The following is a 144,179-nucleotide window of genomic DNA, read 5'->3' on the forward strand; positions in this document are numbered from 1 at the left end:
TCTGAGAAATTGGTCTATTTTTAAAAATTTATTTCTGACATGCCTCCCCCTTTTTCTTGATCACATGTCAAAAATCCTAAATCTTTAAATTTTCACAAAAGGTGATATATTTGGCTTTAAATTTGTAAATACAGTGTTTTCACATTGAAACATGACCAGTAAAGGGCACCTAAAGCAAAAAAAGTGCTCAATAATGGATTTTCCATGTTGCCATAGGGGAATGCTTATATGGCCTTAACCGCAGTAATGAAAGTGAGTTTTTCCTCATTTCTAACCTAATTTTTGCTCAAATCTACACAAAACTTGATTTCAAGTGCTTATTACTACCATATTTAGGTAAATATAGCCCTCAAAGTTTAATATTTGATATTTTTACTAAATTTTCTACACTTTTTACAAGATAGGACATAAAAATCAGCCAAAAAGACCAATTTTCCATAATTTGGACCTATAACTTAAAAAAATGCATATTTTGAAGGCTTTTTGTAGTGTATTCCTCTCATGGCAAAGTTAACAAGATCTTCAAGTAGTTTAAAGCTATTTCAAGAAACTTTTCATTTTGTCATGGCTTCATCTTCAGGCTAAAAACCACTAATTCCACTTCCCATAGGCTTCTATGCTAATTTCACAATATTCAATGGCTTCTCTGGACTTTACCTTAACTTTAACCTGCAGATGACTATATATCAGCCTGATTCTACATATGTCAGCTCACAATCCCCAGAATGGCATGTGGGGTTAGCAGACTTGCAGTGCAGTACTGGTCACCGGAAGTGAAGGGTCTATAAATAGCATGGGAAATCCCAGTGTTTTCACAAGATAGGGGTATATTTAAAAATCATTATGGAGATTAGGCTTCACATCACAAGAAGCAAAATGCACCTATAAAATGTACAGAAATGTTTTTCCTTTCAGAAACTGTTTAAATTTTTAAAATAAGATGAGAACTTTTTTCACAGCACTATGAGGAACAGGGGTAATTTCTGCGTAGGACTATTTTTGCGTACGTTCCATATGCTCATTGGTTGAATTGGTGGTCTGTAACCTAAAGGGTCACTTTTTGTCTTAGAAAAAATAAATAACTATACAGGTATCTTCCTACACACATACTGAATGCATTTGCAAAGTTTCAGTGAAATGTGACAAGCACTTTTTTAAATATTTGATTTTTAAATATAGGGTAACCAAGTTGTGCGAGCAAAAAAGTGAAAATATTCTACCATACTGAAATGCATTAAATATTTGCAAAGAACTTTTTCTGACTTTTCAAATAAAAAATATCAATCACAACTTGTTTTTTAACAATATTAATGAAGAAATAGTTTTAAAAGTAATCATTTTCTGAGAAATTGGTCTATTTTTAAAAATTTATTTCTGACATGCCTCCCCCTTTTTCTTGATCACATGTCAAAAATCCTAAATCTTTAAATTTTCACAAAAGGTGATATATTTGGCTTTAAATTTGTAAATACAGTGTTTTCACATTGAAACATGACCAGTAAAGGGCACCTAAAGCAAAAAAAGTGCTCAATAATGGATTTTCCATGTTGCCATAGGGGAATGCTTATATGGCCTTAACCGCAGTAATGAAAGTGAGTTTTTCCTCATTTCTAACCTAATTTTTGCTCAAATCTACACAAAACTTGATTTCAAGTGCTTATTACTACCATATTTAGGTAAATATAGCCCTCAAAGTTTAATATTTGATATTTTTACTAAATTTTCTACACTTTTTACAAGATAGGACATAAAAATCAGCCAAAAAGACCAATTTTCCATAATTTGGACCTATAACTTAAAAAAATGCATATTTTGAAGGCTTTTTGTAGTGTATTCCTCTCATGGCAAAGTTAACAAGATCTTCAAGTAGTTTAAAGCTATTTCAAGAAACTTTTCATTTTGTCATGGCTTCATCTTCAGGGTCACTTTTTGTCTTAGAAAAAATAAATAACTATACAGGTATCTTCCTACACACATACTGAATGCATTTGCAAAGTTTCAGTGAAATGTGACAAGCACTTTTTTAAATATTTGATTTTTAAATATAGGGTAACCAAGTTGTGCGAGCAAAAAAGTGAAAATATTCTACCATACTGAAATGCATTAAATATTTGCAAAGAACTTTTTCTGACTTTTCAAATAAAAAATATCAATCACAACTTGTTTTTTAACAATATTAATGAAGAAATAGTTTTAAAAGTAATCATTTTCTGAGAAATTGGTCTATTTTTAAAAATTTATTTCTGACATGCCTCCCCCTTTTTCTTGATCACATGTCAAAAATCCTAAATCTTTAAATTTTCACAAAAGGTGATATATTTGGCTTTAAATTTGTAAATACAGTGTTTTCACATTGAAACATGACCAGTAAAGGGCACCTAAAGCAAAAAAAGTGCTCAATAATGGATTTTCCATGTTGCCATAGGGGAATGCTTATATGGCCTTAACCGCAGTAATGAAAGTGAGTTTTTCCTCATTTCTAACCTAATTTTTGCTCAAATCTACACAAAACTTGATTTCAAGTGCTTATTACTACCATATTTAGGTAAATATAGCCCTCAAAGTTTAATATTTGATATTTTTACTAAATTTTCTACACTTTTTACAAGATAGGACATAAAAATCAGCCAAAAAGACCAATTTTCCATAATTTGGACCTATAACTTAAAAAAATGCATATTTTGAAGGCTTTTTGTAGTGTATTCCTCTCATGGCAAAGTTAACAAGATCTTCAAGTAGTTTAAAGCTATTTCAAGAAACTTTTCATTTTGTCATGGCTTCATCTTCAGGCTAAAAACCACTAATTCCACTTCCCATAGGCTTCTATGCTAATTTCACAATATTCAATGGCTTCTCTGGACTTCACCTTAACTTTAACCTGCAGATGACTATATATCAGCCTGATTCTACATATGTCAGCTCACAATCCCCAGAATGGCATGTGGGGTTAGCAGACTTGCAGTGCAGTACTGGTCACCGGAAGTGAAGGGTCTATAAATAGCATGGGAAATCCCAGTGTTTTCACAAGATAGGGGTATATTTAAAAATCATTATGGAGATTAGGCTTCACATCACAAGAAGCAAAATGCACCTATAAAATGTACAGAAATGTTTTTCCTTTCAGAAACTGTTTAAATTTTTAAAATAAGATGAGAACTTTTTTCACAGCACTATGAGGAACAGGGGTAATTTCTGCGTAGGACTATTTTTGCGTACGTTCCAAATGCTCATTGGTTGAATTGGTGGTCTGTAACCTAAAGGGTCACTTTTTGTCTTAGAAAAAATAAATAACTATACAGGTATCTTCCTACACACATACTGAATGCATTTGCAAAGTTTCAGTGAAATGTGACAAGCACTTTTTTAAATATTTGATTTTTAAATATAGGGTAACCAAGTTGTGCGAGCAAAAAAGTGAAAATATTCTACCATACTGAAATGCATTAAATATTTGCAAAGAACTTTTTCTGACTTTTCAAATAAAAAATATCAATCACAACTTGTTTTTTAACAATATTAATGAAGAAATAGTTTTAAAAGTAATCATTTTCTGAGAAATTGGTCTATTTTTAAAAATTTATTTCTGACATGCCTCCCCCTTTTTCTTGATCACATGTCAAAAATCCTAAATCTTTAAATTTTCACAAAAGGTGATATATTTGGCTTTAAATTTGTAAATACAGTGTTTTCACATTGAAACATGACCAGTAAAGGGCACCTAAAGCAAAAAAAGTGCTCAATAATGGATTTTCCATGTTGCCATAGGGGAATGCTTATATGGCCTTAACCGCAGTAATGAAAGTGAGTTTTTCCTCATTTCTAACCTAATTTTTGCTCAAATCTACACAAAACTTGATTTCAAGTGCTTATTACTACCATATTTAGGTAAATATAGCCCTCAAAGTTTAATATTTGATATTTTTACTAAATTTTCTACACTTTTTACAAGATAGGACATAAAAATCAGCCAAAAAGACCAATTTTCCATAATTTGGACCTATAACTTAAAAAAATGCATATTTTGAAGGCTTTTTGTAGTGTATTCCTCTCATGGCAAAGTTAACAAGATCTTCAAGTAGTTTAAAGCTATTTCAAGAAACTTTTCATTTTGTCATGGCTTCATCTTCAGGCTAAAAACCACTAATTCCACTTCCCATAGGCTTCTATGCTAATTTCACAATATTCAATGGCTTCTCTGGACTTTACCTTAACTTTAACCTGCAGATGACTATATATCAGCCTGATTCTACATATGTCAGCTCACAATCCCCAGAATGGCATGTGGGGTTAGCAGACTTGCAGTGCAGTACTGGTCACCGGAAGTGAAGGGTCTATAAATAGCATGGGAAATCCCAGTGTTTTCACAAGATAGGGGTATATTTAAAAATCATTATGGAGATTAGGCTTCACATCACAAGAAGCAAAATGCACCTATAAAATGTACAGAAATGTTTTTCCTTTCAGAAACTGTTTAAATTTTTAAAATAAGATGAGAACTTTTTTCACAGCACTATGAGGAACAGGGGTAATTTCTGCGTAGGACTATTTTTGCGTACGTTCCATATGCTCATTGGTTGAATTGGTGGTCTGTAACCTAAAGGGTCACTTTTTGTCTTAGAAAAAATAAATAACTATACAGGTATCTTCCTACACACATACTGAATGCATTTGCAAAGTTTCAGTGAAATGTGACAAGCACTTTTTTAAATATTTGATTTTTAAATATAGGGTAACCAAGTTGTGCGAGCAAAAAAGTGAAAATATTCTACCATACTGAAATGCATTAAATATTTGCAAAGAACTTTTTCTGACTTTTCAAATAAAAAATATCAATCACAACTTGTTTTTTAACAATATTAATGAAGAAATAGTTTTAAAAGTAATCATTTTCTGAGAAATTGGTCTATTTTTAAAAATTTATTTCTGACATGCCTCCCCCTTTTTCTTGATCACATGTCAAAAATCCTAAATCTTTAAATTTTCACAAAAGGTGATATATTTGGCTTTAAATTTGTAAATACAGTGTTTTCACATTGAAACATGACCAGTAAAGGGCACCTAAAGCAAAAAAAGTGCTCAATAATGGATTTTCCATGTTGCCATAGGGGAATGCTTATATGGCCTTAACCGCAGTAATGAAAGTGAGTTTTTCCTCATTTCTAACCTAATTTTTGCTCAAATCTACACAAAACTTGATTTCAAGTGCTTATTACTACCATATTTAGGTAAATATAGCCCTCAAAGTTTAATATTTGATATTTTTACTAAATTTTCTACACTTTTTACAAGATAGGACATAAAAATCAGCCAAAAAGACCAATTTTCCATAATTTGGACCTATAACTTAAAAAAATGCATATTTTGAAGGCTTTTTGTAGTGTATTCCTCTCATGGCAAAGTTAACAAGATCTTCAAGTAGTTTAAAGCTATTTCAAGAAACTTTTCATTTTGTCATGGCTTCATCTTCAGGCTAAAAACCACTAATTCCACTTCCCATAGGCTTCTATGCTAATTTCACAATATTCAATGGCTTCTCTGGACTTTACCTTAACTTTAACCTGCAGATGACTATATATCAGCCTGATTCTACATATGTCAGCTCACAATCCCCAGAATGGCATGTGGGGTTAGCAGACTTGCAGTGCAGTACTGGTCACCGGAAGTGAAGGGTCTATAAATAGCATGGGAAATCCTAGTGTTTTCACAAGATAGGGGTATATTTAAAAATCATTATGGAGATTAGGCTTCACATCACAAGAAGCAAAATGCACCTATAAAATGTACAGAAATGTTTTTCCTTTCAGAAACTGTTTAAATTTTTAAAATAAGATGAGAACTTTTTTCACAGCACTATGAGGAACAGGGGTAATTTCTGCGTAGGACTATTTTTGCGTACGTTCCAAATGCTCATTGGTTGAATTGGTGGTCTGTAACCTAAAGGGTCACTTTTTGTCTTAGAAAAAATAAATAACTATACAGGTATCTTCCTACACACATACTGAATGCATTTGCAAAGTTTCAGTGAAATGTGACAAGCACTTTTTTAAATATTTGATTTTTAAATATAGGGTAACCAAGTTGTGCGAGCAAAAAAGTGAAAATATTCTACCATACTGAAATGCATTAAATATTTGCAAAGAACTTTTTCTGACTTTTCAAATAAAAAATATCAATCACAACTTGTTTTTTAACAATATTAATGAAGAAATAGTTTTAAAAGTAATCATTTTCTGAGAAATTGGTCTATTTTTAAAAATTTATTTCTGACATGCCTCCCCCTTTTTCTTGATCACATGTCAAAAATCCTAAATCTTTAAATTTTCACAAAAGGTGATATATTTGGCTTTAAATTTGTAAATACAGTGTTTTCACATTGAAACATGACCAGTAAAGGGCACCTAAAGCAAAAAAAGTGCTCAATAATGGATTTTCCATGTTGCCATAGGGGAATGCTTATATGGCCTTAACCGCAGTAATGAAAGTGAGTTTTTCCTCATTTCTAACCTAATTTTTGCTCAAATCTACACAAAACTTGATTTCAAGTGCTTATTACTACCATATTTAGGTAAATATAGCCCTCAAAGTTTAATATTTGATATTTTTACTAAATTTTCTACACTTTTTACAAGATAGGACATAAAAATCAGCCAAAAAGACCAATTTTCCATAATTTGGACCTATAACTTAAAAAAATGCATATTTTGAAGGCTTTTTGTAGTGTATTCCTCTCATGGCAAAGTTAACAAGATCTTCAAGTAGTTTAAAGCTATTTCAAGAAACTTTTCATTTTGTCATGGCTTCATCTTCAGGCTAAAAACCACTAATTCCACTTCCCATAGGCTTCTATGCTAATTTCACAATATTCAATGGCTTCTCTGGACTTTACCTTAACTTTAACCTGCAGATGACTATATATCAGCCTGATTCTACATATGTCAGCTCACAATCCCCAGAATGGCATGTGGGGTTAGCAGACTTGCAGTGCAGTACTGGTCACCGGAAGTGAAGGGTCTATAAATAGCATGGGAAATCCCAGTGTTTTCACAAGATAGGGGTATATTTAAAAATCATTATGGAGATTAGGCTTCACATCACAAGAAGCAAAATGCACCTATAAAATGTACAGAAATGTTTTTCCTTTCAGAAACTGTTTAAATTTTTAAAATAAGATGAAAACTTTTTTCACAGCACTATGAGGAACAGGGGTAATTTCTGCGTAGGACTATTTTTGCGTACGTTCCAAATGCTCATTGGTTGAATTGGTGGTCTGTAACCTAAAGGGTCACTTTTTGTCTTAGAAAAAATAAATAACTATACAGGTATCTTCCTACACACATACTGAATGCATTTGCAAAGTTTCAGTGAAATGTGACAAGCACTTTTTTAAATATTTGATTTTTAAATATAGGGTAACCAAGTTGTGCGAGCAAAAAAGTGAAAATATTCTACCATACTGAAATGCATTAAATATTTGCAAAGAACTTTTTCTGACTTTTCAAATAAAAAATATCAATCACAACTTGTTTTTTAACAATATTAATGAAGAAATAGTTTTAAAAGTAATCATTTTCTGAGAAATTGGTCTATTTTTAAAAATTTATTTCTGACATGCCTCCCCCTTTTTCTTGATCACATGTCAAAAATCCTAAATCTTTAAATTTTCACAAAAGGTGATATATTTGGCTTTAAATTTGTAAATACAGTGTTTTCACATTGAAACATGACCAGTAAAGGGCACCTAAAGCAAAAAAAGTGCTCAATAATGGATTTTCCATGTTGCCATAGGGGAATGCTTATATGGCCTTAACCGCAGTAATGAAAGTGAGTTTTTCCTCATTTCTAACCTAATTTTTGCTCAAATCTACACAAAACTTGATTTCAAGTGCTTATTACTACCATATTTAGGTAAATATAGCCCTCAAAGTTTAATATTTGATATTTTTACTAAATTTTCTACACTTTTTACAAGATAGGACATAAAAATCAGCCAAAAAGACCAATTTTCCATAATTTGGACCTATAACTTAAAAAAATGCATATTTTGAAGGCTTTTTGTAGTGTATTCCTCTCATGGCAAAGTTAACAAGATCTTCAAGTAGTTTAAAGCTATTTCAAGAAACTTTTCATTTTGTCATGGCTTCATCTTCAGGCTAAAAACCACTAATTCCACTTCCCATAGGCTTCTATGCTAATTTCACAATATTCAATGGCTTCTCTGGACTTTACCTTAACTTTAACCTGCAGATGACTATATATCAGCCTGATTCTACATATGTCAGCTCACAATCCCCAGAATGGCATGTGGGGTTAGCAGACTTGCAGTGCAGTACTGGTCACCGGAAGTGAAGGGTCTATAAATAGCATGGGAAATCCTAGTGTTTTCACAAGATAGGGGTATATTTAAAAATCATTATGGAGATTAGGCTTCACATCACAAGAAGCAAAATGCACCTATAAAATGTACAGAAATGTTTTTCCTTTCAGAAACTGTTTAAATTTTTAAAATAAGATGAGAACTTTTTTCACAGCACTATGAGGAACAGGGGTAATTTCTGCGTAGGACTATTTTTGCGTACGTTCCAAATGCTCATTGGTTGAATTGGTGGTCTGTAACCTAAAGGGTCACTTTTTGTCTTAGAAAAAATAAATAACTATACAGGTATCTTCCTACACACATACTGAATGCATTTGCAAAGTTTCAGTGAAATGTGACAAGCACTTTTTTAAATATTTGATTTTTAAATATAGGGTAACCAAGTTGTGCGAGCAAAAAAGTGAAAATATTCTACCATACTGAAATGCATTAAATATTTGCAAAGAACTTTTTCTGACTTTTCAAATAAAAAATATCAATCACAACTTGTTTTTTAACAATATTAATGAAGAAATAGTTTTAAAAGTAATCATTTTCTGAGAAATTGGTCTATTTTTAAAAATTTATTTCTGACATGCCTCCCCCTTTTTCTTGATCACATGTCAAAAATCCTAAATCTTTAAATTTTCACAAAAGGTGATATATTTGGCTTTAAATTTGTAAATACAGTGTTTTCACATTGAAACATGACCAGTAAAGGGCACCTAAAGCAAAAAAAGTGCTCAATAATGGATTTTCCATGTTGCCATAGGGGAATGCTTATATGGCCTTAACCGCAGTAATGAAAGTGAGTTTTTCCTCATTTCTAACCTAATTTTTGCTCAAATCTACACAAAACTTGATTTCAAGTGCTTATTACTACCATATTTAGGTAAATATAGCCCTCAAAGTTTAATATTTGATATTTTTACTAAATTTTCTACACTTTTTACAAGATAGGACATAAAAATCAGCCAAAAAGACCAATTTTCCATAATTTGGACCTATAACTTAAAAAAATGCATATTTTGAAGGCTTTTTGTAGTGTATTCCTCTCATGGCAAAGTTAACAAGATCTTCAAGTAGTTTAAAGCTATTTCAAGAAACTTTTCATTTTGTCATGGCTTCATCTTCAGGCTAAAAACCACTAATTCCACTTCCCATAGGCTTCTATGCTAATTTCACAATATTCAATGGCTTCTCTGGACTTTACCTTAACTTTAACCTGCAGATGACTATATATCAGCCTGATTCTACATATGTCAGCTCACAATCCCCAGAATGGCATGTGGGGTTAGCAGACTTGCAGTGCAGTACTGGTCACCGGAAGTGAAGGGTCTATAAATAGCATGGGAAATCCCAGTGTTTTCACAAGATAGGGGTATATTTAAAAATCATTATGGAGATTAGGCTTCACATCACAAGAAGCAAAATGCACCTATAAAATGTACAGAAATGTTTTTCCTTTCAGAAACTGTTTAAATTTTTAAAATAAGATGAAAACTTTTTTCACAGCACTATGAGGAACAGGGGTAATTTCTGCGTAGGACTATTTTTGCGTACGTTCCAAATGCTCATTGGTTGAATTGGTGGTCTGTAACCTAAAGGGTCACTTTTTGTCTTAGAAAAAATAAATAACTATACAGGTATCTTCCTACACACATACTGAATGCATTTGCAAAGTTTCAGTGAAATGTGACAAGCACTTTTTTAAATATTTGATTTTTAAATATAGGGTAACCAAGTTGTGCGAGCAAAAAAGTGAAAATATTCTACCATACTGAAATGCATTAAATATTTGCAAAGAACTTTTTCTGACTTTTCAAATAAAAAATATCAATCACAACTTGTTTTTTAACAATATTAATGAAGAAATAGTTTTAAAAGTAATCATTTTCTGAGAAATTGGTCTATTTTTAAAAATTTATTTCTGACATGCCTCCCCCTTTTTTTTGATCACATGTCAAAAATCCTAAATCTTTAAATTTTCACAAAAGGTGATATATTTGGCTTTAAATTTGTAAATACAGTGTTTTCACATTGAAACATGACCAGTAAAGGGCACCTAAAGCAAAAAAAGTGCTCAATAATGGATTTTCCATGTTGCCATAGGGGAATGCTTATATGGCCTTAACCGCAGTAATGAAAGTGAGTTTTTCCTCATTTCTAACCTAATTTTTGCTCAAATCTACACAAAACTTGATTTCAAGTGCTTATTACTACCATATTTAGGTAAATATAGCCCTCAAAGTTTAATATTTGATATTTTTACTAAATTTTCTACACTTTTTACAAGATAGGACATAAAAATCAGCCAAAAAGACCAATTTTCCATAATTTGGACCTATAACTTAAAAAAATGCATATTTTGAAGGCTTTTTGTAGTGTATTCCTCTCATGGCAAAGTTAACAAGATCTTCAAGTAGTTTAAAGCTATTTCAAGAAACTTTTCATTTTGTCATGGCTTCATCTTCAGGCTAAAAACCACTAATTCCACTTCCCATAGGCTTCTATGCTAATTTCACAATATTCAATGGCTTCTCTGGACTTTACCTTAACTTTAACCTGCAGATGACTATATATCAGCCTGATTCTACATATGTCAGCTCACAATCCCCAGAATGGCATGTGGGGTTAGCAGACTTGCAGTGCAGTACTGGTCACCGGAAGTGAAGGGTCTATAAATAGCATGGGAAATCCCAGTGTTTTCACAAGATAGGGGTATATTTAAAAATCATTATGGAGATTAGGCTTCACATCACAAGAAGCAAAATGCACCTATAAAATGTACAGAAATGTTTTTCCTTTCAGAAACTGTTTAAATTTTTAAAATAAGATGAAAACTTTTTTCACAGCACTATGAGGAACAGGGGTAATTTCTGCGTAGGACTATTTTTGCGTACGTTCCAAATGCTCATTGGTTGAATTGGTGGTCTGTAACCTAAAGGGTCACTTTTTGTCTTAGAAAAAATAAATAACTATACAGGTATCTTCCTACACACATACTGAATGCATTTGCAAAGTTTCAGTGAAATGTGACAAGCACTTTTTTAAATATTTGATTTTTAAATATAGGGTAACCAAGTTGTGCGAGCAAAAAAGTGAAAATATTCTACCATACTGAAATGCATTAAATATTTGCAAAGAACTTTTTCTGACTTTTCAAATAAAAAATATCAATCACAACTTGTTTTTTAACAATATTAATGAAGAAATAGTTTTAAAAGTAATCATTTTCTGAGAAATTGGTCTATTTTTAAAAATTTATTTCTGACATGCCTCCCCCTTTTTCTTGATCACATGTCAAAAATCCTAAATCTTTAAATTTTCACAAAAGGTGATATATTTGGCTTTAAATTTGTAAATACAGTGTTTTCACATTGAAACATGACCAGTAAAGGGCACCTAAAGCAAAAAAAGTGCTCAATAATGGATTTTCCATGTTGCCATAGGGGAATGCTTATATGGCCTTAACCGCAGTAATGAAAGTGAGTTTTTCCTCATTTCTAACCTAATTTTTGCTCAAATCTACACAAAACTTGATTTCAAGTGCTTATTACTACCATATTTAGGTAAATATAGCCCTCAAAGTTTAATATTTGATATTTTTACTAAATTTTCTACACTTTTTACAAGATAGGACATAAAAATCAGCCAAAAAGACCAATTTTCCATAATTTGGACCTATAACTTAAAAAAATGCATATTTTGAAGGCTTTTTGTAGTGTATTCCTCTCATGGCAAAGTTAACAAGATCTTCAAGTAGTTTAAAGCTATTTCAAGAAACTTTTCATTTTGTCATGGCTTCATCTTCAAAGGGTCACTTTTTGTCTTAGAAAAAATAAATAACTATACAGGTATCTTCCTACACACATACTGAATGCATTTGCAAAGTTTCAGTGAAATGTGACAAGCACTTTTTTAAATATTTGATTTTTAAATATAGGGTAACCAAGTTGTGCGAGCAAAAAAGTGAAAATATTCTACCATACTGAAATGCATTAAATATTTGCAAAGAACTTTTTCTGACTTTTCAAATAAAAAATATCAATCACAACTTGTTTTTTAACAATATTAATGAAGAAATAGTTTTAAAAGTAATCATTTTCTGAGAAATTGGTCTATTTTTAAAAATTTATTTCTGACATGCCTCCCCCTTTTTCTTGATCACATGTCAAAAATCCTAAATCTTTAAATTTTCACAAAAGGTGATATATTTGGCTTTAAATTTGTAAATACAGTGTTTTCACATTGAAACATGACCAGTAAAGGGCACCTAAAGCAAAAAAAGTGCTCAATAATGGATTTTCCATGTTGCCATAGGGGAATGCTTATATGGCCTTAACCGCAGTAATGAAAGTGAGTTTTTCCTCATTTCTAACCTAATTTTTGCTCAAATCTACACAAAACTTGATTTCAAGTGCTTATTACTACCATATTTAGGTAAATATAGCCCTCAAAGTTTAATATTTGATATTTTTACTAAATTTTCTACACTTTTTACAAGATAGGACATAAAAATCAGCCAAAAAGACCAATTTTCCATAATTTGGACCTATAACTTAAAAAAATGCATATTTTGAAGGCTTTTTGTAGTGTATTCCTCTCATGGCAAAGTTAACAAGATCTTCAAGTAGTTTAAAGCTATTTCAAGAAACTTTTCATTTTGTCATGGCTTCATCTTCAGGCTAAAAACCACTAATTCCACTTCCCATAGGCTTCTATGCTAATTTCACAATATTCAATGGCTTCTCTGGACTTTACCTTAACTTTAACCTGCAGATGACTATATATCAGCCTGATTCTACATATGTCAGCTCACAATCCCCAGAATGGCATGTGGGGTTAGCAGACTTGCAGTGCAGTACTGGTCACCGGAAGTGAAGGGTCTATAAATAGCATGGGAAATCCCAGTGTTTTCACAAGATAGGGGTATATTTAAAAATCATTATGGAGATTAGGCTTCACATCACAAGAAGCAAAATGCACCTATAAAATGTACAGAAATGTTTTTCCTTTCAGAAACTGTTTAAATTTTTAAAATAAGATGAAAACTTTTTTCACAGCACTATGAGGAACAGGGGTAATTTCTGCGTAGGACTATTTTTGCGTACGTTCCAAATGCTCATTGGTTGAATTGGTGGTCTGTAACCTATAGTGGCCATAGTGTCCCTTCGTCTCAAATGTCAAACCGCTGAGGTAAATGAATTTTAGGAAACATTGATACATTCTTCACAGTGGCGGATCCAAGATTTGAGTTTAGGGGGGGGGGGCGTACGCCAGTCCTTGGACCCATGCCTGCCATTGTAACCTCTTTTTTTTATTACCATCAGAAAGTCCCATGATGCACTGAGTGGACTTTATTTGTTGACCAGAGGGACAGTTTTCTCTGCAAACTCTTCCACTTTATATTAGACAGACGCTTTTTACAAGATCTGCATGGTGAATTTTCTTTAAACTTTGACAAATGATGTGCCGCAGTTAATATAATATCGTGTTAAAATTTAAAGAAAATTGAATTATATGGGAAAATGTTGAGGGTACCCCGGGTCTACTACCTTAAACGCGCGATAGGAGCGTTCGTTTAAACGCACGAGAGAAGCGTTCGTTTATCGTGCGGGAAACCTAAACGTCTCAAGAAGTGTAGTTACGTATGTTTGTGTATATACTTAAGTACTTAAATTGGATTTAATTCAGATTATAACACCGATTGCAAGTGCAGATCTAGAATTTTCGGTTAGCTGGCGCACCATTCTAGCAAGGGGTCGGGCCGCTTAAGAAGGCCATCAGTGGGTGCAGGGAGGACCCCTGGCAAGCTCGGGATACAGAGGGCGAAGCCCCCAGCAAAAATTCCTGGAACATAGGGTTTCGTGGGTATATTTTGACGACCATCCAAAGATTCAACTGTATATGCATACTATATATGGATGTAAACTTGCTACTATTTGTGTGTTTTTTTTTGTTTTTTTTTGTTTTTGATAGGTTTTCAAAATAAAAAATGTCCATAAAATATCTCTACGCTCTTCGACTCTCATCATGATATGTATGTTCTCTTCTATTATGCCTTCTGTTGGTTACCATCACCACGTATACAACAGCTGGATACATGGATTCCTGGTATGTGGTCTAGAAGTCTAGGACTCGTGCAGGTCGGAAAGTTCCCCTGTGATAGCACGAGAAAGTCCGAGACTCGTGCAGGCCGGAAAGTTTCCCCCTGTGATAGCACGAGAAAGTCTGGAACTTGTGCAGGGAAGCAGCGCACGTCACAATAAATTATGCATAGCCAATCTAGAGTCTATAGCCCTTTTGCACCCCAAAATATATCAATTAGGCAAGAAGCAATCTATGAGTAAATTTATGATTGTATATTACATCTAATTAAAATTCTTGCATACTTATATAGAAAATAAGGGTGACAGGAGACAACCTTGGCGTATTTCTTGTATGTTTATTGAAGGATGGTGAGTGTTGAATTGTGGAAAATATCAAGAATGTAGCGCTCCATTTCTATTGCAGCCTGGGCAGCTTTTCCGCTTTCGTATAATGTCTCCACGCTTCAGCTTGCAATCATTTAGGCAGGGAGAAAAGTTTCATCGGCGGATGAAAAATTATAGTTAAGTGAATTCGAATGTATTTTGTTATACATATACACATATCACAAATATATTTCAGGAATGCTGCATGGGCTTCAGATCATATAATGAAAATATTGATTAGTTTCGTAATAAAATGTATTATGTAAAAGATGCATATATAAAGAACGGTATATACATGTGATGATTTTATCTTCAACAGATAAAAAAGTGCTATGGGGTAGTATTTATAGTTTAATTGTTCATGAAAGACGTGCATTATTTAGGTTTGACCAGGGTCTGCTTTAGTGGTGGTTCTAATAGTTGAAGGCATTCAGGGTCATTAATTATACAAGACCAGTGTTTTCGTAACAGATACGATATTGTGTGTAATGTTGGATATATTTTGTTACAAATGTTAATAACTTTTTATTATTTTTTTTTATTGACTTTAAGTCTGAGAGCACACGCTCTGCTAGCGGGCAGCACAAGCTGTATATTTTGCAGTCGAGTAATTTATTAATGAATTAAAACGTTTGAAATTGTGCATTAGGCACATTGGACTACTATTAAGTCTCAAGTGTCGTAAGGTTTCACCCTATTCTATTTGGATTTACTTGCATTTTCTCTAAGGAATTTACTGAGGACTTAGATAACGTATAAGTAAATTTGAGTAGTTCAGGTTCTTATTAGCAATGTTAAATAACATTTGAAGTTGATCAAAAGACCCATTAAAGACAATAAAGCCATCATCTCGGAGCTAATTATGTTGTGCTTGTTTGTGAACTTTTCAACCATCAAGTTATTAAGTTCTTACGCTTGTATGTCGCATATCTTACGCTTGTATGTCGCATATGTCAAGGCTAGGGACTGCCCTCATTACACAACACATTAAGAATTAATTCTAATATTGCTTAAACGCATATTCTTTTTTTTTCATTTTAAAGTGAACGTTTTCAGCCGCCTTAATCAGTTCATTACTGAACATGCTTGTATATAAGCTTGTCATGTCATAAGTACACATGAAGTTTGTTGACATTTAGAAACTGTAAAAGTTCCGAGCTGTCTCGTACGTAAGTTCCTTGGTCTTTAACTACAGGTAGCAAAAAAATAGTCAAGAAGTCTAAGTGATTTCCACAATGGGAAATAAATAATCGGACGGCATGGTATTCTTATCTTTTCTCTATTGTGGAGATAAAATCTAAATTGGTTATAATGTTTAGTGGTAGTTCGTGTATTTTTTTGCATCTTTCCAATAGTTTGTTTAACATACTGGAGCAATATGATACAAAAGTCTCTGGATATTGATATCCATTTAGTTGCTCATTATAACATTATGAATTTTTCGACTATAAACAGTAAAATGTTAATTGTTACAAACTTCTTCATATATAATTTAATTGATTACCGCTATAACCTTGGTTCCCTTGATTACTCTTTAACATGTTGAATGACAGTTTATGGTGCATTCACTATATGTGCTAGAGATTCTTCTTTTTTTTTTCTTTCTTCAGCAAAAATATTTTTTTTCTTCAAAGTGAAATTTATATTTTTTTTTCAAAAATATCCCAGCCCCCCCCCCGGACCCCCCCCCACCCAAATACAAAAACGGTCGGTGCCATATACAGACAAAGGATAAAACAATGCATTTCACACTAAGTTATAGGAATGTTTACAAAACAAAAAATACAATTAAAGAGATAGACCTAATGTAACGGATACAACTCTTACAAATCATAGGAACGTTTGTATTCAGCATTTTACGTCAATCTCATTAAATTACGAAGGTGTCATACCACTATTTCTAGTCTCCATTACTTTTCTATGTTAAATTCAGCTTTGTATAAGGCTCAAGAAAAATTTCACGTTTAAGTACAGATGGTGCTAGAGGGGTATTACTGTGATGGTCACCTTTTACCTTAACTCTTAAAAATATCAACATACCTTCTAAGAAAGAACGGTGAAGTGAAAGTATAAAGGTGCAGAAATCACTACTTCCGTTTTGAAATTTAGCCATATCAAGGGGCATTGAGTTTTTGTTCAGAATTTGTTTACCCTTCACTGAATAAAGAAAATAAAGTTGACACCAAGTTTGTATGCCTCTACTCAACAAGGAGTGTGATAGGGCGAAATATTGGGACTATTTCGTGTCATTACGAACTACTTTCTTGTAGTTGCAGGCGCTGGTTTCCGAAATAGTGGTATTACACCTATTACAGAAATAGATGTTCAGATCTTCTGTTTTTATTGTTTTATCTGTTAGAATAGTGTTGTGTTTCCGAAATAGTGGTATTACACCTATCACAGGAATAAATGTTCAAATCTTCTGTTTTTATTGTTTTATCTGTTAGAATAGTGTTGTGTTTCGGAAATAGTGGTATTTCACCTATCACAGAAATAAATGTTCAAAGAGTAATCAAGGGAACCAAGGTTATAGCGGTAATCAAAAGAATGTAATCCAGGGACAAAGACCAAACATGGAAAACAGACACACACAACAAAGAACACAAAGCCACCAAAACCACACATACAAAGCAACAAAAGTAAATGAGCAACTCGGACTCCACTAAAAACTGGGAGCATGGACCAGGTGCACCGGTAGGGTAAGCGTCCTCTGCGTTTCTAGAAACACCCGCCGTGTTGCTCATAAAAAGTCAAGTCCGGGGTAGACAAACGAGGAAAGGCAAACTATGACCCGTTGAATAAATCAGTTTTCATGGTGTTGATGAATACATCATAACGATCCACGAGTTCATGATGACGACCATAAAACTTCTGTAGTGATGACTTCAATATTGTAGCAACATAACCCTGTTCCAGAAGCCTATTTGTTAGACTTCTAGCGCGTTACAAAAAGTCTGCGTAGTTTCGGCCTTCTGTTTTTCTTGTTTTATCTGTTAGAATAGTGTTGTCTGAAATAGTGATATTTACCTCCTTAAGGCATGCATATAATTACTTGGTTCTTAAGCTCCCTGATGTCTCTTGTGAAATTGTAAGGTTAATCATTTTATTACAATGCGTGTATATCAATAAAATAAAAAAATTAAATACTTTGCACAGTGCAGCTTCATACGACAGTAGAGATCAAATCCTCAACAACTGGGACACATTCAATTTCAAATACGGATTGTGGTTAATGTCTGACACAGTACAATTGAAGATTGAAGTGGTCAAAGAACAACTTTATGGTCCCTTATTCCTAAATTGTAGGTAATCAATAAAAATAAATTATGGTATGAAAATTTGTCATAAAATGTTATGAATATCCATCAAATGATATTCAAGTTATTGCACAAAAACCAAGTTTCAGCATCACACCATTGCAGTTTATGACCCTAATTAAGGAGGTAGACCTAGGGTAAATGACATAACTTGAAATCAGTAATATGTTTGTATCATATTCAATTTCACCAAAGTCTATCAAGCTTTTATTTGAAACAGAATGAAATCAATCCTTGTTACTTTGATGCTTCATGAGATTTATATAATATGAAAAATACAAACGTTCTTATGATTTACAAGTTATGTCTCTTACTCTAGGTCTACCTCCTTAAGTGTCAGTCTCTGTAAGAATCAGGTATTGGGTTATGCATGGTGTGGAAAAAAGCCACAATTTTGAAGGTTTTACCATTTGTACCATCAAGGAAAGGGGATCAAAATTTTCCATGTCATTTTGGTAAATTGAGTTATAATTTCATTAAAATGAATTAAAAAAGAAAATTCCAAGGTGAGAAACCTATGTAAAGATCCTTTTTTTCTAACTTTGATGATTATTTAGTGATGCAAAGATCAAAATTATGGTCTTTTATATAATTTCAAATAAAGAAAGCACCCTTGAGTGAAGTCTTTGTAAGATCAGTGGGGTTTCTGATTTTTCCCATTTTGCCTCATTCTAACAAAGACTTACACTTAAAAAGAAAAAGGAAAAAGCATATACTACCAAGAAGTTTGTCAGTGCCACTTCTTGGAAACTACTTTAGAGAATTTAATGAAACTTGATAGGAAGCTTGGATGCAATATGTGAACGATTGATTGATTGTTGGGGTTTAACGCCCGAGCAGCAATATTCCAGCTATATTCAGGCGATGAACATAAGGTGGATGATAAAATGGACATGAAATGGTGGAATGAGTAATGGGATGGGACACGAAGATAATGGGGTCAACAAATTTTGATTGTTACAGGAAATAGGGAGAGGTGGGTAGGGTCGGGCAATTCAGCCTCCTGTTGCGGAGCCCTATGCTTCCTACCCTGGGAGAATACCACAGTAGGGTCCTTTAACGTGCGAGGAATGTGGCATCTTTCCCAACACAGTGCACAATTATGGTCTGCGGTCAGGTTTTCCGTATTATAACCTGACAACCCCAGCATGTAACAATGATCTTTCTATTGGGGTGACTTTGGGCAAAAACAAATTCAAATTAAAAACTGCACATAAGAAATATCAGCTTTTATATCTAATACAAAAAGATATATTCATTTACATAAACATTCTTTTCTACAATAAAAAAATAACCTTATTCAAACCTATAAATTTTACAAGTAGATTTTGGAAGAACAATATTATAGCAACTCAAAAAAACTTCTAATGCATGCAAGGTTTTTTCTAGTGTGTGAAAGGCTGAGGAGTTCTGACTGATAACTCACAATATCTTTCAGATAGAGAGTTATCTCCCTTCTTTAAAATGTACTTTCATTCTTCATCTTTAAATTAAAACAAAAGGACACAGATACTGCCATCATGAATACCCCATGACCCTGTCAAGGAATGAAGCAAACCTCTGAGGTTCACCAGGGGAAAATTTTTTCAGCTTGTTTAAATCAAATGTCTTTAGTGTATCTTCAAGTGTACTGAAATAAAAAAAAAATAATGATTAAGTAGCAATCTTTGTAAGAATCATGCAAATTCTGTAAAATATGATACACCTAACAAAAAGGCTGCATATTTTTATTTTTGTCTGTATGATGAAATGAATAATTATTCATTCCAATCTGTCTGCTCTTGGGAGATAATCCACATGGATAATTCAATTGTTTCTATTGTATTTTAGTGTCATTTACAGAGTTATCTCCCTTACTTTTGAATTTTACACTACATTCTGTATATTTTTGATCTCCTATGAATAAGGGTTATATGAAAAGCCACATGTAACTTTCTGTTTACTATGGCATGTTAAATCTCAATGCCATGATCTTAACCTGAAAGATATTATAATGACCAGAAAATCTACGCTTTAACTATTTCATTAAGATCTATGATCTTTACCTGCATGTACAGAACTCTATATGGCCATCCTTTTTCAGCTGATGAGCAAGTTCTAACTGATGGTTGTCCATTAGTGCATCATTAACAACAACCAATAATGGTTTCTCAGCACCAAGTACTTCTAGGCAAGTTCCTGCTCCTAACAATAGAAAAAAAGTTAAAATTGCAACAGTGAAACCTGTCTAAACTGAACTTCAGTTAATCTGAAAACCTGTCTAAACTGAACCCCAAATAATCTAAAAACCTGTCAACACCAGACACCCTTTAAAGTCATACAATATTAATTCTAATGTATTTATCACCTTCCTAAACTGGACACCTGTCTAAACAAGACAAAATTTAAAGTCCAAAAGAGATTCAGTTAAGGAAGCAACTATTTGATTTTCTATGGGGGAGTGGGCTAGGATCAAATTATGTGTCCTGGATTTTTTTTTTTACATAAATTTTGATGTTATTTTTTTTATTCTATCCTATCCTGGATTTATCCAATTGTTCATCTTGGAATTTGTTTCACTATAGACCATGATCCTGACTTATTTAATCCTAGCCCCCCACCCCCTCATAAAATTCAAGTAGTTTCCCTGTAACACATTACAATTTTTCATTGTTTGGCAAATATTTCATGCATTTTAGGATGAGACTGTTTGATCAATGTGACAGGCTGCTTTGTACAAGTAAAACATGCCGAGATAGATTTTAGTGTGCTTTTGATTGACATACATTTAAATAAACCAATTGGGGTAGGATTTTTTTGGCGTCAATTTAAAGTAACTAACAAATCTTTCATTTGATGTTTCTTCTCTGAAACTGGTGTGGCTATGGATTTACAACATATATATACTTCAAATACACATGTAGCTAAAATTAGGCTAGAAAATATCTGGCAAAAAATAAGTGAAAAGCTTCATGGAGTGCAGCATGATACAACCACAGTGGTCAAACCGTGAACAGTTGGGGCAAGAGTGGACATAAATGTAGTTTTTGATACACAAAAGCAACAGCCATCAGGTAGGTACATGTATGTCACCTAACTTGGGTTACTCCAGAATCCAAGCCAACCAATTGTTGCTTGTATATAAGCCGAATTCTTGGGATAAGAATCTGAGACTACTATTTTAAAAGTGTTAGGAACATGTATGACTCAGCTAAGGCTTAAACCCATAAACCCCCACCCCCCCCCAACATGGTGAACAATGGGTAATTTAAAACAGGGGCGGGTCCAGGTAAGGGCATAATGGACGTACGCCCCTTTTCAAAGAGAACAAAAACAAAAATCTATCATAATCTGCTAAATGTTGTATTGACTATGGTCATTTATCATATTCATTCATTAAAATTGTCTGGTTTCCTTTTATACTGATTCTCGTAATTATGCCTTGGCTCCCCTTAATAAAACCCTGGATCCACCCATGATTTATAATACACTTTGGCCTCAGTTTTATTTTATTTGTTAGTTTACAAATGCACCAACCACATTTTTCTTCAGTTTTAAGGTTAAAGAAATTTGGAGTTTATATTGACAATTGCAAAATTGTAACTTCTCATTTAAAAAAATAATGTAATGGACAATGCAAGATTTTACTTATGTTCCTCCAAATCTTTGTAAAAGTAAGGAAGTTCAGTCAAAGAGGAGTTTGAACAAACATGTTGGCTGCATAATTTTCACCATTTCGATACAATGTTTAAAACTTTTGAAAGTTTTGGAAAAATGACACTTTTACAACTTAATGCAAATGCAAAATTTTGGTTGCCATAAATAATAATGAGTGCAGCATGATATGACTACAGCATGTAAAACTACCCGTACGTTCCACTTGGGGCAAGTGTGGACACAATATTAGATTCTGACATACATGTACATGTACTTATCATAGGGACTTGAAGTTCATTAGGGACACAACAAATCATTTGGAAACAGTTATTTCACAAAATTAAAAATTCAATTAAATGTACAAAAGTTCTGCTTTAGGGGTACATATAAAAAAAAAAAAACTTCGCAAACCATCCATGTTACTAAATAACTGTAAGAGATATCTGAAATGTGATTGACAAACATGGGCAGGGACAAACAATGATGACGACAACAAAAGGATAATACCGTTAAACAATACATGTTTGCAGAAAAAATTGTTCAAACTTAAAGATATTCAAACAAATTGATAAGACAGAAAAATGATGATATACCATATCTGTCAAAATGTGTGTAGAGGGGATTCACATGTACATTTATATAGATATATTTTATATGCATACAAACTGTAAACCTTACCAGCATGGCTAATAACTAAAGAGGCTTCATCTATATCTTCATCAAGAGAAGGTTTGTATCTGTAGTACTCCAATGTAAAACCTTTCACATTCGTTTGAGGAGACGGTACTACTTCACATCTCCCGATCTGAAGCAATAACTTGCTATAACCTTTATTCTTCAAAACCTGAAAAAAATATTCATCAGAATTATTTTTTTTAAGTCATCAGTGTGGACGTTTTCTGATCGTCAACACGAACTCATGAATTGTTATAATTTATCTATCTGTACCATGAAAAATGATTTGTTTACAGTGTCATTGTTTTCCTTTCCAGTTTCATCTTCCCTGGGCGTGACATTTTATGAGCAACTTGGTAGGTATTTATAGAGAAGCAGAGGACACTTACCCTATCGGTGCACCTGGTCCAAGTTGCTCATTGTTTTTTTAGCATGTTCTTTTGATTATTTCATGTTCTTTGTTGTATGTGTCTGTTTTCCATGTCTGGTCTTTGTCCCTGGATTACATTCTTTTGATTTCTGCTAGAATATTAGTTTCCTTGATTATTCTTCACACTAAGAGCATGCATCTATCATGCATTTAAATGCACACTAAGAGCATTCACCTATCATGCTTTTAAACACACACTAAGAGCATTTGTCTATCATGCTTTCAAATGCACACTAAGAGCATTCATCTATCATGCATTTAAACTTGCGCTATGGGCCTTTATCTATCGTGCATTTAAAAACAGGCTAAGAGCATTCACATATCATGCTTTTAAACACACACTAAGAGCATAAGAAATTATGTGTTGGCAAAAGGTTTGATGAATAATCATGATGGATATCGTCAATATATATATTTGTATGGAAACAATAGGAAATATGGATACTACTGAGTAGAATGATACCTTGATAATGCTGTCCTTTGTGATGGTGTGTATTAAGTTGTCAAATTGAGTGGTACCAACTGTTACAAACACAACTTTCTCCATCCCCTTAATGTTAAGTCTTCAAGCATCTGCAAAATATTCTTATTTATGGGAGCAAAATGTACTGATGGTATTTGCTTTTGTCATACACCTGTTTGTTTGTCTAAAACAATCCCTTTAAAAAATGTGATAAGTTTTTTTTTCTGGTTTGTGTACAATATTCGTCAACCAAATTTCATCAGATGTTCAAAGAACTGGGAAAGGAACGACAACTCATCTATTACCTTGACCTTCGAAAAAATTTATTTTCAACCAATCAAAACGTCACGAAATCTTCACTTCTTGTCATGACCAAAATGGATTTTACAAACAAAACAAACGATACATGATCGCTTTTGTTGAGGAAAGGTAATTTTTTCAATTATTTTTATTGACTAAAACAAACGTTTTTACGTTAATTATAAAGATTTGGTTGTTCTGAAATGATTTGTAATGTCGTAGGTGCGATTTCCTTCTCTGTTTACGTTTCCGCTTTGTTGATATTTTTGTCAACAAGGAGTGTGTGGGAAGATGTGAATCAGAAACGATTTACAAGGAAAGAATACAATAGCATACGGTAAGATATCTTAGACAGAAACTAGAGTTTAAAAGATTTAACTTCATATCAATGTGATTATCAAAGATAACACAAATAAATGAACAATGTAAAACTACACAAATGGTCTTGACACAAATTATGAATTTTATTCAGTGGCAAAGAGTAAAATGTGTACTGCTTGAACCAAAATCTGTGGTGCTTTTAATGGGATTGTTCAATGCCTTGTCATACTAAAAGGCTTGGAAATGGTTTGACTTTTCATTGAATTTCACAAGTATGTCAATGAAATTCAATTTATGTACATTACAGTGAAGAGTATAAATGTTCACATACAAACATGTACTCTGATGGCAAACAAAGAATTTTTTTAGCTACTGTCTCTGTCAGAGGCATTAATTTTTACAGATTCTCAGTATTTTCTTATAATTTTTACTGCAAGTTATGCAGTGATAGATTGTCCATTGTACAAAAATGTACCTACAATTATGTTAAAAAATCTCAAAATTAAGAATTTTAAAGACAATTTCATTAAATGTTGCCGAAATTATGGATTATCACGAAGTTTCATAGAAAGTCTACTTTGAATGTATGACAATAGATATTTGTTTAAGAATTTATTATGAAAAAATCAAAATCTTGTCAAGGATTTAAGAGCACATAGACCATGCATTATAGATTGACAAATGCTGGTAGCCTACAAATGTACATGCACTTTGGGGGTAACGATGCATCAGTGCATCACAATCCAGAAATTAAAACAACAACCAATTTTGTGATTCCAATTTGATTCCTGATTTAGTAAGTCAAAAATGGAGTGATTACCAGCTAGAAACTGAAACTGTTTTATCTGCAATGTAAGCATCACACATTTCCTGTCTAATAAATAAAGACTTAGTCAGTATCTATAAGGACATGTCAATTTGGCATTTTTCATACGTCCCAAAAAAAATTGTGGTCATACATGAAAAATGGTATGGTTTTGTCTGTGTCATACAATGTATGTAGAGACTTGGTTTCTGTGTGACAAATTGAATATTAGCTGGTTGATTTTTTTTTTTTTTTTTATGTACTTGTACACTACCGTCAACCAAAATTAAAAAAAAAAAAAACAGCTCCATAGTCCCACATGGAATCACTATTTCACTGCACCAGGGTTCGAAATTACTATTGGTCCGCTAGCCTGTGTCTACTAAAATCAGTCGCAGCTTAGTAAAATGCTTTACACTACTGGTCTGGTGGTCTAGAAGAATTTTCCAGAAATGTACCCAGAATTAGTAATTTCATAATTCCAGTCTTTTAACGCATAAGGAATTTGAGAGGCATATTTCAAACATACATCGCTATTGATCAGTGTCAAGGTAAACCAAATTGGAACTTCTCAGCCTTTCTCATAACACAAAGGTAAGTATTTGAAGTGCAGAAAATTAACCGAGTAGTTCCGAAATAAAGTAAACAAGTGGTGACACTTTGAAGGGGTATCGAAACCTACCCCTTAAAACGACCCTCCAATGAAATAGGGGAACAAAATAAAGTTTATGACTCGAAGAAGAGGCGCTTAACGTTTCAGAATCATTGAGTAAATGTCTACACATGGCTTCAATACAAATTGGAAAAGGGATAGATGTATTGTAAATATTATCGTGATAACGCTAGTAGGGATGGTGACGGCAAACTTATAACCGGAACAAAAAACTTAAAATATGATACACTTGACTGGCTCGAGAAGACTAAAGAACACTTAAAAGCTAGTGATATCCACCATGCCACGGAAAGCTCTGAGTCTGAATATGAATCTGACATTGACTTTCAGCTAGACCTAGATGATAAATAAAATTGTGTTCACTGTTGCAGTTAAAATTGTTGTGTCATAGCAAGTTAATCAATTGAAAGTTTGCAGCCTTTCAAGTTCTAAGATAATATTTTATGTTGTCTTCTAAGTTCCAGTGCACATTAGCTGGCAATAAAAAAAAACACAACAAAAATGAGAGAATTGCCACTTTTATTAAAAACAAAACCATCTTGTGTTTATATTCAGTTCAGGTTTTGATCAAGGCTTCGAAATCAGGTCTAGTGGCTTGTTTGCAGGTCAAGGTATTTTTGTTGGCTACTAGACCTGTGGTCTAGACTAATTTCGATCCCTGCTGCACTGTGTGCCCATTGAATTAAAAACTGATAAAGTTGCTTCATTCCAATTCTTTTCATTTTTTTTTTAACTGTATACAAGTGAAATGCTGTTAAACGATAAAAATCATTAAATGTATTTTGTCATGTACATGTAGCTAGGCAGAGGAATCAGACAACATGTATATTTTGTGATGATGATTTCACCGTGACTCCACTCACAACATTTCCACTGTGCAGAGTTGAGAAATTACATGTAGCATACATGTAGGTGACAGTAGTATACATACTATACATGTACTCAGTACATGTACATTTGTAACTTCAGTAAAAGTACATGTACATGTATAAGGATGATTTAAACTGTATGTTATTCCACCTACAACTTGTTTTTCATTTCTGGATGATACATGTACCTAGTTAAAGGGAATGGATCTCTTTGAAATTATACCACAAAGAGCCTATCCCAAACAGAAGGTTGGGCTTTATTTTGGAGGTTATGACAGGAACTGAATAGAAATTAGGGGATGCTTTGATTCTGGTCAAATTTTTATCCTTTGTCAAATGTAGCAATCAAATTTTAAAACTGTATAAAGTTTGGAATGTGTATCCATTCTTATCCCAACTGTTCATGGTTTTGTATTTGTATAACATGAAATATATAAAACTTGTACAGCCCAATGTTCATATTTAGGCACACAACTCTACACTTCCATCAGCATAAATAATCGGATAATTAATTCAAAAGAGTGAATAACTAAAATATGATCACAATTGCCGAAGAACGCTTAGATTTAACAAGTTAAACTTGAATATGTTCTTGGCACGATAGTGATTATATTTTGGTTATTAACACATTATCACAATAACTAAGTGATTATCCTATTTATTTGACAGTTTTTCTGTGTTATCAATCAATGGTTGCTATTTTTGACAGATTTTAAATTTGTGAATAGTGGATTAATATTTGTGTTGTAACATTTTGGCGGGAGAAAGTCAGAGAATGAAATTACCGAATTAAACACAGAATTTTTGCGACCAGGAAAAGCGGTAAATCACTGTCTATATAATAATTTTAATTTCTCCACTCCATTGTCTACAATGATAGAATGATTTGGATGTCCTCTAAAATTGTACATCATATATGATTATTTTCATGAGTAATTATTCATTTTCTGTAAATTGCCTGTTTTTTTTTTTCTTCAGGAATGGATCCCTCTACCCAACTTCCTGTGAGTCCTGAGGTTGGTGAATCTACTGGGTGGTCAGATGAGGCTTCATTCCAGATCAAAACAGAGGTAAAAACTGCTTGGTTACTACATACATGTACCAGGTATACTAAGCACACAGTGTTCTCCTCATGTCATTATAGGGCTGTGCTTTCCTGGACTACAATTTTTGACACTGTGTTACATGTACATGTTGTATTTGAAATTGATTTTTTGAGGGGTTCAAAATTACTTCTAAGAGTGGAAAGTTACGGACTTCCAAGTTTTAAGTCATAAGTTCCAGAGCCTAATCTAGACATCGGTGACAAGCAGAAGTATAAGTGTAATATAATAACAATATTGACATTTTTTTATGTAATCTACATGTATTTAAAAAACTTCTTCCCGTCAAAAACAAATGGGAGAAATGAGCACAAAGAAGGAGAAGTTTTTGATTATTCCTCCCTCTAGATTAAGCCCTGAAGTCCCCAATAAAGGGTCTGGGAAGATGGTTGATTGATTGTTGGGGTTTAACACCTGATCAGCGATATCTCAGCTATATTCAGGCAATGAACATGAAATGATGATGGAATGAAAAATGGGATGGTTCACAAGGTTAATGGGGTTGACAAATTTTGATTGCCACTGAAAACATGAGAGGTGGGTAGGATTGGGCAATATAGCCTCCTGAAACGGAGCCCTATAGTTCCTACTCCAGGAGAATACCACAGTAGGGTTCTTTAACATGTTAGGAATGTGGCATCTATCCCAATATTGTGCAGTATGGTTTGCAGTCAGGTTTTCTGTATTATAGCCTGACAACCCCAGCATGTACATGTAACACGCCAGGGGTACCCCATTCCACCACCTTGGGGACACAACTCATTTGCTCTGTGGGCAGAGGGCCATAGCCCACGGCTAGGGTTCTGAGTACTATTTACATGTAGTTGTCTTTTACGACAAACTTTTATGTAGCACTGCTGCAGGCCTATTCTTTTGACACCCGGACCCGCACGGGACAGGAAAATGGTAAAGGTCCAGGACTTACAATATAGGTAAATGAAGTTACAAAGGTCCTGGGTCAGAAATTGAGGGTGCTGCACCTTGGACCACCACTAATTTGAACCCCTTAAAGATTTAAGAGAATGAAATACAATGTACATTTTGTAAGTGTATTGACTTATATTGACAATAACAGTGCAATGACTTAACATAAAACTGATATGCGGACAAGGCTTAGAATAGTGTGAAAATGTGAGGCTGTGCCAAGCATTTTCACCAATTTGAGCTGAATTCGTATAATGTACAGTGTTTATCAAAGTTTTTTTTTGTCAGTGCACTGTTATTGTCTTTATTCTGCAACAAGAAATTTTAAGCAAGAAAAACAATGTTTTTTATTCGAAGTGGACAGCATCTAACTCTTGGCAGCAACTTTAAAACATTGTAAGGTTTGTGATGTCAAAATACAAAGTAATATTCAGTCAGTGACCATATATCACTTATAAATACAGTGTTCTAGGATTTTTCAGGAATTGAGGTTTCCTCGGGAAAAATCCATATAAAATCAACTTTCCCACAGTCAATGACTGCTTTCCTAACAAAACAAATCCTTACAGCATATTAAGTTTGACTTGCCACAGGATAGTGTAACTAAGTACCTAACTTTCCCTGACCCAAATTTTACTTGCCCTGGGTAACAGGAAATAGGAATCCTAGAACACTGAAATATATGGTCAATGGATTTTGACCGCTCAAATAGATCGTTGCAGTAAAATGTACTTCATTATCCCTTCGGATTATAGATATATGGTCAATACATTTTGACCGCTCAAATAGATGGTTGCAGTATAAAATGTATTTTATTACCCCTTCAAATTACTTGGTCATGTACATTTACATTAGAACTGTAGCTTATGTCAGCTCACTCTACTCGTGTCATTGGGAATTTCAAAATTTCTTTATACATGGAGGTCTTAATGTTACTGGTTATAATATATCTTTACAGCCTGATGAAGAGGGTATAGTTGTTGATGATCAAACCAAAGGAGGTGACTCTCTGATACCAGGAAATCTGGTTGAGGATATAGTGACTGCTCAAGCTGAACTCTTGGCTGAAGAGACCGTTGGTTTGTATCCAGGACATTTTTTTTTTTAGTAAATTCACATGCCCGTCAGAGGGGATCTAAGAATTTACATGTATTTTTTTAGTAAATTCACATGTCCGTCAGAGGGGATCTAAGAATTTACATGTATTTTTTTAGTAAATTCACATGCCCGTCAGAGGGGATCTAAGAATTTACATGTATTCTTTTAGTAAATTCGCATGCCCGTCAGAGGGGATCTAAGAATTTACATGTATTCTTTTAGTAAATTCACATGCCCGTCAGAGGGGATCTAAGAATTTACATGTATTCTTTTAGTAAATTCACATGCCCGTCAGAGGGGATCTAAGAATTTACATGTATTTTTTTTTAGTAAATTCACATGTCCGTCAGAGGGGATCTAAGAATTTACATGTATTTTTTTAGTAAATTCACATGCCCGTCAGAGGGGATCTAAGAATTTACATGTATAAAATGGGAATTTTGATAGAGAAATTTAATAAGAGGGGAGGTGGTCTTGCTCAGTTTTGTCCATTTTTTGGGCAAAACTTCATAAAATTTTCCAACAAAAGGGGGGTCTGGAACCCTCCCCAAGATCTGCCACTGCATGTAGAGATCGTTACTTCAATGTCTAATTGATAAAGTTTATTTACAAGTACATCAACATCATGTACATGTTTTTATATATATATACACATATACATGTATATTATTTTCTAAATTCACTTATGTTCAAACAATCATAAAATATTTATGTACTCATGCATTATCCCATATCTAATGGCTCATATATAGTTGACTATTAGGAACTGACAGAAAGATTGCTTCTGCAATTTGATTGGTTCACGTGAGCTCCATTGTTTAGTTTTTCATCCCATAATGCATTTTGATTGGCTGTTACTTCCTTTATGTCGTCTAGGTGTTCACTTTTTTTTTAACCAATGATACACCGATGATACATTTTTTGTATGCCTTGAACTCGATTGAAGTGATCCCGACATGTCTTCGACTTGTTATATGAATAATATATTAACAAATATTTTGTCGAGAGTATCAGGTGCGCAGACCAGTTTAATCGAAATATAACACCGGTGCATCAAATCGAAAGTCCATCACAAACTAACATCATGATGTCCATCCAATTACAACCTACACAAAATAATATCTAGTATAATGAAACAATACAATCACATGACACACAAGATATAATGACATAATCAAACTTAGTGTAAACAAAGTGAAAAATCAAACTTCGTGTAAACAGAGTGAAAAATCAAACTTTGAGTAAACAGAGTGAAAAATTAAACTTCGTGTAAACAGAGTGAAAATCAAACCTCGTGTAAACAGAATGTACAGCTTACTGGTGTATAAATGTACCCTGGTCCAAAAGCGGGTTATCAATGATGCGAAACTAGCATGAAATGCTTAATCAACCATACATAGATATATTTACTCTTTCAATTTTGCAGTTTTAAAAGTTAAATAGTAGTAATGTTATGGTAGTAGTGTCAGTAGTAGTAATGGTGGGAAATCATGGTATTTCAGCTCTTCAATTGTGAGGTAATAGGGAACATCTCAAAATATCTATAGAAACAAGATGGCAGATAAACAATATGTTCAGTGCAAAATTCTCGTAGGAAAAATAAATTTTGATTTTTTTTTCAATCTCGGAGGTAAGAACGAGAAGTAATTGTATGAAAAATGTAGTACAGAACGACATGAATTAAATGGTAAATTTTTTAAAGGAACTTATGAGTAATAAAAAAATTAATCTGAGGTAAATTCGAGTATAGACATACTCATAAGTTTTATTTGTATATCAACACACAGACAGGAATCGACACTAACAGTAGTCCGGGTAGTCTTGTGCCACCCAAATTTTGGAAAGGACTACTTGAAAAATGTTCATGGTTGTGCTATCTAAATTTTACCTATTCGTAAGATCTAAGAATGAGACCGTCAGTACTGTCTGCAGACTACCTATTTTACCTCTGAAGTAGTCCTGTTGACCACCAAACAAATGAAGTTAGTGTCAAACCCAGACATGATATGATACATGTACATGGAAATAGTGATATGAGCCAATCATTCAAGGAATAAATACTGGCAAACGAAAGCATTTCCTTCTACCCATTGTTTGAGTCGAGGTTTCTCCTGCCCTTATGGAGCTGATGTGGGAATTACCAATGCTATATTAGTATTTCTTTCTTAATACAAAGTGAAATGTAAAATTAAAACTGAAAAATTAAAAATTAAGTGAAACCTATTTTTAGATTTGATTAAAAATGCAATGGATTGGATAACTTACAGTATAGATATAACTTTCCTTTGCTCACTGTATATTTTATATACATGTATAGTGCGTATTTGGTCACAATAAAACTTTATCCAATTTCTAAATGAATTAATGCATTATTAGATCAGTTGCATGAAATTCCAAAGTAATATGAAAACAGCCAACCCATACTGATACATGTATTTCACATTACAGTTTCTTCAGTGACAAAAATCCTTTTATGTATATATACATTAAGGTTCCTCCTTTGTTATTGTAGATTTAGCAGAAAGTACTGGTGTTTGGGTGAACCAGGATGATGCTCCCATGGAAACGGCAGAAACTGCAGATACAGTTGAAGGTACAGTATACAACAATAAAAATTAATCTCAGGCGTTTACTTGTACATATTTCCCATATTTTCTACAAATTTTGACTGCAAATTATGCTCTGCAGATTGTGAATATCTGCATAGTACCTTAGTTAAAATTTCAGAAAGTTCAGGGTTTTACAGATCATTTCCATAGAATTCGGTTAAAAAAATACAGATCGTAATCAAGTAGTATAAACCGATCTGGTACATGATCCCTAATTTTTCACTTTCTATCATATTTTCTGAGTTTGGTCGTGCCCACCTTCAGTTATGACTAACAGTGGACCCGTTTTTGCTGATCAGTGTCATCGTTTCAGAAAAATTATCCACTGGGGAATAAAATTTTGCTGTATGTCCATTCTTAATGAATCCCCCATTCCAAATCTCACCCATAAATCTACACTTATTTTGATTTACAAAAAATTGTGTTCAAACACAAACCAGATGAAAGACAGAGGTTTATGTGGGTATTTCGGAAAATGCCTTTTTGGGAAAAAAGTTGTCTACATTTTTTGCCATTTGGGAGTCATAGTTAGATAGAGGGGTATTTTTTGGTGAACAGATAAACCTTGTTGAAGTACAGAAGTTTACCTCATTTAATTTTAAAGCTGTATGAATTAAGAACAATGATATTGCAAGCAAACATGGGTATTCAGTTTTTTGGGTTCATATTTTATTTTTAGGTGAACTAGCTGTGACCCCAATACCTCAACCTGAAATGGTTGCTCCAGACCTTCCTAGTGGTAACATGACAGAAAATTTCCGATCTTATATGGGTCATCTCTCGGATCTCCGTCACCATCAGGATGCTATGGATGTATACTCATCAGAGGATAGCGACACTGGGGAAAGGTTATGGGTTGAGAGACAATCTTGTCAACATGGAAACTCACGAAAGGCTCCAAAAACTGAGTGTAATGTCCCCCTGGTCAATCCTCCAACAGAACGAGGACATGAGAGGCATTCAGCATTGTATGACTCTATGAATCCATATTCCCTCTTTAATTTACCCACTCCTTCTACTGGTACCCCTGATCAGCATTATCATGTTCGGACTCCAGAACAGACTTCCAATACTAGTGGAAGAAGTTTCCTGCCTCATGGTCACCATAGAGTCCCACATAGGACCATTCCATTCCATCAACGTGAGCCTTCTCACAGTGATATGTTTACAGATACGGCTGTGATAAATCGTTTATATGAAAATGACAATAGATTCAGTGCTTTTAATAGAGACCTTCCCAACAGAAATACAAATGGTTGTCATTTAACTCCACCTTTTAATGAATCAAATCGACCAATGTGTCGACCCTGTGCCAGGAAACCATGGCAACCTATTGCTCAAAGTCAACAAGTATCTGGCTTAGATCTTGCTGGCGAACCCTCAAGGCACCGTGTTTTAAATGAACAAATACAAGGGCAGACAACCCCTTCATCTCAAACAGGTGCTAACAATGAACTGTTAATGGATCTGGATGACGGGGCTGGTCCACCAAGGCGTTCACTTTATGAATTATCAAAATCTGCATTTAGACGATACCAACAGTTACAAAATGAAAACAAAGAGCCAAATGGGACAGGGTCAGGGGTTGGTGATAATACAGTGACTCCTGAAACATCTAGTGACAGAGATGCTCAAGATTTCCACATGATGACAACATCCCCTATTCTTCCAGAGGTAAACCTCTCATCTGGTTCTGAGGACAGTGATGTAGAAGTTCTTCATATAGAAACTAATAGGTTGGTAGCAGTATAACTATCTTCTGGCCTTATTATGTCAAATTTACACTTACGACTCTTTGTGAAATTGACCATAGTTTTGTCTCCTAATTGATTAAAAAATGAAATTTTCATCCAGTGTTTTCAGTTTCTATATTCATTATTGTATATAGAACATGTAGTAATCACATTGTCTCTCCTCCCATCTTTCTTGGAATTATTGTAAAAAGGATAATTTTTTGTGGTTGCTAAGTCTCGATGATTCTGTCAATTGAATATACTCCCAAATTTCCTATTGCAATTTTTAAAAAAATAGCATTTCATAGTGTTAAAAATCAATTTTGCAGGTACTAATTTTAGTGCTTACATGTATTTGTCAACTGTGAAAATAACAAATTAGTACCATAAGAAAGTCATTACAGTCACTTTTACAATGTTTTACACTACGAAAAATGTTGGAGAGATCCATCCCTAATTATATACAGTGTATAACTTCATGTTGAAGGAATGACTTTCAGTGAGTTATGTACAGTGAATTCTGTCGAAATTGAAATTTTGTTTGCTACATTGGATTCTAACTATGGATATTGGTTTGTTTCAGACCCAGAAGACGTCTGAACTCTGCGGGACGTGCCACTGTGGTTGTTGATCTCACAGAATCAGATGATGGTCAGTTGTAATGAAATTAATCAAGTTATTTAAAACACACATCCTTTGCCGACTCACACTTACTTTTTAAACATATCAGGAATACATTTTTTATATTTAAAAAAAAAAATTTGGGGGGGAATTTTTTTATTTTTCCATTGCTCTTATTTCAGACTGCTTTTGTGCTACTGAAAAGTATTGGCAATTTCAGACAGTAGCATTATGTCAAATAAGCTGTGACATTTCTAGTAAACAGAATAACACCAGTGTCTTTTGAAACCATTCTAAGCTTAAACATATGTAGTCATAGCATAACATTGATAAATGGTAAATTTTGAGGAATCACGTGTACAGCATATTGAAATTTTATAAATATATATACGTCTCAGAATCTGACGACTCTATTCGCTACGTTGCTCCATCGGATCAAATTAATAATGGGAAAAATACGTTAGCATAGAAAGGTCTGAAAAATTCCCAACGATGTTAGAACTGTTAAATTTGCCAAGCAGATATTTGGTCGTTCCCTCCGCGGAACTTGAACTTGTACCACTGTGACATTTATGGCATTTAATTTCTTTATGACCTGATTTTCTGTTTTTTTTAATATCGTAGAATAGGAATTTCATGTATGTATATGTACATGTACATGTGCAATCCCCCATTAATTATAATTTGAATAATACATGTAAATGCACACCCATTTTTTAATTTTATAAAGTACATGCATCTAGATTATTTTGATTCAACTTTTATAATGTTTGTAAATTTTCTTTAATGATTTATTTATCCCAACAAATTATTTTTTGTGAATATCTTCTAATTTTATTACAGCTGAGCAGGCAGAATCACAAAGACTATCTCAGCCAGTAGTTGCCCCTCCCACTAGCCAATCAAATGCAGCAGCTCCAACACAGGACACGCCTACCTCGGGTAACCATGACAACAATACAAATCAAGACACACCTTCATCAGGAATGTATGGTGGTCTCACAGGAATTCCCAGACAGGCTGTTGGACCAACATCTCATGTTCACCATGTTAATCAGCGTGCTCCACAAGGGAGTTGCCGTCCAAATGACCATCCAGCATGTGGTCATGCATGTCAACAGCAGGTTAGGCAAACTAATGATAATTTCTTGGTTCTCAAGCTTTCCATGATATCCTTTTAGGTAACTGTTACAAAAAGTATGTTCAATTTCACAAGTCAAAACATTCACCCACGTACATTATATTAATTTTATTTGGTCATCCATCTTTGAATATGATAATTTTCAGAATGAATCATTATTAGAGAATAATATTTTCGTGTACCATAGTGGAATGTAGAGATATTAGTCTGAGTATGTCATGTAGTTTGATAGACTACTTTTGATTTCCATGTCCAATCAAAGAAGTTGTTTGAAATTATAAAGAAGTGGTTTTTTTTTTGGTTTTTTTTTTCAAGGTGAAAAAATATGAAACCAGATTTATTATCAATTTGTACACTCAAAAAATGTACCCCGAAATTCAAAGGTCAGAGAGCAAATGAACCCCCAGGTGTGAAAAAAAGACAATGGGTATGCTGATTTTGAAAATCTGAGGCTATGGGCTGATGTTAAACAAATGTAATGTACCCATAATATTTTTTAATAATCCTAGCTCCAAATGATAAGTTTTATAAATTTATGTTTTTTCACCTTTCAGAGACAAAGAAGACAAGCTTTTATGCAGCAACATATACATCGACCTCCATGTGGCTGTGCCAGGTGCATTCATGAGAACAGCCACTCCCACATGCACATCCCACACCAGCCTCACAGTGGGCGTGGTCATCACAATGGCCATGCCCACCATGTACATATGCCTACCTCACACACACATGGACAGTGCTCAGGTTAGTATCTGTTATAGTTGAGTGTTGATAGATTTAGTTTATGTGGTAATCTTTTTATTTTTTGCATACAACAAGCAAACAAGAACATAGACAAAACACTGAGCCCATGGTTGATGTATTATTAAGGATATAAGTCATAGGTAAACAATTCTTTTAGACCTATTCCAGGAAAAAGTGTCTGGGAAAAGTGTCTGGGAGGGTTGGACAGCACATTTTTTATACCCACCAACCATAAAATTAAAACTAAATGTTCATAACAAATTATTACTATGTTCAAATGTATGCTAAGAATAACCCCCATCCATACAATTTTTTTAAGATGCTGTCCAATTCCCCTATACATATTTTTCCTGGAATAACTCTTACTTTCTTTGCAGTTTAGGAAAAAAGGTCTGTAAAGATACATGTAGTATCATAATCATAGGCGCTTCTCCTCATTGGCAGTGTTTGTTACAAAAGTATTGATGATATTGCAGCATGTACAGGCAGTTATTTCTTTGGCAGAGTAAAGTGTCAATCCTAGTAGCAAGTACAAATGATCATAGCACAATTTAAAAGTAGATTACAATGAAAGAAACTTTTATTAGACTTCTGCAAGTAAGTAGAGACCTCCTAATAGCAATGGTGTAACTAAATCAATTTATTTTTATGAACAATGCTTATTCAAAAATCAAATTTATATGGAAAAAAAAGACCTACCATTTTCAAAAATACGAATACAATTGATATATTTCAGGTACTTGTGACCATGGCCATGGGAATGCTGCAAGCTTCCATCCTCACCCTCAGACCCCACTCCACCCCCACACTGCACACCCTCCAATACCCCCTCGGGCACATATCCATCACCACCATTACCACCCTGGGGCTTTCTTCCCTGTACCCCCAATCCTCCCATTGATCTTCCATCCCCAGCCCATGGAGCTTCAGGCCAGAAACATTGAAGGACCTCCATTGTTTCAACATCAGCCAATGCCACAAACAACACAAGTGCCCAATGACAGCTGTATGGGAGGTCCACCTAACTCCCAACCTTCACAAATGGCCTGGTCCCCATGGCAGGGGCATGTTGTTCCCCCTCCTAACCAGGCAGGGTCTTGTGGAGCTGATAACAGACCACAACAGCCACAGGGACATGTTGATTTAACAGGAAGGATGTGGTAAGTTAGTGAATTTCATTTGTACCCTTTGTTGAAATGGTTTGATGTACACTTATTTATATTTAGCCTGGTAAGTTATTGACTTGACATAATTTGTCTCAATTGAAAAAAATAGAAGGGAAATCAAAGGAACCAAGTTTATAACAGTAATAAAAAAGAACTTAAATCTAAGATAACAAAGAAGGAAAACAGACAAACACAGCAAAGAACATAAAACCAAATAAAATAACATGCACATAAAAACTTAAGTAAAGGAGGTACCCTGATTCCACTAAAAGCAGGAGGCATGAACCAGGTACTCCGGTACGGTGAGCGTCCTGTAGAAAAATCCGCTGTGTTATAAAATGTCATGTTCGGGTAAACATTCAACCATGTTCTTATGTTCCAAATAATTTGAAGAATGTCAGTGAAAGTACATTACTGAAAAGAACTTTCATTGTTTTGGAAAAGTGTTAAGTTCTTAAATTAAAATTGATTAAGAGTAAGTTTCAGTGGAGTCCGAGTTGCTCATTTACTTTCATTACTTTGTATGTATGATTTTAGTTACTTTATGTTCTTTGTTGTGTATGTCTGTTTTCCATGTCTGGTCTTTGTCCCTGGATTACATTCTTTTGATTACTGCTATAACCTTGGTTCCCTTGATTACTCTTTCATGAAAATAATATGCAGATTTGAAAATGTATTATATGTTGCTAATGTATACAGACATCCTTTTGTGTAAAAAGACAGTTGATTTAAAAATATTGCTATGCTAAATCAGACGATCCTATGAATTTGCTTGCTTTTATTTTTTTCAGTGGACAGAATCAGATGAATCCTCTTCCACAACATCTGCAACATCAACATCTTCATCATCATCTACACTATCATCCACCAAGACTTCATCCATTCTCTGTTCAGGCTATACATCCAGACTTCCCTCCTATGGTAAGTAGACTATTTTGGACCAGGCTATACATCCTGACTTCCCTTCTATGGTAAGTAGACTAATCATGACTAGATCATACATCCTGACTTCTCTCCTAAGGTAAGTATACTATTTTGGACCAGACTATACATCCTGACTTCCCTTCTATGGTAAGTAGACTAATCATGACTAGATCATACATCCTGACTTCTCTCCTAAGGTAAGTAGACTATTCTAGACTAGACTATATAGACTGACTTCTCTGCTTTTGTAAGTGAAATGTTCCGTAAGTCTGCAGGATGTATAACCGTAGGCCGGTATCATTAGTTTGTTTCCCCATACCCTTGTTAAATGAAAAAAAATCTGCCATGTATAAACAAATTTCTGATACTTTGATGTCCCAACATCTATCATTGGAAAATTGATTCTGAGAAGTTCTCAGTTTTGTTTACTAACCATATTGAGATAAATTCAATTAAAGATAAAGTAAAACTTCTTTTAAAATGATACTCTTGACCAACTGTTCTGTATTGCTTCACTTAAAAATCTGATTGGATAGTGAAAAAAGATACAAAGAAATTTTGTTGTATTGTAATTTTACAAGTTGTTCGGGGTTTTTCGTGCTGTCTGTTCTACCTGATATCATAAATACGGCTTGTATATCCAGTGTTCATAGGTAATGAACTGCCTCCATGGTCTCAGGGTAGTGTGCTTACCTAGCGTGCAGGAGTTTATAGGTTTGTTCTCGGCCAAGATGTGCCAAAGATTTTAAAATTGGTAGTCACTGCTTCTCTGTAGAGCACAAGATATTTTAGAGGATATATTGACGACTGGTTGGCAAGGAGTCAAAATAATGAGTCTGAATGGGTTGGTATATGTACCTGTTGCCTGCTGCTTCTTTGAGCTTATCGAAGATCTAGTTCAGTGTGTCAGACTAGTACAAAGTAGGGTGTATTCTATTGTTCAACTGTTTTTGCCCTGAAATACATAAAATATCTGCTAACAATGTGGCACAGGAAGGTCCAGTACTTATGTCAGATTTTAAATGGTGTGATGCAGCAACAGCTTTAATGTTAAAACTCTACCGGGAGAAACAAGTCAAATTCAATAACCCACATGTCAAAAAGAAAGTAATTTGGCGGGAAATAGCAGAAATCATAAAGAAGTATGTAATGCGTGTTAATTATGTATTTTCTGGTTTTCTTACAGTACACTCCACAGCCGCTGAATCCAATGAACATTCTGCCGCGCAATATGCAAATGAGATTACGAGGAATGATGCTTCATCATAGACCTTCTTATGAGGTAGGTATCCGATGAATTTCCAACATACAGGGATTGAAATAGTGAGAAGTGTTTTCAAATTATGACTTTCACAAATTTCTGAGCATTTCCCATGAATTTATAGATAGGACAGTTTTCGAACAAAAAGATAAGGTTTAGAAATATGTGGTTAAAAAACAAAGCCCTGATATGTATTTACTGTAAATATTTATTATTTTTATGGGGGTTATACAGGCAAATGTGCCACACATGAGAATCATGGTTTGCATCATGATTATCATATAAATCGAGCACCATATTATAATCATATGATTCGCTTTACATATAATTTGCTTTACATATGATAATCGCATGATTATCATATGTTTTCAAGGCAAAATTAACAGAATGAGAATCATATGATTATCAAATGACTATCATATGTTTGATACCACATGATTTTCAAATGAAAAAAAAAATCCTGTTGGTGCTTATTTGGTGGCAGTTTCTGACTTGCTTGAGAACCTTTTCATCCATCAAAGCTAATGCAAAGATATTTGATGTAATTTTGAAAAAATCAGTTCCAATAATAGTGAGCTTTAACTATTGATATTTTGACTTGCAATTTTTCAGGAATTATTACACCTGGAGGAGCGACTTGGAAACATCAATAGAGGTGCTAGTCAAGATGTTATAGAACAAAATACACTGCCTCATACATATAAAAAGGTATGCAAAATGCGCTGTCTCATACACATAAAAAAATAATTATGGAAAATATGCTGCCTCATACATATAAGAAGGTATTGAAAAGTCACTGCTTCAGATATACATAAACAGTTATGCAAAATGCACAGGATCATACATATAGAAAGTATGCAAAATATACTGCCTTAATTTAAAAAAAAAAGGTATGCATAATGCTCGGATCGTATTAATGTATGCAAAATACACTGCATCATACATATAAAAAAGTGTGCATAATGCACATGGTCAAACATATAAAAAAAAGTATGCTAAATACATTGTCTTGTACATATGAAAAGGTATACATGTTACTTTCTCTTGGTGAAAATTTGAAGTAGGAATTTTAGAGCCCCTTTATTTTGTGGTTTATTCTTAGGAGCACTTGAGTTATGAATAATAAGCCAACCTTGATTTTCCCAAATTTGCCACAGCGTTAGTATCAAATATATAGGATGATCTAAATCTGAAATTAATTTGAAAAAGAAGTGCTCAAAACCAAAACTATCTTAATAGGACGCCAAAACATCTATTGAAGCCTCAATTTTTTCATTGAAACTGAAGAATGCTTTTATTACTCATTTTTTAGGTGACAAAGAAGGACGACTCTGACGGAGAAGATAATCTCCAGGAGAAGTGTACGATTTGTTTGAGTGAGTTTGAAGATGGAGAGGATGTTAGGTTAGTTAAAACTTCGGGTGATAAAGGAATTATCCTGTCCTTTCTGTAGGTCCATCCAACATGTTAACCATATCTGCTAACCCTCCCACATAAGATAGGAAATTCCCACATTATCAATGAAAAATTTAGCATCTCCCACATTTAAATGGAAAAATAGTCCTTTAACATATTTACAGAATTCAAGCCATTTTAGCATGTTTTTCAAAGGGATGTAACCTACCAACCTGGTTGCTGGTCTTATGTGGGAACAATCAGAACTACTCGGCCATATCTGCTACACTAAAAAAATAATCTCGGATGCAGAACAGAGAATTTCTTCCTGAAAAATTTTTCGGAATGGTAGTCTTACACGAATCAAAGTAGTTCTGTCCACCAGATGGTGTTAAAAAGTTTGGTTGGATAGCACTAGAAATAAAGAACAACAACTCTTCCAAGAATTTTGGCACAAAGCAAGGAGCTAAGAAAAAAAAGTATCGGTAAAAAAAACAATTTTTCTAAAGTTTAACTATAGTTTTAGAATGGGATCTGTCAAAGTCCGGACAGATCCATCCGCCTAGTGCCTCAGATGTTTTTCTTTTGTGTAACAAGAAAGGCTGAGGTGTTTCGAATGATGTGGGAAGGGAAAATCAGTAATCATTTTTCTTTGAAACTCAAACTATTTACCCTTCATTAAGTAGCTAAATGGTTTGTAATAAATAATTTAAAAGTATCCAAGTCCTTACCACAACTATAATAAATTCAATATTTTAATTTGAAGTCTGCTGCTGTCCATTGCTCCAATCAGACATTTGTGCTTCCCTTTGCTCAAAATAAAAAAAAAAAAAGTCAAAGCAAAAGATCTATTGTGGCAGGATTTTGGTTAAAACTACTGTATTTTCAGTGATAAATAAAGAAATAATTGATTTTTGCATTAAGAAAGTTTCAGTTGGGGGAAATCTCCCACATAACTTGTTCCAAAGATTAACATGTATGACGTTGCCTCCACTCCTCCTAAACCTTCCATTTAGTTTTTATGAGATCGGATGTGAAGCCGTGTCTTGTTAGTCTTAACATAAGGTTTTTTTTTATTGCAGGAGACTTCCATGTATGCATTTATTCCACATTGAGTGTGTTGACCAGTGGTTAGTCACAAATAAAAAATGTCCAATTTGCCGAGTGGATATTGAGGCTGGTACCAAAGGTCACATGGGTCAGGAGTGAGTGGAACACCCTACTTAATGTCTTGACAGCTCAGATCACACAGAAGCACAATCGTCAAAGAATGCTAATTTCACCCAGAAGAAAGTATTATTTTTTCAGTGAAAATATAAACAATTTATCTAGGAAAGGTTTGAAAGGTTGGAAAAGTTTTTTTTTCTTTTTTTGCAGAAAGGACATACTTTAATATTACACCTTTATTTTTTGTATTTTTGTTTTTGTTATAATTAACTTTGTCTTACTTCTTTTTGGTATTTTTATATGACATCACTTATTAGGCTGGTTTCCTGTTGTAAAATTATTGTTTGTAGCTTTTTCTAACAAGATTTGTTGACATCTGTATATTACCTGTTTGAACCCTGTTTGACCTTTTGTGAACTATGACCTTGCAAGAAAGTTAAACTTTTTGACAGTTGTCACATTATTTGTTCTTATGGACATATTAAGCTTATGTTGTTTTTTGATTAGAGTCAGTTTTTATTTGCTGGGGCTGATTTTTTATGCCTTTGAAGCTGAAAAGGATATATTATAGCCTAGGGCATATCTTTAAAACTTTACAGCCAAAAAATAATTGGCAAAATATCCAGTTGGTAACATTTTCTTAAAATTATTGTATTTTTTAGATTTAACCCGTAAGAGTTAATGTCTGTAGGCTAAATATTTACCTTATGATCAAAAATTAATAGTAATCTAGGAGGTCCTTCAATTTCATTAAGGAGTTTTCAATTTTTAGTATTATTTTTTTTCTTCATTTTTGCCTTACTAGTATTTTTTTCAAGCGGTAACTTTCTTGTTAAATAATAAACAAGGTGCTCTTTTTGTTGTTTTTTTAAAACTGTTCTTTTTTTTTCTTGTTTTGTTTTTGAGTTAACTCTTTTCTCATTTTTGATCTTCGAGTTTTAATTTGATCTCTTCTGCATTTGATAATTGTTGATTTGTGGAGTACACACATTTTTCTTGTGTTCATATGTGAAGTAATTTGGAAATTATCGCAGGCAAATTATATCTTGCCTTTATTAACATTTGTCCATCTGTCCATTTGCTTTAAATGCTTTGAAAGATTTTTATGTTCTCACAAAGTTTGTGTTCTTAGGAAAATGTCCCCTTAACTAATCATTGTCTAATGATTTTTCTTTTTCGATTAAAAGGACTTAGAATGCTGGATAAAAAGGGGGGAAGTCTGGTACATTTTAAGTTTTTCTATGTATGAAATATAGCTGTTTTGTATTAATTGATACAAACTAACTTTGACGAGGAAAGGATTTTTTATTTGAAAAAAAAAAAGACCGGTATTAGCAATGTGGAATACATCTCCAATCAGAATAATATCTGAAATGCTGCTATAGTACTATATCAATTGATATATCATTCCATTTGCTCACATAGCAATGTAGCTAATCTTACGTTGACCCCAGTTGACCTTGATATAAATTATGAACATTTTCTGGAATGGAAGTGAATGTGAAAGTTGCCCATGGGAAGCACAAATGGATCAAATATGTAAAACCCTGAATATTATTGCCCCACTAGAAATTCTACTTTTCTCCTTAGTTTTTTTCTTGATCTCTCTTCTATGGTGATGGTATTTTCTGTATTCTGCTAGTGCAGAAATTATATCTAGTCTTGAAATCAACAAAGTGAAGAAATACACTTTGTATATATATTTTTATACTCTCTGTGTTTTGTGATGGCTTCGTGTGTTTTTTTTTAACATTATTTTGTAGTTTTCAGGGTCTCAATGTTAACTGCATGAACAGACAAAAAAAAATGTTTTTTAATCAGGGTTTGTATATTTGAATTCTGGTCATGACATCTTTCAGATTTTCTTTGGTCTATACTTTAGTATATCAGACTTGATTTTCATTTTTCCTCTGTCCAATTGGTCCTGTCTTTGTTTTTTTTTAAAATTGTTTTTGAATTCTTCACACTTTAGGAAAGGTCAGGATTATTAGCAATGTTAAGCCACATGGATGTTTACAAAGTGGAGTTGCATTCACACAAATATTATGTGCCCCATTTTACATGGCTCTATATGGTAAAAATCTATATTCCTGTAATTGTATACATACACCTTATATAGGCATAGTGTACACGGCATGTAAAGTACTATGGTATACTAATAGAGCATTCATTGTCCATCTACATTATTTTTACAAGATTGTGGGAAGAAATGGTTGTATAATTTTTAAATTGATTAAAATACATGGTATAGGATATTTCTCCATGTATCTTCATCTCCATTTCCCATTCTGAACAACCATCATCAATTTTCATTATTTTATCTATCAAAAGCATTATTGGAAAGCTGTCAGCATACTTGCTCATGATGATTGTAGCATAATGCGAGTATAACTTGCTATGGATTTTTTTTTTACAATTTTCACCATGGGGAAAAAGAAACTTTTTGATGGTTTTTTTCTAAGGTGGAGTAATTTTGTGTGGTGCTTGGTTCTAATATTCATGTTTTTACTCTCATTACATTGTTTTAAGGAGGTAGACCTAGGGTAAGGGACATAACTCAAACAAATCATTGGAACGTTTGTGTTATATATTTTACATCAATCTCATCTAAGCATCAAAGTAACTGGGATTTATTTCATTCTATTTCAAATGAAAGCTTGATAGGCTTTGATGAAACTGCATATGATGTAAACATATCACTGATTTCAAGAGTTATGTCCCATACCCCAAGTCTACCTCCTTAACCGAGTATATAGTTAGAGCTGTATGCAATACTGAAAGATAAGCCTTTTGACTTTAATTATTACATTGTGCAATTTTTATACCTAGAGTTTAGACTGCTATATGTTGGTTTGTGGTTTGTTATTAAACGAGATTTAGTGTGTCAAGTAGGGAAAATATTTAAACCTTATAACATTTTATTAGCTTTATTTTAAGAGAATGATTTTACTGAAGTATGACAGAGCTTTGCCCAACTAACATAACCTGGGTGATTAAATAGTATCCCAAGATTGGCAGTCTGTCTCTTTAAAAAAAATATAAAATAAAAAAAAAAAACATCTTTTATTTTAAACTTTTCTTCTTAAGGAATAGATCTAGAAGTTCACAGACTTCAGCTGTGACACCCATCAATCAGTTTCACAAACAGACATAAGTATAAGTAAATTGAACATTTTTTGACATCACAATAGCTCTAGAAGAACTTGACATCAATTCAATACTTGTGACTTTTGTTAATTTGCCCACATGCCTTATCTGCAACTTTGAATGTAAGTAATGTCATTAATACTTGAAATATGAAATGACATACAGCCGTTAGCTTGGTCACACTTCAGAACAATCTTTCCTAAATCTTGACCGGTATATGATATCTATGGCTTTTTGGACGTCTGTTACTGAGCGGTAATTACAAATTTGTTATGATGAGCTCTGTTTAGCTTGTACTATGAAGAAAATCATTAATATTTCTATCGTCTGCAGTCAGCTATGCCACAAAATTTGAGAAATTATGGAAGTCAGAGAAAAAAAATAAATTTCTTTACTGTAACATTGCACATGTACTGTTTCTAAGGTTAATTTTCCAGTTGTAGTTCAGGTTTTTCTTTTTTGGTAAAATGCAAATTAAAGTCCTTGAATTTTTTTTCCCTTTTCTTATCTCAAACTTTTCGTCTGTTTGCTGGTTAACTGACAGCAAGTTCTTTTCATCTAATTTCTGATTTAAATGTTTATTTGCAATACTTTGAATTTAGAGTTGGAGGCTGGTTTCCTACCTCGGTCCCTCATGTTTTACTTTTAAAAAGTTGCAACAGAACTACTCATGCTTTCATGTTGCACAAAAATGACGGAGTAGTTCTGATTGTACTAAACTTGAGTTGCGTATACAATCATTACCAACTTGCATTGAACGTTTATCGGTGGACATAGAGGAGGAGTAATCTAGGGAACCAAGGTTATAGCGGTAAACAAAGGAATGCAATCCAGTGACAAAGACCAGACATGGAAAACAGACATACACAACAAAGAACATAAAGTAAATAAAATTATACATACAAAGTAACAAAAGCAAATGAGCAACTCGGACTCTACTAAAAACTGGGTGCATGGGCCAAGTGCACCGGTAGAGTAAGCATCCTCTGCTTTTCTAGAAACACCCGCCGAGTTGCTTATAAAATGTCAAGTCCGGGGTAGACAAATGAGGAAAAGAAAACTATGAACTATGACCCGTTGAAAAAATCAGTTTTCATGGTGCAGATGGATACACCATAACGATCCATAAGAAATATTATTGATATTCTTTAAAGCTTGTTATGATTTTTTTTTCTTGATTTGTTAATCTAATGTGGGATTTAACATCCTGTTTATTTTCGGTAGGGTATAATCCTGCTATTTATAGAGGAATGTATTTTCCAATTTTATTTATAGCATTGTTGGTTTATATTCACATTTGTTTCCACAAGGATTTTTATATTGTATTGATTTAATGTTGTGAATTGTACCTAATACTTATTCTACAGAATATATACAAAATAAAAGCAGAAAAATCTCAATTATGTTGTCTTTGATTCAACTGCAGTTGAGTGTAGAGGTATGGCAATGTTGTCCTTAGACATTTGGTCCTGACTAAAACTAGCATTACGGTACCAGCTGCTCCAGTGGTGAAATATCTATTTTGCCAGATTTACTTTGGACTTGACTCGATTATGAATCAGATTAGTGTTCCGTAATTTTGTTGTTACCCATATTGAGTATCAGTGTATACATCTCTAAGATATTGTACAACAAACTGCAGTACAACTAAGGTCTCACTAACCACTTCTGGGGCAAATGGCCACCCCCTATGTAGTACCAAAAACACACTGAACCTACACATATACATTGTAAGTGCATTATTTGTGTGTATTATGATTAAAAGTAGTCAAAATAAAGCTGAGAATGTGTACTTTAAAACCATATATGTAATTAACTACAAAAGTGTATGAATATTGTTTACATGTGTGAGTAATTTGCCTCCATGCTGTCAGTTAGCAGAACAGATAAAAATGTGGATTTTCAGTATTATTTATTCAAGTAAATTTTGTGAAGAATTTCTACAATCATCGTACCATTAGCATAATGATTTTGGAACCTTATTTTCCAAGCTTTGCAACAGTGCAACTTTAAGATGTCATTTGTCCTTGGAATTCACAGTGAGACTTTGAAAATTACTTTTTTAACATGTAAAGTAATGGAAACGTTAGAAGTGGTTAGTGAGACCATAAATTAAATTATGGCATATTTCAGAGAAATGCATAATTTGAGGAAAATTGCCTTTCCTGGTCATTATTTCCATTTTCCCATAAAATCAGTATAGTGATATTGGTAATCTGGCTATATTTTAAGAGGTGCATTGTGCAAGGTATTTTGAAAAACAATATAGCAACAAGATTTTTATCAGTAACAGTGACTTATAACTTGATGTCATCCATGAAATACACAACGTCACTGCTTGGGATATTCAAAGTACTCAAATAGTCACGCAGCACAGACTTAGAATCACACAGTAATGAAATAGGTATGATATAAATTGTTGAAATCTGTTCTTTTTTCATACTGATAAATGATATTTACTATTACAACTTCTTGAATTATCATAGGTATCAATTTGGTATGACAAGTTAGTTGAAATTGTAATTTTTTAGCAATTTAGGGAAAATATCACTGAGGGGCATGATATAAAAATGACCATTTCTTTGTAGTCCTATGTCTGATTTTGATAGTTTTGGTCTTATTAGACTCACAATACCAAAAGCTTTCATAAAATGTAAAGGAAGAAAATCATAAAAACTCATAAAATGTTTTTAAGGTCTCACTTACCACTTCCGGGGCAAATGGCCACCCCCTATGTAGTACCAAAAACACACTGAACCTACACATATGCATTGTAAGTGCATTATTTGTGTGTATTATGATTAAAAGTAGTCAAAATAAAGCTGAGAATGTGTACTTTAAAACCATATATGTAATTAACTACAAAAGTGTATGAATATTGTGGATTTTCAGTATTGTTTATTCAAGTAAATTTTGTGAAGAATTTCTACAATCATCGTACCATTAGCATAATGATTTTGGAAGCCTTATATTCCAAGCTTCACAACGGTATGCAACTTTAAGATGTCATTTGTCCTGGGAATTCACAGTGAGACTTTGAAAATTAATTAATATGATACACACATATCACTGGTTTCAAGAGTTATGTCCCTTACCGCAGGTCTACCTCCTAAAGAACGGCTGTGATGTATTTTGAATCGTTAAGAAATTAGAGAACAAAAACAAGCATTTTCCTGTTGTCTGGCCGATGAAATTGATTTTTGATATTTTAAAAGAAAAAAACAGGAATCATTATATTATCTGGCTGTTTGTAAAAATAAAATCAATTGTTTTATTTTCCTCGGGCTCACGAGTTTTTTTTTTTTCAATTCCTCCTATGGCACGACGGGGCTTCCTATTTTTTTTTCAAATATACAAAATAAGACAAGTTTGGCGTATTTGTTTTCTTTCAAAATGTCAGATAAAAAAGATGCTCAGTAAAAAAAATTAAGTATAGCGTACAGTTTAGTTGAGATAATTAAATTTAAACTGCGCAGTTTAAAAAAATACTGACCTTGTTACACTGTAAACATCTGTAATACTGATATTAATGACTATTGATTGTGTAACTAATACATAAACAACATGTCGTGCATGTTGTATAACATTTTCACGAAGTTTGCATCGCCGCCGGGACCTTCATAAGGTAATTCATTCATTAATAAAAGAATTACTAAATAAAGTAGATTTTTAAACGCAAGAAAAAATGTTTTAAAGATTTTTACAATTAATTTCTTGTACTCAATGATTTTTTTATTAGTTTCTTTTTTAACATTACTGCTTAACTTGGAATATATCATTAACTCTTTTAACAGTTCACAATATACAAATTTTACTGGAAGTAGAGTCAGCATATGCATTCCTAAATGTTTTTGTACACTTCAGTTCTTCTGACATAAATTCAAAATGCATCGAAATGCCCTCTTCTTAATTATATGCTGCAAGTAGCACCAAATTTCGCGGTCTTTATTTTCGTGTCGTTCGATTCGGTCTACGGGAGATAACTGAAATATCTGGACTAAAACTTGGCATTCTTCCCCGACCTCGCGAATAAAGTGAAAATTAGAATCTCGCAAGAAAAAAAAACAAAAATCCCGCTATACGGTAGCTGTAAGGGTTATTACAAAAATTGTCATATGAGTCCTTTTCAATATTAAAACATGAACTGAACTTCACAAATGTGCCCCATTATATAAACTCACACGGTCTAACGTACACATCCGTTTTCGGTTGAGTAACAAACTTGTTTGTATGAATTATATATTTGGTTGAGACGGCCACATGTGAACGCAAAAAATGTAAATCTGACCGGTAAAGGTTAGCAAAAGTCTTATTTGAGTTTTTCAATTATTGTTAACAATAGGTTTATTCGGAAGAGAAATGTTTTTGTGCTCAAAATATTCATTTGTGTTTTCCGTTCTCTTGATTAGCTTGCATGACTGTAAAAAAGAGGGTTGGGTCCACGACTAGGCGAACGGTTATGACGATACTTTATAACACAGCATGTAATTGCCAAGGTTCCTCTGATTAGTTTATGCTTGTTGGCCTATATGATTTTTCAAAATATAATAAGTTCAAAATGTAAATAATCCTCCCGCCAATTTTATTCGCTACACTTAAAATTTGGAAGGGTTACAATTGTATTCATAAAATTAAGAAAGATGCGGACTGTGGGGAAGTATATATATTTTTTATTTGCAAAATGAACATTTGATTTTCTTGTTTGGAATATGAATTGCAATCATATTTTCGGTAATTATTCATGGAAATGAATTGACTCGTTGTTTGCTAAGACTATGTTATACATTGTATGCATTGTTCTCCATCACTTCTTTATACTTATATTGTTGCCCTCTCGTATATCGAGTGTACCCTTGAACTATCTTTAGCACATATATATTTGCAAATATTAGATTCTTTATTCATTAATCAATTTTATGTGTATATAAAGAAATAATGCTTATCAGATTTGAAATTATGCCTTTTTTACGGAGTTTTATAGGTTACAGACCACCAATTCAACCAATGAGCATTCGGAACGTACGCAAAAATAGTCCTACGCAAAAATTACCCCTGTTCCTCATAGTGCTGTGAAAAAAGTTCTCATCTTATTTAAAAAATTTAAACAGTTTCTGAAAGGAAAAACATTTCTGTACATTTTATAGGTGCATTTTGCTTCTTGTGATGTGAAGCCTAATCTCCATAATGATTTTTATATATACCCCTATCTTGTGAAAACACTGGGATTTCCCATGCTATTTATAGACCCTTCACTTCCGGTGACCAGTACTGCACTGCAAGTCTGCTAACCCCACATGCCATTCTGAGGATTGTGAGCTGACATATGTAGAATCATGCTGATATATAGTCCTCTGCAGGTTAAAGTTAAGGTAAAGTCCAGAGAAGCCATTGAATATTGTGAAATTAGCATAGAAGCCTATGGAAAGTTGAATTAGTGGTTTTTAGCCTTAAGATGAAGCCATGGCAAAATGAAAAATTTCTTGAAATAGCTTTAAACTACTTGAAGATCTTGTTAACTTATTCATGAGATGAATACACTACAAAAATCCTTCAAAATATGCATTTTTTTAAGTTATAGGTCCAAATTATGGAAAATTGGTCTTTTTGGCTGATTTTTATGTCCTATCTTGTAAAAAGTGTAGAAAATTTAGTAAAAATATCAAATATTAAACTTTGAGGGCTATATTTACCTAAATATGGTGGTAATAAGCACTTGAAATCAAGTTTTGTGTAGATTTGAGCAAAAATTAGGTTAGAAATGAGGAAAAACTCACTTTCATTACTGGGGTTAAGGCCATATCAGCATTCCCCTATGGCAACATGGAAAATCCATTATTGAGTACTTTTTTTGCTTTAGGTGCCCTTTACTGGTCATGTTTTAATGTGAAAACACTGTACTTACAAATTTAAAGCCAAATATATCACCTTTTGTGAAAATTTAAAGATTTAGGATTTTTGACATGTGATCAAGAAAAAGGGGGAGGCATGTCAGAAATAAATTTTTAAAAATAGACCAATTTCTCAGAAAATGATTACTTTTAAAACTATTTCTTCATTAATGTTGTTAAAAACAAGTTGTGATTGATATTTTTATTTGAAAAGTCAGAAAAAGTTCTTTGCAAATATTTAATGCATTTAAGTATGGTAGAATATTGTCACTTTTTTGCTCGCACAACTTGGTTACCCTATATTTAAAAATCAAATACTTAAAAAAGTGCTTGTCACATTTCACTGAAACTTTGCAAATGCATTCAGTATGTGTGTAGGAAGATACCTGTATAGTTATTTATTTTTTCTAAGACAAAAAGTGACTCTTTAGGTTACAGACCACCAATTCAACCAATGAGCATTCGGAACGTACGCAAAAATAGTCCTACGCAAAAATTACCCCTGTTCCTCATAGTGCTGTGAAAAAAGTTCTCATCTTATTTAAAAAATTTAAACAGTTTCTGAAAGGAAAAACATTTCTGTACATTTTATAGGTGCATTTTGCTTCTTGTGATGTGAAGCCTAATCTCCATAATGATTTTTATATATACCCCTATCTTGTGAAAACACTGGGATTTCCCATGCTATTTATAGACCCTTCACTTCCGGTGACCAGTACTGCACTGCAAGTCTGCTAACCCCACATGCCATTCTGAGGATTGTGAGCTGACATATGTAGAATCATGCTGATATATAGTCCTCTGCAGGTTAAAGTTAAGGTAAAGTCCAGAGAAGCCATTGAATATTGTGAAATTAGCATAGAAGCCTATGGAAAGTTGAATTAGTGGTTTTTAGCCTTAAGATGAAGCCATGGCAAAATGAAAAATTTCTTGAAATAGCTTTAAACTACTTGAAGATCTTGTTAACTTATTCATGAGATGAATACACTACAAAAATCCTTCAAAATATGCATTTTTTTAAGTTATAGGTCCAAATTATGGAAAATTGGTCTTTTTGGCTGATTTTTATGTCCTATCTTGTAAAAAGTGTAGAAAATTTAGTAAAAATATCAAATATTAAACTTTGAGGGCTATATTTACCTAAATATGGTGGTAATAAGCACTTGAAATCAAGTTTTGTGTAGATTTGAGCAAAAATTAGGTTAGAAATGAGGAAAAACTCACTTTCATTACTGGGGTTAAGGCCATATCAGCATTCCCCTATGGCAACATGGAAAATCCATTATTGAGTACTTTTTTTGCTTTAGGTGCCCTTTACTGGTCATGTTTTAATGTGAAAACACTGTACTTACAAATTTAAAGCCAAATATATCACCTTTTGTGAAAATTTAAAGATTTAGGATTTTTGACATGTGATCAAGAAAAAGGGGGAGGCATGTCAGAAATAAATTTTTAAAAATAGACCAATTTCTCAGAAAATGATTACTTTTAAAACTATTTCTTCATTAATGTTGTTAAAAACAAGTTGTGATTGATATTTTTATTTGAAAAGTCAGAAAAAGTTCTTTGCAAATATTTAATGCATTTAAGTATGGTAGAATATTGTCACTTTTTTGCTCGCACAACTTGGTTACCCTATATTTAAAAATCAAATACTTAAAAAAGTGCTTGTCACATTTCACTGAAACTTTGCAAATGCATTCAGTATGTGTGTAGGAAGATACCTGTATAGTTATTTATTTTTTCTAAGACAAAAAGTGACTCTTTAGGTTACAGACCACCAATTCAACCAATGAGCATTCGGAACGTACGCAAAAATAGTCCTACGCAAAAATTACCCCTGTTCCTCATAGTGCTGTGAAAAAAGTTCTCATCTTATTTAAAAAATTTAAACAGTTTCTGAAAGGAAAAACATTTCTGTACATTTTATAGGTGCATTTTGCTTCTTGTGATGTGAAGCCTAATCTCCATAATGATTTTTATATATACCCCTATCTTGTGAAAACACTGGGATTTCCCATGCTATTTATAGACCCTTCACTTCCGGTGACCAGTACTGCACTGCAAGTCTGCTAACCCCACATGCCATTCTGAGGATTGTGAGCTGACATATGTAGAATCATGCTGATATATAGTCCTCTGCAGGTTAAAGTTAAGGTAAAGTCCAGAGAAGCCATTGAATATTGTGAAATTAGCATAGAAGCCTATGGAAAGTTGAATTAGTGGTTTTTAGCCTTAAGATGAAGCCATGGCAAAATGAAAAATTTCTTGAAATAGCTTTAAACTACTTGAAGATCTTGTTAACTTATTCATGAGATGAATACACTACAAAAATCCTTCAAAATATGCATTTTTTTAAGTTATAGGTCCAAATTATGGAAAATTGGTCTTTTTGGCTGATTTTTATGTCCTATCTTGTAAAAAGTGTAGAAAATTTAGTAAAAATATCAAATATTAAACTTTGAGGGCTATATTTACCTAAATATGGTGGTAATAAGCACTTGAAATCAAGTTTTGTGTAGATTTGAGCAAAAATTAGGTTAGAAATGAGGAAAAACTCACTTTCATTACTGGGGTTAAGGCCATATCAGCATTCCCCTATGGCAACATGGAAAATCCATTATTGAGTACTTTTTTTGCTTTAGGTGCCCTTTACTGGTCATGTTTTAATGTGAAAACACTGTACTTACAAATTTAAAGCCAAATATATCACCTTTTGTGAAAATTTAAAGATTTAGGATTTTTGACATGTGATCAAGAAAAAGGGGGAGGCATGTCAGAAATAAATTTTTAAAAATAGACCAATTTCTCAGAAAATGATTACTTTTAAAACTATTTCTTCATTAATGTTGTTAAAAACAAGTTGTGATTGATATTTTTATTTGAAAAGTCAGAAAAAGTTCTTTGCAAATATTTAATGCATTTAAGTATGGTAGAATATTGTCACTTTTTTGCTCGCACAACTTGGTTACCCTATATTTAAAAATCAAATACTTAAAAAAGTGCTTGTCACATTTCACTGAAACTTTGCAAATGCATTCAGTATGTGTGTAGGAAGATACCTGTATAGTTATTTATTTTTTCTAAGACAAAAAGTGACTCTTTAGGTTACAGACCACCAATTCAACCAATGAGCATTCGGAACGTACGCAAAAATAGTCCTACGCAAAAATTACCCCTGTTCCTCATAGTGCTGTGAAAAAAGTTCTCATCTTATTTAAAAAATTTAAACAGTTTCTTAAAGGAAAAACATTTCTGTACATTTTATAGGTGCATTTTGCTTCTTGTGATGTGAAGCCTAATCTCCATAATGATTTTTATATATACCCCTATCTTGTGAAAACACTGGGATTTCCCATGCTATTTATAGACCCTTCACTTCCGGTGACCAGTACTGCACTGCAAGTCTGCTAACCCCACATGCCATTCTGAGGATTGTGAGCTGACATATGTAGAATCATGCTGATATATAGTCCTCTGCAGGTTAAAGTTAAGGTAAAGTCCAGAGAAGCCATTGAATATTGTGAAATTAGCATAGAAGCCTATGGAAAGTTGAATTAGTGGTTTTTAGCCTATACTCCTCGTCCTTCAGTTCCACGTATGTATATGTGATGGTTACGCAAGGTAAACTCGATAACTCGATTTAGCTTTTGTACTGTAGAATGTGAAAGCTATATATATGGTCTCCGAAAGGACTCATTTGATTTGGCATTGTTTATTAAATTGATTTTAAATCGAGTATTTTGTACCCCAAACTCATGTATCTCTCCCAAAAACCAATTGTTAGCTTGCTTCTCAACCAAACCTCAACTAAACGTTAGACCGCGTGAAAATGTAATAGATCCACGTGAGTAAATCAAATAAGAAAACAAAAACAAACTCTTTTCGGACTATGATCTGTATTTACACTCCCAATTATTTTGATCGTACGGCTAAGAGGAAAAAATTATCTTAACTATAGTATTTGAGCTTTGACTGGCGATTTTGTTTTAAAATCGACCGGAGAATGCAATGATACACGAGAATTATATTCACACTGTCCGGTCAGTTTAAATGCAAAATCCTACATTTCATAAACACGGTAATGACAACTCATTAAAATAGTTGGACTTATGAATCGTGCACGAATTGTCATTAGCTCATGCCAAAACTATGACATCACTTGGCACCCGTCGTCGTCCGTCGTCATTCTCAATTTTTCAAACCTTTTCTCCTCTGACAGTACATGATCAATCTGGACCAAACTTGGTATGAAGGTATCCTGTATGGAATTGGTGAATTTTGATCCGTCGAAAACATAGCCGTTACTGAAATAGAACAAAGGGGAAAAAGTTGTTTTTCGCCTATATTTCCAAAACCGTTAGGTTTAGCAAAATTCTGAAATAGGTAAAAGCGTTCAACATGATGAGATCTATCTGTGGTCAAATTTTAAAGTTTAATCTGTTTTGCTGTGTTGGAGTTGCCCTTTTCCGAGTTTTTTTTTTTTTTTTTTTTTTGATTTTATTTTGCTATTTTTAATGTTTTTTTTTTCCTTTCCAAAATCTTCTCTGAAACTTCCTTACAAATTGGGACAAAACTTGGTATGAATGTTCTTTGGGTATCTTGCATAAAACTGATGTGGGGATTTTTCATCCGTCAAAAAACATGTTCGCTGTTACTAAAATAGAATAGAGGGGTCAGAAATTAGTTTTGCGCCTATATCACCATACACTTAAGGTTTAGCCTAATTCTGACATAGGGTAAAAATGTTCCACATGATGAGATCTATATATAGCAAATTTTCGTTTTAATCTGTTAAACCATGTTGGAGTTATTGAACAATTGGGACCAAAGTTTGTATGAATGTTCCTCGGAGTATCCTGCATCGAACGGATGTGGAGATTTTTGAAACGTCAAAAATCATGTCCGCAGTTATATGAAATAGGGCATAGGGGTCAGACACTAGTTTGTCGTGTATATCTCCAAAACTGTTATTTTCACAAGGTAAATGTGTTCAACATGATGAGATCTATCCTATCTGTGGTCAAATTTTAAGTATAATCAATTGGAGTTATTGTCCTTTTTCGACGTTTTTCTATTTATAATGTTTGTTTTTTTTTCTTTAAAAAATCTCATATGACAATTCTTGACCAATTGGGACCAAAGTTTGTATGAATGTGCCTTGTGGTATCTTGCATAGAACTGATGTGGGGATTTTTTTGATCCGCCGAAAAACATGTCCGCCGTTACAGAAAAAAAAAAGAGCATGGGGGTCAGACAGTAGTTTTGCCCCTATATCTCAAAAACCGTTTGGTCTAGTCAAATTCTTACACAAGGTAAAAGTGTTCAACATGATGAGATCTATTCTATCTGTGGTCAAATTTAAAGTAAAATATGTTAAGCCATGTTGGACGTATTGCCCTTTTTTGACGCTCTTTTGCTCATCATATTTTTTTTGTAAAATCATTTCCTCTGACACTACCTTACTAATTAGGACCAAACTTGGTATGACTGTTCCTTGGGTATCCTGCATATAACAGATTTGGGGATTTTTGATCCGTCGAAAAAAACATGGTCGCCGTTACTAAAATATAACATAGGGGTCAGAGTAGGTTTTCGCCTATATCTCCAAAACCGTTAGGTCTAGCCAAATTCATACACAAAGGCAAAAGTGTTTAACATGATGAGATCTATCTGCGGTCAAATTTTAATTTAATCTTTTTAGCCACGTTGGATTTATTGCCCTTGTTCGACTTTTTTGCTATTTCTAATGTTTTTTTCTTTTCCAAAATCTTTTCCCCTGACACTATCTTACCATTTGGTACTAAACTTGGTATGAATGTTCCTTGGGGTATCTTGCATTGAACTGACGTGGGATTTTTGACCCGTCGAACAACATGTCACCGTTATATAAAATGGAACTTAGGGGTCAGAAAGTAGATTTTCGCCTTTACCTCCAAAAGCGTTGGGTTTAGGGAAATTCTGAGATGGGTTAAAGTGTTCAACAACATGAGATCTATCTATAGCAAATCTTCGTTTTAATTTGTTAAGTCATGTTGGAGTTATTGCCCTTTTTTTAATTTTTGCTATTTTTAATGTTATTTCTTTCACAATACTGGACCAATTGGAACCAAAGTTTGTATGAATGTTCCTTGGGGTATCTTGCATAAAACTGATATTTTTTGAACCGCCGAAAAACATGGCCGTTACTAAAATAGAACATAGGGGTCAGACAATTGTTTTTTTTAACATATCCATTCTCCAAAACCGTCAGGTCTAGTCAAATTATTTTAATTGCAGGAATGATCCTTGTTATAAGGCCTAGAAGTTTCGAAGGGATCAAAGTTGTCAGACGACTCCTTGTATTAGTTATTGCCTTTGAAAGGTGAAACATGACGGGGTTCCTTAGTTTTCAGCCAACATCTTCAAAACTAAGATTGCTGAAATGTTCCTTATGATAAGTCCTACGGAAGTCTTCTTGAATCAATATTGCTGAACAACTCCTTGTTAAATTTATTACGTTACCAACACAATTCCCCCATATTTCAAAGACAAATTCATACCAATTATTTCATATTCCTATACTTCACCCATTGCATCCAAAATTTTCAATTATAAAAGGCTATTGCAGAACCTCGAGATTGAGGACTTCAAGGCTAAACCAACTGACTGTTCTTGCAAAACCTCTCCATTCAAATATGGTCCTTTTGGTCTCGTCGTTACGGGAGATTTAACCATCATCGAAAACGAATCTCTGCGTAATATCCTTTCTAAAGGTCCCAAGCACCGTGAACCACGCTCCATAAATAGGAATTATAACTTTAAAGTTCTTATGGATGCCGTCGCGGACTATGCGAGAAAATGGATAAAACGAGAACCAGAAGACATTGATTCTCTGTCAGATTGGTTAAAGGCCGTGAGGTCTTTAATTATGAAACGAAAGTTTTATGTAGGTCAATGAGTGTCAAGGCTACATTAAAGACCCCGATGTAACAAAAACATTGTCTACTATACATGACAAATATGTTGTCGTAACAGCAGACAAAGCACAAAACAACATTGTTTTAGTCTGCAAAACGTTTTACATCCAATGTTTATTATCTGAGGTAGACGTAGAAAATAATAGCAGTGATAAGACCTATACTGCTACCACACTCTCTAAAAGAAGAGATTGTGGAAAACCATAAATCGGTACTATCCTCTTTTGTTCCCTCTACCAAGGACGATGATTGTGATTTACCATCTATGTCATGGATTCCTAAACTCTACAAGAATCCATACAAACAACGTTTCATGGATGGATCTGCAAAATGTACCATCAGACCTCTTTCAAAACTTTTAACTTTCATACTCACAACTGTCAAAGAGGGTCTGCAGTCCTATCACAACACTTGTTACTCCCGTAGTGGTATTGATTCAATGCGGATCCTGAAAAATTCGAAAGACCTTTTGGAAACAATTAGTTCAAGTCTATTATCTGAGTATACAAGCATTAAAACCTATGATTTTTCTACACTGTATACTTCTATTCCCCATACTCAGTTAAAATCCCGACTTAAAAACATTATACATCGTTGTTTTCCCAAAAGAGATGGTACACCTAGATATAAATATATAGTTCTTGGTAGAGATTCCTCATACTTTGTAAGAAATAATTCTAAATCATCTTCCAAATATACAGAGGAAGATGTTTACAAAATGCTGGACTTTTTAATCGACAACATGTTTGTCCACTGTGGTGGACGTGTTTTTTAACAAACGGTCGGCATTCCAATGGGAACAAATTGTGCTCCTTTACTTGCGGACTTATAGCTGATCTGATCCCAAAGAAAGAATATCGTTTGGCTACATCCTTCAATCTCCGTTTTCCGCTATATAGATGACGTATTATCTTTAAACAATCCTAATTTCGGGGATTTGATACATCGCATCTACCCAAAAGAACTTGCGATAAAGACTACTACAGACACTGTGAAGTCAGCCTCATATCTTGACCTACACTTAGAAATCGATGGTAAAGGAAAACTATTGACCAAACTTTACGACAAACGTGATGACTTTTCATTCAGAATTGTCAACTTTCCTTTCATCTGTGGCAACATCCCTTCAGCACCTGCGTATAGAGTGTTCATATCACAACTCATATGTTATGCCAGAGCTTGCCGAAACTACTTTTTGTATCGCACTAGAACTCTAATAAATAGGCTTCTGGAACATGGCTATGTTGCTACAAGATTGAAGTCATTACAACAGAAGTTTTATGGTCGTCATCATGAACTCGTGGATCGTTATGGTGTATCCATCTGCACCATGAAAACTGATATATTCAACGGGTCATAGTTTTTCTTTCCTCGTTTGTCTACCCCGGACTTGACTTTTTATGAGTAACTCGGCGGGTGTTTCTAGAAATGCAGAGGACGCTTACCCTACCGGTGCACCTGGTCCATGTTTCCAGTTTTTAGTGAAGTCCGAGTTGCTCATTTGCTTTTGTTACGTTGTATGTATGGTTTTGGTTACTTTATGTTCTTTGTTGTGTATGTCTGTTTTCCATGTCGGGTCTTTGTGCCTGGATTACATTCTTTTGATTACTGCTACATGTATAACCTTGGTTCCCTTGATTACGATTTAACAAGGTGAGCGAATGAGGTTCCTGGGAGCCTCTTGTTTTATGTTTTGTCATACACAGTTAATGTTATATACTGATGAATATAAATTTTGTGTGTGCCACATTGGCGCCTTCCTGTTCCTGTTCAAAAAAAAAAAAAAAAAAAAAAAACCGCGACAACTAGATCACTGCAAAAAATGAAACGTTACAGCTTCATGTTAGATCTGATCATATAATCTACATGTTTTTTAAAAGCAACATCCTGCAGATAATGAATGATTTGCATACTTATTAAGTTGTAAAGTGTATCGAAACCTTTCAGAATTATGTTCCTTTCTCAATAATTCTATAATCAGTCAGTATAAAGTATCATGATGACTAGTGATAGTGACTGATAGGAGCATAATTACTGCTCAATGATAAATGAAGTGTAACCACTATTACTAGACCTAGAATGAGCTTGCTATTCATTCATTTCTCGATAGCGACGACGATGTTTGTCCTTGTGTTAATGATAATTTGTACCTACTCAAGTCTTGTTAAAAGGTGAGTGTTTGTAATCGTAGTGGTTATTCAAAATAGCAGAATTTACTCTAGAGTTTTCTTTTTTCGCCATAACAATGGAAAGTTTGATTGTCTAATCTACATTAGGAAATCGAATCTCTGCATCAAATTAAAGAAAAAAAAATATGTCGTATATGAATTGACCGATGATATGCACCAATTTCATTTTTGGAACATATTACTTTGCATGTATATTTTTTAAGAAAAGATCAGTTAATTTTTGTTCGAGATATTCCTGCTTAATGCTTTCGATTTTTGAATAAGTCTTCCGATTCAAAACCATATGCTTTTTTTATTAAAAACAAAAGCACACTCTCGGATCATACGTGTATGGCTGGCTGCCTTCCTGTATCTTAGAGGAGTTTTATTGTTGAATATGCATTATGACTAAAAAAACACAACAGGTTGTTGGAAACGTACAAAACATAATAATTGTTAGCATGTTGAAAAAAATATATTATTTATTATCTATTAGGTACAATTTCAGCAAATTCAGTTTAAAAGAAAAAATATAGAATTTTGTTATACGAAAATATTGCAGACAGAGTGAACCCAATCAGCCAATGCCTTTTCAGTTTTAGGTAGAAATACCTATGAAATTAACACCGATTCTAATTCGGTATAACCGGTTAAGTTCCAGTCAGACGACTGATAATCTAGCTCTCAATGCTTTTAAGGTCAAAGGTTGAATTCGTATTGATTACCAGTATAATGACTTTTAGTCGAATTAGTCTATTAGTCGAAATAGATGTATTATCGGGGAATTACCTATAGCATGATATATGATTGATCGACTTTGGATGTATGTTACACTTATAAACTGTACCGAACCTAATGATTTAAATTTTTATTGCACAGCACCTATGTTATATTTGCACCAAAAGAATTCCGTTCAGGGGTGAAGCAGAATATTGGTGTACATATTTTGAAAGCACAGGGAAATGTAACTGTCAAGGCGGAACTTAGTGGCCGAGCTAGAAATGTTATAGTCAGTCAAATTCGAACGTTTACACCAGGTTAGTATCAATTCAATACGTTAAAGGAAGGCTTATATGAGAGATAATGGGTCTAGTTTGAGACCAAATGATAAAGATATGCACATATGAATAGCTATATTGAGCATATTTAAACCAAATAGTTTATCCATATAGAGAGTACCACATGTCGCTATTTACATTGCTTCAAAAGTGCAAGTAAAAAATGCATGTTACTAGTTCAAAATTATTTAATTATGTTTTTTATTAGAAAATAATATTTTGATTATTTTCTTGCATGTAGATTCCAATAACCTGATGGAATTAATGGTAAGTGCAACATAGAATGAAACTAAATTCTTCCTGAAAAGTAAAAATAGCATTTCTTTTGTTGTGGTAATTTTACCTGGATACATTTATTCATTGACGGTGGATGGAAGCGTTGTGGCATTAAGTAGCAGGTTTTATAAATTTATAAAATAATTCAGAAGTAGGTGATTCATGCATATCAAAAACCAAACAAACTAAATTTTATTTCTTTTTAAGAAACCTTCATACATCACATAACCAGTCTTAGTTTTTTTTTTCATTTTGGGATTGCAGTTTTGAGATAAAATTTATATATTTATATAGATTGCACATGAAATTAGCACTTTGTAAGAGTTATCGTTCTTGATTTGGTTTGATTTTGTTGATTTTAGTGGGTGAAATTGTAGTTTTTTTGAAAAAGTACAGATCTGAATACAGAAAGGACTATTGTTACATAGAATTATAGCATATGCAGACCAAAAAAGCATCGTCTGATCCTTGGGGCTTCCTACACCATGAATCACCTTACCACAGGCAGTGTTTAAATTTTATATGGATTGGTACTTAATTATATAGATTATTATTATTATTATTATTATTATTATTATCTGTTTGAACATTTTTATGTTTTTCGTTTCATATATTTATTCTTGGGCTGTTTGTCATGTCGGTCATACCTTTTGGTTGTAAAGGTGGTAAAGTGAACAATTTTTACTTAATTTGCCTTTATAATCTTACAATTAATTTCTGTATCACTCCCTACTTGTATCCATTTTACAAAGATACCATCAAACCTGGGTCAGGATAGATATCCACTGAGGGTAAAAGGAACTGGCGGACTGACCTTCGAGACACAGACGACAATTACAAATAGACAAGATGGGGTAATTGTTCACATTCAGACAGACAAGGGCATTTACAAAGCTGGACAACCAGGTATATTTTCAAGACTTAAAATCTGTTTCGGTGCTTCTCTATTCCACTATGTATCATCAATAATTACAAATGTATGCAAGTTTTTTTTTATTATAATTCAAAAGTTAAAAAACAAATGCATTTTATCTTGACATATTTTCTATTGTCGATTTAAAACACCACCTGGTACACATAACCCAGTTGGTCTTTCGACAGAGCGCCCTAGCCTAAGGTCAGGGTTCTGAGCATTGTTAAGTCGCCTTTTATGACAAGCTTAGCGCTGCTGTGGGCCTATTGTTTTTTTGACAGCATAACAACGATCATTTCATAAGTTTGGCAAAAGACAGAAAATGTTCCATATTATTCAGCATTCACTGATTTAGGACTAAAATTATTTTGTGGGAGTTTGATTACTTTAAAAAAAATTCAAATGTTGAAATTTGAATCCTGTGCACTTACATCAGTAACAGTTAAAAAAGAACATATATTCATCTTTACAGTCCGGTTCAGAACTTTTGCCACCTACCCTAACTTACGATTATACTACGGGAAAATGGACATTGAAATATACGTAAGTAAAAAAAAAACAAACTATTTTTTATTATTGGATAGTGTACATTACTTTGACTGGTTTGTCTGTACTCCGTTCGTCCCACACAGTCGCCTTAGTACTGCCTTTAACTGATGTCCGATATCCATAACAGAGATGTGGTTTGGATTGATATTACAAAACTCCATTGAGTCCGAGCTGCTCATTTACTTTATGTTCTTTGTTGTGTTTATCTGTTTCCCATGTCTGGTCTTTGTCCCTGGATTACATTCTATTCATTTCCACTAAAATCATGGTCTTGATTATTTTTAAACTGAATGTCCAATATGAGGACAGAAGAAATTGTTAGCATGCTAAGAATATAAACATCTGAAATACAAAATCCATAGAAAGCTCATACTGACTACAATACTGTGACTTGTCTCATGTCAACTCAGTTTGCGATAATCAAATCTATTGATCACTTCAAAAACTTGAAGTAGCACTCCATCTAAGAATCATGTAAAATGTGAGTCATAGGTAAAAAACCTACATATTTTTATTTTTGTTATTTTGTTTAAATTGCCATAGTAAACAGAAATTAATATTCATTTTTGCATATAACCCGTGTTCTTAGGAGACAAAAATTACATAGAATGCATTGTAGATTTCAAAATTAGGGGAGATAACTCTGTAAATGACATTCAAATACAATAGGATCTATTGGATTTTTATTGTTGATTATCTCCTATACTCGGCGTCACATAAATAAGATACTGTTAAAATTTGAATAAAAATATTTTCTACGACTTAATTGACACCTATCGTCGTTAAAATTGTCTTAAATGACTTGCTTATTCGTTTAGCAAAACGGCTTCTCCCTAAACATTGAATCGGTAAATTCCGGTCAGATTTTAATTCTCGGTGCCAATATTTACATTGTAAAAAGTCTGCCATGTTTACATCTCGGATTTATTTTACGCGAACAACGTACAATACCGAGAAGTTGATCAAGCAGACGATTGTCACCGGAGTTCGACGGGAACTTACGAACTTCTTTTGTAAACAAATCGTCCCGTAGAAACCAACATGGCGGATATTAGTATGGAATTTTCCCGTAAGGATTTGTTACGCATGATTTAAGCTAATAAGCGACTCGTTGGTACTAACATGTCATGCATATATGCGAACTATCTTCAGATTAAATAAAAGAGAGACAACTCTAGCGGTAAGTCCCGACGGTCTAAAAAGTAGATCTTCAATTCGAAAATGTGTTGTATGTGATGTCGAGTATAAGAGCAGGTAGATTTGAATGAATAATTACACATTTCATAGTATAGACACATAAAATAAGTTAATTACAAAAATAAAAATATATAGCCTTTTTGGGGGTGTATCACATTTTTCAGATTTTGCATGATTCTTACAAAGACGGCAACTTAAACACAATAAAATATTTTTTTATTGAGGGTATGGGAGCATGCGTTTAAACTACTAGTAAATTATTCAATGATTTCCACTTGATTAATTAGAATTCATTTTATGCAGGACCCAAAAGGAAACAAGATTCAGCAGTGGTTAAATGTAGAAGACCGAAGCGGTGTTTTCAATAGCTCTATGGTAATGGATAAACACCCTGTTTTAGGGTCCTGGCAAATTACAGTAAAAGCTCACGTGAGTATGATAAAGCCACAATTAAATCTAACGCGTCACGCAATACTACTATACAATTAGGAAAAAAAAAAAGGTTTTGTGCAAGTGGGGGTATATAATGGTGGGTGTGTCCGTCTTTCTTCTCTCCCTCCTTCCATTACTCCGTTACACAGGGGGGGGGGGGGGCATCCATTTTCTGTTACTACTCCTATACTGAATAGAATAGAAATGAAACTTTCACAGAATATTTCTTACACGTTCTTATTTTGTACCTCCTATTAAAGATTACGATCCAAATCAATATGTTGGTCTGAAGGTACATATTACTAAATGAGGGAGCCGGATATCAAGTTAGTAAGCATTGCTCGCCGTTTTTCTAGTTTTATGACAGTTATTATTGAAAACCCATCAATCATATAATTAAATGCTGGTGACATAAAGTCAATTAAATCGGTACTTAAGAAAGTCAATATATTCTATCAATGAAATCGGCACGTTGAATCACTGAAGAAATAAACGCAATTTAATAAAACAATAGTGATTTTAAAACACAACTTACAATTCCGAAATCCGAAATATTATAGGGGTACACAACACCTAAGAGAAATAATTGTAAAAATCAGCAAAACGTTTTTTTATTTTGCCACATTCTGATATTAAACTTAAGGAGGTATACCTTGGGTAAAGGACACAACTCTTACAAATCACTGGCACGTTTGTGTAAAGCATTTTACATGAATCTCATCAAAGCATCAAAATAACTTGGATTGCTTTCACTCTATATAAAAAAATTAATAGGCTTCGGTGAAATTGAATATGATGCAAACATATCACTGATTTCAAGATTTATGTCCCTTACCCCAGGTCTACTCCATTAAGCATGTTATTGATCAACAGTTTTGCTGATGAAGCTACAATATCGTCATTGAAATTATTCCCATGAAACATATTGCTAGACCTTTTTGAAATTTATATACTTTGCTTCTTTTATCATGTTAAACTCTAAATAAAATACAAGAAATTCAAACAAGCCAAATAAATTTTTGAAAAGATGTTAAGCACCCCCTCTGTAGAGCATCAATATTTTAGATAAACCAACGGAAATCAAACATGACTGAGAGTACTAAAATACTTTGTAACTGATAATAAGATCAGGTATATAAAGTTTTTTTTTTTATTTAATGATAAAAAAGATAAATGCCTTCTAATAAAACGTTCTCAAATTACTCGTAGAATTAATTGATATTAATTTCATTTAGGGTAAAACGAAGACTAAAACTTTTAAAGTCAAAGAATATGGTATGGTTATTTATATGTTTACAATTCTATGTTATATGATTTTTTTTAATGCTGCAGCTGAGATCTCATGGTATTAAGAGTGAGGGTGACTTTGAAGAAATGATTAAAAATTGCAAATTACTTTCTGATTGATTAGTTTGAAGCTAGGTTTGTAAAATGTAACCGTTTAAATTGTTTTATGATAGTTTACATTTACGTTGAAGAACACGTTTCAGGCAGATGAAGGAACAGTTAATGTTTTCATGCTATACCATGAAAGTATTTTAATTCGTAGATTCTTGAAAGCGTGGTTTTGATATTTTTAGTGTACACATCAATGAAAATTTTGTGGTTTAGTCCATCCATTCTATATTTCTGTTAGTTGCTAGTATCAACGTCCCTCTGGCATTTGATCAAATCATTAGTTTCCCTGGTATTACGCCTTTAACAGGGTTTGTAAGTCTCGTTCTAGTTTCAGTTTCCCTTCCGGAATTTCCGGTGTAGAACGTATTGAAATCCGAAGACCGATATGCATTTTACTGTGTACTTCCGGGAAATTCAAACGCTGCTTCACAATGCAAAATCTTCTATTGTATGCTATTCTAAGCATCTTTATCTCTTAGAACTTGATAATTGTCATTTTTAATCAGCATTTTTACCCAATGATACTTCGCTGTTAATATTGAACTCAATGCTATGTAAATGACGAATGTCCATACATTTGAATGGTAGACTAGGACCCATTCTTACGAAACCACGGAGTCACGTGACAACACTTACATACCCTATTAAACCGAAGGAGCAGAGGGTTATTTTATTTTGGTAAAAAAATATATATAAACGATATCATCAATTTTCAGTGTTACCCAAATTTAAAGTTACACTTCATGTTCCGAATTACATTCTGGCAACTGCAAACACAGTGCATGGCAGTGTTAAGGCAAAGTAAGTAACTCATGTCAAAGTTATCTTAAGAAATGAAATATTCAGACAAGAGTTCCTAGAGTCATAGATTCTCAAGTTTACATTTAATTTTCTTCATTCAGTTTAATTTACACAATGATACAAGTTATTTGATTTGATTAAGGAGGTAAAAATCATAAAAAAACGTTTGTATTCAGCATTTGACATCAATTTGAAGTATGCACCAAAGTAACTTGAATTGATTTCATTTTCTTTCAAAAGAAAGCTTGATAGGCTTCGATGCAAACATATCACTAATTTCAAGAATTATGACCCTTACCCTAGGTCTACCTCATTAAATGATAGTTTAGACAAGACAAGTAACTTCATAATAAAATTGAACCTGCAAATAAAATTAAACTGACTTTAATGTTTGACGCACCTGTAAAGTCTCACGTCTCAGAAGCATCTTAAGGTTTATTCTATATATACTAATTTCAATTTTTTTTAGATATACATTCGGTAAGCCAGTACACGGCAACGTGCGTATCACTGCTAAACTTGAGAAATGGCCGTCGTATAGAGGGAAAGAACCTATTGAAATACAAAGTCTGAGAATGGTGGTACGTATCAATTGCATCTTCTAACTTTATACATGTAGTTGGGGCTTGAAATCAGTCTGAGGATGAGATCCTAGTAACATAAAATAACCGATGTGTCATAGTGTTCCTTTTCTCTTTCGTCTACCCTGTACTTGACATTTTATGAGAAACACGGCGGGTGCTTCTAGAATAGCAAAGAACATTTACTCTACCGGTGCACCTGGTCCATGCTCCTAGTTTTCAGCGGCGTCCAATTTGCTCATTTACGTCTGTTACTTTGTATTTTAATTCATGTTCTTTGTTGTGTCTGTGTGATTTCCATGTCCAGTCTTTGTCCCTGGATTACATTCTTTTAATTTCCGCTCGAATTCGGTTCCCTTTGTTGCTCTTTGATACGTATCCCACCCTGATAAAAAATCAATGAGTAGTTAACTGAATACCCATTTAATAATTGTCTTATTCTTTAAATGGATATCTTAGTCATATGAATATCCTCTTGCAGGCAAATTGAGTCCAAAATTGTATATCTAGTAATAAAACATAGCAAACACAATGTAATATAACGATTCCAGCAATGCAAGTCTTCTTTGTTTTCAATTTTACAGTCAGACGGAGAGGTTAAATTTTCTGTCCAGTTAAGTAACATAAAACAAAAATACGGAAACTGGAACCTTGAAGGACAAAACCTTGTGGTGGTTGCCAATGTTACTGAAAGTATGACAAGACTTTCAATGTTGGACTCTAAAGCATTAAACTTCAAGTCTCTGCCGTACAAGATGGAGATTTTGCCTTCGACCAAAACCACATTTAAACCAGGTCTGCCTTTTATTGTTGATGTAAGTAAAAAAAGTAAAAACAAGTTAGTTTAATTAATGCAAAACAGAATAAAACAGAGAAAAAACAAACAAACAAAAACGACAATGCACGCAACTGTAAAACGTGCCTACGTTTCTATCTGTTTTCCCATCGTGTGTAGCAGATTTAAGCTTCATTTTGGTTAATTCCGAAAATCTGACTAAAACAGACACATTCATATCAATTTAAATGTATTTAAATCTTTTTTAAAACAAAAAGTCCAAAATGTGTGCGGTTAAGACAGGTTTCATTTAATTGGCTTTATTGCATCATTACTTTCTATGTGATATTTTCTTTCATAAACCAATTGAAGGTAAAAGTGGTAAGACACGATGGATCTAAAATATCAGGGAATAACATAAGGGTCTCTGTTAAAGGATCAACAGCTGTGGAAAGATATTTTGGAAATCCTTACAATACCTACAACAACATACTACCAACTCAACACAAAGTTGTACCGGCGTCGGGAGATGTATCATTTAAAATTGCATTGCCCAAAAATGCAATTAAAATGGAATTAGAGGTAGTTTATGATTTACTAATATATTGTTGTGTATTGATCTACTTAACAAGGTGGACCTAGGATAAGGGACATAACTCTTGAAATCAGTGATATGTGATATGTTGATATCATATATATAATAGAATCAGTCCAAGTTACTTTGATGCTTACATGAGTTTGATGTAAAGTGCTGAATACAAACGTTTCGATGATTTTTTATGAGTTATGAGCCTCTTCAACAAATATTAAATTTTATATATAACAAATATTTTATTTTCACGATTTCCATTTGACTGATGTTTAAGATATATCTGGCGGTTCATAAAACGTTGTATGGACCGCCTCACTTCAAATTTATATTTTTCTCTTTTCTTCCAAACAAATACTCTAGAATATGGATGTGTGTAGAATTTTAGACCAGAACTATCAATGGCTAACACATATTCTGAAGGAAGTTAGGAAAATTGTCGACACGGAAGTAGACAATTAGCCACGTGCAGAGGCGCTGTTTTGTCTCTTGATACGTCAATGGATACGCTTTAATATTTATTTATATATTTCATAATAATTTGGTAATTGTTGGCTATGTAGAAATGTATTAAGCTTTCCCAAATGTAATTCGCACACATTTTCCTCAACGAATGAGACTTTGCAACACAAAGAATGAGATCCTTTGAGCTCCTTTCATTATAAAAATAGCGTAAAATCATATTAAACTATATTTGAAAAAATATATATATATCAAGAAGAAAATGTTACAATGCAAAAAAAAAAAAGAAAAAAAAATCATTGACCGGTTGATCGATCGTAAATAATCATTGGATTAAGCTATAAGCCTATTCCTGATGATATTTACTTTCTTTTTTTGGGGGAGGGAATTACCGGCCCGTATATTGCCATATAAACCTCAGCATAATGATAAATTATAACTTTCTTATGGATACCGTGGACTACGCAAGAAAATGAATAAAACGAGAACAAGAAGACATTGATTTTCTGTCCAGAGTGGTTAAAGGCCGTGAAGTCTAATTTTGAAACGAATGAAAGTTTTAAGGAGGTCAATGAGTGACAGTGCTACATCGATTTTCAAAGACCCCGATATAGCAAAAACATTGTCTACTATACATGACCAATATGCAGACAAAGCCCAAAACAACATTGTTTTTGTCTGCAAAACGTTTTACATCCAATGTTTATTATTAGAGTTAGACGTAGAAAATAATAGAAGTGATAAGACCTATACTGCTACCACACTCTCCAACGAAGAGATTGTGGAAAACCATAAATCTGTGCTATCCTCTTTTGGTCTCTCTACCAAAGACGATGGTAGTGATTTACCGTCTGTGCACTGGATTCTCAAACTCGACAAGAATCTATACAAACAACGTTACATAGCTAGGTCTGCAAAATCTACCATCAAACTTCTTTGAGCTTCTATACTCACAGCTGTCAAAGAAGGTCTACAGTCCTACCACAACACTTGTTACTTCCAATTTTAATTAATGTGGATCCTGAATTCGAAAGACCTTTTGGAGACAATCAGTTCAAGACTATTATCAGAATATAATAGCATTAAAACATATGATTTTTCAACACTGTATACTTCTTTTCCCCATACTCAGTTAAAATCCTGACTTAAGAACATTGAACGTCGTTGTTTTTCCAAAAACGATGGTAACAGCTAGATACAAATATATAGTTCTTGGTTGAGATTCCTCATACTTTGTAAGAAATAATTCCAAATCATCTTCCAAATATACGGAGGCAGATTTTTACAAAATGCTAGAATTTTGAATCAACAACATATTTGTATAGTGTGGTGGACGCGTTTTTTCAACAAACGGTCGACATTTTAATGGGAACAAATTGTGCTCCTCTATTTGCTGACCTATTCCTTCACTCTTTTGAGGCTGACTTTATAGCTGATCTGATCCCAAAGAAAGAATATCGTTTAGCTAGATCCTTTAATCTCAGTTTCCGCTATATAGATGACGTATTATCTTTAAACAATCCTAATTTCGGGGATTTGATACATCGCATCTACCCAAAAGAACTTGAGATAAAGTATACTATAGAAATTGTGAAGTCAGCCTCATATCTTGACCTACACTTAGAAATCAATGGTAAAGGAAAACTATTGACCAAACTTTATGACAAACGTGTTGACTTTTAATTCAGAATTGTCAACTTTCCTTTCATCTGTGACAACATCCCTTCAGCACCTGCGTATGGAGTGTTCATATCATAACTCATACGTTATGCCAGAGCTTGTCGAAACTACACAGACTTTTTGTACCGCGCTAGGATTCTAACAAATAGGCTGCTGGAACAGGGTTATGTTGCTACATAATTGAAGTCATCACAACAGAAGTTTTATGGTTGTAATCATGAACTCGTGGATCGTTATGGTGAATCCATCTGCGTCATGACAACTGATTTATTCACCATTTTCCTTTCCTCTGTTGTCTAACCCGGACTTGACTTTTATGAGCAACTTGGCATGTGTTTCTAGAAAAGTAGAGGACGCTTACCCTACCGGTGCAATTGGTCCATGCTCCCAGTTTTTAGTGGAGTTTCTCATTTGCTTTTTTACTTTTTAGGTATGATTTTAGTTACTTTATGTTCTTTGTTATGTATGTCTGTTTTCCATGTCTGGTCTTTGTTCTGTTCTTGGATTACATTCTTTTGATTACCACTATACCCTTGGATAACCTTGGTTCCCTTGATTATTCTTTCCTACATCCTATTTCAGAATGTAGCTTATTCTAGGATATTCGAGCCGAAGGAGAAAGAAAAAAAACATGATCAATATTTAAATTTTAACGTTACTTTCTTATTTATGAAGGTAGACGATACAGATTACTTAAAATTAGATGGCAGATTTATCTAAAAATTCAACCATCACAAATTTCAAAAGTATTTTATATAACCATGATACATTATTTTCTGTGTTTAATATCAACCACATTGACTGTATCTTAACGCTGGTAATATTTGAAAGGAATTGAAAATTCTGACAAGTACTAACAATAAAGTATATACTTTACAAGCCAGTCTAGAACTCCAAACCATTTCGATACGCAGCCAGACACCATACGACTAAATACTGCTAATGAGAACAAAATATGAATACTTGCTTCTCCGTTAAGTTTCCGTCTTAATGGCTCATTACTCCATCTTAATGTACAGATTGTCCACAAGTCAATCACGATCCGAAAGACGATCAAAAAGTACTACACATCAGGCGGGAAGTATGTAGATCTCCGGGTATTGACGAAAAATCCTGTTGTAAGTCAATCTCTCTCTCTTTCTCTCTCTATATATATACATATGGTCCTATATGATCATTCTTGAGTGGTTTAATAATTTGGCAACTTTTATGTAAATCTTCTACTACCATTAGTCGAAAATCAGAAAACAGAAAAAACAAACAAACAAATACAAAACCCCCCCAAAAAAAAAACAAAAAAAAACCTATCTACTGCATTCTATATTGATTCTGACCAGATATTCTAAAGTAAATGCAACAGCGTAATTGGGGGCCATGAACATGTCCTTTTTAAAGGGAAAAGATTAAAATCAAAATGCGAAGACACAAAACAACTACAGATATGACATTTGTTATTCCATATTTTTGTGATTTCTGCATAGATATTGAAAATACAAATTCATAAAATGTTTTACATTATGTGTTATTCGAAATTTGCAGGCATGTAAAAAGTTAAAGATACAGGCACGATCAAATATTTACTTGTCAGTATTAAATTATCAGGTAATAGAAGTTATTATATTTAAGGCAGTATTGAATTAGAGTAAGTCGGGCTCCACCACAGGAGGCCTTTCGAAATTCTCGGCCGTTATTCAAATCATGCATCGTTTGACAATCGGATAACGTTGTGTAAAATCATTCACTTTTTTCCGACTTTGCAAGATTCATGCATATTTTGAGATGACCCTATTCGGCGCTTGATGTTAGACGTTCATTTATTAATCCTGTTTTAGGTTTGGGCACGAGGCAATCTTGTTAAATGTGGCCAGCTAAATTGCAAAAGACAGAAAAACTGCAACATTTACTTCGATACTTCTGTTCAGATGGCACCTAAGGCAGAAATCATCGCTTACTACGTTGATGTTCGAGGCGAAATCATTGCTGATGCAGTTGATGTTCCAATCAGTGGAATATTTGAGAATGAAGTAAGTGTATAGCCCACGACCTCATGTATTTTCTGTTATACATGGTTATGCATAGGGGGACACGAATTAAAAAATTAAAATTAAAAAAAAAACATGAAGAAACATGTACAAAATTTGGATCTATTTGGCTGAGATTAAGGCTCTTTCCAAACAGGATAGAGAACTCACATGTACACACACAAAAGTGTCAAAATATATTCATTTTCTCAATACATTATCTAATGAAACGTTGTGGAAAGTTGACATACTTTGCATACGTCATATAAAGTATTTCTTTACTTCCTACAAATGTGTGAAAGTGTGATTTTGCATGCACATACATAGGTGGTAATTGCAGAAATGAAACAAAATACACTGGCGAGGGAAACATATTTTTCATCCCAGAAATGTTTTATCGGTTTCCTTGACATATTGCGCGGAGGTCCTCCCTACTATCTCGTTTTATGAGAGAATACATTTCAAATGAAATAATTGGGTTTTCTCTTAAGCAGTGAGTGTATATCCTTGACTCAGAAGTACATTGAAAAGTCACAGTATTTTCTCTTCATGCAATATTTTAATCAATCCAACACTAGGATGACAAAGAGAAGTTTACATATCTTTTGCTGTAAAATATGCATTTGCATTGCCTTTTGTATTTTTGAAATCCCATATGATATTAAAAAAATGGACCCCTAAATGATAAAACCATGTTTTCTTATATTGTGGGTGAAAAGAAGAAATAAATTCATTGTATTTAAGCACTGCAGAAGATTTCCGTTCATTATTTATGAAAACAATGAAAACATACACAGTTTAATGTGAGGATGCTTATCCTACCGGTGCACCTGGTCCATCCTCCCAGTTTTTTAGTCCGAGTTGCTCATTTCCTTTTGTTACTTTGTTTGTATGGTTTTAATCACTTCATAATCTTTGTTGTGTATGTCTATTTTCCATGTCTTGCCTTTGTCCCTGGATTACATTCTTTTGATTATCGCTGTGGCATTGGTTTCCTGGATTACTCTTCCTAGATTATGTGTTTGAAATGATTCTTATGACCAAGAATAATAATTAAATTCAAGTTTAAAACTTTAAAAATACTCAGTATGTCACCACTCCACTGTCAACAGTATGACAACGAGTATGTAAATTTCAAATTTATATTGTAGAGAGCAAACATTTAAATAAACTAAAGTGTCAAACTGTATTGTATGACAGAAAACTTTGTATTCTTTCAGTTATAACAAATAACACTTTACGTGTTTCTAGGTTTCTCTTCGGTTTGACAAAAAGGAGACTGTTCCCGGAAAAAATGTGACTCTGTCTATGACTTCTGATCCGTACTCATTTGTATATATCCTTGCTGTAGACAAGAGTTTGTCCTTACTACAGATGGGAAATGATCTCAGTGATGAACAGGTAATGAAATATTAGAATAAATGCATACCCGATACATATTTTATCTTTTCATGTTAAAAACATAGAAACCGACAGAAAATACACAAACCTCGGACCAATGAGGGAGCGTGTTTTGTAGTAGATTTAGTTGATTAAAAAAATGTTTATTTACAATATACTGTGAAAGTACTTTAATTCGTGGATATCAATTTTCGTTGATAAATGAAGAAACAAAAGTTCGTGGATTCATGAATTCGTGGTTTTATGGTTTTCAGTATACACATCAATGGAATTCTTCTTTCCGTTTTGAACCAAATTTCGTGGTTTTTGTCTACCCACGAAAACCACGAAAATTGGTACCCTACGAAAAATAGTACTTTCACAGCATAAGAAAACAAACGCATGGGTTTATTTTGATTAGGTCGCTAAGGAAATAGAAGCTGAAAATCCTCTACAAGGTGGCATTGGAATAGATACCAAGTCTTTATTTAAGGTAATTTACCAAAGTTTAGACAAAGTTGTGTGATTACGAGTTGTGCAGTATCGTTGAGAGGAATGTTTTTAAATGTTACTAATGTCGTTGTGTGTTCCACATACCCTTTTAAAAGTGCATTTTGATGAATACTAATGTCTTTCAAACCTGATATTTTGCATAATTTTAGCACACGTGCCCCAGAGTAAGCTTTTGCCTTCACTTGGCGTCGGTCGTTGTCGACCTCATTGACTTATTTTTTTTTATAAACTGCTCTGAAATGGAAGGACATGATTCAACGAAACATTGTAGGATTATTTCACAGAATGCCGTCACAAGCACTTTGTGTAGATTATTTATCTTTTAAAACCATGGTCGAAGGCACTAAACATAGACCTACATTTTGAAAAAAACCGTTAGAGAAAGAAGAAATCTAATACTATTTGGGCTCTTCAATTTAATCTAACTACCTGTTTTAGAGTTATTACCCCTTTTATGCCATTTTTCCATATTTTCAAGGTTGTTGTGTTATCTATGATAAAATTATAGCAGATAGCTTATAAAGGTTAATTGCATTATCATGAAGATGACAAAGAATTTCAGAAATAGCCTTCTATAATGATATGGCTCCTGAAATAGCAATCTTAACGTTTTTTTGCTTTTTCACTTGCTACTAATAGAAATGTTCTCTCCTTAACTACAGGACCAAACTAAACTGAACTTGGAATGCTCCATATGGTGTTCATCAGAGACGATGTTTTCATTTTTGTTTCTGTAACCAACATGACAGCTGTTAATAAAAAAAATAGAATATAAAGATATAACAGCTATATTTTTTTTGCAAGTTTGATTTTTGATTTTTAAACATTTGGTTTAGAAACATACTGACAAGGTAAAATGTTCAGCGAGATAAACATATCCATGGCGAGATGTTTTGTGTATTTCGTTGACACATGCTTATTACACTCCTTGAAACGTGCACGTTTCTCATTTTAGCGATTGTGCATTTTTTATCATATGTTAACACATGGTTTTGCGTTCGTTTAAACGCACTATAGGATCATACGTTTAAACGTACGGTAGGAGCGTACGTTTAAACACAATATACGAGCGTTCGTTCAAACGCACGATAGAAGCGTTCATTTATTTTTGTATTTTTGTACTTTGATTATTTCCTTGGTTCAACTGTTATTTTTAAACATATTTTTTGCTATTATTAATTTAGATATTTGCATTTATTCTATTTTCTATTTTTCTTTCTTCATCATTTGTTGATATTATTTTTTTCAGCGTTCATCGTGGGTTCGGAGAACGTTTAGCGTGTTTTGGGTATCGTGCTTGCGGAAAACTTGTCAAGGAATGTATATGATTTAAAAAAAAATTCTTATTACAATTTAACAAATATTTTTCTTTAAGCTATACTTACCCAACTTTGCAAATATGTTTCTTAGGTCACTGTTCAAACAATTTCACCCGTTTACAAACATGGACGTTGTTACTAAAATATTCCATCGGCTTAAGGAGGTAGACCTAAGGTAAGGGACACAACTCATAAATCATTCGAACGTTTGTATTCAGCATTTTACATCAATGTTATGTAAGCATCAAAGTAACTTAGATTGATACGTCTACCTCCTTGAAGCAACAGTTATTTACAAATTTCTCAGTAACTCGCAGGTTTAGGAAATACTGATTTGGATTAAAATGTTCAGTGTGATATATTCTTACCATGGGTGACATTGTTTTGAAACTTGATAGAGTAAATGACCTCAATGCCCACACAAACGGTCGATTTATATTTTGATGTGGATCAGTGCATTGTCTGTCACTCTACGATCTTGTATGGAGCCTTTATTTCTGCTAATACAAAACAAAAAATGACCAAACCTGGTAGAAATTGTAATAGGTACGGCTTCTACAGTTTCGAAAATTTTGTTTTGCTTTCTTAAAGAAGATGGCAGACGCTATCTTAGCGTTTGATTTGCCAATTTAAAAAAGATCGACTCTTAAAAAACCACATATACCTATGTTTTGCATTTTTAAAGGGTTGTTGGAATCATATACTCTCTACAAATTATTTATTTTTTTGTGTGGGCAAGATGTTTCTGCAGTTGTCATTGAGACCTTGTGTAGAAATACACTTTGCCATTTATGTTTTGCTATAGAAATCGTCTTTTACATATTTCAAAGAATATATTTTCATTATGCTGGAAATTTTTATGGAAGACATATTTGTCCAGTGTGGTGGACTTGTTTTTCAACTGATGGTCGGTATTCCAATGAGTAAAAAAATGTACTCTGCTTCTCGCTGACCTTCAATCAATGATACTGATTTTATAGCAGATCCTATCCGAAAAAAGAAACATTGATTAGCCAGATTCTTTGATCTCAATTTCCGCTATATAGATGATGTGTTGTCTTAACCAAACCTAGTTTCGTGGATTTTAAGCATCGCATCTAAACTATAGAACTTGCAATGAAGACCACTATTGACATTATGAAATCAGCCTCATTGCTTGACATAGCTGACAAATCGATGAAAAAGCTTCTTACCGCCAGGCTTCTAGAACAAAGTTATGTAGTAACAATATATTGTTTGATTGATTGTTGGGGTTTAACGCCCGAGCAGCAATATTTCAGCTATATTCAGGCGGTGAACATGAAATGGATGATAGAATAAACATAAATTGATGATGACGAAATGAAAAAATGGATGGGATGCAAGGACAATAGTGTCGACAAACTTTGATTGCCACTAGAAAAAGGGGGGATGGGTAGGTTCGGGCAATTTAGCCTCCTGTGGTGGAGCGCAAATATCAAATACTACATCAGGGTTCTTTAGCGTGCGAGATCATAGCATCTTTCCCAACACGGTTCACCACTATGGTTTGCGGTCAGGTTTTCCGTATTTAGTCGCCTTTTACGACAAGTTTAGCCCGCGGTTGCAGTCCTATTCTTTTGACACCCGGACCCGCACGGGGCATAGTAACACAATAAACATAATCACAAAAGATGTATGGTCGTCATCATGAACTCGATGATCGTTATGGTGTATCCATCAGCGCCATGAGAACCAATTCGTTCACTGTCTGAAGTGTTTTTTCCTCTTTTGTCTAATATGTACTAAATATTTTATTAGCGACTAGGCGGGTATTAAAAGAACAAACTTACCCTTCCCACTCAGCTCCTGTATAGCGGCTTACTTTGCGGAGTGCTAGTTGTGTTGTATTTTAGTGGTCTTGCTTAGAACGCAAAAGGAAATTCCTCAAAATATTTTCTTAGAGCTGCAACACTAAGCATTCGCCACAATAACAAACCTAAAAATTATTCGTATATCCATTTGCTTCAAAATTGTCAAATTTTACACCGAATAAATGGAGGTTGGGTTGCTCATTTACTTATGATTCTTTGATTACTTTCCTTTGATTTATTTTTATTTTTTGATTTTATTTATTTTTTGATTACCGCTTGAATCATAGTTTCCATGGTTTCCGTTTCCCTTCCGGAATTTCTACGTGTGATAAAAGTTAAGTTCTGATAGTAAACGCAATTCCTATCTAAGCTTCCTAATTGTCCAATTTTAAAAGACCAAATGCTTTGAAATTGAAGTGGTCAATGTTTTGAATCATGATTTTTTTTATTTTTATTTTGCTTCAATGCATTCTACAAATGTTCCTTTTTTTGTGTTCCTCATGATGTATAAAGGGACCTCTTTTCTTCAAATGAACCAAATGATACGACTACATAATGTAAAATTCTTCAGATGAGCGATGTTTGGCTATTTTAATGGAACAGGATAAAAACTCATATTTGTACAACGACTTTGCATAAATGATATAAATGTAGGTGCGATATTACTTGTCTACGCTCTTTTAACCTCAAATTATTGGTATCGCAAGAAGATCAAGCGGAAAAAAGGATTTTTATCAGATGTTGTATCTTTATTTTGCGTGTTTTTAAGTATCCATTTTTGCTGTTTAAAAATTATTCACTTCACAAAATCTAAAATGTTTCTTTTAAATGGAATTGAAACTACCCAGGAAAAAAGGAATTTTTGTGGATCTCCTTATATGCAAGCACTGCATTAATTATTTACTTTTTAATTTTTTTATAGTCTTCGTGCACAAATGTTATGACAGATGCTGTGGTATACAAGTATGTAAAACCCCCGAAACCAACGACACCCCGTCCTCGCCCCTTCCCCGGTCCTCCTCCTAGATTGAACGTCGGTAAGTTCACATTAATTAGCGTGTTTTTTTTTTTCACTCAAACATTTATTTACATTTAAAACCCTTTCAAAGTTGAAAAAAATAAACAATTTGATAACGGCTAACAAAACAATCAAAATGACCGCTTTCATAGAAAACCATAAAAGCAATGCTCAATGCATGATAAATTGCCTAAACATATAAAGTCCAGAGTTGGTAGATACTGTCGCATTATTTTGTCAACTTTACTCTTACTTTTAACTTTGACACATGTTTTAACGTAAATATAGAATACAAATATACTGAATGCTGTCCTTTTCATAGTTTTCAAATGTAGTCACAATATAAAAGTATATCCAACCGTTAAAAAAGAAATTTACAAAGAAATATCATAATTTGATATTGTGCGTAAGTACTATTATTAGTTTTAAGAATTATTTATAGTCGCAAAATACTAATGTAATTAGTTTTAAAAAACAAAACAAGAAGTTTTGGCCTCTTTACGTCTTGTTCCGTTTTGACCTTCAGTTTATTTGCTATGTTACTTGAGTATAGGGACAAGTATTTCGTTGTACCTCTCCATTACTCTGAACAATAGATAGTGAGGTTTCATCACACTAGGCATCTGAACAAAGCTAAAATAGTAATCTTAATTCCGAGTCAATATTCTAGGCGGCCTTTCAGTTTCTATATTTGAAGTATCTAACGACTGATATCAGGCCCAGTGGACTAGGTAAAATTTGGTTGTAAAACGTAGCTCATATGGTCTTTACATAGAAATTAAAATATAAAATAAGCAATTTTTTGCATGACATAGATTGTGATTCTCAACCCCGCATGGGAAGAATCGTGATTGATTTTACATATGATAGGCGAAACTTTTTGCTGGCATGTCAGTTAATTGCTAGTAGTACATTTGTGTAATTCACACAATTCAGTTTCTTTGTTTCCGTTGTAATAAGGGACCCACTGTGGCCATATTTTAAAGAGGGAGGATTTTTATTACGCCAAAGTACTTTAAACCCGCCGCATTGTTTTGTGCTTGTCCAAAGTTGTGAATTTCTGGCCTTGGAATATCTTGTTTCGTTTTCATCTTTAGTTTATTTAAATTTTACTTGAGTATGTCGGGGGAAACTTTTTCTCTGTCTGCTGTGTATAATGATGTTTGGGGAGAGCTGCACTCATCACTGTGGTTTTGAGGGTATCTCCGTCATTCAATGAAGACCAATGGGTGGCATTGGGCTTACATTTTCATCCCGTTGGGGTTTTTGTCTCTTTGACATATTCACCAAATCTATTCTCGTTATAGTTTTCTACATATCGTTTAGTTTCAGTGTCGAACCTGCTAAGACCTGTTAGTAATATATTTGGTAAGTTAAATTTGTTATAAGTTTTTTTGACAATAGTTTAAAGTTATATTAATGTGTTAGTGAAAACACATTTTCATCCTATTTATACATGTCGAAATCAGCGCTGTTCGTATTTAAATGCTTTTGGATCAACTAGCGTTTATATAAGAGTAATCAAGGGAACCAAGGTTATAGCGAAAATCAAAAGAATGTAATCCAGGGACAAAGATCAGACATGGAAAACAGACACACACAACAAAGAACATAAAGTATCTAAAATCATGCATACAAAGTAACAAAAGCAAATGAGCAACTCGGACTCCACTAAAAACTGGGAGCATGGATCAGTTGCACCGGTAGGGTAAGCGTCCTCTGCTTTTCGCTGAGTTGCTCGTAAGAAGTCAAGTGCGGGGTAGACGAATTAGATATTCATTATCACCATCGAACATATTTAAAAAATCTTTATACATAGTTGTAACATTTTATTTTTTGTGCTCTTTATTTTTTTTTATTTGATAACCTGCATTATAACTTATCAATAGGGTTTGTAAGTCTCGTTCTGGTTTCAGTTTCCCTTCCGGACCTTCTGATGTAGAACGTATTGAAATCCGAAGACCGATCTGCATTTTGTTGTTTACTTCCGGGAAACCCGCACGCTGCAATCGCAATGCAAAATATTCTATTTCATGCTTATCTTAACATTTTTATTATGTAGAACTAGACATTTGTCATTTTTTATCAGTATTTTTACGCACACAAAAAATTTGCTCTTAATATTGAACCCATTGATGTGTTGATGACGAATCTACATGCATTTGAACGATAGACGAGAATCCATTCTCATAAAATCACGGAGTCACTTGACGAGACTTACATATTAAAGTCGTTAAAGCCTATATGGAAGCAGTCTTTGGTGACATCATTATGACTCAAATGTAACAAAAAAAAACATGCAATTTTTTGATATCATTTTATCTTCAAAACATGTTAATAGAAAGGTTAGGGAGGTAGGTATCACCGTGTGTTTATACCATCATATGTCTTTCGGTGGCTCGGCTTTGTACAAGTGTATTTTTATTTGTTTCCCAATCCAAACATTATTGCTGTTTCTCATAATTTACCAATTGTTAAATAAAGACTGATGTTTTTATCAGTTACACACAATATTTCTTTGGGATAAAATGGAAACGAATGCTTGCACGTTTTGACAACAAAACTTTTTCATACTATATTCCAGTTGTTTATGTACAAATATATTTCACTTATACAGGTTTTAGATTGCATAGTAGTAAGTACTTAATAAAAAAGTTTTTAACGAAGTTACGTTTTTATCCCTATTTTAAAAAGGTATTTGTTAAGCTTGTTTATCATTAAAATTTTTATTTGCAATGCTAAAATAAAGATTAAATATATCCAATACAAAACTTTAAAATAATCATATGCAGTTTTTCTAGTCATTTAAGAGGGTAGACCTAGGGTAAGGAACACAACCCTTAAAAATCATTGGAACGTTTGTATTTAGCATTTTACATCAATCTAATGTTAGCATCTAATTAACTTCGATTCATTATATTTTGCTTCAAACGAAAGCTTAAAGGGCTTGGTGAAATTGAATATGATGCAAACATATCACTGATTTCGTGAGTTATGTTCCTTACCCTAGGTCTACCTCCTTAAATTAGAAAATATTTCGTTTTCTCTAGTCTTGGATTTTAACCCCAAAATAAATTTCAAACATTAGTACCATTATTATTATTATTATTATTATTATTACTTTTCTAGCAAATGTAAGATTAAATAACAAAAATAATGAAAGTGGAAGGAAAACTCAAAACGTTTTCAGAGTTCGTGGCATGAAACCAGTGAAATTTAGAACTGAATTTCCTGAAACTTGGATTTGGGAATCAAGATGGAGCGGGTACTAGTACTTATTTTGTTATAGAAATAACAGTGTTTGGTTTGCATCGGCTAAATTTTATAACAACCATAAGATATGTATGCACACATTTTTGTCATTTTCATTGATTTCATGATCGACCTTTACATGATGGATGTCCCAAAAGTAGATATTTAGGGTGTCTAAATATAACCATTTCTCTGTTTCGGATTTAAGTTCTAAAAACAAGATGGGTTACAAAGTGTTTATGATCCTCAACTATTTTACGTCTTTTGATATATATTTGTTTATTTTAATCAGAATCTTATGAGACAAATGACACAATTTTATACACTTTAGTATGATTTTGTTTGTATTAAAATTTTTTATTTACATATTTGAATAATGAAGGATATTGTAAGTTGCTCGTAATGTGGTATGTTTCAAATTTTACCTCTAAAATAAAGTTGGTATTTTTCCGGCGCAGTCGGTATAGTTTCGCTTTTACCCTTTGACCTTAAGGACGCCATTCTATGGAAACGCAAGTCATCTGATCGCAATTCCGTTTCCCGATTGGCCAAATACTGATAACTAAGTGGCGTTCGAAACAAATGCATCGAAAATTTGTAATTGCGTGCCATGTGTAATTTTCTTGAAAGAAATGTAGAAACTTAGAAATAAAAAGAAGAAAATTTTACTGTTTTTTTTAAAAGATAGTAATTGTTTATTTTAGAGCTGATGGAAACGTTACAATTACAGAGAAGATTCCTGATACCATTACATCCTGGTCAGCCAGTTCTTTTGCCGTGAATAAAAAGACTGGCTTAGGAATACCACAGTCGACTGCTCAGGTAATTCATATACATTTATGAATGCCATTTTTATATGACTATTTTGATGGATGTAAATATGTGATGTGATGATTCCACACTTAAAGAGTAATCAACGGAACCAAGGCTATAGCGGTAATCAATAGAAGGAAATCCAGGGACAAATACCAGACATGGAAAACAGACAAACACAAAAAAAGAACATAAAGAACTCTTCCATATATAGATGGCGTGTTATCTTTAAACAATCCTAATTTCGGGGATTTGATACATCGCATCTACCCAAAAGAACTTGAGATAAAAGATACTACAGACACTGTGAAGTCAGCCTCATATCTTGACCTACACTTAGAAATCGATGGTAAAGGAAAACTATTGATCAAACTTTACGACAAACGTGATGACTTTTAATTCAGATTTGTCAACTTTCCTTTCATCTGTGGCAACATCCCTTCGTCTCCTGCGTATGGAGTGTTCATATCACAACTCATACGTTATGCCAGAGCTTGCCGAAACTACACAGACTTTTTGTACCGCGCTAGGATTCTAACAAATAGGCTTCTGGAACAGGGTTATGTTGCTACAAGATTGAAGTCATCACTACAGAAGTTTTATGGTCGTCATCATGAACTCGTGGACCGTTATGGTGTATCCATCAGCACCATGAAAACTGATATATTCAACGGGTCATAGTTTTCCTTTCCTCATTTGTCTACCCCGGACGACTTTTTATGAGCAACTCGGCAGGTGTTTCTAGAAAAGTAGAGGACGCTTACCCTACCGGTGCACATGGTCTATGCTCCCAGTTTTTAGTGGAGTCCGAGTTGCTCATTTACTTTTGTTACTTTGTATGTATGATTTTAGTTACTTTATGTTCTTTGTTGTGTATGTCTGTTTTCAATGTGTGGTCTTTGTCCCTGGATTTTATTCTTTTGATTACCGCTATAACCTTGGTTCCCTTGATCACTCTTCCAATATTATTATTTCAAAGTATAATAAGTAATAAAATGAGTAAGACTTTAGATTACCTTTGTCTTAATGTTCTTTTGCAATTTTTATTCTAAAGATTCTGTTTTTAAAAACAAGCGCTTGTCGAGGAAAAAAAACCTTTATAACCTTCCATGATTTTCCATTTTTTAAACCACATTTTCATAAACAAATAAAAACTTTGAGATTTTGCTACAGAGATCAGACATCAATCAAAATTAAATACTTTTAAAATAAAAAAAAAAACAAAAACAACACATTTCTACGTAAATGTTGCCATTTTCTGTATGCTGCACCGTGTTTGAAGGAGTAACACTCTCATTTGATACAGCGGCAATGAAACCAAATACTGAGGAAGTTCAAAATCGAACTAAAGTTATCGAAATGAGAGACCATATCTAACACCAAGAAGTAGTATCATTTTTGGGTTATGGACCACCAACTGCATCATCACTTTGGAACGTACGCAAAAAAGTCCTACGCCGAGGTACAAAGTAGTCCCTTTAGCATTAATTTTTTTTTCAAAAAGGAAATTTTATTCTGAAATTTTTTAACCCCAAGTATGCTGCCTCAAACTTAAATAAACTAATTTGGTGGAACTATAGATAAAGATGGTCTAAATAAAGAATTTTTAGGATTCCCCAGGCTATTGTTAGGGCAGTTGAGTTTCGAGTGTCAGTGCTGTACTGCAAGGTAGTATACCCCTTGTGAAATTTTGTTTAATATAGCAGTACATATGTATGTTTCAGGAGATATATGGTTTTGGTTAATCAATCTTTAGGTAAACTACTGAGGATCCCCTGAAAATGAGCAAATTAACATAGAGAGTAAAGGGAATCTAAATTAATGGTTTGTAGCCTTCAATACAACGGTGGAAGCCTCATTATTTACGCTTTTTTTAAATATTGTGATACAATAAACTTCTTTTTTAGATTACAGGGTTTCGAAATTTCTTTGTATCCTTAAACCTTCCTTATTCTGTTATACGAGGAGAAGAAGTTGTGATTCAAGTCAATATTTTTAATTATTTACGGATGGATCTGATGGTACGTTAAAACACATTTCATATTAGTGTACCTATCAAGTATCGTAGCTAGTTGAACTGTTCATATATATTGCCCTTTTTTTTTTGCTCTTTTTTGTTCATTTCAAAACGTGTTTGTCATAGTTTTACTTGGTGCTTTTGTTTTTAAGTTTACTTTTTGGATTTTGTCTAAAATGACAGTTATTGTAATTGTAGTTCTTGTTCCATTAAAAATACCAAATTAGGGAGATGACTTTTGCATGAGAAAGAATGTAATCCAGGGACAAAGACTACACATGGAAAACAGACATACACAACAAAGAACATAAAGTAACTAAAATCATACAAACAAAATAACAAAAGTAAATTAGCAACTCAGACTCCACTAAATTTCTATTACCCCTTTGAAGTGATCAATGAGCTTCTAAATGAATGGAAAATAACATTTTTATATGGATAATACGTTTTGAATATGAATAAAATGTTAGCATAATATATCATGAAATTTCTTCTACCATGTAACTGCTATCTCTTATTCTAAATCCTTTTTAGTATTATTGTCAAAATGTGCTGTATTTTTATGTAAACATGCTACTTATCATTTTCACAAGTTGATGGTAGTTTTGACAGAGAGCCAAGATTTTCAGAATATTTACCAAACCTTTGATGGACAAAAGAAGTATGCGTCTCAACCTGCTACTGAGAGTGCTTATGTAAGTTTTAAAATGCAATATACGAGGAGATCAAAACAAAAAGTGTTTCAGAGCCCGCTCTTATAAAAAAAAATTCTCAAATTGAGATGTTCCTCTAATGTTAAACGTTCAGCATAATGACACTCCAAGTTATGGTTTTTCTGTCCAATGTTATTTCATGTACGCATTTTTACGAATTTACTTTTAGTAGTTGTTTTAAACTTTTTTCGTTTTAAAGGTTGATTTAGGCGGTAGACCTAGGGTAAGTGACATAACTCTTGAAATCAGTGATACGTTTGCATTATATTCAATTTCATCAAAGGATATTAAGCTTTCATTTGAAATAGAATGAAATAAGCCAAATTATTTGATGCTTAGATGAGATACTGTGAAAAGCTTTACACACACGTTCCAATGATGTGTAAGAGTTATGTTTCTTATCCTAGGTCTACCTCCTTAAATACGGGACCAATTTTCGTGGTTTTTGTGGGTAGGCCAAACCACAAAATCTTTTTCCCAACGAAAAGGAAAATCCCATCGATGTGTATAATGAAAACCTCAAAACCAAGAATCCAAGAACTTCTGTTTCTTCTCTAATCCACGAAAATTTGTATCCGCGAACTAATGTTCTTTCACAGTAGATACCTCTAGAGCTTTACATAAGTTTTCTGCATAAGTAATGTTAAATGGTGTCTGTAGGTCCGTCAAGGGAGAACAACGACTTTGGGTTTTCCTATTAGGCCGCAAACGTTAGGACTAATTAACATTGAGGTTCGTGTGATGTCGATGTTTTCATCAGATGGTGTTCGGAGAACACTACTGGTTGAGGTGAGAAGTTTCAGTATGATTGAATGATATATTTGGGTATAAGGGGAAGACAGGGGTAACCACAGACATAATTGTAAAAAAGATAATCAGTATATGTATAAAAATTTATTTTGCTGGTTAACATTTAAGGTTATGCGAAATAAGCAGCTTTTGGGCAGTTTAGGGTTCATGAACTACAAAGCAGTTGATGAACAGATGTAAACGATCCAAAAATTGTTATGCAAGCGTAACTTGGTCAAAATTAAAAAAAAAAAAAAGACAAACAATCCTTTGAATTTAATTTCTAATTTATTAATATCCTAATTAAGATTTCCCCCTTTATCAAAGTCTTGTTTTGTTTACAATTATTTAAATTGCGGCATTGCGGACTGCCGACCAATCGACAGTAGTAACGTCACAAGTGAGTCTATGGGAAAAACCTATATAAATTGTATTAAGATTAAACGATGTAAACAATTTCGGTTAAAATAATAAATCATTTGAGTAATTGTCAATATTGTTTGTATTTTAAAAAAAAATCAGTGAAGTAGTTTATATATTTAAGATTATATTTCCAGCCTGAAGGAATTCCAAAAGTGTACAATAAACCATTACTCCTTGGAGTTAACTTTGGTAAAATAGTACGGAAAAAAGTTAAAATTGGATTTCCACCATCCCTTGTGGTTGGTTCTGATCGTGTAAAGGTTTCAGTAATAGGTATGTATAGACAATTTTTAACATACCGGACACTTCACGAGTGAATGGACTTTCTCAAAACAAAACGCAGGAGTACGAAACCAAATTTACTATGCTTTAACCAAGTTATAGTCTAAATTGATGCCAATTTGAATTTTCAAAAGAAAAAAAAGAAAAATAACTGGCAATGTTCCAATAAAACTGTGACATATTATTGTGACAAATTATTCAAACAATATCAATCAAGTTTTGTTGTAAATAAAATATATTTGTAAAGTAAAATGATAAATACACACTTGTATTTTAGGTGACTTCATGGGACCAACAGTTAACAACTTGGATAATCTTCTGCGTATGCCATATGGCTGTGGAGAACAGACAATGCTTAACTTAGCACCGAATGTTTTTGTTGCAAATTACTTGAAGGACACAAACCAGATTACAGCTGCACTAAGAGTGAAGTTAAACAATTACATTGAAAAGGGTGTGTGGTTCAGTTTTATTTTAAATGGTTAATTTTAAATAATTTGAAACAGGGACGATGCAAATGGCATTTATAGATATTAATTGTCAGCTATTTGTAGAACGGGATGAACAAATAATTAATCTTTTGCATTTTATTGATAAACATTTGTATGAACCTTATATCGATGAAAAATTATTCAATTATTGAAAACTTCTTTATATCGTATGTTGAATATTGCACTATATAATATTTCATTTAAGTATCAGTCTTTGTAAGAATCAAGCACATTTCGTGATATGTGATATATGTAGGTCTATATGATGAAATATTATCCATTCCAATCTGTCTACTGTTATGAGATAATTCCCATAAAAAATGCAATCGTTAGTATTGTATTTTAGTGCCATATACAGTTATTTCCCTTAATTTGTATTATACAGTACATTCTATGTACCTATTATCTCCTCAGAAAATGGGTTACGACAGTCCACATGATATTTGATGTTCAGTATGGTATTTTACACAAAGTATCAAAAATAAAAATATACGGGCTCACATTTTGCATGATTCTTAGCTTCAGTGGTACTTAAACATTGAACAAGACCAGAGGTATGATGTTATGGGTAGTTTGGAGTATGAGGAAGTTGTATGTTAATTTTAAAATCAGTACTCACTTAAGGATTTCATTTCAACGGAAAAATTGAAAAAAAAATGCCAGTTGAGCTATCAACAGAAATATATTTTACATTTCTCATGCTTTTAAGGATATCAAAGGGAACTTAAGTATCAGCGACGTGACGGCTCATTTAGTGCTTTTGGGAATTCTGACAGATCTGGAAGCATGTGGTAAGCATGGTCGAATTGGTATAGTTTAATGGACCAGAATTGTCTAAAATATGTGTTTGCATTCAGTATAGCTTTTCTCGGCTTTGCGTTTTTCTTAAATTGTTATGAAGTTGTAATGAGGTAACTTATATACAAAACAATTTTGGTTTGGAAAATAATCTGGAAGTCCTAATACCAAGACACGTAAGATTGATTACACATAATAACTCTTCATGTATCTAAAACGCGCTTGGTTAAACTTTGAACAAGACAGGAAATTAGTTGTATTGTATTGTACCAAATGTTTTGCGACTTTTAAATTCATACAATTTTAAATATAAAGTAAAAATCGAAATGTACTATTTGACTTTTACGTGTACATTTGAAACACTATGGAATTTTAAATATGATGAGCAATTGAAAAAAGTGAATAACCAAAATTGATCATGGGTACCGTAGAACACCAAGATTTAACGTGTGGAACATCTATCGATTATGAAAAATGTTTTTAGTCACCGACTAAAGCAACTTTCTAGTGTTAGACATCATGAACATATTTGTCTAAGTAAATATATGGAACATTCCGGAATCAAAAAATTATCTTTTGCAACTTCAAAAGCTGTGTCACCTCACTTACAATATGGTACGTCTTAGTTCATGATTCCCTTGCTTAGTTAATATCAAAGCTGTTTTTCAATTTGACTTTATATATGTATAATATTTCAGTTTTGTAAACTTATTTTTTAAGTTTGAATTCATACACAGGTTGACAGCTTTTGTTGTTAAGACGTTTCATAAGTCCAAAAGTCATATTTTTGTTGACGTTAATGTCATTATCAAGGCTATTCGATGGATTATTAGTAAGCAAGCTGCAGACGGGTCTTTTCCCGAACCCGGAAGAGTTATTCACAGAGAAATGCAGGTAATGAAATTTACACATCCCTTTTTGAAGACATATGTAGGAAAAATGAAAGGTTCTAAATGTTTTTTTTTTATTGCAATGACCTAGCAGATTCTGACATAGAATACGTAATTTATATACACTGAAATATTATATTTCATGATACTCAAGAAGTTGCTTTGGTTATAGTTGTATTTCTTCTGATTACTGTAATTCCGTTATTCTTTTTCTTGCACCCTGAGAGACGTGATCATTTGTCGTTCCTCAATTATCTGCCGGATGGCAAAAAACTAATTTTGGGACAGTTTCTTTAACCGTTTTAGATACACACAAACCGAAAGCTCCAGAAACAAGGGGAATATTATTTGACAATGTTTCGTTAAGATTTGATGTTTCCCTGGTTACGCGATTTCGCGACTTATAATTCGTTTGGTCTCCTAACTTTAAAACCGTAAATTGTACAGACTTGGGACCTTCACTGTTGATCTTAGATGATATATTGTGTGTTAAAAAATATCAAGGTCAAAGGTCACTTTGAAATTTGACCTTGGCCTTGTTATGAAAAGGACTCCGAAACCTCTACAGATAGAAGAAAATGATGGATACATAAAATCTACATTTGTTATGAGAAAACTAAGCGTTTTGATATAGCGTTTTAATGTTATAGCCCAAAAACAGGTATTTTTGGTGATTTTTTTGCAGTTTTTTTGCCAGTATGTCACAAACCGTTACAGATAAAGGTCTATTGTAAATAACAAAAGTATAGGTGTCCATTCAACATTTTTCAAAATTGTAGGAGCTATGACCCAGAAGCTGATTTTTAATGCTACTTTGATAGGATCGGTCAATTTTTTCAATTGATTTCAAATAAAAGTACCTACAAACTATATATATTATAGAACAGGCGCATAAATGCCACCTAAAAATACCAAAGTCAAAGGTCAAGATCATTTGCTTTAATGGTAAAAAACTGGGTCAAAAACGTTTTTTTGCCATTTTTGCCAATATGGTTCCAGATAAACAACTCAAACTACTTCCAATAAATTTAGAAGCATAGTTTCACATCCAATGATATGTCACAATGCATACTTCCGGTCAAATTTGACGATTTTCAAAATCGGTAAAATTACCCTGAAAAAAATGTATTTTTTTGTCGTATTGACTCCAGGATACCATATTGTCATTTGAATAACCATTATTATTATTATTATTATTATTATTCTTTTCCGCCAGATATTTTGCCAAAGTTATGGCTCAACGTATCAGGACAAGATTTTGACAATCTTTCGCAATCTGACAGAAGACTTTGGAATTCCCCCTGTGAGACGTGATCATTTGCCGATCCAGCGTTATCTGCCCCGTAGCGGAAAAAATAATTTTGTAAAAATTTCTTAAACCGTTTTAGATACACACAAACCGAAAGCTCCATATTTTTGCAGAAGCCGGGGACAGTACTATTTGACAAAGTTTCGAAAAGATTTGAGGTTTCCCTGGTTACGCGATTTCGCGACCTAAAATGAAATTGTTCGGTTGGTCACTAAAATTTTAATCGTTAGTCGTATAGACATGGGACCTTCACTGTTGATCTTAAATGATTTGCAGTATGTTGTGCAATTCATGGTTCTTTGTCTTTGATAAGATATTTTACCTCATTTGTATGGTCATTTCTGAATCTTTATTAGGCACATTTTTGCTGTAGATTTTTGTTTATGTCGTTATGTCTTTATAATAAATATGAGTTATAACTACTTCCTTTAGTGGTGTATTTGTCCGTTTTGGTTATTTTATATCACCTCTCTCTCTTTGAAAATTGGTGCACACGTTGAAAACAACAGTTCTTACCGTAATTAGTGCATTTGTTTTATAAAACTAATCTAAACAAAAGAATATGGGTAAAGATTTTTTTTAAAGCAATCCAACAATCATGATTTATGTAATGAAAATGGGATAATGGAGTATGATTGCCTCGTCCTCAAGGGTAATGTCTTTGCTGGTTTTAATCAGAAACCTTCACTACTTTTATTCAAAGCTTCAAATGAATCCATGAATGCATATTTAGTTGCATAACAAATATTTATTTTGTTTGAAACAGCTTACGTAATCATTATAACATATGCGGTCAAAGCGCCGTAACTCCAAACTTTAAATGGAAAAATGAATCACGGAAATAAAGAATAATGAAGTTTAAATTTCCTTGTATGTTCTTACTTTTCAAACTGATGACTATTGTTTTCTACGGCAAGGATAATTTAATTAGAGCTGAATTTTATTGTTGCGACCTTCAGTATTACCTTTTTGTTACCTCTCCCCTTTGTCGATGTGTTCAAAAAGTTGTAATATGTATTCACCATTTGCGTATCGTTTCGATAAATAAAACAAATTAAAATATTTTATTTTGGAAATATTAGTGAAGTAATAATTCTGCAAAAGATTATAATGAATTTTGAGCATTTCTAATATTCTCACACTTATCCTTTAAAAAATAAAAAAAAAACAATAACAAAATCAAGTATCATACTTGAGTAAAGATGAACCATTGTGCAATATTATAAAGCAGCCGCAGTAAGACTTGAATCTCTTAAACAGAGATACGATAAATCTTCTTATTAAATAGTAATAAATATTTTCCTATTCAAATGAATAGAAAACAAAGCATGTAATATATCCCGGTATTTGCACGCAAACTTTCATTCGTATCCGAAAAAATTCGGAGACGTTCCGAATACGTTTTTAAATTTATTGCACTGATGTCGTCTGCTTAAAGGTCTCAGTATCGTATTAATTTTCCCATAGACTTCTATAGTGAAGTGCATATTTTTAGAATTTTTTAAAAAAATATGTAAATTGATTCAATAAAACTTTCACTTATGTAGCATTTCTAAGGACATGTGCAAACATAATTTCCCGCAAAGAAAATAGGGTGAGTCCACGAAGATTGGACAGAAAAGTAGTCTTGAACTATAAATAGCCATTTTCCCAACTTTCACTTTCGTTTTGCACTCACCAAACCAACCTTTTCAGTGGAACATTTTTATGATATTATGTTAGATTTTCTTTTAAAAAAAGTTCTTCATCTTACAGTGTGATGTTTGCTCTATTTTTTAAGTCATTGTTTATGTCTTTTGACAAAACATTAGTTTGTAGAGAGGCAAAAAGAAAATGCACTATATTTTTATGGCATCCATGTTTTGACGTACACCCGCTCAGGGATATGCAATACGATACTGGTACCTAAAGAAATGGCTGAACGGGATATTGACAGGTTGTTACAAAAAGCGGAATTCGAAGAAATATCACAAGAGGAGGCAAATATTGCAGTATTAAATGTTGACAGACAAGGATTCATTATAGACATTATAGACTTTATAGACAAGCAGAAAAAGAAATCACACTTATGCACAATACTCATACTTTTGTAGAGACTTAAAAGTACGAATTCAGAGTTTACATTCAGAGTTTACATTCAGAGTTTTATTTTGACCACATTTGTTCAATATACACTCAAATAATACCTTTACAATGCATAATTCTAGGTTACGTTTTTTTAGTACTTCATGGCGGGGTGACCATTTGACCTGGAAGTGACAATTGAGATCTTTTGCTTTGGGATACTTTATAATTATCTCCCTTTGAATTTATTTCATGAAAATCACAAGTTCATTTTTTTCCTAACTAATTGTATTGATGAAATTGACAGGAAAAAATAGTTTATTGCAACACATGTACTACAGAATTCAGAACTATTTTGCAAACTTAATAATTGTCAAAAACCTCGCCTTTTAAAATATATGCATGAAATAAATACTGTCGATCGAGCCATCTCTACAGGCTAGAACACAATAAGCCATTAGCTGTTAGGCAAAGGTCATTTCTCATGAACATGATTGTTGTCAGGAGGGAATTGGTGGGAAAGACTTTTCAATTGTTCTGGAAGAGTAATCAAGGGAACCAAGGCCATAGCGGTACAATTGACTTTTTGATTTTTATCATTGTTTGCTTAATGAAAGGTAAGGTTTAAGTCCCACTAATTTTAGAATAATATCATGGTGACAAAGATCTTTCTTTTATTTCATTATTTTTTTATATATAACTTAAATTTCAACAGAACGAAATATCAATGTTTACCAGTCTTTATACTGAAACTATACAGGGTATTGAAGAAAAATGATTATTTTTTGTGTGGCCCAGAAGGCAACTGTTTGCAGAAATGGTAAACTAGTAAGTATATGGATCCCTTTAATTGAGAAAATGGTTCCAAATAATTCGACAATGATTTCAATTTTCCAGAAAAGCGATTTAGGTTCTAAAGAGCCTGTAGTTATTTATTTGACGCATTTATCAAAATGGTGTTTAAATTGTTTTTGATATTCGAAGGGTGGTACATCCAAAGGACAACAGCTTACTGCATTTGTATTAATAGCATTGGCCGAAAATATAAATTTGAACAATGTAAGTATATCCTTAAATGCAAGTTTTTGTAAGAATCAGGCAAAATGGAAAAAAAATTTGAAACTTTCATGCCAAAACCCCACCGATCTGATAGTTAAATATCACTCACAAGGATACTTTCTTTGTAGGAAAATACTATTATTTGATACCTGCATCACTGGATTAGAAATATTTTCATTTTTCGATAGAATATTAGAAAAGTGAGATTTTTCACAGAGTTATCTGCCCATTGAATGTTCATTTTCAGTGCATTTCAATGAAATCATAACACAATTTACCAAAATGATATGAAAAATCTGGTCTTTTTTATTCGGATGGAGTAATTAGTGAAATTAAACTTTCAAAATGGTGTTTTTTTTTCATACCATACATCATCCATTCCGTAATTCTTACAGAAAATGACACTTAATAATTATCAATTACTTCTATTGGGCGATTGACTAAGTGGGACGATTTGTAATTTGTACGTATTTAGAAAAAAAATTACAAGTGAAAGGAAAATCATATACTGCAGAAGCAAATTTTGAAGTTGACAAAAAAATTTATTATACATATTTGAACGTATTGAAATAGAGGAGTTAAGCAAATGTAAATTCTTATGACTTTTCCTCAGATGAAGATGATTCATACTCATATCGTACGTTTAAACGAATGCTCCAAGCGTAAGTTTATCGTACGTTTAAACGAACGCAAAACGATGTGTTAACGCACGATAAACGATTCACGAACGCTAAAATGAACGTAACTATTTATATATCGTCGAAGGGATTTTTTGACAAAAATACAGGAAGGTTGAATATCGTGCATAGATGTTAATAGCGTTAATGTTCGGGTTCGTGTGGGTTTGAAGGGAGATCATTCAAAGGGTATTACATGTAAAGATCTCATAAGCGCAACTTCGTCATGATTTTGGTTTCGTTTATTTTATCATTATTTTGTACTTTTAAAAAAGACAGAACAGCAGAAGATTTTGCAGATTAATCAAGAGAGTTCGAATCTGTCATTTAATATTTATATTCAAAATGAATGCAAACAATACTTAATTTATATTGAGAGTACTGGTTCAGGGGCCATGATTCTTACAACCCTTCCTCACGCATTATGTAAAAACCAATTAACTTTATCAAGTAGGTATTTACAACACTTAATTGTTGTAGACCTAGGGTAAGGGACATAACTCATGAAAGCAGTGATATGTTTGTATCATGTTCATCACCAAAGCCTCTCAAGCTTTCGTTTGAAGCAGAATAAAATGAATCCAAGTTGATTAGATGCTTACATAATATTGTTGTAAAATGGTGAATACGAACGTTTCAATGATTTTTAAGAGTTGTGTCCCTTACCTTAGGTCTACCTCCTTAATGTATCTCCCACTCCCTGATTCTTACAGAAAATGACATAGTTTTAGCTGCCAATTGACAAAATCATAATCAAAATGACTAAACACTACGTTATTTCAACACTTTTTTACTTATGAAAATTTTCTTCAGCCGTCATTCTATTATCGAGGCAGAGTTGTCTTTCTTTTTTGCTATGTGTTCCTTGGGTTATAAAAACAAACAAAAACAACACTTGCATTTGATATGCCCAATCTAATTTCATAGTAATTCCGCCATAATTGCCGTTAAGTTTCGACTGTTGACAAAACACTCTATTTTTCAATATATGTGTAGATAAAAATGTATTATCTCTCGCATCGGAAAATAAACAATTGTTTTGTAGGAACGACAATATTCAAAAGAAATTTTGAGATGAAATTAGGCAGGAAAACATTGTTTTGGTAAAATTACCAACAATCGAAAGTCGTCTTGATAACAAAATCATGCCCATTTTGACAATGTGATTTTCGTGCGCGGTAAATCACAAAGTTTAAAAAAGAACCCAAATAGATCGATTTTGGCCAATTTATACAATAATTGCAATATTGTATTAAAGTGTGAGAAATGCCAAATATTTAAAATAAAGTTGTTCTCATTCAATTGGAAAGACAGTTTGAAAAATATTTGTATAAAACAGATCAAGTATTTAATAAAAATACTGAAACTTACATAATTTTTATTTTTTTTTTCTAGAAGCATACGGCACTTCCAGTAATAAATGCTATATATAAAGCACGGAGATATTTGGATAGGAAGGTCTACTCTCTTCACGACAATCATGGCATTGCCATAGTTACTTATGCACTCTATGTTTCAAGCAGCAGGAGTGCTCCTTCAATATTCAGGGCGCTAAACAGGCGTGCAATTAACAAAGGTATTTTCAGAACGTTTCTGTAGAGAACTTCCAATATTGAGTGAAAAACATATTTACTTGAAATTCACAATATTGTGATTTTGTAACGTGTATGCGCATTGTCAATATAAAAAGGCTTACATATTTATTTATGGCATGTTATTACCAAGTCGTTGACAGTTACATGTAATAAGCATTTCATAGTATAATTATGAAGCTATTTCTTGTTAGGAAGAAGACTGGTCTTGAGCTGATATTTTCTTGTCGGTGGGGTTGTTTTCTCTTTGACATATTCATCATATATTAGTACTACTTGACTGATCAAAAATAAAAAAATGACGTAAAATAAAACGTAACGATTTATATTCTTCTGAATATTTCCAAATGTCGCAAAACATATAAAGTTCATACACAGCCTATAGTAGAGGTGAATCGTGGTGACGAAAAGCCAACAAAACAAACTAAGCTTTTTTGGTCTAGGTCTGCTGTATTTAAACGTGACGATAGTTCATTCTGAATTAAGATCTGCATTTTTTAGAAATCCATACATTCATCCCCCAATGAAATCAACCAAGTCAAAAAAAATCTAGAACGATTACTCAGTGCAAATTTCTTGATTACCCCGGACTTGACTTTTTATGGGCATCTCGGCGGGTGTTTCTAGAAAAGCAGAGGACGCTTGCCCTACCGGTTATACTGGTCCATGCTCCCAGTTTTTAGTGGAGTCCAAGTTGCTCGTTTGCTTTTGATACTTTGTATGTATGATTTAAGTTACTTTATGTTCTTTGTTGCGTATGTTTGTTTTCCATGTCTGGTCTTTGTTCCAGGACTACATTTTGTGCATTGCACAATCTTTATGACTTAAATCTTAAAAGTGCTCAACCGAATGACAAACCTTGATTAATTATATGGTCCGTAACCGTTTCTGAATTAGAAATAAAGTTAATTGTGTGGGTTTTGACATGCATGAAACACCATTTCTCTTATAAAATAAAGTCTGCTACTTAAGGAAGTAGACCTAGGATGAGAGACACAACTCTTACACGTCATTGGAACGTTTGTTTTCAGCATTTTACGTCAACCTCATGTAAGCATCGAAGTAACTTGGACCGATTTCATTCTGTTTCATATGAAAGCTGATAGTCTAGGTGAAATTGAATATGATACAAACATATCACTGATTCCAAGAGTTATGTCCCTTACCCTAGGTCTACCTCCTTAAATGATACCTTTATAAACACCACTATTTTACGTCAATTTTTTGTTTTCAAGGTGACTATAAGTATTGGCACCAAAAGAGCGTTCAAACGTTAGGGGGAACATGGAAACCACTTTACAGACAGGCTACACCAATTGACATAGAATCGACAGCTTATGGTCTGATACTTCACGCAAAGTATAAACTTTTAGGAGATGGACTAAGAATTCTCAAGTGGCTTACAACGCAGAGGAATTCTAATGGAGGATTTTCGTCTACTCAGGTAATGCTATCTAAAAACCTTCACATCACCTGACTATAAATATATTCATTCAGTCGATAACAATAACCATAAACTAGAAGTATTATTCCTGTCAATTGAACAGACAACGGCTAGTTTGTATTTGTACAATCATTGAATAAAGTACAATAGGCCTTACCCAGGCGCAAATATTCAGAAAAGTTACCATTCATATCATCTCTGTATTTAGTTGTCAAAAATGGGACTTCATTAGTAATCACATATTCTTGTTATAAAGAATAATACTCAGCGCTTATATAAATTCGTGAGGATTTACGATGTGCAAAGGAGTTTTTCACTATCTATTCATCCTTATTAATTCTACAAATAATAATGGCATGTAATGATTCTTTACATTATATTGTATTTTCTCCTTCGTTGAAATACATGAAAAAATCAAAACATCTTTTTAGGTTACTTTTGCATTGGTATAGGTTAATAAATGTAGATATGAAGTTCCTTCCGGTATATGTTACTAATATTTTCTGATTTGTAATTATTTCAGGACACGGTTGTAGCTTTGGAATCATTTGCCGTGTTTGCTGCCTCTACAAAAACACATAAACCAGACATGAATGTTATTGTTAGAGCGGATCAATTCAAAGAGTCTTTTCACATAAAACCTGCTAACTCTCTAGTTCTTCAGTCGACTGAGGTAAAATATGATTAAATAATCTCATCTTTATAAATGCATTTGTAAATTAAATATTTGTCACCTTTAGAAGACTTAAAACACATTAATTTAAAATGTAAATGAACATTTAATGATTTTTTTATTGTAAAATCTAGGGATGTTGATGGATAGACAAATATCACACTATATACTAGTAGTTAAAATTTTGCTTCACTATTAAAAGCATATATAACATTGGCAGACACAACATCATATCTGCATTCTGTGTTCAATTTTCCATATAAGAATAATTTTCAATACAAACATTTTAAATTATGATATTTGTCAGAATAATTATATATACATGTACTTAAGTAGCGCTCCAGATAAGAATCATGCAAAATGTGATACATTGTTGAAAAACCTATATATTTTTATATTTGATATTTTGTTTAAAATGATTTAGTAAACAGAAATTAATACTTGGTTTTTTTTATATAACCCTTGTTTTTACAAGATAAAATTATAAAGAAGGTACAGTAGAATTCAAAATAAAGGGAGATAACTCTGTAAATTACACTAAAATACAAAAGAAATTGTTCGATTTTCAATATCTCCAAAGAGCAGGCAGATTGGAATGAAATGAATAATTATATATTTTATCACACAGACCTACAAAGCAACTTAATATCAAAAATAAAAAAAATGTATAGCCTTTTTTATGGTGACATATTACATATTACAGAATTTGTATGGTTCTTGCACAGATAACTCCTTAGATGGCATAACGTGTCTTTAGTTTATATATTCCTTACAGTTACCGAAGCTATTTTTAGTTTATATTTTCCTTACAGTTACCGAAGCTATCTTTAGTTTATATTTTTCTTACAGTTACCGAAGCCATTACCGAGAACGGTACACATTGAGGCAAATGGACACGGAATGGCTATTGCTGATGTAAGAGAAGAATATTAATTTATAAGAAAAAAAATAACCATGTTTTGATTGTTATCTGCACCAGTATATATTCCTTTCCTAAACATAGCATTTATATAGCAATTTTATGACAATTGTATATTTTCATTTTTAATTATCGTGGTTTCTACATACGCAAGAAATAATATTATAATATTTTTGTCAATCTGGTAAAAATTGCAATTGAAGTAGAGAAACATGATTTCATTTAAAACTAAAAACCATCGTGTAGGTTTCTTTATACAATTCATAAATGATAAAATGAATTAGTTCAGAGATCATTTATATCACATCTATGTTTCTTGCATGTGCACTGAAGATGATGGTTAAAATGCATTATCATATATTTAGATTATGCATTATACATTTTATTGAAACCCTATATCATAAGCCCATATATCACACCTCTAGACTTATATCACAAACTTTCATGCACCATTCTGGAAGTATAGCTAAAATATATAATATAATGAACATGACATTTTTACCACATGTGGTATCAATCCTCCACCTGTATCAACCCATGCGCCAATGATTTTGGGATGATGTAGGATATCCTGGTTGATACCGTATGTGATACAGATTTTAACATGTGCTATTCGGTACATATCGTTTGCCCTATATCACACCCTTATCAAGATTTCCGTATCGCACCTCTACTCGGAATACACTTGAAGTACAGTTAACAAATATGAAATAATGAACATAACATTTCCAAAATCTGCATCAAATATCATGAAAACTTTTGACCTATATCACACTGCGGGCCACGATCGTTGATGCTATATAGGGGTGTCGAATTCATACGACAGGTGAGATTGACTTGTAATATTCAGTTTATTTAAACGATAAAACAAATGGACATTCGAATGTCATATTTACTCGTGCAATTCCCATCTTGTATATTTTATTCTTGTTTTGAATTCTTTCCTTTAGGTTTCTATATTTTACAATGTGAAGAAAGATTATGAAAAAAACTCGTTTGATGTAACTGTAAAGATTATTGAAGAGACGATTGACCTCCTTAGATTACGAGCCTGTACAAGGTGTCGTTGCTTTTATGTTTCAATTTACTGTTTAATTTAATTTGTAAACATTTCAGCCTAATAAAAATTAAAATGAAATTGCAAATTAACCGTTTATGTGGAAACAACTATTAGATGATATGAAACACAGCACCTTCGTTGAAAAACGTTTAACCATCTTGGAAATAAGAAGGAAAATATTTTGATGTATCATAGTAGTGATAATGGTACTGGTAATGATAATATCGTTGTAACTATTTAAAACAAATGTTTTCCGTATCTTAATTCAGTATAATGCTACCATTATTTATTTCACTGTAGTTCCATTGTACACAGGGAAAAAAATGCACCATGTTTTCATGTGTTGTATGTGTTCAGGGCCATCAAAAGAAACATATTAAAAACATATGTTTAATGAGGTAGACATAGGGTAAGGTACACAACTGTTACAAATCATTCGAACGTTTGTATTCAACATTTTACATCAATCTAATGTAAGCGTCAAAGTAACTTGGACTGATTTCATTCTGTTTCAAATGAAAGCTTGAAAGGCTTTAGTGAAATTGTATATGATACAAACATATCACCGATTTCAAGAGTTATGTCCATATGAAAACATATAGTGCAATTTTTCTTGTTGTCAACACTACAAAATTAAACAAAAACAAAACAAAACATGATACATTAGTTTTACTTGACGTACAAGGAAATATCTTTGCACAATAAGGGAGATAACTCTGTAAATTACACTAAAATACAAAAGAAATTCTTGGATTTTTAATATCTCCAATGAGCAGACAGATTGGAATTGTACTTAAAAGGAAAACATATCCTTTTTATCAGGTTTTTGAAAGGTGGTAAAAGTGGCATGACTATTCAAGAAGTAGGAATACCGACCGGTTTTGAAGTTGATGAAGAAGACATAAAAGGAAATGCAAATCTGAAAAAAATTGAAAACCAGGATAAGAAAGTAGTTTTATATTTCAATGAGGTAAATCTTTTCGTTTCGATTTACTTATATGAAAACTTATTAAATGAATTAAAAAATACAGAAATAATCGTTTTTTTTTTTCGTAATTGGATAAAAGTTGTATTTTCTATAGCTATTGCCTTATATAATATATAAAATAATAAATACAATATATGAAAGTAACGTTACTTCATCAGCGGTTTTAATCACATGTAGTTCATCAGCGTGCACAACGTATATTAAATATTATATTTCATACGTCTGATTGAATATTCCCTATATATGGTGTTGTCACGCTTTATTTACTATATATATAATATAGGATATTATACGATGTGCACGCTGAGGAAATACATGTGATTAAAACCGTACTCGTAAAGGTACATGTATGTAGGTAACTTGGAAATTTGAAGAAAAAAAAATAAATAAAAAAAAAATAACGTTTAAAGAACTAAAATGAATTGGCGTAGATGTTTTGGACTTTTTACTCCCACAGTCAAAAATAACGTGAAAGTCGTCCTGATTTATTAATATATAATATTAGTATATATAGTATATAATAAAAAGAAAGATTCAGCCAGAGAGATTAAATATAATACTTAATATACATTGTGCACGCTGATGAAGTACATATGATTAAAAAAGTATTGATAAAGGTACATTTGTAAATATGAAAACTACGTGTAAAGAACTAAAACCAATTGGCATAAATATTTTCGAAATTTTACTCCAATATCCAAAAATAACAATTACAGCAAAACAGTTGAACACGAAGCTACAATATGTTCACGGTGAAACCAGATTTAATATCAGGGCGACGTTTCGTCATTCATATATCAAATATCCCATCGACATTACAACAGAATTTTTCCTATATAATTGAAGATTCTTTAAATTTTAGTCGGACTGGTTGAATTTTCTAACAACACTGTTTTAATCTCTCCCTTCGTGCCAAAATTTTAAGAAGGATTACTGTTCTTTATTTCTTGTGATATCTATCTATTTTAGTGGGATTAAACTATTTTGATTCGCGTACAACTACAATTCTTGCAAAAAAAATCAATTCTGTTTTCTGCAACTGAAGCTATTGTAAGTGTAGCGAAAACGGCCGAGTATTTCCGATTGATTAAATACCGCACTAGCTCAAATGTATGTTGCATGAAAAAAAAACAACAACTTCGGATTAAAATACAGATTGGTTCAATCTGAAGTACTTCTTATTTTCAGATAAGTAACCATCCAACCTGCATCAACTTAAAGGCAATAAGAACTGCGTTGGTATCGAAAATTAAACCTTCCTCTGTCCGGGTGTACGACTACTATGATCCAGGTTGGTTTAATTCTAAGGAAAATTTGATTCGTTATTAAGTGCATATTATCTTAAATCATCTTGATTCATACCACGATTAATTTGAGATTTAACGAATACATTTGACAATTACATTAGAATGGAGGCAACTGTTTTGATATTCAAATAGTTCAAATAATAATCAATACAAAACTCTGAGTACAAATGGATATGACTCGTACTGGCTTTATTAAGTCCAACACTACTTTCTTCTATTTTAAAAACTCAAAAAAGAAATAAGATCAAGTAAATTACAAACTACTATAAAACAACATTAGATTAAAAATGTAGACATAGCGAACAAAATGATATGTGCGCTCAAGACACCAGTGGACCTTTACAATGAACAACAGACTAAGAACAAGACATACAACAGAAAGAACTAAAAAGTACAAAGGAAACGAGCAGCAAGATCACAGTGAAAAACGCAAAGTTTTTTGCTATGAAGTTAACTGAAAATATTTCTCTTTTTGCAAATTGCGTGATTACAATCGTATTACAAATGTTATGGATAGATAGAAGGAAACGGAATTTAAAACAGGTTGTGCAAACATGAGCTTGTTCAATGAAATTTGAACAAAATCTGCTTAAAATGAAAAGAGAAACAGGTTAAGGTTAAAAATTAGTGCCTTTTGCCCTTCAATCTAAACAAATATATTATTTATCACAAGGAAACGATAGAAAACTGCAGAAATTTATAAATGTTTTTTCATTGCAGAAAAACAGGGGACAACATTCTATGCTTCGTCTGTTCTGAAGAACTCTTCTGTTTGTGACGTGTGCAAATTCTGTCGTGTATGCAGAAAGTAAGTTACTGGCTTTCTTTTGTTTTTGATAGATGAAATAATCAAAGTCGAGTAAGACATTTTTTACATTAAGGAGGGAGTAAGGTAAGGGTAAGGGACACCACTCTTTCAAATTATTGGAACGTTTGTATCCAGCATTTTATCTTATGTAAGCGTCAATCAGTCTTGGACTGATTTTATTCTGTTTTAGTGAAAAGGCTTTAGTGAAATTGGATATGATACAAACACATCACTGATTTAAATAGTCATTGTAAAATTTCTGTCATAGTGCTATTCAAAACATTTATTTGACCACAATGTTTTACCTTTAATAACCTGTCTATTGTTTCTCTGTAATAAGTGAAGTAGCACATGCTTATGACAAGAGTGAATATATATCTCATTCACTACAAAAGAGTCCCGTGCAGGTCCGGGTGTTAAAAGAATAAGCCTGTCGCAGCGCTAAGCTTGTAAAAGGCGACTAAATAGTGCTCAGAACCTTAGCCGGGGGCTAGGGCGCTCTGCCCACAGAGCAACTGGGATGTGTGCCCCAGGTGGTGGAATGGGGTACCCCTGGTGTGTTACATGCTGGGGTTGTCAGGCTATAATACGGAAAACCTGACCGCAAACCATAGTGGTGCACCGTGTTGGGAAAGATGCCACGTTCCTCGCACGTTAAAGAACCCTACTGTGGTATTCTCCCGGATTAGGAACCATAGGGCTCCGCCACAGGAGGCTAAATTGTCCGACCGAACCCACCTCTCCCTATTTCCAGTGGCAATCTAAATTTGTTGACCCCATTGTACTTTTGTCTCTTCTCTTTTTCATTTCATCATCATTTCATGTTCATTTTATCATCAATTTCATTTTCATCGTCTGAATATAGCTGAAATATTGCTGCTCGGACGTTAAACCCCAACAAACAAACAAACACTACAAAAGATATGTTTTATTTTTATTCCACAAGTTGGAATATAAAGTAATAGGGGAGAACGTCCTCCCACTTCCTAACGTAACGCAGAGGAAGCCTATCTGTTATCCGTTACTCCTTCAACACCACTGAATGGAATTTGATGAAACATTTATATTCAATGTTCTATATTCCCATTATACTCCTATAATTTGAGATTTTCACGTTTTTAACATGAGCTTTTTAAGACATAAGGGTACCCGTATCATGTCAATTACTCCTCTACAACTTGCCCAGAAGGTGTAGTATGAAAACTGATTTATTCAACGGGGCATAGTTTTCCTTTCATCGCTTGTCTACCCCGGACTTGACTTTTTTATGATCAACTCTGCGAATGTTTCTAGAAGAGCAAAAGACGCTTACCCTACCGGTGCACATGGTCCATGATCCCAGTTTTTAGTGGAGTCCGAGTTGCTCATTTACTTTTGTTACTTGGTATGTATTATTAAATTTTTTTTTTAATGTTCTTTGTTGTGAATATCTGTTTTCCATGGATTACATTATTTTGATTAACGCTGTAACGTTGGTTCCCTTGATTATTCTTACATTGTGCACCTCCTATTGTAGATTTTGATCCATATCAATTTTTTGGGTTTTACATAGTAAAATATTGACTTTGTATTTTGTAAGTATGGGGAACTGGTGTACCCATCTTTTATCCGTTACGTCCTATACCACATAATAGAATTTAACGAAACTTTCACATAATATTCATTAAGTATTAAGAACTATTTGAAATTTTGATTTTGAGAGTTTATTTAGGTCTCACGTAAACAAACATGAAAATTGTCATTCCCTGGATAGGGAATCTCTCATCTTTGGCTGACTCTATACAAATAAATGTAATTCAATGAAACGTTCACAGGATTTTTATTTTATATTTTGACTGTGCATCCTTTAGATTGTGATTAATAAATTTGGAGATCAATAACAATAAATGGGGCAGTGGGGATCAATTTAGTGAGCATTGCTCAAAGGTTTTTGATAGTAGTTTTCAACGAATTTCGATAACGGACTCAGAATGTTTTTAATTTGAATTATATGCAATGTTAAGGTTTTGATCATTTAGGAATTGTTTGATGACTTTCCAGTTTTGTCGAAAAAGGAATGAATCTGTAATGAATGAAGCTCATGAACTAAATTCTGATTAGATATGTCTGAAACTTTCCATAGCTGCTGCCCCTTATAAAAGCAACTTGAAATAATGTGATATTGATTTCCATACGAATCTCGCTAGGTTCCTAAGTGATTATCTATGTATAATGTTGTCCTATTTGTGTCCTACTTAACTAACTCAGAATGTCATTTTTGTCTTTCAATTACCTCTCAGATACTAAGTCAGTTATGACAATACTATCCAAACTATATTTTACGGTGTATCCATCTGCACCATGAAAACTGATTTGTTCAATGCGTCATAGCTTTCCTTTTTTCTTTCGTTTACCCCGGACTGGACTTTTTATGAGCAACTCGGGGGATGTTTCTAGAAAAGCTGAGGAGGCTTACCCTACCGGTGCACCTGGTCCATGCTCCCATTTTGTTACTTTGTATGTATGATTTTAGTTACTTTATGTTCTTTGTTGTGTTTGTCGGTTTTCCATGTCTGGTCTTTGTCCCTGGATTACATTCTTTTGATTACCGCTTTAACCTTGGTTCCCTTGATTACTCTCACAGCAATTCAAATTTGAAAGACATGCAATGTTCAAAAGATCCCACGGGTGTTCTGTGATGATTAAATAATACACATAGATACAATGTTTGGCAGATTTCTACTCTGAGAGCTGTTTAAATCATTCAGGAAAGTAGCCAGATTTGTATACAAACTGGAATCACCCTATTTTAAATTGTGTAATTCATTGAAAAATTTGAGATCATCAGTTGTATTCTGACACACCTCAGAAGAATCTAATGTTATTGATTTTGTACAATTAAGAACTGTACATTGTACTATTTACATTTTAGATACACCTGGTGGTTATGGAAGTAGTATGGAAGAAGACAACAGGAATCAAGGATATGAAAAATGAATAAATACATTATCAATCATACATCAGCTTTGAATATTTATTGAATACAAATAGGTAAAAACAACATTTTATTATAAGGACGATGGATTCAAATCAATTAAATACCTTCATTGAATAAAGAAATCTATGCGAGCTCTGGGTAGCGGTTGTATTTACATTGTCTAGAGGAATACACAACATTTCAATTGATCATTAGACTTAGTAGATAGTTACACCTTTTGTAGTCGCCTATATAATGTAAATTAACTTGTATGGGTGGCTTATATAACAGCTTCTATCAAAACATATTATTGTCTTCTAAATATTTGTTATAGAGAAATAGATGAGATTTGAATATTTCTTTGAATAGAACATATAAGTACGCCTAAAAATCAGAATCAATATTAAATGTTTATTGATAAAAATCTTAAATTTAAGTATTTAAGTTCTTTAAAATAAGTTTACGTATTGATAAAGTCAAGGCAGCATTTGCCGACGCAACATTACCATTGTTTCGTTTCACAAAAAATGTGAAATAAGTATAATGGGCAAGACGAAGTAGTACAACGGAAGTAAAACTGGTGACCTGTTAAGAATAACTTGTTTTTCAGTAAATTCCAGTACATCAGGTATCTCTGTATAGATGTTTAACCAATTATATTCTGTTGTGTTTGGTTTATGACACTCGATTGGTAAACGTAGGTAAGAGGACAAACGAAGGACTTCCCAGAATTCATTAGTACAGCCAAACTGTCTGGCGTTCTTCACGGAACACTCGATTCCTTCGACCATCAATCTAAATAAAATACAAAAGTAAACAATTATAAATCAGTTATCAAATGTTGATACGTTGCCACAACTAAAGAATTTACAGATTTCGACGTTATTTTTAACACTTGTTTCAAGATGGTTACTTACATTTTTCTTGTTTTTGATAAAACAAATTTGTTAATGATTGATATATGTAGAACGCGCCTAATACTGTAATAGTTTGTGCTCTAAGTAGTTCCTTGTATTATGCATATGTAAACGCAATTTGACTTCTGCGCCTGTGCAAGAAAAGTGTTTTTTTTTTCTTACGAAACGAAATGCATAAGTTAACAATGTTTACTGACCCACAATTAAAACTTAGTTACACTCAATAAAAAATCAGGCTTTTTTCATATTGATTTACATAATTACGGTACTTTCTCTGTTTAGAGTTTTCATTGACCTTGTGTTATCCTTTAAATTTTTTATCTCATAAAAATAAAATGTGAAAGACGTCAAGTATGACACTTTGATCATTAATGGTACCTGCAGTATTTCTCCCAGGTCCAGTCTCCCATCATGATATATGCATCCCACAGATCGCCGTAAGCCAATTCACCGGTTAAACATAACTTGTTGTTATATTGGTGGATAAGATAGTCCCGCCTACCAACACAAGCCACGCCTTCATCTATAACTATAATTTTAAGACAAAACCTGTACTTAAAAACTTTCAGTTGCGATTTGTGAGATTCATGTTGTCCCGCCTACAAATACAATCCATGTCTACATCCTGGACTACAATCATAAAATTATATCTAAAATCAAACCATTTCATTTGAGTACTGCCTACCAATACAAGCCCCGCCCTCTCATAGAACTATAATAATATAATCATTTGAACAATCTAACAAATCATTTTGTAGTCCCGCCTACCAATCAAGCCACATCTTTATCTAGGACTAAAATAGTAGATATTATATGTACCATACACAATTTTCTGTTACGGTTAGTGAAACATGTAGTCCTACCTCAAGATTAGATTAATGCATTTAAACTGCAATAATAGAAACAACAAAAGTTTTACAGAGTTATTTTTAAAAAGACTGAACTAAGAGCCTTCTCCACGTTTTCATAGATACAAATGTTTGACCTTTGATTTCGAAACAGAGTAGGGATCGTGTTAAGATTACCACCGAAACCGATCAAGTGCAAGTTTAATGTCAAAAGGCATAAAACTGACTGTCACCATAGAGCTGTATCGTAAATCTTATTTTTACTACCGACAGTTGTTAATTTTTACGTCGTACAAGTATTCCAGTAAAAAAGTTAAATGATAATAAAGATAGTATTTATTCCTCAGAATGACTTATGCCAAGTCAGGAACTATCTTACTGTCTAAAGTCCTAAATTCTTGTAATAAATGGTTTAATGCTACTCTCCATACTGAGTATTTGCTGTCAAGCATTTTGTTAAGGACATACACGCATATTTATATATATATATATATACATAATTACGATTTACAGATACAGAATCTTCCATTATATTGCAAAGCTTAACTTTGAAAGTTGCGTCGTCTGCAAAAAAAAAAAAAAAATATAAATCTGTTTCATAATAAACAGCACTTTTGATTTTATGGCAGTGAAATTGACTGCAAAAAGCGAGTCTCATTCGTTGTGAGACATATCCTATCATATATCATAGAAAAATCTCTGCTGTATTCTCAGTACATTAAAATAAATATCTATACATTAAATCAATTTTTCATTTGCATGCCCGATACTGTAACAAGTGTAAAATTGTGTGAAAATGATCAAATACCATTCACACATCAGTCTAAAGCATGACAGAATTCATGTAATCAATATCAATATTGATCTCAGGCAGGCTTAAAGGGTTGCAAACAGGGTCAAACGTGGGGGGGGGTGGGGGCGTATTCTTAGTATGCTGACCTGCTTAATAAGTACTTTTGTGTTTATATAGTACATGTATTTATTTTGCCTATTTTTAAAACGGTTTTTCTTGCATTATTATGTAATAAAAGGCATATGTAACTAGTAAGAAGACGAAGTTGAATATAAAGATAAAAATGAATATTCAAAAATCCTCTTGTCGTTTTTTTCACCAATTTGTCGCTTTTCGTAAACATTTTGATAGTTCTTGTTACTTCCTGACTCTTCTTGTTGCTAATTATTGAGACCGGTTTTATGCAGTGTTTCGTAAAAACCTACTCTTATGGTATTTTGGAAATGGAAAAGTCGTAGAATTAAACTAATTATTGAAGACCATATAATAAACGCTTTTTAGTGAAGAAGATACGATAATACCGAATTTGTATGGGAAGCTCAGTAGTTACTTTAATCGGCAACTTGAATATAAAACATTGTTGAGGAACCTTTACTCGTAGACATCGTGCTAAATGATTATATAAGGAACACAATATTTGTTATCGACAGATTCACTGATTTACGAAAACAACACAAAACAAAAATAACAAATAAAAACATATGTCTGTAGGGCACACAGTATTTGGAATGGTTTTACTATAAAATTCTGTAACGTCGTACCTGGTTTGTTGATACATATACCGACGATGAACGACAGGAATGTCGACTTGTCCATTATAGCAGGTCCATTGTCCCGGTAGTAAGGGCATGCATTTAATACTTTGTTGTAACAATTAATCAGTCGAGTCATGTTGCTGTAAAATTATAGTATAAAATGTTATACTGTGAGACCTATCAAAACCGAACTTTATTTTGACTTTAAGTAGCACTCCAGCTAAGAATCATGCAAAATGTGATAAATTGTTAGAAAGCCTACATGTTCTTATTTTTGATATTGTGATAAGATGCTTGAGTAAACTGAGAATAACATGTGAAGCCGAGTTCATAAGAGATATAAATTATATAGAATGTAGTGTAGAATTCAAAATTAAGGGAGCTAGGAAACTCTGTAAATGACACTAAAATACAATAAAAACCATTGGATTTTCAATGTGAATAATCTCATAAGAGCAGAGAGATTGGAATGATTAATTATACATTTCATCATATAGACCTATAAAGCATATTAATAACAAACAAAAAAGATCTGTCACATATTACAGAATTTGCATGATTCTTACAAAAACTGCTACTTTAAATGTGTTAGGTTCAGACAGGTGTTCGATTTATCGAGCTTTAGAATACAATCTGATTGATGTAAAGGTACTTTAGAGAGTTTTCGGATTTTTCATGGTTCGTTTTATACGGGTTTCTCTGCAGAATAATTGGCATACGCAGTTAATATTTCATTAATCCAACTGTAAATTAATTTTCTGAGGGGAGATTCCAGTAACTTTAAAATGAGAGTGTTTCCCGGGAAAAAAAAATCTACTACTCGAATTTCACAAAATCAACACAATGTTCCTACAGAAAAGGAGGGAGGAGGTTAATTGGACCCTTGATCCACCTCAGAGCTTGTATAATTGAAATATTGTTAAATTATTTAAGTAATGACAATTATATTTTTCGGTCAATGAAGAAATAATACCAAACACGTAGTGCACACTAAATAACCTGCGTAGTAGGTTATTTTACCTCCAGTTTTTAGTGGAGTCCGAGTTGGTCATTTGCTTTTGTTACTTTGTATGTATGACTTTAGTTACTTTATGTTCTTTGTTGTGTATGTCTGTTTTCCATGTCTGGTCTTTGTTCTTGGATTACATTCTTTTGATTACTGCTATAACCTTGGTTCCCTTGATTACTCTTTCAAGTGTGCACCACAAGCATTGATGCTATTTGAAATTGACCGAAAAAATATATCACGGCCATTATAATTTAATTTCAATATCAAAATTCAAGCAGTAAATCATTAAAGAACGTTGATGACGTCACTCATATTACAAAATCTGGTCTATGAAATGATAGACAATTTTTTATACAATCAGAAAGCGTGTTCTTTTTGAAATTTAATTATTGTGTACTTATATTGAAAATGGGGAATATTTTTTTTCTTTTTGGTTATAAAGTCGTTTAATAATTCGTGAAAACGTTCCTTCATATTTCATCCTTGACACATATATTAAAACTGTAGCATAAAATATCACCATATTTCAGAACATTTAATGTTAGAAACTCGTTGTTCCTAAAATAACACCATTAGCACATAAACTTGCGAGTAACCTCACTTTTTCCTACAGCTACCATCAGAATAAAATTACCTCAATGCACAGACCGGGAGGAACGACAGGGCATACATAGCGTATGAAGGAGGATTTGTCCTTGGTAGTCCTTCCTCAATGTAACAATCGCCAATGCTGACAGCCTCATCATTACACAAAGGGTTATACTGTCCTAAACAAATGGCTGGAAAGCATCAATATATATTTTTTGCGTTAATATTTACAGGCGGATACAGAATTTTTCAAGAAGGGAAGGACCCTATCCTGGCACCCACCCTCGATTATCTACTGCAATTTGCTGGAATTGAACGGAAACATTTTACATTTATGACCTAGCATTTACAAAATACAAATGGATTGAATAGAAAGTCCAGCTTACTTCAGATATTTTTGCCTTGAAATGGGAAACTGTAAGAAGCATGCGACCTTCTTACCCTGGCTATGTTCCGGTCTGAAATACTAGAAAATTTTATATACATCAGGGGCGGATACATGATCTCAGGTTGGGAGGGGGCGTAAATAGAATTAAAAAAAAAATATTTTGTAGGTAAAATTTATGAAAAATCAAGATTTTGTGAAAAAAAAAGGTTTTTTTTTCCATTTAAAAAGGAGGAGCGTACGTCCGGCACGCCCGACCTTGGATCCGCGCCTGTACATGTAATGCAAGGTTACTGTAGTAGAATAGATATAACTTCATGTACTTACCATACAGATTAAATAAAGGAAAAGCAAAAAGAATATCATCCACTGCTAAACGCATCCTCAATTAACATAAAAGTGACATAGGATTTCTGCATCTAATACTGGATCGTACTTATCGGCTGTAAATGTAGACAGGGATGATATTCAAAACTCCCAACCCGACACTTACATTTCCATTGCACACTTACTCTTTTTACACTTTGCTATCTCTTAAGCTTTAAACTTAATAACACTTACCACGTACAATGGAACTTCCAGTTTTGATACCTGAGTTTTCTGGACTCTTGTATAATACGAGCTTTACCTGTATTCTTCTTTGTCTGATTAATTTTTGTTTGTTCAACATCTGAATGCAGTACAAGGTTTACTTAAAACATAAAGTAACTAAGTGGGAATAGGAAAAATGAAGTGACAAAAAATTTTAATAAATTAGGAAAAAAGGAGAAGAAGAGGGGAAAAAGGGGAATTCATAAGCCATCTGAAGCCGCTAATATGAGACTGGTGAAACCGGAAACGCAACCGGCACCTGAAGATATAGAAGTTTCTAAACCAAATTTCTATATCTAGGATCTGCCCCTTCCTGGAGTAGTAAGGCCGAGTATTTAGAGTAATTTAAGCAGCGTGGCACTCTCCGTACGATTAGGCTTTCCAATTCTAGCTTGACATCACCGTAGCGACGATTTTCCCGTTAAGCCACATTGGCTGTTAAACACGAATCTGTTATCTGGGTTGAGCATCCGGTCATTGTTTTGTTTTTCAGTACTCCTTGTCGTCTTCTAAACCTATTCCGCAAAACGAGAAAAATCATAATACAATAAAAATAATACATGTATTTGCTTTGTTTCCTAGTAAATTGCTAACAAAAAAGTAACCATTCAAAGTGTTTTTTAAAAACAAAAACACGTTTTGTTTAAGGCTGAACATTATACATGTACATCCACATCCATGTTGCCGAAAAAATATCCTTAGCACAACCCAAAAGGGTGACACTTGTACGGTTAATCTAATTAATATTAAACCCGTCAATTGTTCCGTTCAGTCACTGCATGTATTGCCTCAATAGAACACATTGTTAGGTCTAATTTACCTAGATTACATGTATGGTACATTCTACTTGAATGGGAAAATTCGCATGATTAAATAGGTGCTTCGGCATTTACTATGGGATTTGTAATCCGGTTTCATGGTCAATATCATAAGCGACCCTAGTATCGCTAAAATATAGACTCAGGTCAATTACCGCTTAGAAATGGAATAAAAACAAAGACTTGAAATTATATAAACTAACATCATTCATCACTTGTACATTTGTATTCAAGATAGGAAAAGTAATTTGAAAAAAAACTCTTGCGTATTTTCTACAATTTCAATACCAAACGATTAAATGTAAATTATATCATATGCACTAAGCCAATGAAAAAACAGAAGACGTCACTGGTGACCCGGGTTTATATTTGAGAGAAACATGTGGAACGAAAATATTACACGGGCTTTCAGGTGATGGAATATGATGCAACGTTTAACAAATAATTCGTGGGTAGATTTGTACTCATTTTACCATGGGTACGCATCTATATTCGATTATTTAACACCGAGCGACAGTGAATTATTTCTTTTCTAGTATGACAAATACGGTAATTGTTGCGACAAAATTTTCCCTAGGCGTAGCCAAAACAACGACTGCTCCGTTTAACCTCCCCTGTATGGAAGTTTGGATTAATAATGCGTGTTTACATCGCCGCCCATTTCCGTAGGTAATGAGAACAACCGCCAGGAAAACGCCGATAATTCGCATTTCTGTCATAAATTTGTATAATATTATGTCATCGTATGTATTAAATGGGTGTATTTGTATAATTGATAATTGATTTCAATTAGATAACCTCTCAGTCATTAAATCATCGCGTAAACGTTTTTAAATGAGTGTTTTGTCGCGAAGCGACAGTGAAAGAAAACAGGCATTGCGCAGGTGCTAAAGGTGTGGTTGTACCGACATTATGAAGACGTCATATTAGATATTCTAGTAATCATGTGACATCATCGTTTTTGTTGTTTCAATGTGTTTTACCGTGTTGATAAAGATGCAGGCTGTACTTCATTAACAGAAACTTAAGTAACACTCCAGATAAGAATCATGCAGAATTTAGAAAGCCTACATATTATCACTTTGGATATTTTGTTCAAAATGTTGTAGTAAACAGAATAACACGTGGCTTTTCATATAACCCTTATTCTTAGGAGATAAAAGGCATACGGAATGTACAGTGGTATTCAAAATTAAGGGAGATAACTCTGTAAATGACACCAATATACAATAGAAACTGTTGGTTTTCAATGTTGATTATCTCCTAAGAGCAGACAGACTGGGATAAATAACAATATATTTCATCATATGTACCTAAAAAGCAACTTATTAAAAAAAGTAATAAAAATGAGTGTATCACATATTACAGAAATAGCAAGATTCTTACACAGACTATTACTTGTCGAAGAAGAAATCGTGACTTGAATTATAAGAGTGTCATCAGTCACATAAGACAAAGAAGAGTAGCTTCAGTATGCCCTCACTAAAGGAGGTAGACCTACGGTAAGGCAACTCAAACAAATCATTGGAACGTTTGTATTCAGTATTTCACGTCATTCTCATGTAAGAATCAGTAATTTGAACTGATTTCATTCCGTTTCAAATGAAAGCTTGATAAGCTTTGGTGAAAATGAATATGATACAAACATACCATTGATTTCGTACGTCCCTAACCCTGAGTGACAACTAACTACACCGGTGCTTAATCGAGACTTGACTAACTTGCATTGTGAGAGGTACAAATGACAAATCTGGATGTGCATACTCTTCCTGGATAATTGACGTCACTTCCTGTGTCTTTTAATGGAAGTTTCAATTGGTTTCGCCTTTTGTGTGCTGTCATGTTTTTCTCGTCGTCAGTTTTATGTAATTGTATTATACACTATAGTCTATATTGTAAAATGAAAATACCAACCGTCTCTGTTTTCGCCATGCATCTGTTTCGATGCTTATGGATTTTGTCAATATTTGTTTGGGTGGTAGAACAAAAAGTATATAATGTATTTACATATAAATGTACATGTCCTGATATTTGGATGATCTTTATGATAATGTGTGAATAGGGTGTCCAAGCGAAAAACCAGGCAGTTGGTGGCATATGACAAATTTTCATCAATTTCATATCACAAATGCATCTTTTCTCAAAGTTGAATGTTGGTATTTGATTTACTGCAACAGTTAAAGAGAAAAACATTGAAACTCATTGAAAAAGGCAAAAACAATCTATTACTTTTATGCAAAATTTTGTCAGTTATATGTTTGTATCATATTCATTTTAACCAAAGCCTATCGAGCTTTCATTTGAAACAGAATGAAATCCGTCCATGTTACTTTGAAGCTTACATGAGATTGATGTAAAATGCTGGAGACAAACGTTCCAATTATTTGTAAGAGTTGTGTCCCTTACCTTATGTCTACCTCCTTAAACGCACGATAGACGCGTTCGTTTAACGTGCGTTTGGAGAGCGTTTAGCGTGTGCGTTTGGATATCGTGTTCCAAGCCATCCATTGTTGCTTTGAAGAAAAAAAAATTTCTATTTGACATACATATGATATAAACATTACTTTGAAACAAAAATATCAGGGGGATACAATTTACCCTGTCAACCATGTCATTGTATTGGCCTGAATTTTACATGGACAACCTCTCAAATGTAAGTTGTTTACTAAATTTTCATTCCCATTTCTTGTTATTGTTTTCCAATCTCGAGCTATTTAATGAAATAGCTCTGGTAAGATCCAGGCGGTGGATCCGGTAGCTGTTCCGACGATTGGAATTCCCCCTTTGATTTAAAACTATTTTTAATTGTTTTTATGGAGGAGAAAATAATGCCCTAGAATCGTGCTTTTTTTCTTGAATCCACCCTAATGGATTCCCAAAATTTCTGAACCCGCGCCTGTTCTGAAAAGTTATCCTCTATTGGAGGAGGAAAATATACCAATCATAATGCCTAATTTTTATCATAAAATCTTTAAATAACCAAGTTCAAATGAATTTGTCAATTGAATAGTACTTTTTCGTATTTATGGAAGGCATTTTTTCAAAACCACAATTGGTGGTCTCATTTGGGGAAAGGAAGAGTAGAATATTTTTTCTTGGAAACTTGACCTGTTTTCATTTAGGTAAGTATACCCTAATGGTTTAAAATAAGCTATTTAAAATATCCCAGTACCTACTGCAGTTCCAGTAAAATGAATTTGAAGTCTACTGCTGTCTATTGCTCCGATGGGACAGTACACCATTCTGTCGGGTTGGAAACTTACTTCCCTTTGCTTAAAGTTAAAAAAATAGCCTAAGTCGTGAATATGAGACAAGGATTATTCAACAAGCTCTTTCCAAGCAATTCTAAATATCAATATCAATTCTTTAATTCGTCTTTTTATTTTTTTACATATGAAATTCACACAAGTGGTAATGTTTTTCAAAACACGACTCGCTCGTCCACTCAACCCCATCTAAGCTAAGACACGCTTCCCCATGAACAGATGGTTCTCCGTCTTTCCAGTTCATGTCTCGAACGTGAACTTCGTTACCATTAGGCCAGTGCCACTGGTGGTGGTGGTGATTCTCACTCTTGTGACCTCCAAGCCATACCTTTCCGGTGTCTAAAATAAACAGAATAAACTATTTTACAGAACAATGGAAAATATGAAGTAAATATTAATAGTCATTGACATTAATTATGTGCCTACAATTTGCTGCTACGCAACAAAGGAAAAGAATCATATCATGGAATTATTTGCGTTACGTTCCAAGATGTGGAATTGTTACATATTTTCGGAATATATTTGCATGTACTTAACACCTGTTATTTCCTGTACATCCCTCTTCTATTAGGAGAACCAAGAACTGGTTACAAATATACAAGAATGGTTCTCATCATTATGAGAAATATTATGGTAAAAATCTGGTAATTATGAAATATAAAACATATCTTGGGCTTGCATTTTCATTCATGTTGGATTGTTGTCTCTTTTACATATTCACGCTTACCCTACCGGTGCACCTGGTCCATGCTCCCAGTTTTTAGTGGAGTCCGAGTTGCTCATTTGCTTTTGTTACTTTGTATGATTTTAGTTACTTTATTTTCTTTGTTGTGTATGTCTGTTTTCCATGCCTGGTCTTTGTCCCTGGATTGCATTCTTTTGATTACCGTTATAACCTTGGTTCCCTTGATTACTCTTTCACCATACCTTTTCTCGTTGAAATGTCTCCTACACTGAGTTCACCTATCTTCCAATGCATTATTAAATAGTTCTCTTCTCATGTAATGCATAGCACAGATCTTTAGTGATCACTTCAATTGACTGCACATCTGTATTTGAAAGTTTATTATTCCACATAAGGGAGTTCTGGTCCAGTAAAAGGTAGGACATAGATTGATTGATTGTTGGGGTTTAACGCCCAAGCAGCATTATTTCAGCTATAACCAGGCGATTAGGACATAGATGTAGGGCAAATATCCAATAAGGATGCCATGATGCCACTAATCTTTGGTGTTAAAATCAAAATAGAGAGTCACACAGGACAAAACATATTCTAGGTTTTCAATTCCATTGTTGTACAGTGGATAAGTTTGATTTTTCTGGCTATTTGAAAATTTCGACCGGGGATATTATACATCAGCAGCTTCGGTTTATAACACACCTTTCAAATACCCATATGCACAAAAATACAAAATGAGGCTGATGGTAGACGACACTAGATACATGTAAAAGACTTGTTACTATTTTTGGACTGCATTTTATTCAAATATAGTAAATATTAAGATTGGAATTGGAGGATTCCCTCCCAAATACGAACTGGACTCTCTTAATAAATTGGAAAATGCTATTATTCTAAGTTAGCAAACATGCCACGTTACAGCTATTGTAATTAGTGCTTGTAAAATACTTTTTTGTAAAAATCACAACATTATGTAATTGCATCGCTCAGGCAAAGAATTGCAAGCTGATAATTTTATTTATTACATTTCGTACTTTAAGGTGTCCATTTAATCAATGGATTTCTGACACACCCATATTTTAATTGTGATATTGCAGGTTTGGCATTTTGATTACAAACAAAATTATATAATTTCCCATAAATGACACACCCATATCTTAATTGTGATATTGCATTTTAATTACAAGTGATATTGCACGGCTAACGGCCATGGGCCTCTGTCAATATATCTTTTAAGTGTTCCATGAAACATGATATCGCATGCACTGAGCTACCATAACTGTATCATCCCATAACTTTTACTTACAGTTCATGACGTTCCGGATAAAGTATACAACAGCTCTTTGTTCTAAATCATTATTGATAGCAGTCCGGTCCATACCAATTTGATTACAAGGATTCTAAAGGATAAGATGCCATTTAAAGAACTAATTTGCGGCTGGTACATGTATTTATTCAAAAGAAGTAAACAGTTTTAAATTACATACATAAACAAACAATGTACACGTACAAAGTACTGTTATTGTCTTGTAATGCAGTGTATCACATTCAAGGGAGAAAGTGTACCCGGTCCCATTTTCGTTGTTCTGACAATAAAATACACTCCTTGACACGTTAAGGTTTTCCACAACACGATACCCAAACGCACGCTAAACGAACGCGTCTATCGTGCGTTTAAGGAGGTAGACATAAGATAAGGGACACAACTCTTACAAATAATTGGAACGTTTGTCTCCAGCATTTTACATCAATCTCATGTAAGCTTCAAAGTAACATGGACGGATTTCATTCTGTTTCAAATGAAAGCTCGATAGGCTTTGGTTAAAATGAATATGATACAAGCATATAACTAATTTCCAGGGTTATGTCCCTTACCCTGGGTCTACCTCCTTAAACGAACTTTCCTATGGTGCGTTTAAACGAACGCTTTTATCGTGCGTTTATCATGTGTTTAAACGAACGCAAAATGATGTGTAAATGCACGATAAACGATGCACGAACGCTAAAATGGGAAACGCGAACGTTTCAAGGACAATTAGATTGGTTTCAAGGAGTACATCATGTTTAAACAAACAATATACCTAGGTTTATCGGTCTTGAATTAGATATGTTCAGATATTGGGATAGTGTGATTGCTATATTAGTTATCAATATTTACATGTCGTCGCTGAATGTGAATTGTTATTTACATTCGCCTTGACATAATCCACGTGCTAAGCGATACAACACATTTTATTGAGCCAAAAAAACTATTAAGGTCATTAAAACATATTTTAACAGAAATGCCTCCCTTGGTCAAATCGAAATAGCAGATCTTATATGAATCCAGAAAATTGTGAGCAAGTAAACAAATAGACTTAACTAAGTTCAAATGGAATTAATTTTTCCCTTTGATGTCCTACGAAAAAATTACATAACTTCATGCACTTACAAGAAATACGTACAGTCCCAAAAATCTTTGTTTTCGAGGTGGAAGAGGGGGGGGGGGCGTTGTATGAGCATTTTTGTTTACCAACCGATTTAAAATCCTTCATGTTTGTCAGCAAAAAATAGCAATTATTTTCCCATGCGAAATGACCAGCTCCTGTGCACTTGTGATGATCTGAAAAAAAAAAGCATTTTTTTCCGTAGGAATGTTAGCTGTCCATGGATTGCTACAAGGATTGGTAACTAGCATAGAAAAGGTGTTTATGTCAAAGTGCTTAGGTAACTTTCCGTTATACTGAATTTCCGTCATTAAAATGTCGTTTAATGATTGACGAGCGGTTGGCGGGGAAAGCAGTGACCATTAATTTTGAAGTCGTTGGTGGAAACCGGCCAAGAATCGAATCCAAGACCTCGACCGTGCATTTGAGGCGAGTGCGCATGTGCAAGCCACTGAGTTGGTTGGAGTAATGAAAATGACCAGATTTATTAAGGTTATTGTCAATGCTACATTGATGTTTTGGAACTTTGATAATCTTTCATTTTTTTGTATACAAATGTAAGATAAAAATTTATCTTCACCGAGATAGTTACATATGAACAAATAATGGTTATTCTCTTAGGCCAACAAAACAGAAAAAGAAGGACTTTTTCCATGCACAGTGTTAAACAAATTATAGTTTCCTCTATAAAATCATGTGCACTAAAGCACTGTCTTGGAACCTAAACCATACTATTTTTTTAATATTGGACACTTCCTTTCTATTAAAGTTACCTGGATGTCCAGTAGACAGTGCAGCAGGGTCAACTTGATTCGGCATATTCCTTTCACACAAGAAATGATTACTAAAGTTGCAGTGCGAACTTTCCCATCGAGCGTGACGTAGAACCATACATTCGCGTGTATTATCTGCTGTAGTGGCATGATTGTTAGCCCAGGCGTGATCTCTGCCGTCTATCGGTTCACCAGAAATCCAGTGCCATTTTTTGTCAGTCTGTTTGTACGATCCTCCAAGCCACACGTCTTGTTTTATCGCTACTGTTGATTATAGACTAGTTTTTTTAAAGTTCAGGGGCAGAACTAAGGGTAGCTCCGGGAATTGGAATCCCTTTTTTTTTTTTAGAAAAAAGGCACTTTTGTGCAATATATAGGCAAAGAATAAACAAATGCTAGTGTGTAACTTCCCTTTTCTTGTTCCGCGCACGAGTTAAATATTAATACGTTCTTGGCACGTGCCATAATCATATTTTGGTTATTCACAATAAATAATTGATTATGATAGTTTTTTGTGTGAAAAGGGGTGGAGCGTGCGCCGATTACGCCCCCACCTGGCCCCGCCCAGATGTTGCACTAACACAACTAAGTACAGATGTCTCACGTTGGTGTTACTAATCGCTTAAATGTACATGTATGTTTGCTATATAGGCTACAAACCACTAATTCAGATTCACATTACTCTCAATGTTAATTTTTTTTATTTTAAGGGGATCCTAAGTAGATTACCTTAAGTTTAACCTAACTAAAACCATATATCACCTGAAACATGCACATGTACTGCTATGTCAATCAAAATTTCACAAGGGGTTTATTACCTTGCAGTGCAGCACTGACAGTCGGAACTCATCTACCCTAAAATAGCCCGGGGAATCCTAAAAAAATCTTTATTTAGACCATCTTTATTTATAGTTCCACCAAATTATTTTATTTAAGTTTGAGGCAGCATAATTTGGGCTTAAAATTACCAGAATAAAATTCCCTTTTTGAAAAAAAGTTCATTTATTTCAAAATATGGTAAATTTTTTTTTAATGGCATGCTAAAGGGACTACTTTGTACCTTGGCGTAGGACTTTTTTTGCTTACGTTTCAATTCTATGATGCAATTGGTGGTCTGTAACCTATATACCATTAGTATAATCTCATCAGTGGTGAATCCAGAGTGGCGCAGGGGTTTGCATAATATAATGATGAGTCTTTGAAATTTAATATATAAAAACATCAACAGGAAAAAAATATGTAATAACTATAAAGTCCAGCTTTGAAAAGCAAAAACTTACCAAACCCCATGATGGATTCTATTAAATATGATGCTGCAATATTTTTCCGATTGTTGTTCAGAATTGCTCTTTGCATGTGTCTTTTTCTGCATGGATCCTAGAATGTAAATTTATGACTCCAAGCACTGTTGCCCTCCCTGTATAGTTTACTGTAATATGTTTTTACGTACAAAAAATCACCCCGTTACACTGTCAAGCGAAAACAAAGATGACCGTAAACAAAGCGATAACATATGTCAAGTATTTCAACTTGATCGTGAAGGGGACAAATTAAGGATCATGAATAAAATTTGTTACTCGTACATGTACTACTTTTTTTTTCAAAAATTGTTCTAAGTCTGCAACTTTTACAAACAAATTGAGGATGTCTTCTCCACCATTTTTTTTCTTCAGAAAATGCAAAAGGCAACACTTCTTTCTACATATTATAACATGTTGATATACGCATCATATCACGATTTCACTTTTTTATTCCAATTTTTAGCCGGTTAATGAATCATTATTATTTTTTTTTTTTTGTGTTGACCAATAACATTAAATATGTAATATTTTAATTACTAGTATATGGTGTGTACTAACCTGTTAGTATCCACAGGGCGAAATGCTGCTCTTTACAATTTTTGAAAAATAGGGCATTAATGGAACATTATGTGATATCCTGCCACGTAATGATAGAAAAGGGGACGGCAAAATGTTCTAAATGACCTAACTCAAAACTACATTTTAAATTTTGCTGAAAATTGAACTCAAACTGTAGTCTACTGTATTTAACAACTCTGGAGTATAAAAAAAATCATTGTTTCTGTCTCCAGTTTCAAAGTATTTTCATTTGGAAACCTTCGGGGACGGACGAATACACAACTTTTCGGATGGTAGTACATCGCTACTTCTGAGGCGGGGTATAAAATGGGTTATCAAAATTAAAGAGGCATTATTAGTTACATAGTGATTTAGTGACCTTGTACGGAATTTACCCGGGTCAGTATATTTCATATCCGGCGACGTGCAGCGGAGGCAGGTATGGAATCTACTGATCCGGGTAAATTCCATGCATGGCTACTCAATCACTATGTAACGAATTTACCCTATTGATTTTGTTTTTGTTTTTAAGAACAAAGAAGTTTATACCCGATATTTAGAAAGAAATAATTTCAATTTTTACCCTTGTGTTGCTTCTACGGTACCTTTGATTACTTTTAATGGTTACATTTGAAGTCACCGCCATTTTGGTTGTAGTAAACTGAAAAAACGATAGCTGACAGGGTATTGCAAAAATAGTGACCGTGTATCGGAAATACACCGTCTTCACGTAATCAAAATACAGAGTGCCGATTAGTTGATTTCAAATGATAATTATCAGAGGTGGGGTAATACAGCATATCCTTGCATATGGTTATCATTTTGACAGACATCTTTGATTAATGCATTAAAGTTTTCCTGACATTGTTGCAAATTGAGTACAATGGTTGAAAAAGTAGCTAAATTTTTGTTCTCAGTTCTCAGCTTGATCCGTGGGAATCAAGTTGCAATACTTGAGATATCTCTCGCTTCACATTATGATTGTGACGGTGTCAATCATTATACTGTAACTATGGTTACATTTGATTCTGCTTAATTCACTCTACCATTAATTAACAAGTCACTATCACTATCTTTAAATAAGTACTATCTTTAAAACAAGATAGTCGACGCAGTAAAATTTTACTAAATTTTCTAAGTTTCTACATTTCTTTCAAGAAAATAACACAGCGCACGCAATTTCAAATTTTCGATACTGTAACATTTTTTTTCGAACGCAGTGTCAAATTTACCATACGGTTTTTTTTAACGCCACTAAGTTATCAGTATTTGGCCAATCGGGCAACATAATTGAGATCAGGTTACTTGTGTTTCCATAGAAGAGCGCCCTTAAGGTCACAGGGTAAAAAAACGAAACAATACCAACAACGTCGAAAAAAATGATAGCCGACATATTAATGCACTTTGACCCTTTGGTAACTTGATTATTAAGTATGTTTAAATTTATTAAGTAGCAGTCTTTATAAGAATCATGCAAAATCTGAAAAATGTGAACACCTCAAAAAAGGCTACATATTTTTATTTTTGTAATTAAGTTGTTTTATGGGTGTATATTATGAAATGTGTAATTATTCATTCAAATCTGCCTGTTCTTAGGTGATAATCATCATTAAAAGTCCAATAGATTCTATTGTATCTGAGTGTCATTTACGGAGTTATTTCCCTTACTTTTGAATTCTAGAGTGCATTCTATACAATTTTTATCTCCTATGATCACGGGTGAAATGAAAAACCACATGTTAATTTCTGTTTACTAAAGCATTTTAAACAAGATATCAAAAATAAAAAAAAATATATGTTGGCTTTCCAACCATGTATCACATTTTGCATGATTCTTATATGGAGTGCTACTTAACTGCCATACAAAACCCCTTTATACGAGCTTCCATTACATAATTGACAAAATAAGAGATTCATCATTTCAGATTTTATTTGGTAAACTGTGTGATCACCGTACTATGTTTCGTATTTCAATGCATTATTTATTGAATGGATAATAAAAGATTATCAAAGTTCCAAAACATCAGTGTAGCATTGACAATAACCTTAATAAATCTGGTCATTTTCATTACTCCAACCAACTCAGTGGCTTGCACAGGCGTACTCGCCTCAACAACTAAACTATTTACGTTAATCCAATATATGAAATTCAAAGACGGTTTTTGATCGAAAATATCCCGGACGAAAATGACCTTAATGGTGCCTTGAATTTTACCGTCACCTTTGACCAATGAAATGCGAAGTTGTAAGCCCATCGGATAAGTACTGAAGCATAATTTGTATCACGTGGTGTCAAATCGAACTCAATCGCCTGCGTCGAAATAAGAATCAGCCAAAGGGAGATGAATGAGTGGAAAGACCACTTTTTTAAAAAAAGTCCTTTTAAAATTAACAAAATGTTTCCTACTGGCGTGAAATTATCTATGAAATGCTTTATTTTGTTTTCTAGACGCTTTTGCCCTTTAATTGTCAAGGCGTTTTTCTATGGAAGCGCATTTCACTTAATCTTATTATTTTGATTTCTCAGTTGGTCAAATAATTAACTAAATGGCGTTCGAAAACTTTATCGAAATTTGAAATTGAGTCTCACGAGTTATCATTTTTCAACGAAATGCAGATAATATAAGGAAAAAGACACAATTTTACTGCGTCGATATTTCTTTTTTTTTTAGAAGGTACTGAAGTATTTTTATTTTAATGAGAGATGAGTCTTAATTGGCCATGATTATTTTATTTTTGTTTCTTTAAGGGAAGAAAAGTCTTAATTTACCAGTGAATTGTGTATAACTTTGAAGTCAACCGAAAAAAGGGGGAAAATATATATATTTTTTTTAAATCAAATTTTAAAAATATATAACCATTCTCCCATAAGTCAATTATAGGTACATGACCTAGTTCTTACTTCACATGGCTCTGTAACATGTAAAGACAGTAAGGTTTTTAAACAATTTCTAAGTTAACTACACCTATTCGTTTTTTTTTATTTTACCGTCGATTTATTGATATTGTGGCTCCAATTGTTCTGTTGTGAAGTAACATAATAACATGTGTTGTCCCAGTGAAGGAAGCCGTGTCCCTTACATGAGAATGGTTCTGAAAAAGAAAATAATTTACCTATAATATAAGTCTTTAGTATCGATCTCTGTAAGATATAGGTAGTGTGTGCAACATGGTATGAAAAAACCACCATTTTGAAAGTTTAATTTGACTATTTGCTCCATCAGAATCATGAAAAAAGACTATATCACTTTAGTAAATAGAGTTATAATTTCATTGAAATGCACTGAAAATGAACATTTCAAGGGCAGATAACTATGTCAAAAACCTCATTTTTCTAACATTCTTTGGAAATATTTCTTACCAAATCAAGTGATGCAGAGATCTAATAATGTCTGTTCAAATAGAGAAAGCATCTTTGAGTGAAATTATATTGTCAGTTCCGCGGGGTTTTGACATGAATGTTCCTGATTGTTCCCCTTTTGCCTGATTCTTACAAAAAAATTTACACTTAATATACTTAGGAGCATAGTGAAAACTTGTATGAGCATTAAGATATGGGAATTAGAGTCTCTGCCAACCATTTTTCGTAGTTTCTGATAAGAGTAAGGGACTCGCGTAAAAGTAATCACTTGTAATCATGTAATTTAATAATAACTATTGATGAGCATATCCAATTTTGTAATGTGATTGTATGTTTGTGAAAGGTTCAAGCTACCATTTACTCATTTTTCCAACAAAAATTGGGGGTATCCAACCCTCAGAACCCTTCCATGATTCCGCCAGAGCAGATTTTCTTTAGTATACCTGAGGTTGTCGTCATAGTGGTTGCCGGCGTTGTTGTTAGAGTAGTCTGCGGTTTGATGTAGCCTGTGTAATTATGAAAAAAAAAGCTCAGAAAATGATTAGCATTTTGTTTCAGATATAAACAAAATAGATTGTTTATATAGTAGATAACTTATCAGTTCAGAAATAATAGAATCTAGTATGAATCTGGTAAAGGTAAAAAGAACGGGTAAAAAAAGGCATCCACCCTTTAAAATTAACGAAAGGTGGTTCGGATCATATGATATTTATACAGGAACACACTGTTACAAGAAGGCTTTACATTTACGAAGACCACAACATAGGTTTTGTTTGTCTGTTTTGGTTTAACGCCCGAGCAGCAATATCCCAGCTATATTCAGGCGATGAACATGAAGTGGATGATAAAATGAACGTGGAATGATGATGAAATGAAAAATGGGACGGGACACAAGGATAATGGGGTCGACAAACTTTGATTGCCACTGGAAATAGGGGGAGGTGGGTAGGGTCGGGCAATTTAGCCTCCTGTGGCGGAGCCCTATGGTTCCTACTCCGGGAGAATACCACAGTAGGGTTCTTTAACGTGCGAGGAACGTGGCATCTTTCCCAACACGGTGCACCACTATGGTTTACGGTAAGGTTTTCCGTATTATAGCCTGACAACCCCAGTATGTAACACACCAGGGGTACCCCATTCCACCACCTGGGGCACACAACCCAGTTGCTCTGTGGGCAGAGCCAATTAGCCCCCGGCTAGGGTTCTGAGCACTATTTAGTCGCTTTTTACGACAAGCTTAGCGCTGCTGCAGGCCTATTCTTTTGACACCCGGACCTGCACGGGGCCACAGCATAGGAACACTGATGTAAAAGATGTTTAAGGTTGACCAGACAGTTTGTTATGCCCATATGGGATCATTCGGGTAAACAATGACGTTTCAAGTTGACCAGATATTGTAAACGCGATGTACTTAATTTCGCTATTTTCGCGGTGCACAGAAAACCGCGAAAAAAAAAAGAACCCGCGATATTTTATTCTTAAACACTATTCTTTTTTTTTTGAAACCGCGGAAATCGATATCCGCGAATATGTTCCGTTGACAGAATCCGCAAAAATTACCAACCGCGACAATTACTACGTTTACAGAAATTAAAAAGGGGTGGCAACTTTATCAAGGCTATACTTACATTGTCCACATGTATAGGGACATTGATAAAACTTAAAGTAATCCTCGGTGCATCTGTGTGAATTTTTGGAACAGAGCTCGGTTGAATTGTCCCTACATTGTATCGTCTGGGGTGGATGTTGTAGAGAGAATAACATTTGGTTGAATGATCCTAGGAAGAAACAAAAAGAAGACTTGATAAAAGAGACTTCAAAATCTAACACCTGTACAAGTGCAAGGTAGGGAAATCTCTGACATTTGAAGGTAAGATTAAATCTAACGGTGCCTCGTTAGAGAATTCAATCTTACCCCCATGTGTCTGCAGATTTCCCAAACTTGCACGGGAAAATCTAGTGTTTATTTATTTATTTATTTTTTTTTTTTGATTTCCGAATAAATGTTTGAAATAAATGACCTACATTTAACGGCTGGTCTTGACATATCAATGCGGCCAGTGATACGTCACGATCAGGTGTAAAATATAGGTCACTCATGGATATAAACAAACTGCAATAAATAATCAATCACCGGTTATTATCGACAGAATTATCTTTTTTTTTAAAAAAGAATTTGCAACCCCTTTTGGTACACGATAAGATATGATCGTTCACGAACTCTATCTTAATAAAATTGTGTCATTTTCTACGGGAAAAAGTGAGTGTTATGTATCAATCCGTGGGTGAGACCAGGAAACCTTGCACAGCTAAAAAATGCATTTTCTTGTCTCACTACAGAGAAAGAATTGCCTTACAAACAGTAACTAAATTTTGATATTATTACCAGGTTCAATATACAGCAAAATTTAACATCGCCCCAATGGTTACTAGTGTACGTGTATTTGATTAGAATGACATGATGATGTGTTTTTTTTCCTGGTAGTCAGTAGATTCACAATTGAAACCTTTTATGTTCATATTTGACCGGAATTTTATAATTTTTATAATGAAGCATTTCGTTGTAATTTCAAGCTTCATTTGATATAATGTAAATTGTAGGGTTTCAATTGATTGATTGATTGTTTCATAACTAAGCAAAAATTAATATTAACAGCATTCTAATTTGAAGCATATGTTTTGGAATTTCTTGTCGTCACCAATCTTGATTTAGCAGTCGAAAAAATTGCCTCGTATTTTTTTATTTGTAAAACTTCCTTTTTTATCCAGATTATATTCTACAAAGAGAATTTCACCGTCCAAAATGCAACTACTAACATGTACACGTCTGTGCTAACGTCGTTGAGCATTGTAATATTCATCGGTTATTACATGACACTTTCCATATCGCCCTGGTATCAACACGAGACTCCCATATCAAGCCCGAGACACAGCCGAGGGCTAACATGGGTCGACTACTGATACCAGGGCGATATGGAAAATGACATGTCATTACCTATTTATCACATATTTCTGGCTTGAAATAGAAATGCAATATGATTAACTAATTAATAAATCAACAAATGAAAATATCTATATTCAACAAAACAAGAAATCACAATAGCTTTTCTCAAATTCAAATTAATAAATACTAAGTTAACACTATTATTAGTTACTCATCAAATCTGTAAGTGTTAATTGTGACATTTTCAATAGAAGCATTCGGCAAAATAGTGAAATTTGGACCCCAGACCCTTAGAGGGTGTTATATTTATGCCATTATTATTTTTTTCCTCAATTTCATGAAAAACGCTCCTTATTGCATCAAGAGCAATGTCACACAAGGCATTATCGCCTGCCTCATCAGCTGCAAACTCAATCACTGGTCCATGTACGACATCATCCGTAATATACTGGGAGCGTACTATATAAAAAAAAAACTTGGCTAAAATGTGGTCAAGTTCTTGTGTCGGTATGTCCCTGTCCCTTTTTTTGGCCAGTCCATCAGAATCTTGATGTTGCTCATTGTCTTCCTTTTAGTGTTGTTATTTTTTCATGTCATTAACAAACGTTATTGTGTCTTCATCTGGCAAGGGAAGGAAACAATCCTCCCCCACCCGTTCTTCCATTGATGTTTATCTTGTCTGCTGTTTATACCGGATATGCGCATGTCAGATCAATAACCGGAAGTAAAACACGATTATCAACTCAGGGTCGATAACCGAAAAAAAAAGGAGTTATTGCCCTGGTCTGATAATTTTCCTTAACTTCCGGCTATTATCAAATTGGCAAAAACACACGTAATAAGTATAAATATGGGATATTCTCCCATTTTAGCCGGCAATTAAATTTCTGCGCAATTTTTCTGCCATTTTACATTAAAAAACGATTCTTCCTCATCCTATTCTTGATTTAAATTATTTATCCACTAAAAAAAAAAAGATTTTAACATGCTCGCCAAAGCTCTCATGTGAAAATCTCAATACTGAAGAAAAATCTTACAGGCGGAAAAATAACGATGTAGCCTTCTGTCCTTCATTGAGGATACATCGTGTGCAAGAAGTTATGTTTTCTTTTTTTTTCATGTATTAACACTATATTTCTATTTCGTAATATCAATAATGATATAATTCTATATACAGATATGAATTTTAATACCCCTGGTCCGAAATTGCTTTCCGCATAAGAACACAATTATGGCGCAAGTGCCGCAGATGAAAAAAGTTCGCAAAATATATTAGTTATTCATATGCAATTAAATAAATTATTGGGTTCCCCTACGTCAATTCGTTATATATGAGACCGTTAGTTTTTATTGACATCATACTCATACTTCTCCCTCAAACAATATAATCTGAATAGATCAGTATACAACAAACATCCATAATTGATGTATTGTGATTATGTCCATTTTTATCCTGCATTCACCTACAAACTTACAGTGGTTTAACAATACTGGAAAGATTACAGTAAAACCTACCTAAACCGAACTGATTTTTTTCCGATTTTCGGTTTAAGGAAGAAGACCTAGGGTAAGGGATAAAGCTCTTGAAATGGATGATTAGTTTGTATCATATTTAATTTCACCGAATGAAATTAATCCAATTCACTTCGATACTTACATGATATTGGTGTAAAATGCTGAATACAAACATTCCCATGATTTGCAAGAGTTTTGTCCTTTCCCTAGATCAACCCCTTTAAAAAAGAATTGAAACTGATAAGAAGGGACTTCAGAGTATGGCTACTTTACACAAGTTGTAGGTGTATTCAGGGTTCGGTACAGACAGGTATAATAATACTACCTTGTTCCGAACAGACTTGTCTGTTACAGTTTTCTGTTTCGCAGCAGGATCCGCAATAGTCACTGATGGCAATTTGGCGCCGACCTAAAATCGTCATCGACTTTGGTAGGCATTGCTGTAAATTTCAACAATGAAATAAGCGTTTTCAGTGGCATTTTTCGGATATTCCGTATCCTTCATTGACTTAAAACAGCAATCACCATGACTTTCATTTTAAAGGTAAACTCTATTGAGCTCTTTAGTGAGAAGTTACTTTTGATACCATAGTAATTAATGGTTGACATTAAAGTCTTAGGGTTTTAACAGTACATACATGTTTTTAAAGCACTGTAGTTATTGGAAGCTTGTAAGAGAAAACAAAATCTAATTAACTAGTTTGAAACGCAACAGAAAAAGCAAGTAAAGGGCATTCTCCAGCATTCAATGCCACGTACAACTAAATCATAAGCGGGTATTCATCCCAATACAACGTAGAAATTTACAAATTGAATGTAATGCATCGAAGATGAAATTCATTTTCTACTTGAATGTAAAAAGTACAAAAATTATAAACAGATATTCTTGGACTTTTTTTATTGCAAAGAGATAAGTTGAAAAGAAAATGAGGAGGTAATCAAGCAACTTGCAAACTTCATATATCTATCTACAAAAGTAAGAAAAAATACCTAAACTCACTCTAATAGCTATGCTCCTGAAAAATAATGTCAGAGAAATTTTATTTTATTTTTTATTGTGTCATCTGTAATTCAATTCTATGCTATGCTATGCTATTTTTGTCTATACTGTTCTATTCTATTCTATTCTATTATATTCTACCGTTTTACGGACACATCCTAATCTGTAACGTTTCTCGTAGTTGTGTATTATCGTCTGTGTATAGCACATCTGGCATAAAAAAAATTAAGTAATTCAAGATTATGTTCATTTATTTATTTATTCATATCAATGATACATGTATTTTCATTTTTCAAATCATTTTTTTTTTTATTTAAGTACCATTCTGTGTAAGAATCAGGCAATAGGTGGGACATCATTTTTTTCAATTTATTTTTTTTGCCTCAAATATATTCGATACATCTAGAAAACAACTGAAAAGCTTTTTGAATTGATCTAGATATATTTTGACTGCTGATGTAGGGCAAAAATGTTGAAAAAAAAAAAAAATTCTGCGTGCTTTTTTTTTCGTGTGCCACACCTTACATACATTTTGCCTTATTCTCCATGTTGCAAGTTAGATTTAGATATAGACGTATTCTATATTTGAAATGACCAACATTTGGTCTCTGCCTCACAGGATAATTCATGTTTTGAAATGTTTTCTTGGTTTATTAGAATATTTAGGTCTTTGAAAGAGTAAATTGCCCCTTAAAATGTTCGTTTGCAGAATGCATCAATGAAATTACAACTTGTTTTAGTAAAACGATATGTACATTTTTGTATGTTTTTTTTTGTCCTTGAATCTGATAAACAAATAGTTAAAATACAGTATTAAAGTGGTGGATTATTCCATGTTTCACTGCCTGATACTTACAGAGACTGATACTAGATATATTTTCTATATTCTTTGTTGTTTCATATTTAACTTTTGGAGCTTTCGTCAATAGCAAAACTAAGAAAATATAAATAAGCACAACACAAAAATAATCATTGAAAAAATAAAAAAAATAAATACCTCATCGGTTCCACACAAAATGGACACTTTACAGTCTTCGGGACGCAAAACATAGTTGCAGGAAAGGCAGTGCGTTCCCAAATCTACAAGAACAGTACCAGCTACACCAATGATATGTTATATATTATATTTCTGTCTTTACATATGTTTTTCGATCGATTTCCCACTGGCATAACTAACTACATTATTTACGATGTAAAGCAGTTACAAACATATCCGCAGACATATAAACTGTCTACATGTGAATGGAAAAGACATTATGCCAGACATTTACGCTGCCCACATGTGAAGGATGTGATAAATGTATCAAGACATTTACACTGCCCGAAATAAAAGTATTCAGACAGTTACACTTACCACTTTGTGAAGGGGAGACAATTATAAGATGATTAATGTATCAAACTTACTTTCTTTATAAAAGCAAAACTTCTCCCTCGCGATATAAAAAGGCAAAAGTCAATTGAAAAAAATAGACTTACTTTCTATATGTACGTCACACGTGTCTATGTTACAGTAAGTGCTGTTACAACACTTAGAACAAGCTGTTACCTCAGCTCTTCGTCCAAGACCAGAAAATAAAGAGTTTACTCCCTCACAGGCCTATAACAATGTACGACACTTTAAATTATATACTGTTACAACAAGTTAGAACAAGGTGTCAGCTCAGCTCTTCGTCTTAGACCAGAGTGTAAAGAATTTTCTCCCTCATAGGCCTATAACAATGTACAACACTTTGAAACTTGCATGTAGATGTATACATGTGTGTACCTGATGCTGATTTGGGCCGCATGTGGAACATTATGCATCAGAAGACAAGCATCAAGGAATTAACACTACCCATTTGTGAAGGCGAAACAAATGTACCCAGACACTTACGCCGATCACATGTGCAAATCGTATCCAATATTGTTTGGTAATTATTATTTCTTACATGAACAAATTCAAAAAAAAAAAGAAAGGAAATTTCCATATTTATTAATTATTTTGAGCATATTAATCAGCTTTTGTATTCTTTTATTTGCTCATAACTTTCTTCTAATGTCAACTTAGCCAATCTTTTTTTCACAATAAACAAACAAAAACAAAACAAAACGAAACAAAACAAACAAAACAAAACAACAAATAACAACAAACAAACAAAAATGTTACATACAATTTGAAGCGTATTTTGCTTTTGTCAACTTATGTTTTTAATTTTTAAAGGAATACAAATTTGACAACATTTTTCGAATCCCAATAAATGTGTGTTTAATCTAAAAGAATTCCTTTTCTTAGTTGTGTCTTGTATCAAAATGATATATACGAAATACATGGATGCTTTACAATTTAGCGCATGCGTACTTGTAACAAAAAGCGATTTTTTTTTTTTACAGAATCGAATATTGATCACTGTTCTGTTACGAAATTACTTACCTGATTTGATTTGCAGCCAGACCTGAAGTACACGATTCCGTCATCTGTTATTATCTTTTCTGCATAACATTGCTGATATGGAAAGTGATAAAATTTGAAGTATAAGTACATTTTTACAAAATTCACGCATCTCTGAATGGATATATCTAAAAACTTTAACAAAAGTATCAGTCTATCACAGGCCTTCGCAGGACTATTAAACATATTAGCCCTTGTAAGTATTAGGCATGGAGTAAAATATGGTATAAAATAACTTATCTCTTTGACAGTTTTATTGGATCATTTGAACCAACAGAATTAAGGTCTTTTCAATGCATTTTGATGAAATGATTTATATTTGTAACTTCATAGAGATGCACTACAAATTAAAATATCATGGACAGATAATTTTGTCACAAATCTCTATTTTTTACATTCCACTTACATTTCCAAACATATCCAATAATAGGGGTCATTTCATATAAAGAAGATTTATGATGTAAACATCGATGAGTTTTTGAAATACATTTTTAAGATTTGTCCTATTTTGCCTGATATTTACTAGGACATGTACTAGGTGGTAAATGATGGTTACACAACGGCTAATAAATGTAGCACTCATCTAGGCGCATTGACCTGATTCAAAGCCATCAGAACTTTTTTTTCATTTTGTAAGTGCCTCCATTATGTTACAGGCATTAAATTGGACAAGGATAAACTTTTAATCTCCTCATTTTAAACTCACTTCATGGCTCCCACATTCAGTGATCGTGTCACAATCTCTAGGATAAGGAATTCTATCACAGTTGTAACACAAAACTCCTGCAATGTGAGCATAATGTAGACCAAATAACTTCAAACTCTGCGTAAACTTCAAAGACTGTAGCCAAGATGAAATTAATTTTATTATTTTATTTTTTTAATTATTTCATTTTAATGAATTAAATTTATTATCAGATTTTGCTCACTTTGATGGTTACAGAGGATGCTTACCCTACCGGTGCACCTGGTCCATGCTCCCAGAGGACGCTTACCCAATCGGTGCACCTGGTCCATGCTCCCAAAAGACGCTTACCGTACCGGTGCACCTGGTCCATGCTCCCAGTTTTTAGTGGAGTCCGAGTTGCTCATTTACTTTTGTTACTTTGTATGTATGATTTTAGTTACTTATGTTCTTTGTTGTGTATGTATGTTTTCCATGTCTGATCTTTGTCCCTGGATTACATTCTTTTGATTACCACTATAACCTTGGTTCCCTTGATTACTCTTTGAATTTTTTTGTCGGTTTGTTTGATTTGTGATCTGCTTTTTTCCATCTCATCCGATATGCTAAATTACGCGTTACCCCATACATGATGTACATTCCAAAAACCTTTTTTCCTTACCATCCTACTCATTTCCCCATTACACATGCAAAATTATTTCACGTAATTTTCGCACGAATTTCACATGATTTTCGCACGAATTTCAAATGATTTTCAAATGATTGAGCAATTAAACTTTGTAACAGACTTCACGTGAGTGAAACTCGAATGAATCGAGCCTTCATGTGAAATTCACGTGAATTGTTCACGTGAAAATCGTATGAAGTAAATTTCACATGAAAATAGTGTTAAGTGAATTTCACGTGAAAACCATGTTAATTACATGTGAAGTTCACATGAATTTCATATGAAGCTCCATTAACATGAATTTCACATGAGGCTCCATTAACATGAATTTCACGTAAAGAATGTTTGCATGTGTACTATTCCGTCGGCGTATTCTTGCATTTCTCATTAACTATTTTCCTGTCATTTTCTACATTGTTGTACTACAATTAAAGAGCATTTTTTCATAATTTAAAAGTAAAACGGATTTTTTGACATGTAACTTTTTAACCCATAATTTAAATTTTAGGGCGGAAGGGCGTGCTAATCCACTCTGGTCTAAGACCTACATAATCAAAGCTTCAAGTAGATGTTCAACATGTTATGAGTATTCTACTGAAAGGGGCGTGGAATAAGAAAAACCTTCCCAATGTCTTTTTAAGATTTCTATCAATGAAATCTATGTAAAGATGTCAATCATTTTATTTTGGTTTAAATCTGTCTCCTCACCACACGTAGAATTTTCATTTTTATAATCTCAATTCCACAGACCCTACCTATGTAGATGCAAACTCAGCTTGATTCATTCAACTTGCTATGCACGAGCCAGTAAATCTTGATGATAAGTAGCGGGAAATACGAACAACATTAGTAATTTGACAATGTCGAAAGGCCTCGATGATAAGGAGCGTGAAATGGGAAATACATGCGAATAAGACTAGTAAATCTGGGCGATCCATATGAAGAGTTGTGGTGGTTCGGACCCGTTTTTTTTAATCATTTTGTTAATATAATGCAAAATGTCAAGCTCCGAAGAAGCGTCTGATGTTCGAAATTTACCCTAGACGCTGCAGCCAGCCTTCTCACAAAATGCAAGAATCTTTGCAAAATCGGGAAAAAGTGTATGATTTTACGCGACGTTATCCGATTGTTAACAGACTTTTGAATTCAATAATGTCCGAGAGTTTCGAAAAGCCTGTTTGCAGCGGTAAGTGTGACCAAAAACAAACGTCTGCCGTAGCGTGGAACTTGGAAAAATGTGATATTTTGAACCACCCCTTTTATGAATTTTCAGCTATGAGCTACCACTGTTTCGTTATACTCTCTGGATCGGCCCGTGAATTGATTGTACTTTATACTTTAGTACCTGCTTCTACGTGGCAAATAGTCTGCAGGCAACACAGCACTAATAACTGCACAACTAAAACAAAGTCAATTATGAAAGACTGACAGAAAATGTCAAATTCTAATTACACAAGAAATCTCCTCTTAATAAATTAAAGAGAAGAAAAAAAAAAACAAACAAACAAACCAAAAAACAAAACCAAAAAAAAAAACAAAAACAAAAACAAAAACAAAATAAAAAACAATTATGTAGAAAGGTCACAACTACCAATAAATAGAGTTCATAAAAAAACAAAAAAACACGAACACATTGATCAAACTGTTTTCTTCGCGTTTATCAGTTTTTTAAATCTCTTAACAAACACGAGAAAGTTAAAAAAAAAAACACCATTTGAAACAGAGCGGAAGCAAAACTAATAAAAAATGAAGAAATACATATATAAGAGAAGAAAAAAAAGGATAAGAATATAACATCTGCATAAGTGTAGTTGGTCACTTTCCTCTAGTTTAAGCATTAATTACGTTTACATAACTCCATGCGACAACAAGCAAGCACGTATGTTTACATGAATTTGAAAAAGTTCGTAAGACTGCCAAGGAAAGAAAAAATGTAAAATATAAAATGCATTAAAGAGTGCATATTTAAAGACAAAAATATCAGAACCTTAATCATGTTGAATATAATGTATTTGTAATAAAGATACGAATAATACCATGAATTGCTTACCGATCACACTGGACATGGCATCTCACGCGTACCGTTATCTACTGTGTGTACGGAATACACCGTGAATGTCCTTGGGTCAGGGAACTTTCATTTATCACCATAACGTGATGATTAACATTTATCCGGAAATCGGAGTAAACTTACTGGCTTTGTTTCATAATCATGTTTGTTTTTGGCACGAGAAATAAAAAAAAATTACAATCTCCCTTGATGTAGTATCCTTTTTTTTCCATATTCATTTTCGTTATTGACACGGTAAAAAAAAAAAAAAAAAAAAAAAAAAAACAATATCAGATTTTTCCTTTAATTACTTTATTTTGTAATTATATTCGTTATTGGCACGAAAAATGAAAAAAAAGCCAACGTATGCTGGATGTCTGCTTCGATTATTCTAGGAAGTTGCACCTCCGCTTCAGTGCAAACACGTCTTCTATTCTTCGTTTACATTGAATATGAGACCTGTCCCTGTAGACTACGTATGGAAAATAGGTGGAGACATTGTACCTGTGGTCGAAACTCATTTAGGTATTAAATTGAACTCGCAATTCAAATCATATGACAGAACTTCAAATTCTTGTCGCAAAGGTAGAAACTGCTACTATGCTTGAAAAGGAGTTTCATCCGATGGTACTAGCCCAAATGTAATGATAAAACTTTATGATTCTGTTATCTGACTGTCGTTACTATATGACTACGAAGTGTGGACTAATTTGAAAACTAAAAATTTGTCAATGTTGAATGTGTTCCAACACTTAATTGCAAAAGACAATCTACATTTAAACCAGGATACTTGTTCTGATATTTGAGAAAGCATTCTTGGACTTCATCCTATCATTAGTTCATATCACTGTTATTTTTGCAGAAACTCTGTGCCTTAATCATAACAATTCATCAAAGAAGATTTTTCTTGCAATACTGTTCCTCTTTTTAAACGAAGCGTCAAGAAAACAATTAAGATTTATACCCGATATCATCAATATACTTCAACGTTAGAGACTGGAAGGTTATCTCGCTACCTTTACAAGCGATGGAATTTCCCACATAAACAAGTTCGGAAGAAAATATTCAATCAAAATATCTCTTCAATTCAAACTGACAATAGGAAGTATAAACAATAACTGTAACTTTTCTAGATTCCGAAATATCCAATCATCTGTCACATTTGCGAAATTCTGACCTGAAGCAAAAACTTACAGCGAAATTCGCACCTAGTATTTTACTACGAAATTGCTATGTGACATTCCTGAACATTCAGAGAAATATTGCTCCGTTTGTGGTCGAATATACAGAGATTTGTATTTACATGTTTCCCACAGTTGTCCATACATAATAATATGCATAATGACATAATAATTGAGAACTTTCCTCTGACACTTTACCAGGAACTCTCGTGTTATGATGATGAGTATTTGTATCCAGTTTTATTAGACAAACAGCCACAAACTGGTCTAGAAGAGTGGGAAATCACGTCGTTAATGAAACTTTTTCAATCCCACATTGTTCAGTGCTCCGCCGGATATAGTCAGCTTACTACCAATGCACGATATAGCCCAATACACCAAATATATTGCGTTCTTGTGTTGATATCTACAATCTGTATTATTTGGTTTTGTTTTGTTTTTGTTTTGTTTTTGTTTGTTTTTCTATTTTTTGTTTGCTATGCCGATTTTGTAATATCTGTGTTCATTGTGATCTCCTTTTTGAGGAATTAAAGATATGAATGAATGGGCGTATTACTTTTGCGCCAATTTTGAAAAAAATCTTACATTTGCGCCACAAGTACATATTACATTTGCGCCAAAAAAGAAATATTACGTTTGCGACGTTTTACAGGTAAACCAGGTAATTTATAAAACTGTTAAAACTTAATATCTTTTGGACTAGAGCTCATACTTCAATATAATATGAAATTGATGTCGGATAATTTCTTTTTTTTTTGCGCAAGCGCATAAGTTTTATTTATATTTAAGCAGCAACAGAAATCTTTTTATATGGAAATCTGCATTGTTAAGCGATGGAGAAAATATTGAATCATCGTTTTATTAATTTTTTTTCAGTTGATGAGTTAAAAATATCTCTTTTTCAAAAAGATCACATCCACACACACCCTTTTTCGCTTAAAAATGATCGGTGCCTAAAGCTTATACTGAACACAGGTAAAAATTAGAAAACAAATCTTATTCAGTCTGATGGTGAAGGTTGAGGCATGAAAAAGATGGAGAGGTAAATGCGGAATAAGCATTCACGTCTGTCCAAAATAAATAAATATCCTAATAAGATTTTAGGATTTGATTATGAGGAACGTGGTTCGAAGTTGAAGAATTAAAAAAAAAACTTGTGGCTTCTTTGATAAGGTTATATCGCTAATATCTCTATGATGCTGTGCGTCTGCTTCAAAAGTTCAAACAATCACTTCCAAACTGCATACTTCATTTCCGAAATACGTCACCACCGACAGAACTATTTCTAGCCATATTTAGCTTCTACATATTTAGAAAGCTATACGCCACAATAAATAATAAATAATGATAATATTTATTTTGTGTTAAATACGGGGTAGTCTTTGTGAATGCCAAATATATTTTAAGCAAGGAACATTCGTATGTTCTACCCAAAACCCTACAGTGGGGAAGTATGTGTTGCGCATGCTCAATTGCCACCCTGCATTGAAGACGAAATAATTGTATGTACACAGTGTATTTTGCTTAGTTTTAAACATTTTTTTTCTATACATAATTTAACGTTTTTTTTTTATTTGAATTTTTAACTCAAATACTGATATCTAAACGAGCATTTTATTGCAAAGAAGTTTCATACCAGGTAATGAAAAACAGAGAGACTTTTAAATTAACATCCCTCAACCATTCCCTCTTTCCTCTCTCTTCCTGTGTTTTTTGAACTAATGATATTTGTTATGGAATCTTGTATTGAAAATAGAAGTTTTTTTTTGTGAAAATTGCAGTTTGACTGATGTCTTAATGTTTATTTCTATGAAAGATCCCGTGTTAATAGTTTAAATCAATGACATGATTTTCAACGGTTATGACCTTTCCATTTTGCTTTTTTAAATGTTTAGTCCTCTGGTTTTTACTATGATTTGGAATGCCCTCTCTCCATACATTTTTATATTAATATCCGGATGAACCGATCATAAGAATAAAGATCGACTTATGCCCGTTCGATATTTTGGTTGATACACAGAGTTGTGATTGCTACTAATCTAGTTCCCTGGTCAATATCATAAGCGACCCTAGGATCGCTAAATATAGACTCAGGTCACCAGCGATGTATATGCGCAATAAAGTATGCAGGTCTCATTCTAGTTTCATTGTAGAACGTATTGGAAACCGAAAACCGATCTGCATTTTATTGTTTACTTCTGGGTACTCCAAACGCTGTATAACATTGCAAAATTTTCCATTTTATGCTTTATCTTAATACCTTTAAGATGTAGAAATAGATATTTGTCATTTTTATTTTTTTTACACAAAAAAAGAAGTTTGTCCTTAACATTTAACTCAATTCTCTCTAAATGACAAATCTCCAAGCTTTTGAATGGTAGACTAGACCCATTCTCGTGAAATCACGGGATCACATGACGAGACTTGCAAACCCTATAGAGGAGTAAATTGCGGCTTATGAAATAAAGTAAAACCCAAGATGAAATTATCTAAATTAACTTATTTATTGTGCATTTGTATCGAAAGGTAATTTAAGTTGTTTGAAAGAAATATTTAAAAGTTGCTTAAAAAAATGAATATTTGAACATATAAAATAAATAAAAAAACGTCATATCCACTCAGCCAATCAAAAGACAGAAGACGTAACTGGTGACCAGAGGTTATACTTGAGAGAAATTAGTGGAACGAAAATATTACCCGGGCTGCCAGGTAATGATTTCTACGTGAAAAATTTCATAAACGTAGTTTTACCGAATATTCGTTATGGTTTGTGGTTGTATTTTTCTTTTTAGCTGGCTGTGGATGTTCATGATACAGTAAGCGGATCGCTGTTCTCGTTGACGCAAGCTACATTTACACATTATTGCCTCAAATAGAGAAAGTCCTATTAAATATATAATGATTTTGAATATTTAACGATTAAGTGCAGGGAAGTCAACGAGCATGCTTTATATACACGACCGGTAGGATTTTTTTTGTTTTCTACACCAAGCCCTTCCTCGCAGACGTATATGTCGGACATTTGAATACAAAACAAAATTGATTCAGATTCCGCATTGTTTTATTATTTAATGGTGCATGTGATATTCACAAACATGAGGGTATACGTGATCACAGTCGTCACTAACTCAAAATATCCCTTCAAGGCTTACACATTGACGGTGCGAGTTGGGCTCCCCTGGTTTCCATAATTTGTCATTAGAGTGTATAAAAACACCATGTCCGTAGTTCCAAATCCATCTATTACTTCCATGTGACTTATAACCACTTAGCCAAACTCTTCCAGTATCTGAAATATATGTAGTAGAAAATAAAGAATACATTGAAATACATGCGTGTATTTGGGAATCAATGTCCTGATATTTATCATTTCTTAGGATCTAGTAAATGTCATGGTATATCCTAGCATCGGTCACCAAAACTAACATTTATAATTTTATAACCTGAGTTAATTCCATGGCATTTTTCTCAATGAAAAGATCGAACAAAAAGGATTATATGGAGCCGAAAGTTTTTGTGAACACTGCTATAGGTAGCTGCAACTGTTCCAAATCAAGTAACGTCCATCAATGATAAAACATGATTAAATGGACTGAAACCAATATAAGTATATCCAGGCACTTCAAGAACTGAACGTGTGTACGATGTTAATGAAATTCAGTCTAACAATGAGCACGCTTTGCTACCAACAAAGTTAACATATTAGGTGGTGGTCTTTATAAAAATCAAATGAGGAGTGATTTATATACACTCGAATGACAAATTATGGAAACCAGGGGAGCCCAACTTTGTCCCTGGAATACATTCTTTTGATTACCGCTATAACCTTGGTTCCCTTGATTACTCATCCAAACAAAACCCACATAATGCACTCTTATTTCTTGTTTTTCAGGATGTTACAGACCACATGACCAGCCTAATTTTTTTTTTCAGAGATTAGAAATGTATAAATTGTACATGAAATTGCTCTGCAAAGTTATCGTTTTAGATTTGGTTTATTCATGCTGGAGATCAATATATGGTTTTTCAAACAACTACAGGTCTGATTTATTCTTCACTGAAATGTTTTGTGAAAGAATAATCAATAGAACCAAGGTTATAGCGGTAATCAAAAGAATGTAATCCAGGGACAAAGACCAGACTTGGAAAACAGACATACACAACAAAGAACATGAAGCAACTAAAATCATACATACAAAGTAACGAAAGCAAATGAGAAATTCGGACTCCACTAAAAACTGGGAGCATGGGCCAGGTGCTTCATGTGAAAAAAAGTACTGATTTTAAAGCTGCATTAAAAGGATCATAAAATCTGCAGTGAAATTTCTGGTAGTAGTTTGTCGATGTTTTTTTTTTGCATCATGTACATTTTGCATTACCCTTCCATTGGCATGGTGAATCTTATATTAATTGGTACTTATATACTAAATACGTACATTTCATGACGTTTCTGACGTAGAAAACAACAGCCCTTTGTTCACTTTCGCCGCCTATCGATGCTCCTAACATACCAAGGTCATGACAAGAAGTCTGAAAAAGTTTCAGTTTAAAACAAAAAATCCTAACCGCTCAATCGGAAACACCAGGCAAAGAAGAGACGCAGATCAAAGAAGTTTCGTTATAATTACAACATTGTTCGACATCACTTGAAGATAATAGAATGTTATTACGTATTATTTTCCATAGAGCACCGGTATGTGAGCCCGAGACACTAGTATCATGGCTGAGAGCACCGGTATGTGAGCCCGAGACACTAGTATCATGGCATAGAGCACCGGTATTTGTGCCCGAAACACTAGTATCATGGCTGAGAGCACCGGTATGTGAGCCCGAGACACTAGTATCATGGTTGAGAGCACCGGTATGTGAGCCCGAGACACTAGTATTATGGCTGAGAGCACCGGTATGTGAGCCCGAGACACTAGTATCATGGCTGAGACGTCTGAGAGGTCTGACACGGGTCTAAGACAATAATTACAACAGGGAGATATTGAAATGCCATGTACTAATCTATAGAGCAACTGATGGTAGTTCATAGTGCTAGTGTTTTGGGTTTTAGTGAGAAATCCTGTCTTCCATATCTTCAGTTGTATATGTTATTTATTTCAGTTGGTTTGCTACATTGCGTATCTTGGTCGTCTTAATTTCCTTTGTTCATGTTCCGGCCATGGTTTGGAGTTTAATGTATTTAATGTACACTTAGAAATCGATGGTAAAGGAAAACTATTGACAAAACTTTACGACAAAAGTGATGACGTTTTATTCAGAATTGTCAACTTTCCTTTCATTTGTGGCAACATCCCTTCGGCTCCTGCGTATGGAGTGTTCACATCACAACTCATACGTTATGCCAGAGCTTGCCGAAACTACGCAGACTTTTTGTATCGCGCTAGAACTCTAACAAATAGGCTTCTGGAACAGGATTATGTTGCTACAAGATTGAAGTCATCACTACAAAAGTTTTATGGTCGTCATCATGAACTCGTGGATCGTTATGGTGTATCCATCAGCACCATTAAAACTGATTTATTCAACGGGTCATAGTTTTCCTTTCCTCGTTTATCTACCCCGGACTTGACTTTTTATGAGCAACTCGGCGGGTGTTTCTAGAAAAGCAGAGGACGCTTACCCTACCGGTGCACCTGGTCCATGCTCCCAGTTTTTAGTGGAGTCCGAGTTGCTCATTTACTTTTGTTACTTTGTATGTATGATTTTAGTTACTTTATGTTATTTGTTGTGCATGTCTGTTTTCCATGTCTGGTCTTTGTCCCTGGATTACATTATTTTGATTACCGCTATAACCTTGGTTCTCTTGATTACTCTTTGAATTATCAAATTGCTGACGCTTCGACATGTTTTTGTTGATATTATGTACAGAAAGCTTCTTCATACTGTTTTCGGTTTCAGAAATATGTTTTGTTTTTCTTAAGTCTAGTTAAGTTTAGAACACAAATAGTCCATTAACCAGAAATCAACCCCAGAGGGATATTTGGAAAGGTACACGGTCAATAAGCATGGACATTTAAGATATAAAACTTCTTTCCTCATAAATAAGTGCAGTGTTACAAAGTCAGTCAAGGTCAGTTTGGAAGAATGCATTTATAACACATGTGCTTCCTCCCTAGAAAAAAAAAACTTTTGGTATAATTTGAAAAAT

The 144,179-nt window shown here is 33.4% G+C and overlaps 5 protein-coding genes and 1 long non-coding RNA gene across 11 annotated transcripts; 2 read left to right on the forward strand and 4 right to left on the reverse strand.

Annotated features, from left to right (window-relative positions):
- Nucleotides 1–19,360: 19,360 nt before the first annotated feature.
- Nucleotides 19,361–23,628, reverse strand: LOC148596724 (UDP-N-acetylglucosamine transferase subunit ALG13-like). Its single transcript, XM_088563191.1, has 4 exons — nucleotides 23,351–23,628; nucleotides 22,461–22,626; nucleotides 20,192–20,330; nucleotides 19,361–19,776 (listed from the first exon to the last, which is right to left on the reverse strand). Exons 1-4 carry the CDS (start codon nucleotides 23,432–23,434, stop codon nucleotides 19,665–19,667), a joined length of 501 nt encoding a protein of 166 aa, XP_088419317.1. The 5' UTR covers nucleotides 23,435–23,628; the 3' UTR covers nucleotides 19,361–19,664.
- Nucleotides 23,629–23,682: 54 nt separating this feature from the next.
- On the forward strand, nucleotides 23,683–46,751 carry LOC148596725 (uncharacterized). 2 transcript variants are annotated; one of them, XM_088563186.1, is made up of 14 exons: nucleotides 23,683–23,779; nucleotides 27,297–27,388; nucleotides 29,304–29,424; nucleotides 31,956–32,036; nucleotides 32,732–33,788; nucleotides 34,369–34,436; nucleotides 35,250–35,530; nucleotides 36,102–36,291; nucleotides 37,028–37,451; nucleotides 38,249–38,378; nucleotides 39,568–39,663; nucleotides 40,255–40,350; nucleotides 40,955–41,046; nucleotides 42,120–46,751. In XM_088563186.1, the coding sequence occupies exons 2-14, from the start codon at nucleotides 27,299–27,301 to the stop codon at nucleotides 42,244–42,246; spliced, it is 2,853 nt and encodes a 950-aa protein (XP_088419312.1). In that variant the 5' UTR covers nucleotides 23,683–23,779; nucleotides 27,297–27,298; the 3' UTR covers nucleotides 42,247–46,751. The 2 variants fall into 2 exon arrangements, with proteins under 2 accessions (XP_088419312.1, XP_088419313.1); XM_088563187.1 differs by lacking the exon at nucleotides 23,683–23,779 and adding an exon at nucleotides 23,893–23,987.
- On the reverse strand, nucleotides 38,221–49,033 carry LOC148596726 (uncharacterized). The gene is made up of 3 exons (XR_015918973.1): nucleotides 48,845–49,033; nucleotides 39,240–39,336; nucleotides 38,221–38,701 (listed from the first exon to the last, which is right to left on the reverse strand). It is a non-coding gene; the product is annotated as an uncharacterized LOC148596726 (long non-coding RNA).
- Nucleotides 48,892–106,525, forward strand: LOC148596727 (CD109 antigen-like). Of its 4 annotated transcripts, XM_088563182.1 has the most exons (39): nucleotides 48,892–48,976; nucleotides 60,309–60,369; nucleotides 61,246–61,403; nucleotides 61,666–61,691; nucleotides 62,453–62,606; nucleotides 63,086–63,156; nucleotides 64,663–64,788; nucleotides 66,027–66,066; nucleotides 66,906–66,990; nucleotides 67,460–67,571; nucleotides 68,156–68,386; nucleotides 68,719–68,928; nucleotides 72,097–72,195; nucleotides 72,617–72,679; nucleotides 72,910–73,101; nucleotides 74,350–74,499; nucleotides 74,900–74,971; nucleotides 79,065–79,179; nucleotides 80,487–80,528; nucleotides 81,778–81,795; nucleotides 82,290–82,425; nucleotides 83,117–83,234; nucleotides 85,133–85,246; nucleotides 85,836–85,937; nucleotides 86,616–86,744; nucleotides 87,302–87,440; nucleotides 87,727–87,903; nucleotides 88,650–88,731; nucleotides 89,476–89,632; nucleotides 93,986–94,060; nucleotides 96,133–96,313; nucleotides 97,565–97,773; nucleotides 98,297–98,446; nucleotides 99,296–99,361; nucleotides 100,316–100,425; nucleotides 101,248–101,395; nucleotides 102,602–102,704; nucleotides 103,441–103,528; nucleotides 106,440–106,525. In XM_088563182.1, the coding sequence occupies exons 2-39, from the start codon at nucleotides 60,317–60,319 to the stop codon at nucleotides 106,462–106,464; spliced, it is 4,326 nt and encodes a 1,441-aa protein (XP_088419308.1). In that variant the 5' UTR covers nucleotides 48,892–48,976; nucleotides 60,309–60,316; the 3' UTR covers nucleotides 106,465–106,525. The 4 variants fall into 4 exon arrangements, with proteins under 4 accessions (XP_088419308.1, XP_088419309.1, XP_088419310.1 ...); XM_088563183.1 differs by lacking the exon at nucleotides 81,778–81,795; XM_088563184.1 differs by lacking the exon at nucleotides 80,487–80,528.
- Nucleotides 106,526–106,677: 152 nt separating this feature from the next.
- On the reverse strand, nucleotides 106,678–112,208 carry LOC148596728 (uncharacterized). 2 transcript variants are annotated; one of them, XM_088563189.1, is made up of 5 exons: nucleotides 112,107–112,208; nucleotides 111,441–111,573; nucleotides 109,804–109,937; nucleotides 107,780–107,930; nucleotides 106,678–107,279 (listed from the first exon to the last, which is right to left on the reverse strand). In XM_088563189.1, exons 1-5 carry the CDS (start codon nucleotides 112,159–112,161, stop codon nucleotides 107,003–107,005), a joined length of 750 nt encoding a protein of 249 aa, XP_088419315.1. In that variant the 5' UTR covers nucleotides 112,162–112,208; the 3' UTR covers nucleotides 106,678–107,002. The 2 variants fall into 2 exon arrangements, with proteins under 2 accessions (XP_088419315.1, XP_088419314.1); XM_088563188.1 differs by having other exon boundaries at nucleotides 111,441–111,585; nucleotides 112,107–112,162.
- A 4,252-nt stretch (nucleotides 112,209–116,460) lies between these two features.
- LOC148596729 (uncharacterized) lies at nucleotides 116,461–136,878 on the reverse strand. Its single transcript, XM_088563192.1, has 16 exons — nucleotides 136,842–136,878; nucleotides 136,137–136,190; nucleotides 134,146–134,222; nucleotides 133,422–133,493; nucleotides 132,488–132,608; nucleotides 132,009–132,091; nucleotides 131,153–131,221; nucleotides 130,337–130,451; nucleotides 127,181–127,330; nucleotides 125,996–126,058; nucleotides 125,181–125,284; nucleotides 121,613–121,709; nucleotides 120,333–120,596; nucleotides 119,650–119,735; nucleotides 118,440–118,533; nucleotides 116,461–116,793 (listed from the first exon to the last, which is right to left on the reverse strand). Exons 1-16 carry the CDS (start codon nucleotides 136,855–136,857, stop codon nucleotides 116,576–116,578), a joined length of 1,683 nt encoding a protein of 560 aa, XP_088419318.1. The 5' UTR covers nucleotides 136,858–136,878; the 3' UTR covers nucleotides 116,461–116,575.
- Between the last annotated feature and the right edge of the window lie 7,301 nt (nucleotides 136,879–144,179).

Source organism: Perna viridis, chromosome 15 (genome assembly GCF_037379345.1).
Source record: "Perna viridis isolate PV_CMFRI_1.1 ecotype Kerala chromosome 15, ASM3737934v1, whole genome shotgun sequence".
In the NCBI taxonomy this organism is placed as follows: domain Eukaryota; kingdom Metazoa; phylum Mollusca; class Bivalvia; order Mytilida; family Mytilidae; genus Perna; species Perna viridis.

Bases quoted from the DNA above. Each gene is read 5' to 3' on its own strand.
- LOC148596729 (XM_088563192.1), bottom strand. The intron at 126,059-127,180 runs GTAAGTATAGCC...ATAATTACACAG, and splicing joins TCCCTATACATGTGGACAAT to GCTACATCAAACCGCAGACT. The intron at 125,285-125,995 runs GTATACTAAAGA...TTTCTTTTTCAG, and splicing joins CACTATGACGACAACCTCAG to AACCATTCTCATGTAAGGGA.
- LOC148596724 (XM_088563191.1), bottom strand. From the start codon at position 23,434: ATGGAGAAAGTTGTGTTTGTAACAGTTGGTACCACTCAATTTGACAAC. The intron at 22,627-23,350 runs GTATCATTCTAC...TATTTTTTTCAG, and splicing joins CAAAGGACAGCATTATCAAG to GTTTTGAAGAATAAAGGTTA. The intron at 20,331-22,460 runs GTAAGGTTTACA...TTCTATTGTTAG, and splicing joins TTTAGTTATTAGCCATGCTG to GAGCAGGAACTTGCCTAGAA.
- LOC148596727 (XM_088563182.1), top strand. From the start codon at position 60,317: ATGTTTGTCCTTGTGTTAATGATAATTTGTACCTACTCAAGTCTTGTT. The intron at 86,745-87,301 runs GTGAGAAGTTTC...TTATATTTCCAG, and splicing joins GGAGAACACTACTGGTTGAG to CCTGAAGGAATTCCAAAAGT. The intron at 87,904-88,649 runs GTGTGTGGTTCA...CATGCTTTTAAG, and splicing joins AAACAATTACATTGAAAAGG to GATATCAAAGGGAACTTAAG.
- LOC148596728 (XM_088563188.1), bottom strand. From the start codon at position 112,161: ATGCGTTTAGCAGTGGATGATATTCTTTTTGCTTTTCCTTTATTTAAT. The intron at 111,586-112,106 runs GTAAGTACATGA...GATGCTTTCCAG, and splicing joins TCCTTTATTTAATCTGTATG to CCATTTGTTTAGGACAGTAT. The intron at 109,938-111,440 runs GTAATTTTATTC...ATAATTTTACAG, and splicing joins CTCCCGGTCTGTGCATTGAG to CAACATGACTCGACTGATTA.
- LOC148596725 (XM_088563186.1), top strand. From the start codon at position 27,299: ATGGATCCCTCTACCCAACTTCCTGTGAGTCCTGAGGTTGGTGAATCT. The intron at 38,379-39,567 runs GTAAGTAGACTA...GTTTTCTTACAG, and splicing joins ATCCAGACTTCCCTCCTATG to TACACTCCACAGCCGCTGAA. The intron at 41,047-42,119 runs GTTAGTTAAAAC...TTTTTATTGCAG, and splicing joins GAAGATGGAGAGGATGTTAG to GAGACTTCCATGTATGCATT.